Here is a 144,179-nt window from a genome sequence, read left to right on the forward strand (position 1 = left end):
GGGAGCAACCAACAGAGAGTTACTGGGCAGCAGGACTAGGACTTGGGCAGAGACCAGACAGGCCTGGTGTTATGTCTTCAGGCAGTGAGGGGCTGGCAAGATCATCTCTTGGGAGTGGACACCATGCATCTTCTGGTCCTGGAAAATTTGATGGCACTCCTCTGTGTCTGGGTTCTCCTCCCTCAGTGTGGCCATGCCGAAGATGTCATTGAAGGTTGGGAGAAGTGGCCACTTCCTTCATGCCCCTGATGAAAATGCATGTCCATTCCATTGCATTCATCTCCAAACTCTGAAGGTGATATGAATCTAGAACCTGGAAATAGGCCTTTTTTTTTTCTTTTTGTCTTGGCACAAAGTAAAATAGCTTGTGCAGATTGTTTTTCCTGCATCCTGTAATGGCCCCTGGAATTCTTGAGAGTCTGGGCTGCAGAAGAGCAGGGAAGTATCTGTCCTGGTTTTCTGAGCTGCTCTGGGCAGCCACTGCTCCATCAGGCCAGCTCAGCAGGAGCAGCTCCTCTGAGTAGAGTGTGAGTCACCCTCTGGGCTGGGCAGGAGCCCAGGCTACTGGTTTCCCTTTATGATGACCTAACAGTCCCTGTCTCAGTTTTCCACGCTGCAGGAAGACATCTCCATTCTGTAGGAGGAGTCCTCCTAGGCAGAGAGCACAGGAGGGCGCCTCTATGTTTGCAGTTTTTTTTTTTTTTTCTTCAAGGAGAGTGCAACAATAAGTAACCCCGTGGCTTTCTCGCTGTTGCTGTGCTCAGGTTCTGTGGTTCCTTGTGAGGAACTTGAGTGGTGGAAAGAAAAGTGGAATTTGCTCCTATCGTCAGCATCACTGTCTGAGTTGCGGGGCAGGCTGATGACCATACCGCCATTAGCAGGGTCTTAATTATGTTCACAGCCATCTTCACAGTCCTGAGACGAATGAGTTCTAAATCAAACAGTTCCGGTTTTGTATTTGCATTTAGAGACCAGGTCTCACTGATTGTTTAGTGTCTTGCTGTTGCTGAGGCTCATTTTGAATTCGTGATCCTCCTGCCTCAGCCTCCAGAGCCGTTGGGATTACAGGCGTGCTCCACCACGCCTGGCTAATGCTGCAGTTTTGAAATCACCAACCCTTTCCATGTCTCAGTTTCCTCCTCTGAACCTCTGCTACATCATAGCATTTTTGCAAGGATTAAGTGCGCTTTTTCTGTGGGAAGCGTTTAGAATGGGGACTGGCACACATCAGGAAGTGTTATAAGTGCTGAATGCTACTTTTTTTTTTTTTTTTAAGATTGTCCATCATTTCAGGAGGGTGAATTTGAGGAAGAGGATTCAGGTAGTTTTTCAAAGTGGAAATCTGTGTGCAATTTCATGTTCTTAATCTTCTATCTTACTGTTTTGCAGAGGGATTTGCAATGGTTTCAACAGAAAGCAGAATGGGTCTATTTGGACAAAAATGAAAATGGAGAGCAGTGGAAGGAACTAGAATAAATAGAGGATACCATGGAGCTGATTGGAATAAGTGGTCAGAACGGATTGACCCTTTGATGTATATTTCACTTTCTGATCACAGCATCAGATACAAATATATATATTCATTTTAGAAATAAACTCTTTGGGGCTGCTGTGGGGGCAGCAGACACAGGAGGAATCTATTACAGGGTTCTCTGAAGTACAGATGACTCTCAGTTCCGTTGCTTGTGTCTATATCCTCAGCTTTCCTACGATAGGTCGTTAAGGGTGTGAGCCTTATGCAATTGTCTGGAAGATCTGGGACTTTGCTTTATGCAACTCAAACACCAAAGTAGAGATCATAATGGAAATGAAAAACAAATGTACGTGAGCTGCCTCTCCTATTTTGCAGAGATATTGTGTCGTTTTATATTTGCTTTCCCCTCTCTGTCCCGAAGTAGCCACTTGACAGAGGCACTTGACATGACCTGTCTATTCTTCCTCCCAAATTAACTGAGAGCATTCATATTAGTTCCACCTACTGACCAGCCAGTCAAATGGGTGTTGATCATTTTACTTTGTGGGAAGCATGTTTGTGGGAGCAGGGAGAGACTATTTTCTAGCACCGCTCATCAGGCAGACCCTGTCTGGGACATTCTATACACTTCATTGCCTCCGTTGCAATCATCTGAGGTTGTCATTACTATTTCTGATTTATAGATGAAAAATGTGAGCCTTGGAGGAGCAATGGAACTTGATCAAGGTCACATGCCTATTGCTGTAGCAGAAGTAGGGCAAGGAACACTTGACTGACGGACTCATTCCTTGATTTAGCATATTGCTCTCCTTCTTGCTGTGGACTGCCATCACAAAGAATGCTAAGACACACAGCCGAGCCATCAAATTGGCCAGGACCAGAATATGAATCTTGGTCCACTCCCAAGAATTCTAGGAAATGCTCCCCTCTGCAACACACCCATCGGCTGCTTGGGCAGGCAATTTCCTGGTTGTGTGTTGGATGTGTGTGTTGCCCGACGTCAAGGCTGACTGTTTAAAACATGTGTTACATGATCACAGCCAGCCATCTGGATCCTGTTCAAATGCCCTTGCAGATTGATGGGGAAGGAAAAGGATTAAGTGGTGACTGAGAGGAAGCTGGATGATAACGTCATATCTCTTTTCAGTAAAAATCTCCTTTAGGAAGAAGACCTGGCCTTTGAGCAGGACTCATGTAACTTCCTAAGTGAAGTTTGGGAAGTTTGCCTGAAAGTGATCCTTGCCCTGGAGCTATCTTTTGCAGAAATTACCTTGACCCAGGAGGCAGTGACCTTTTCCAGTAATAGATTAGGGCTGGGGCTGCAGATTTCTTTTCCATTAAGAAGTGTGCTTTAGAAAAATGAGTTAAACTCCGAGGTTTAAGGGTTTTGTCACCTTGTAAGTGTGGCTCTTCCCAGGCATGTCTCTTGGAGGAGGGGGTTTGGCTGTGCAGAGGAACAGGCTACCCTTCTTTTCTATTCTCCCTCTTGTCTTTCTAAGAACCGCACCTGTGCTTCCTGGGGTCTTAGCCCTACGATGCCCTTTGTTTTGTTGCATTTGGAAGCAGGCTGGAGACTGAAAATCCGGAGCGGAAGCACTTTCAATACCTTGCACGCCAAGCAAACTAAACCAGAGGAGCAGAGGGAGTGTGCTTCAGTGCTGGCAGGCCACTGCAGCTCTAATATCAGAGCTACCTCCAAGACATGGGACCCCTGGTATCAGGTGCTCATTATCTCTATGATGGCTTGTTCATTCTCAAGTGACTTTGCTCATTGGAGTTCTCTCTCTCTCTCTCTCTCTTTCCTATTTCTTTTTTTTACAGTGTAGTTTGTTCCCTTACAGATTTCACTACCAGATCCTAGTTCTTCTCTCACTTACCAGTGATACTCTGATCTCTCCTCTTTATGAGGGATCTTCAGAAATTTTGAGGCAGAAGTCATGTCCCTGCTCACTATTCCACTCTCCTCTTTTGGAGGAGAAATGTGTAGAGTTTCTAGTCTTCCCACTGTGCTTGTGGTCTAAACACGCCTCATTCTAAGGGTGGCAACTATATTATTATTAATAAGGCACCTATTAACTGAGGGCCAATCTCTTTCCTACTGGGAATGGTTGTGATCTCTGATTTTTTCTCAGTAACTTGCAGGAAGTTATTATAAGTTGATTTCTTTTTTTACATTGTTAGTGGTCGATGGACATAATACTTTTATTTTTATGTGATACTGAGGGTAGAACCCAGTGCCTCACACATGCCAGGCAAGTTCTCTACCATTGAGTACCACCCAAGCCCATAAGTTGATTTCTTAATAAAGACACCCTAATTCTGTGAATACTGTGTTCCAGCACTATGCATTTGAGATGCAGGATTGGGATGCAGCATTGGAGGTGCAGTGCTTCACAGAGCAGAGCAATCTACGTCCTCGTGAACTTGCAGCCTGCTCTGGAGCTGCCCTAAAGTTTTTCTGAGTCCAAGTCTCTTTTTTGAATTTGAATTAAGCCTTTGGGTAGAGACACCTTTCAAAACATGGCTCTGATACCCACCTGAAGAGGGGCCCAGAGGTTCACGGGCCTTGACCTCCACAGAGTTGGGTCTTCCCAAGCTCCTATGACACATTGGGAACCTAGTCCTCTTCTCCTGTGCTAGCTGCTTAGGAAGGCCTGCTTGCATGGAAATACATCCATAGAAAGCCCAAAGTCTGGGAAGGATTAAGGCCTCGGTGACTCTGGGAGGCAGAGGCACTTACTGAGATGATCTCAAGGGCACACAGGGAGGTGAAGCTGATTCAGTGTTGCTCTTACCACACCTGGGAAGGCCCCTCTTGCCTCCCTCCATCATCTGAGTAAGCATTTTAAGTTAATGAGGGTAAATAAAAAGATGGAGAGGTCAGTTAATTTGCTACTTTCCCACTGATCCTTGAGAAATGATGGTTCTCAGCGTGGCTGGGTGGTAGGACTTCTGCCAAACAGAGAGAATGCTCTCCAAGAAGCCACGTGCAAGGAAAGTCCTTGAAGAAGTTATTGTGGTTGGACATGTGACATTCTGTCTTTGGAATGCCTGCTATTTGTAGTATTTTTTTTTTCCTTTAGTTATCCTGCTGGATCCCTCCATTGGAAGACAATCCATTTCTTGGTAGGAGAGGCTATCTCCAGGAATTCTTGATAGAGCAATTGTTTTTTGCCCATTTCTTTAAATCACACTCTTCATTTGCCTCCTGTTGAGGTAATCATGAGCCTGAGTGGGAACTGAATTCGAATCCACATTGATAACACGGTGTTTTTGGGAAATCACTTTCTCACTGTCTGTTGATATCAGCAATAAAATGATGGTCTGGGAATACAGAATAGATTTGGCACTCAGCAAATCGAATAGACAATCATCGAGGCTCCTTCTGGGTGGGGCCATATATTCAGTAAACAGGTAACAATTGGGAAATGACAGAATAGGCTCTGCTCTGACCTTCAACAGCCCACCACAGACCTGTTCTGGGTGCCGGAGACACAGTGAAGGAGGGAAAATGCAAAGAAAGTTCCTGTTGTCACAGAGCTTGACCTTCAGAAAGTCCACACTTATATAAGCATATCAGGTGGAAATATGCACTATGGACAGAAGAGGGCTGGGCGTGAAGAAGGTGTGTGTGTGTGTGTGTGTGTGTGTGTGTGTGTGTGTGTGCACATGGCTGTGTACACAGTGTGTTAGGTAGGATGGCAAGGAAGCGCTCACTAAGATGATGCTATTGGAAGATGCCTGCATGGAGAAAGAGCCTTCCAGACAAACTGTTGGCAGTTGGCAGTGTAGTGTGTCTGCTGGGTTTGAAGGGCAGCAGGGAGCCAGTGCACCTGGAGCAACCTGACAGGGGTGAAGGTCAGAGAATCAAGCATGGCTTCAAATTCTCTGTGATAGGCGGGTTTTACTTCGAATCAGAGGGCAAGCATTGGAGGGCTGGAGTAGTGACGTTTTGTCCAACAAATTGGTTTTCAGCACTGTGGGGTGCAGACTGCTTAAGGGGCAAGTGTAGAAGACCCAGGGTCCTTGACCTCATTCACAGTGTTGCTCAAGAAGCTCAATATAATCTGCAGGGATCGGCATCCAAACTGGGCTTTCAGACAAGAGAAAGCCAACAGCCATAGGAATAGTGACGGCATCAGGAACGAGTCTCATTTTTCACCGTGTGACTCTGCTTGTCAGGTGAGGGTAGGGAAGGAGAATAGAAGTGTTGTTGCTGAGGGTTCAGTGACTGAGTTGGTTGAAGGTACAAGTTCAGGACAAGAGAAAATACGTGAGTTTGGCATTCAAACTCATCCAGAAAGACCATTGAATAAAAATAAATGAGAACTGAGTTGTGAATACAATGGAGGCACCCAACAGGTTGGAGAAGGGTGCAGATCCTTGCTAGAGGTCCTTGTGGAATTGGAGTGGAGACTGGATGTTGGGTAAAAACACTCCCTCCCTGTGTCTCACGTTCCTGTCCTCCTTTAGTATACATCTGCAAGAGGTGACAAGCAGGAGGGTTTTGTGCAGCAGAAGCGGATCAAGAACAGAAGTGATTATCTGTTAACTTCCAGGAGGGCTGGAGCCTTTCATGGAGAGAAGTTGCTTTCCCAAAGGTGCCTGTGGGTCTGGGAGCCCAGTTGGCAGGAGCCCCATCCACATCAACACATCTACAAGGACCTGCAGCTACTGGTGCCCTCCTAACACCGGGAGGAGGCTGCCATCTGCTGGTCGATGTAAGTATTTATCCAGATGCTCCCCCTGTCTTTGAATTTTGTCAAATGCATTTTCTCCAGGCCAAGCACTGTCTTTTGTTCTAAGTTATCAAAAATCCTCACTGTTCACTCCAATGAGTGAAATATCAAGTGACTAGTCCAAGATGACTCAGTAATTGGAAAACCTGGGATGCAAGCTTGACTCTCCCCACAAGATGATTGCTTTAAGAAGTTGTTATGTTGGCTTGCACCGGGCTTGCCAACTGTGAAGTGTGATAAGGAAATCAGCAAGGGCCAGGTGTTCCGGGTGGAGAAAGGAATAGGACTGCGGAAGGACGCTCCTCAACGCTCTGCTGCTTAAGGGGTCAGAAGACCAGGTTTGGGTCCTAGCTCTGGCGCTCAGAGGCCGGGAAAGCTTGGGAGGAGGGGGGAGAGTCATTTCTCTGTCCTGAGTCATATATTTTCAACCTATAGTTGCAAATGTGCTGGGGAAAGGCGGCACTACCTATTTTTGAGTGTGTGTGCATGTGTTCCTGTAAATCCCTGAACTCTATTTTCCAGTCCAGGTGGGACTGAAGTGATTCTCAACAAAACCACTCCCTGTTTCTTTTCCAGAAAGCGAATTCCTTTGTGGGGCTCCTTGGGGAAGGAGGAGGAGTGGGGGACTGAGCCCTCTGCTGGCCACTGATATGCTGCACCGGCCCACACCCTGCAGTGTGCACAGAGGCTGCACTTCCTGGGAGGCAGGAGGATGCGGGTGGATATGTAGATGCCTTCCTAGTAAGGGAGAGAGATTTTCAGACAGCTGTGTTGATTAGGCCCCTCCCGGCTTCCTTACTTCCAGCCACTGTTGGTTGTGCTCAGGGGACACCAAGCCCTCTGGGCAAGAACCTACCACTCCCCCCTCCCCCATGCTTCCCGCTGCCTTTGCTCTTCCTATCCAGGATAGGCCTCACCTTGGCATTGCCACCAGGCCTCCTGCTAAGCACAGCGACCTTCAGGAACCCTCCCCGATTCTACATTGCATCCTAACCCATACTGTACCAAGGAATGATGCCTAGTGCCCCAGGACCTTGCTGTCTCCCAGCTCCCAGAGTCAGCAGGACTCGAGTTCCCACATTTCTAACGAGGCTGGCCTAATTGAAACTGGCACTCATGCCAAGGGAAAAATCCCCGGTAGGAATTGAGGACGGCCCAGGAATGGGAGTGGGGACCTGAAGGAGCTCTTGGGGGTCCCCAGTCCTATGAGCTTTACCTTCTAAACATCCCTCAGAAGCACAGGCTTCCCCTCCAGGTCACCTTCTGCTGAGCATCATCACCGTTCAGCTGGGCCCCTGGGATGACCTCCCCCTGGGTCTCCCTTTATTGTACCTCCCAGAAGAAATCCATACTGCAGCAAAAAGATGGTTATAAAAAAGAACAGTTATGACACACTCCTCTGCTAAAGCTCCCTCGTAGTTTTCCATTGCATTTAAGAAAACAGATCAAAACCTTATTCTGGACCAGACAGACCCACATGGCAGGATCCTGCTGCCCTTGCAGCTGCACCTACCCAGCCTGGGTCCTGGCCTTCTCTCCACACAGCCAGCCAGCCGTGGGCCTCTAGAGTGCTCTGTCCCCTGCCTTCTGACGCCCCTCTTCCTCCACCCAGTTAACTCCTCCTTGTTTAGCTCTTGATTCAAATGCCCTGATGCTCTTTCCTTGGGGGAAACCTTTCCCATCAGGACCCCATTAGTTTTGCATTTGCTTCTAAAACATTTGCCCGTCTGATCCTGTGGCAGTTGCCAGCCTCGTCGTCCTGCATGGATGCCCCACAGAGGCCAGGACGGGGGCTATTTTGTTCACTTAGTGCTGGGCTTATCTGGAAGCAGGTGTTGCCCAATACTGTTTTTTATTTTTATTTTTTTGCAGGAGGGGAGAAGTACTAGGGATTGAACTCGAGGGCACTCAGCCACTGAGCCACAACTCCAGCCCTATTTTGTATTTTATTCAGAGACAGGGTCTCCCTGAGTTGCTTAGGGCCTCGCTAAATTGCTGAGACTGGCTTTGAACTCGTGATCCTCCTGCCTCAGCCTCCAGAGCCTCTGGGATTGCAGGTGTGTGCCACCATGATCAGCCCGACACTGGCTTTTAAATGAAAAGAGAAGTGATAATCTTGGGAGAAGAGGCCCAGTCGGCACAGCCCCCAAGGAGCCCTGGGTTCTCTGGGGCTGGTGTGGGGGAAATGGGAACAGTGTGAGTGAGGCAGCCGAGAAGGGGAAGGTGGGATGGCAGTCTCAAAGGCCTGGCCAGGGAGGGCATGCTGGACAGCCTTCAGGCCCTAGGAGGCTGGGGAGGAGAAACCTGCAGAGTTCTTGCTTCTCTGGAGGCAGACTTGTCTGCTCCACTGGGTGGGGAGCAGGGCGCCCTAGGGTCATATCACAGTTCACTGCCAACTTGCTGTGGACCTGGGGCAATATCTATCTCTTCTCTGGGTGCTGTTTTCCCTGCTTTAAAATAAGAGAGATGCTGGTTCAATGCAGGCTGTCTTCCTGGACCGTATCTTTGGTTGCTCCCTGTCTTTCTCTGGCTACTCTGTTTTACCATTGCCATGTGCCCCCAGCTCTGGCACCCCAGCCCCTTCCCCTCCACCTGATCCTGTTTCTCATGGCACTGACTCCCTGTTCACATGCCATTTAATTGGCTCATATATTATACTCATTTTTCCTTGATAGAACGTAAGGTCTGTGATTGGCAGGGACCCTTCTTTCTTCACGGAAGAACCCCCCCACCCCCACGTGAGAAGTGCTTGGCAAACATTTGTTAAATGAAGAAGTGCTGTTCTCAATCTACTGTGGCTTGTTGAGATAAGTAAGGAACCTCACTTCACAGAACTTGGATTTCGGATTCAGGCAACCTGGCTTTGAATCTTGGTCTGACACCAGTTGTGTGATTGTTGGGGACACCTGCAGCCTTGGAGGCTTAGTTGCCTATGGGAAAATGGAGTCATCTTAGCTACTTAATGTCTACTGTGATGGTGAAATGACTTTGAGTATTTCAAGTGCCGAGCACAGGGCTTGCTCCACAGGAAAGTCGGTACAAGTGAGGGGATCATGGTCCAGGGAAGGAGGGTGCCCGACTGCGAGCATCAAAAGTCATCTGGGATTACTTGAGCAGAAAAGGAATCTTCTGGAAGGATCTCAGGAAGCTCATAAAATTGGTGGGGAAATTTGGAGAAAAGGCTCCGAAGACTCTCAGGAACCAGAGGAGGCCAGGTAGGAGGACTCGTCAGCCAGTATTCTGCAGTCACTGCTGGGATGGTTGTCACCATTAGAGGCAGACCCCCTTATCCTGCCATAAATACTTGTCACAGAGGACACTAACAGATGGCCTCTTGACACAGGGGGAAGCCAGTCTCAGAGGCTTTTTGCTTTGTATTCCTTGCTCCAAGTTCAAAGTCCCAAATCCCTCTATGGGTATGTGGCTGGCAAAGCCCAAGTTATGTGCCATGTCCTGACTACCAGTGGGAGGAAAGAGTGTCTTCCCTGTGGCCCTCATGGTGGAAGGGAGAGTCCTCGTCCACTGGGAAACTCTCTAGAGCAAGACAAGAATCTAGATGCTATGAAGCCATTAAACGATAAATGGCCTCTTTGGGAGCCAGACCCAGATAGGACTAGTAATGGGTAAGAAAAGTGGGGGTTATAATGGGGCTACCAAGTGCCTGGGTGGTCCTGATAGCAGGCCAGCTTTTGGCATCCCTGGGAAGAGTTTGAGGGACTACTTTCAAAGGTGTGGACAGGACAGAGGGAAACCTCAAGGGCCAGCACAGTTGCCAGGTCTAGCAGCAGCTGAGGTGCCATGACGTCCCCAGGCCTGAAGGAGTAAGGGTTGGGCACAGTGGTCTGACACCCAGAGAGAGACAGAAAGAGGGGTCTGAGGACAGTCAATTGGCTGTGAGCCCTTACGGGGAAAGCCGCCAGCCCACAGAGATGCTAGAGATGGAGGTGGAAAATAAGGACCTAGAGTCTCCCCCCACCCAGTCTCCTCCCTCCAATGTCTTGCTGGTGCCTCCTACATTTTACCCAACTAGAAGTTGGAGGGCCAATAATATAATTTGTATCAGTGGCTTTGAAGGGAGAGAGCAGGGACAAGGGGGGAAAGCAGGTGGTGGAGGCGCAGAGGACAGCCTGAACAAGTTGGAAATGAACTCTTAGTGGAGACTCCTGACTGCTTCGTGGGGTGGCATCGGGCCTGGACCTTGAGGGCGGAGTTGAATTTCAAGAGACTTTTTAGAATTGGAGGCAGTTTCCTGAATGAGCCTCAGAGTCAGACACTAAAGGAGTGTTAAGCAATGGTGAGCTTTGCATGCTGGGACCTCACACGCGTGTGCCTGCCTGGTCCCCATTTGGGGCATCTACCACCTTCCTGAGGCCACAGTTAAGGACTCCTGCTTGACGTGGCTTCTTTGCCAATCATAATTGATTCTTGCGTGGCTTCTGGGGATTGCCTTAGCAGCACAGGTATGTCCACGGTTCTGGAGATGGGGTAGGATTTGGGCTTCGATACTCCCAAGTCAGCAGCCCCTGGAGAGTTAAGCCTCCCTCTTGGGGCCTGTGCAAGGGAGCCCGTGTGTTTGGGTTTGTGCATTCAGAAGAGCGTTGCTATGGCTGAGTCGCAGGCAACAGGTCTTGTGATCTGGAACAGCAAATTGTGTATATAACATGACGGCATTTATTAAAGCAAGATAAACTCAGCGGCGGAGGATCTGGCTGGAGCTATAAATTCCTCTGATCTCCACTTCTGAGACATCACATTCCATTTGAATGAGGCCTATCAGCCCAAATGCTTTCATGAAATAAGTCAATTTGCTGAAAACCTCTAAGAAACTGAACTGCAACTTCCTCCTCCTTTGTTTTAAAATCGCTGTGCAGCGTGGCTGTAACTCACACGACACCGCTCGATGTCAATGACCCACGGGGCTGTCATGGGCTCTGCGTGCCCTTCACTAGCATTGTCCAGGCCCAGGTTGGACACCCTCGGCTCTTCCTCTTAGGGGGCTTAGGTGAAGAAGGGAAGGAGACAGACATTCTTTCTAGATCCAGGAATTCAGAGATGTAAATGCCAAATGAAGGAGGCAAACAAAATGCCCCCTCACTTCAACTTGAGACTTACCCCTTGGCACGCGATGGCCCACGGTGAGAGGGATTTTCACAAGAGGCCTGGAGGAGAGCAAGGGCATGGAGCCCAGAAGGCCTGGGTTTAAATCCCGGCTCCATTATGAACTGGGCAAACAGCTACAGCCTAGGCATTGTATCTCTCTATCCTTAGGCCATCCCATATAAAGTGACAATCAAGATTGCCAACACTTACTAGCACTTAATATACATCAAGCACCATGCTGAGAGCCTCCTATGGATGACATAATGTATCCCTCACAGAAATCCTATGAAATAAGAAGCAGGAGTATCTGAACTTTACGGAAGAGGAAAGTGAGGCTGAGAGAGGTTAGGGACCCTGGGAACCATGGGGTTGAGGCAGTTGGGGACTTTAACCCTTGTGTAAGAACAATTCTAAGTGCATGGACTTCTTAGAATTCCTAGGTTGCATTAGGAAGTGGGTGGAAGAGCATTTTTTAAATCATAAACTACTAGTCGTGGAAATGCTGATACTGAAAATCTTCGGTCGTTATTTTTCCCAACTTGTCCAAGAGCTTTCCTCCCTCTCATCCACGGGTTTGCTTTTTCTCTTCCCTCCCACTTAACCACCACCTCTGTACCTATCCTTTCCAACATTCCTCCCTTGGTTCAAAAACAACAACTTTGTGGAATTCAGAGTCAAGGAGAAAAAAAAGCAAAGTCACAGCCCAACTCAAAAGTACTTGTGCTTTTATTAAAAAAAAATACAACCAGGTACTGTCCGGATGTGTTTGGAAAAGGGGGAATCTCTTTATAAATCCTTAGTTTTCATCATCACCATTATTATTATATTAATAATATTAATCCTCTCCTTGAAATGGGAAACAGTATTGCTTTTCTGGTTTCGGCTGGATGAAATGTAAAAAGGAAAATAAAGGGGGGTGTGGGGGGGACAATTTCCAATGACACACATTTTCTCTTTCCTAACAAAAATAATGATAATTAATTATACAGCTTTGTGTAAAATATGACTGGTTCTAAAACAAACTACCACTGTACAGCCTACCCCACTCCCGTTCCCAGAGCCCCCCAAGAGAAGTAAAACCAGGGTGTTGTTGCCACTGGAAGATTTTCGCTGAATTGAACCACAAAGCGGAGACCTGTTGCAGACTGTCGTCTTTGGTGCGGAGGAAGTCATCGCAGAGTGGGGAAGGCCAGTTTCTCTGTGATCTGTGGTCAGGGTCAGCTTGACTCTTGCCAGATGCCCAGGCGTGCTTGATGGTTGGATGGTTGTTTTGGTGCTTTGGTAAAATCCTTTCCTTTCTCTGGGCCCTACTCCTCTCTCACCCAGTTGTCCTTGGAATTCAAGCCCGTTTGCGCCTGCCTTCGAGGTTTCGGAAGTTGCTGGGTCTCAGCTTCATCTCAGCAAACTGGATTGAATATTCGTGGCCTTTCCAGTGGAACCAGTTAACACCCTGTGAAAAAAGAGAAGGACCCCAGGTCGGTCTCCATTGACACGTTCTTGCTGTTTAGTTGTTCAGACAAAAAGAGTTGCTTTGACTCAACCGTTTGGCACCTCACAGCTGACTCTTGTGTATCTCTCTGTTGGTCTGTGTTGTGCAACCTTTAAAGGGACTGGCCAAATGGGACCCAATTCTTCACTCAACCTGGGTTTGCATTGAGTCCGCCATTTTGGAAAAAAGAAAGTCTAGCAAATGATACTTGGCCATTCTTAGGGTAGGTTCTGCAGGAATTCAGGTAATGACTGGAGGTTACGGAAGTGAGAGGCTGGGTGTAGGGAGTGAGTGTGTGTGTGTGTGTGTGAGAGAGAGTGTGTGTGTGTGTGTGTGTGTGTGACTGATAGGAATCTTGTGAAGAATTTTAAAAGAGGTTTGGTGTGGAATAGCAGCAAGAGCATATGAGGAACACAAGATTTGCAACCCAACAGACAAGGTTAAATATTAGTTCTCTCACTTAAGAAATAATGGTCTTGAATAAGTTTGTCAAAACTTTCTGGACTTCAGTTTCACTACCTTTTTTTTTTCTTTCTATCTTAAGACCTAATGATATCAACCTTGGAAAACGAAGAGTTTGTACAGATGCTATCACATGGGTGAGCACTTTGTGGCGGCTCAGTGAATATAACTTCTTTAATCTCAAGGAAGGAGAAATATACTTGGAAATTTTGGCCAAAACTTTTTCTACAAGAAAAAACTACAATTGTGACTGGGCTTCCTGGTTCCACGTATGAATTTGCAGTGGGGATTCTTGATGGCCGTGTCTGCCCACCAAGTGCATGTGGCCCGTTGCCCCCACGTGTGGGAAGCTGAGTAACCTCAGCTTCAGCAGGACTCCTGGAGCCTCCACACCAGCTGACCTCTCTCCTCTATAAGCTGCACAGAGCTGTAGGGAACAGGTTCCTGGTCAAGTTAATGGCTGGTGAAATGAAGGAAAGAAATAGACACATTATTAGTTTCTAAATTTTTGGCCTTTACCCAGATGGGTGAGCTGAATCTGATAGGGAGCTGGGATTTAAGAACAGCTGGTTCATTTCACAGGCAAATGTGCAGGAATGGCTCAGGTACCCAGGGGCACTGCAGCCTGACAGCCTGGTCCATCGGCTGCCCTCCTCTGCCCTTGTTCTTTCCTCTGATAGAAGTTCAGGGCTGGAAGCCAGGTCCTCCTGGGGTTGTGGTGGAGACCGAACCCAGAGAGGGAAAGAAAGTTCACAGGGAAACACAGCAGCCAGAGCCGGGACTCAACTCTCTGTGACCTTTGTGTCCTCCTGTCATCTCTTCTAACCTTGCGGAATGGGATGGTAGAGGAAGTTTTCTTTTCTGACATGGAGCATTTTTTGTCTGTTTTGTTTTCAGGACTTTGTATCACCCTGGCATTAGGGGCCCTGGTGACAAAAAAGAGGAGAATGCTTAGAGCAAGTGGCACTGAAGCACCATAGGATGAGATGGAAAGAACCCAGTGTTAAGAGGTGTCCTTCGAACTCACCTTCCTCCTGACACAGGCATGAAAAAAATCTCATCCTGATTCCTTTGGAGAGTGTCAAGTAGAAAAGCCCATGAGATAGAGAAGGTGAGAGTGCTTAGAAAAGTGCCAGAAGTTATGTCAAGGTAAGATCTACACGTAAGGTCACAGGTGTCACTTGTGAGCAGTCAACTGAGGCCCAAAGACAGGCACCAAAATCACTGGTCATGGAGAGGAATAGCCCACAATCCCTGATGCATGTCAGGAACCAATCTCGGAGGCCACTTAAAAAATATCCCAAATCAAGAACTAAAGTACAAATAAGAAAAAGCTGGATGTAGCATCCCACCTGGGATCATCGACTCTGATCCCTGGGGTTGCGCTGTGTCATTTGGATAACTGCATTTCTGCAAAGTCCCTGGGATCCCAAGAGCAGACCTGGTGGGAATCCTGGTTGCCAGGGATCAGTGTGGACTATGAGACAAGAGCGCCCATCTCTCCTCCCTGGGGTGGGGCCAGCCTCGGAGAAGGGGCCAGGGCAGGGGCTGGTCTTGATAAAGAAGGGGGTGTCGCGAGGTGTTCCCTTTTCAGGTGCACACTGGTGTAGGCAGGGCCCCGGGGAAGGGAGATGCCTGAACTGGGTTTGCTCACCTGTTTCTAAAGGGGATCTCAAAAACCTGTGATTGCAGAAGTCGTGCTAGAGCTGTGTGTGGTGTAGGGGGAAAGCTAGGGGCTGGAAGTAGGGAGACTTGGATCATTTCCATTCCATGATTTTGGGAAAGTCACCTTTCTTGGTGCCTTGGTTCCTTCATAAAGTACAAGGACTCAAAGGCTGTGACTTCACCCCAAGGTGTCCCTGAGGTTCTGAAGGTGACTCTGGGATGGGCTCTGCAGGATCTATGTCATCCTGCTTCACCTAGATGGTCTTCACTTTCACTGGCTTTACTTTTGGGGTTTAGACAGAGGTTGTGTCAGAGGAGAGCTTTCTAAGTTTGAGACTCGTCTGGCCAGTGGTTCTGCTTGGGATCTTCAGGGGCTAACGTGCAGGTTCTATTGAGCTGGCTGGCCATGTCACTGAGATCTCTTACTGTGTTGGGGACAAGCAGAAAGCATGTGGTCGTGTCTTTGAGGCTGTGACCCCTGGTCCCAGCCAGGATGGAGGGCCTGACCTGTGCTGTGTCCCTCCCGGGCCCTGACAGCTCTGCAGTCCACTCACCTGACTGTGGTTATTGTCCCCATATCTTCCCATCAGGTTGACACGGTGACAGTTCTTATACCAGAAAGCCCCTTTGTAGGACAGGGCGCAGTTGGTGATGGCAGAGTCTGTGTCCTTGTCAAAGGTGGAGAAGGATCTGCCGTTGTGATAGGCCATGGAGTCACCTGAGCGGGAGGAAAAATAGGCCCCTGAGGAATGCCGGCCGGCGTTTCCCTTCTGCTGTGAAGCGCAGACTCAGAGGTGACCCTCAGAAGGCCTGGTGTAGGGTGGCCTTAAACCTCGGCCCCAGGGAAGGTGGGAATGCACGGCCCCTGAGTGTTACCCCGGGACCCACTTCTGATTGAAGAGACACAATATGGTAGAAAGAGGGCTGCAGGTGGTTTGGAGGGGTCCAGCCTGGAGTCCTCCTTCATCTCTCCCTGTGACCTTGCACAAATCAAGCCTTTTGCTGACCCTTGGCTTTCTCATGTATGAAATGGGACCAGCACACAGATTCCATCTACCTCATGGCACTGTCGTGACAGCGGATAGGGAGAGGCACCAACAGGGACAGCAGGTGCAAGAAGGTGCAAGGCTTGATGTTATTTTATGATTTTTCTGTATTCCCTTTACATAAGATAGCTCAGAGAGTATGCCGAGAAATCTGAACATAATAATAACGTGTTTTCCCCACATACAACCTTTATAGCCATGATTATAATTCATCCCTTTGGATATTAGATATTGTCAAATAGCCTCTGTATTAATCATGTAGTTATTTAAAAAATGTTTAATAGACCAGTAGCCCATTTTCATATGATTCTATTTCACTCAGGAGAGGGAAGGAAAATGTGTGCATCTCCTCCCTGGAAATACAAAGAGAAGACGGACAGAGGCCACACTCCTGCTTGGGGGATGTTCTTGCCATATAACAGTGTCCTTCTTGCCCGAAGCCACTTCAACCAGGGAGGTAGTTATTGCCAGAGAATACAATGTCAGAATTCTTTGAGGCATGCAAGAGATAAAACCATTTTCACCCCTGGGCATCTCTCCTCATTGCCACCCAACTGCCATCTCAAAAGAGCTTTGTGCCCCCTTAGATTGAAGCCTGGCTTTTGGCAACTCCTCGTTTGGAGACTTCCCTCTTTCCGGATGTTTTCTTTCGGGGCTCAGATGGGTTGGAAACGTGCCATAGCATCTGTGTCTTCTGTTTTCACAAACAGAAAAGAAGGCCACCCAAAGTGGGCACAGCTTGCACAGGGTGGTCTGCACTCTCACCCTGATCCCTTCTTGTCACCAAGAAGACCCTGGGCCACAGTCTCCTGCAGCCACCCCCATCCACCTTCCATAAATGGTCTCACCTGGGGCAAACCACTGGGCCTTTCTGAGCCTGTTTCCTCACCTTTACAGCATCTTCCTGAAAGGTTTTTGGGAGGATTAAATGGGGGTAATGCAGAAGGAATGTCTACCCAAGAAGATGCTATCGGGAGGCCTCGCTCGGTACTTGATGTTTCCTTATTTAGTTCTCCTCTAATGTGGAGCCAGGAAAATGCACAAAATTCATTTTAAGTCAAAGAAGACTTCAAAATGAGAACTAGGGTTATGAACAAGAGCAGGAACAAACAGGCCATTTGAGAGGTGGGGAGCATGCAGGCTGAGGCTGGATGGCATGTGACAGGGATGCCTTAGAAGAGATGTAAGCATTTAGGTGATGGGTGGACTGCTTGCTACTCAGTATAGCCCACAGACCAGAAGCACCAGCAACGTCTTCTCTTAGGGATCTTGTGAGAAGTGCAGACTCTCAGCCCCACCCAGACCTCCTGTTTCAGCATCAGACACATTGACATGATCCCTAGGGGCTCTGATGCCCAGAGTAGGAAAGCTCTGGATCAGATGAAAATTAAGGCCTCTGAGAGACTATTTTTTAAAAAATCAGAGTATAACTGACATCTAAAGATGGATAAGAAACATGTTTTGAATTGTTAGAAATCAATCCTGATTGTCCAATGCACAACTTACTCCATGTCTAAGCAACTAAAATATCTACCCAACCCTTTTCCAACTAGAGTTTTTCATCAGCTTCTAGTGGGTAATCAAGTATTTGCTAGTTCAATAAATGCATGCATTCACATAGGAAGGAGTGAGGGAAGAATGAGTAGAGGAACTAGTCAGAAGCACCATGAGGGTCTCTGTATACTCGTAGGCTCTAAGTGAGGTGGCCTTGTACCTGCTGTTCCACTGTACCCCTCCACCTTCAGCCTGTAGCGAGTCTTGGCGTCTCCCACGCTGAACTTGTCGTAGACGGCGAAGGCTGTCTCCCCATGGTCTTGCAGGTCCACCCGCAACTCGTACTGCCCTTGGGCTGTGATTTTGCTCAGGTTATCCAGCCCTGTGGATGATAGGTAAGGGTTATGAAGAAGCCCAAGTGACCCAGGCCATCATTTCTTATTCTTTCCTGTGGGAGCAGCAGCAGGGTGTACTTGAAAGTGGTGCATGTCACAAACCGCTCTGCTCCTTGCTGGTATGATGCCAGGTAAAACATGTTGTAAGCCTCAGGTAAAATCAGGTTGACATCTTTGCCCTCCAACCACCTAGCGTGTTGTGAAGATTAAAAGTGATAAAGCAGTGACAGTGCCCTTAAAATTCTACAGCTCCTTGCAAATGTATGGCAACGGATGATACCAGGATGGACATCCGCAGGCTCAGGCAATGGTGCATAGAAGGATGCTCTGTGCCGGCAGGTTGGTGGCTAGTGTGAATGGCATGGCTGGCTGGCGGAGGGATAGATGGATGGAGGATGGAGGGATGGAGGGATGAAGGGATGGCGTTGTGGGGCTGGCCTGGGAGACTTCACATTGCAGGTTGGCTAGATTATCATGGGCAAGCCCTCCAAGCTTTCTGAGGATCCGTTTTCCATGTGCAAGATGGAATTTAGCACTTGGCATGGGTGTTCTGAGGGTGAGATTACAGTTATGAGGAACCCATCTCAGTGACAGGAGTACAGGAGGGGAGTAGCTAATGATCCACTCAGTGACAGGTTTAGGCCTGGTGTTGGCTTTCCCACCATATGATGATGATGATGATGATTATTTTTAGTGACCCAGAGCATTTGAATAGTCTCTCCCATTGGGAATTTGATACTCCGAGTCCACTGCCAGAGCTCCTACCACCAGAGCCCCTCCCCCTCTAGTCTATCCCCTCCCCCTCTAGTCACTGCAGTTTAGGACAAAAGACATGGAGGGCAGAAATGGGCATTCTGAATACAAGCGTGCAGCACTACATTACCCAACCAGAATTCTTCTCTGCGGTCCCCGAATCCTTCAGCATAGGCCTTCCAGTTTCGATAGAAGTCCTCCCGTCCATTTTTGCGTCTCAGGAACACCTGCAAACAGAATCAACGGATCTGCATGCAGAAGGGAGGACCTCTCTCTGGGAGGGAGGAACAGCAGGCTGTGGAAAGGCAGCACCGGTCCCCTGCTCTGTCTCTGGCTAATCTGTCATGTGACTTTGGGCAGGTTGCCTCCCCTCTCTGAGCCTTCTGTTCTCACCTGAGAAAGAGGGACTGGAAATTCAGCCCTGCTTTGGTTGACAGTGACATATCAACGGAGCTTCTCCTGCTCCCACAGATGTACCACTCTGGTGTGGGATGTTGGTGACAGAGGAGATTGGGTAGGTGCAGGGGTTATAGGAAAACTCTCTGATATATTTTGCTGTGAACCTAAAACTTCTCTGAAAATGCAGTTTATTAATTAAAAACCAAACCAAAACAAAACAAAACAAAAACTACCCAGCTCAGATGGTAATGGGGCTGAAATAATTCCCGTCAGGCTCCGTCTAGTGCCTGGAAGATAGCAAGTGCTTGAGTGGTACTAAATAATGTAACTTCTAGGTCTGATGATCACTGTCACATGTTACAGAGTTGTCTGAGGTGGCTCAGATGAGCTCAGATGAGATAAATTATAAGAAAATCTTTTCCCATGTTATTTTTTATGCCCAGCCTCTTTTCATCAGTTTAAAGAGACAATACAAGAGTGCTCCATGTGACAGACACCATCTTGGCAAACCTCATGTGCCTGGATGTGAGGGTGCCCGGGGAGGAGGACATGGCACCCTCTTCATCTGCTGTGCCCCCAGCTCATGTCCCAGGACTCTGGAGCCACCGCGACACTCACGATCCATCCGCCCCCATCAGAGGTCATGTCGCAGAAGACTTCCAGTGCCTGGGCCTTGTCACCATTGAGATAAATGGTGTAGAGGCCGGAGGTGGTGTCTCCATTCAGCATGGCTTGGGAGCAGTCCCTGGGGAACGGGTACAGGAGTCCAACTGCGGAGTAAGGTAAAAGAGCGACTCTCAGAGCAGGATAAGGAGGAAGCAATAAAACCACGCTGTACCGTGGCTCTGTCATGTGCAGGATGGAGATAAAGTCTATTTTGCACGGGAGCTGGGAGGTGAGGGATTATGGATGTGAGGGGCCGCCTCCGTCCCTCATGCTGACAGAAACTGTCAATTATAAAAGCCAAGCTGCTACAAGGGACATATGTGAGGTTAACCCGGCCTATCTGGGGCATCCAGGAGCTGAGGAACACCCAGGTGCTGTCTGGGAAGGCACCTATGGTCCCCTGTGCGTGCGGTGTTCTGTTAGGGCACAGGAGGCTTAGAAATCTCATAAAAGCTTTGGAGCTTGGAGTTCCCCAGACGAATACAAGTCAGTGTGCAGTGTGGACATGTCTCTGCCGCTTCAGAGGATTTGAGACAAGGGCCTAGTCCTGAACCTGCCACTCAATTGATATATGATGCTAGAAACACCATTTAATGATTCAGAGTCTGGGAATCTTAGGTAAAAGAAGAATTCCTGGGAGGGTTTTCAAGTGTAATGATATGACACAAAGAATTCAAAACTGGATAGACATGGACCATCTTGGGGCTGTTCTTAGGGTCATAGCAATTCATTCTTCTGACTGGACCACCTCCTCACTGTGCTCTCCCTTCGCCCGAGGTGCAGCATGTGGTATTCCACAGCCTCGGCCTGAGAGCATCTTCCAGGTTCACTCATAGCTTTGTGTTCACAGAACCTGGCCTAAGATCTGGCAAAGAGGAGGCACCTTCCTCGGCAGAGTATGGCAGAATGACTAGGGAAGGGGGGTGGAAGGGCAGGAGGCAGCTCCAGAGGTCAGCTGTTCCCTTCGTCATAAATGGATGCCACGTCTCATTCACCGACAGAACCGGCTCTTCATCTACCATCTGTAGAAGATGCCCAGTGGGAGGTGTGGGGAGGGGCTCCCTGGCCCTGGAGAATCTGAGCCCACTCGGACGCTAATCCCAGGCTAGCCTAGAACAGGCCAGTTAGTCTCTGGGAGCCTCCATTTCCCCGTCAGATAATTGGGCACCATAATCCTGGCCCATGGAGCTTGATGGCTGGGAAGACCATTTGTGATTTTGAATGCACCTCACTGAGGTCTTGCTCAGACTCAACAGCACACAGAGCCGTGATAGAATCCAGGGGTGCTTACCTCCAGCTATCCTTTCCTTTCATTGGGATGCCTATGACCTCCTGCACCCACATATTTCTAAGTAGAGGTAGATTTGTTTGAAAAATGCAAAGGAAGTGGAGGGTTGATTGAGCCTCACAAAGTCACATCCCAACTCCTGGTTGCTCCCTGATCCCCTTACTTGTGGTGAAGATGGTCTGGATGAGCTTGCTCCTCAGCGGCCCATTCAACGCCTGGATCCTGGCTGTGTAGTGGGTGGATGGGCTCAGGTCTGCCAGGCTGTAGGAGGTGGTGTCGGGGCCCACAATGACTTCCTAAGGGCAGGAGAAAAATACACAGCAGTTGCTCACAGATACTTTCAGGATGTAACAGATGCATTCATTCATTCTTGTGTATACTTTTATTCATTCAGCAATAACCCACTAAAGCCCATTCTATGCCAGGCTTCACGTACACAGCTGGAATATCAGAATGAGGGACAATGCAGCATAAGAAAAGGCCCTGGGGCCAAGAAAGGCAGAATAAGTTCTAGTGATAGGAGGAGGCAACTACTGAAACTGTAGTTGGTTTCCTGGGAGAACAATGGAAAAGGTGGGCAAAGATCAGACCTTGAAGGACCTTAAATATCAAGTTATAGAATTTGTAGCTTAAGGAATGGAGAGGTCTGAAAGTTCTGGAATGACTGAATTACAGGAACCCAGTTGTGTTTTAAGAAGCTTAAGTTGGTCTATGGCTGGATGAATTACACAAGGGACAGGAGTTTTGAGACCAGTTAGGTCAGTGGTCCCTCATTGTGGCTCTATTACAGCCTTCTGAGAAGCTTTAAGACAGCCTGGTACCTGGATTCCATCCCAGACTACTTGTGTCAGAGAGAGAGAGAGAGAGAGAGAGAGAGAGAGAGAATTGGGGCCGGGCTAGGTACATAGTCAGGAAACTCCCCGGGAGGTCAGGCTGGGGATATCTTGGGTCAGGAGATGATTATAATGTTATAATGGCTCAGTGGTGGGGCATGTGCAGGCTGGACCTGACCCAGTATGTCTCTTCTAGAACAGAGGTATCCAGGAGAGACAGTGTGCAGTCCACTCTAACTACTGCTGTCTAGTGGAGGTGACTGGCTTCAGTTTGCAGAAGAGTTCTTGTGTTTCCAAGTCCTCTCGCTTGCTTCCAATTCCTTTTTAGTAGATGACTTTGGTGCCTGAGATTGAAATTCAGCCGACATCCCTTGTAAGCTGAGCACAACAACATTGCTCTCTACAACCTCTGTACATGGCTGGCTGAGTTGAGGCAGTAATGGGACTGGAACTGGAAAAGCTTGCTATCCTGATTTCTTCCAAAGGCAAATTGAGTTTTGAGGTGTAAGTGGCACAGGATGATCTTGCATCCTGGTCTAGCTGCACTCTAACCAGGGACCTGGGTTGATTTTCTGGAGTGAAACATATAAAGCTGGGGTTGGGCATGCAGGAAGGTAAACTAGGGTGAGAGCTCATTTAATACCAGTCACCCAGGGACCTTTGTGTGAGCCTCAGGTCTCATCCCTGGGGAAGGATCAACTGTCAGGTGCAAAGCTGGGCTCACGGCAGTCCTTGGGGATACAATTACCTGCCAGCTCTCTAAGCTGCTGTGTGAACTTATCTTCTAGGCAGTCAGGGTAGTCTGAAATGGGATTCGTGGTTCAAGTAAACAGTCCTAGGATGAATGACTGAGAGGGAACCTTAGAACCCATTTTACAGATATGAATAATGGTATCAGAGAAGATAAAGGGCCTCTCTCTGTTCTTGCAATCAGTTCCTTACATACCACATCCAGAAAGGGCCAGGAACGAGGGTCATGTGACTTCTTCTGCCTAAATATGACAGATTGTCTATAACCTGTTTACCTCTATTTCCTTCTGATGCTCACTAAGAGAGCAAAGCAATATAAGGTATAAATCCACTTAGACAAGGGAGATGAGAAGGGAGAGCACAATAGACATGTCATGTCAGCAGAATCTTGGTAGATGGGAAGTGGGTGTCAGAGAGACCACTAACAGGGCAGAGTGGGGACAACGGGAGCTAATGAACTAGAGTGGGAGATAGGCTGCAATAGGAAATGCAATGATATCACTGGGAGATGATATATATGGCAAAGATGCAGAAGAGGCTCTCAGTCTCAATAAAATGTTAAAGGGCTCAGAGTTTAGCCCCTAAAATGCCCTCACATCTTTAAAGAGTGGCTCTTGATCTTGGCTGGCCTTAAGAACTGGGGGCTGCTGCAGATGAGAGAGCTGGGAGAGTCTCACTCAGAAGGACTGACACAGCAACCAGTCCCTACTAATATTTTTTTTCTGCTGCTAAGCTCCCTGTCACAGTATTAGGTGATTCTTCCCGACCTTGGGAACCATGCACATGTGTCAACCAGCAGTGGGGAGTTGCGTGTATACTGGAAGATACCTTGACTGTACCATCCACCGATTCATAGACCAGGAGGTAACCAGTGACCGACGCTCGGGGAGGTCGCCAGGTGAGGAGGGCAGTCTCCGACTGAACCTCAGTGGCAGTCAGATCTCTTGGAGAATCAATGTCTGGAAAAAAAAGGACAAGTCAGTCAGTGTCGGACACAGAGCATCAGAGGGCTGGGCTCAGGTCCTTCCCCTGCCACTGACTGGTGACCCGTGTGATTGCCAAAGAGAATTCTCTACTGTTCATCTCATCCTAAGGGCCGGGTTTCCATGGGGCCAGCATGGTCTCTGTTGGCCTGGGATGGATTTGGGGAGAAGATACAGCTGTGGAGACCATTACAGACCTCTTGTTTGTAAATAAGAGGCCAAAAGAATGCTGATACCAGTCTCCACCCTGACAGAGGGAACACTTTCTCCCTTTCCCCAACTGCTGAAGTTTGCAAAAAGATCTCAATGAATGAAAACCCAGCGCACATCTAAGAAAACTTGCCTGAAAAATCTTTCTCTTTCAAAATACTTCCCTGCCGGCAACATGGCTCATTAAATGCTGGATTTAGGGCCAGTGGGGACTGTTTTTCCACTTTAAAAGCCCTCCTCTTAAAATCTTTTCCTCATTTGTGGGGAGAACCAGGTCACTTCAGTTCAAAAGGAAATGGAGTGTTTCTTTGGGTCTTGACTGAATGGGCACGGGGAAGATTTAACGGGGGCTGACGTCACCACATTGCAAGGGCCTGACTTAAGGAGGAAGAGTTGGCCAGGGGCTGCCGCTCAAGATGCGGGCTGTGGTTGGGCAGCTCAAATGGGGAGTTTCCAGCTCTGGGTGTCTTGGTACCTGTGGTGAACTTGGCAGTGAGGGCGGAGCTCTTCTGGGGCCCTTTCTCCGCAAAGATTCTCAGTGTGTATTCTGTGGCAGGTTCAAGGTCGGTCAGCGCATACTCTACCGTGTTCCCGGACACCGTGCGTGTAATTTCTGGCACTGAACATGAAATACATAAACCAAGGCAGTTACCTCTTGCTATCTGCGCCATCCTTGAACTTGGCAAACAGCTCACCCACCTCCTTCTGACACAGAAAGCTGCTGTGACCCTGCAGAAAAGCTGGTTTGATTTCTGAAATGACCCCTCCTTTCTTCTCTCTTTCTAGGAAAGATTTATCACATTGGAAGAAGGGGAACTGGGGAACATCTCTGTGACCGAGATACAGGAACAAGCTACAGGACAGTTACCAGCAATGTCCCCAAGCTGACGGACGATCCAATGTTAGCTTGTCCATTGCCTGTTCTTTCTCTTTTTCATTTACTCACATATCCTATTATAAGTTACCAAATATTTTATCATCAAGGATCACAAAATCCTTAAGGTTGAAGGATCACACTAATCACAGACATCAGAGCCTGGTTACCTACCACCTCTCAGGCCCACTGGCTTATTCTGACCAATGGTGGGAACCAAACCACGTTCCCTGCCTAATCACAGGTGACCAGCTATCCTGGTTTGCCAAGGACTCAGGGATTTCCCAGGTGTAGAAATTTCAGGCTGAAACTGAGAAAGTCCCTGGCAAAGTGGGACAAGATGGTGACCTTAACTCATGCCAAGGACCTCTGCTATTCCCTCTGTTACTCTGTTACTCCCGGATCCATATTTTCCATGATTCCTGTGAACTGTCCTCTTATTAATTTTAAGTGAGACAACACATCTTCCCTGTCTTGGAGGAGTTTGCTCACAAGGAATAAGAATTAAAGCATAACAAGAATAGACCCTAATTTCCACCTCTTGTCCTTCCTATGCTCTGTCCTCACAAAGAAGTCTCTTAGGTCGGTGCCAGGGCCCAGTGAAAACTCACAATGGCCCCAGGCACTGGTTATGGTGCCGCCTCTGACTGTCGCTCAAAGCAGAACAAGAACAAACCATACAATAGGAAAGTTACAATGACTTGGAAATTGAAATAGCAGAATTCTTTCTACAATAGATCATTACAAGATTGTGGATGGGCTCATTGGAACTCTCTTCCTCCTCTTTCTCAATTATATTTGACTTTTTGGTGGCCACGGTTCACTGGTGCCTTAAGCATGTGTTTAATCTGCCAATTGGGTAAATTAATGTAGGTGGTTGCAAAAACAAGGAAAAATAATTTCAGATTTTTAAATAAAACTTGCTTCCACTGGCCCTTCCTGTGGCCTCTGAGAAGCCCACCCTGGGTGCCACCTGATATGGTCTGCTTAATGTTTTAAATTTTGGGCTCTTGCTTTGCAGAGGATGAGGGGGTGTCTGTCTCACACTGAGAGGCAGAGACTCCAGCCGCAGAGGAGGAAGGGGCGAGGCAAACAGGCAGAGGCTGGGATTGGATCTGCCGGACCCTCTTGAGATTGCAGCTAAGGACCATGGGGACATTGCTGGCCTTCCCAGTCTACCCATGCGTTTTTGTCATTCTTCACCCAATTGTGGCATGGAGTGGCAGAATGGGAAGTTTGGAGCAAGACAGACACTCTCGGTGTGAGGATGGGCCTGGACAAGCACTTACCTCTTTCCCCTGTGTAAGAGATGACATAACTGTCCACAGTAGCAATGGCCGGCTGCCACATGGCCAAGGCTTCTGAGTCGGTGATGTTGGCTGTCACCAGGCCAGATGGACCATCCAGAGCTGCAAAAGAAAGATGGAGGAGGAGGTGCCGGTCACGCTGGGGAAGATATCAGAACCCAGCTGCTCTGCCGTCCGCTCTGCTTAAGGACTCCTGGCATTAGTCACAGTGACAGATGCAGGACCAGTTCAGAGTCCTGAGCTGGCACCAGGCTGCCCTGAGACTCCTCCCCTGTTGGCTCTGTTACCCTGGGCCTCAGTTTCCTGACCTGTGAACTGGGGATAATAATTCTGGCTGGCCTTTCCTCAGTGTTACTTTGATTTTCACATATAATGGGTGGAAAGGTAAATTGAAAAGTGCTGAATGGGCGACAGGGATCGTGATCCGAGTTCACACCCCTTTTCCCAGGAAAGGAACCTATAGACTGCATGGTGGACACTGTCTGGGGCCTGCCGGGGCTTTGAGTGGCATCTCTGGTGACAGGGCTTCTAGGTAATACTGAACCAGGCCTTGGAGGTTGCTGGTCTCAGGTTCTATTGTGGCTTCTTTGCCTGGTGCCTCTGTGCCCTTGGAAGGTCATTTCCCTGGACCAGACGTCACTTTCTTCAGCTGTCAAAGGGGGGCTGCTCTAGGGTCAACCAGACGATGGGCTAAAGAAGCCTCGGCGATGGTGATTATTATGAATCTGTTAAATTAGGTATGGCTTTCAAATAACTTGTCCTGAGAAAGGACGTTCAAAGGGCCTCTTCTAACTGACCACTCTCCCTACCCCACGTCCCTTCCTGTTTCCCTCTCTCTCTTGCTCTTCATTCTCAATTGCCCTGCCCCCAGGGGGGACAAGGGCAGCTCCCATGTGCCCATTTTACAGAGGAGGCACCTGAGCCTCAAGGGATGACATGACTGGAGGTGGCAGAGTTATCTGGGAGCCCGCCTTGTCCACTCCTGGTTCCTTCCTGTGTCACGGTGGTGCACACAGTCTCCTCTGACCCGTGATGACCACAGGGGCCTCCGGAGGAAACACACCCAGCTTTTGTGCGATCTGTTGCTGGGAACGATCGGTGAAAGCAGGATTTCTTTGGGAAAATAAAGGCCCGTGCAGCAGGGCGGACAGGACTTTGGTTTCAGAAGGGACGTTTTAATTGCATATCATCAACTCTTTTAGGCAATTAGGATATTTTTAAAATTTCCTACAAGGCCCATTCTTTGGATCCCTTAGTGGATTGGGCGGGATAATTGCTCATATCTCAAAGGATAAATTGTTTAGACACATGGCTGTCGGAAGAGAGATTTTCCACTTCATTCTCCTTCAATGCCATTCATTACTTCTCCCCTTTACAGCTGCAACTCAGGTTTTCATAGGAAAATCAGCCTTTATTTTATAATACAGGGTTTGCCGTCTGGATGACCTAGGTTCAAGTTTGGTTTCAACGTTTACTGGTTTTGTGGCTTGGTACCTTCCCCACCTCTCCTCTGGGAAGTGGGGATGAAAATGGCTGAGCGCATTAAATATAAAGGGGTTAGCAGCAGCAGTTTCCAGAATTCTGGAGCTGCCAAAAGAGAGGGTGGCTACCTGATGACTGTCACCAGTTTGTTTCTGTGTGAGGCACTTGCTCAGAGGGCTGTCCCCATGGCAACAGGCAGGGGAAGGAGGGAGGCGGCGAGTGACCTGGCAATCGCTCACACCTGCAGGTCCTTACAGACCTAAGACAGACTTCACTGTGCTCTTTGCTGAAGTCCGTGTCCTGAAGTCTCCATCCTCATCTGAGGAAGGAGGAAGCAGCAGTAGAGAGAGGGCACGGGACCTCGGAGAAACTAACTCACGTAGCCAGTAAATGACAGAAGTGGGATTTCAAGCCAGCTCTCTATGACCCCCAGAGTTGGGCATCTTCTTCGACAACAGTTGAGGAAACAGGGGCCTGGGAAGGTCAAGGATGCGTCTAAGGTTACCCACCTCAGGAGAGGCCAGAGGTGGGCCCCAGATGAGACTTTTGGAACTCCAAACCCAGTCCACGTCCCACTGGGGTTTCATAAATAAACCTCCCACAGCTGCTGAGTCCTGAGCCAAAAATGCTAAAGGCAAGAGAGGAAGGAGCACAGCCAAGAGAGCCCTGGAGAAAGAAGGACCACGCCCAGCATACCTGTGGTGAGCGACCCTGAGACAGGTTCGCTCTCCTCAAAGCCCTTCATGGAGACGATGCTGACCAGGTACTCCACCCCGGGAATGAGCTTCACCAGCCTGGTCTGGGTCTGGGTTCCATCCACAGTGACCATGGAGGGTGTACCTGGACCACGGGAGGACAAGACAGGAACAGTGAGCCTCAGGGACCGACACTCACGGTTGCCTAGAGAACAGCTGTCCCACTGGGAAGTGAAATTCTGTCTTTATCGAATACCATTTTCTCCTTCATTTTCTCCCACTCTCTGGAACAAGGGAGTGGGGGAAAGGCCTCACTTTTCGTATCCTGCTTTTTCCGTGGGTGCACTATGCCAAAAAACAAGCCAGGAGAGGGGAAAAACATGAAGTCACAATGTACTAAAAATGGCAAATTTCTGCTCCATAGAGAGCTGGCATGTGGCATAAATTTTATTTCATTTTTTTCCCACGAGGCATATGGAAAGCTCACTCTGTAGTGTCCATCTGAACTCCATAACCCATTCTCTTGGGTTAAGTAGCATTATGGAGACTCCCTTGTTAGTAGACATGCTATTGATGATGTAAAGATGGTCACAGTCAAGCCTGTGCTCTTGTATTTATTACCAAGTTCAGAATTTATCTATTTTAGAATTTCAGGGCTGGTCAAACTCCCCATGGAGATGCTATGACTCTCCTGTGACTGACTATCCCCTCTTTATACACCTTTACAGTACCAGAGAGCTCACTACAGACTTCACTGAGGTCTTTATTAAAATCCACGTTCTGAACTGGAACTTGCAACTCTGCCAAGCCACAACTCCCCGTCCTATACTGAGACAGACAGGTTTTGGCACCCAAGGACAAAATCTCAGCACATATCCAAGCCAGCCTGTCAGAGAAGAGTTGCTCACAGAGAAAAAGTCCTTGTGTTCAAACAATACTGAGAATGAATTTCTTAGGATACTTTAGAATTTCAAAGCTGGAGAGGATCTTCATAAAATGATCCCCCTCCCAGGATTTTGTAGGACTTCACAAAAGATGGTCTCAAAAATAAAGGAAGGACTCTTTTTTTTTTTTAATAATGTTTGGGGGATGGGAATTTTTAGGGTCTCTCACTCTCCCACCCCAGCCTCCAGGCTCCTGCAGCCCTTCCCCTCTCTGAGTCCCCTACCTCCTGTCATGGGCACGTAGGTAATCCGGAAGCTCTCCACCTGGGCAGTGGGTGCCGTCCAGCTGACAGTGGCCGAGTTCTCAGTGATGTCTGAGAAGATGAGCTCCTTTGGAGAGCCCATGGCTGTCAAGAAGGAAACACAGGAGAAACCCAGAAACAGTTAGTGAACTTGCCCACGATGTTTGATCCTGGATTCTGGATCTAGGAAGACTTGGTGTCTAGAGTCTAGGTTTCCATTGGAGCCACGCCATTAGGATGGAGGGCAGGTGACCTGTGATCCAGCTGTGACTGATAGAAAGAGTGGTCCTTTCGTTCCAGGTACAGGGCCCAGGCCCGTGGTGCAGTTTTCATTCACAGGGACAGTTACCATCTCCAGTGCCTTCCAAGGAAGTGGGGAGTGACTTAAAAGATTGTAATATGTTCCCCCTTTGGTTTGATTTTTAGCTTTTTGTTGTTGTTGTTTTTCAAATCTTTGCTTTCTACTTCCTTTTACTAAATAATGCCAAGGCTTGACCCGTGCACACTTTGTTGCAACCGATCCCAGGCTTCTCCCTCATCTAGAAACCCTGAGAAGATGCTGCGGTGGTAGCGATTACACAGAGGACCAAAGTGAAGCTCCATTTTTCAACCAATATCCTCTGAGGGACATTTCTGGATCACAGGACTTTGTGGCCAAGCCAAGTACAGTCCGAGATCTTAGGAATAACAGTCACATGGAAACTGACCTTGACAAACCCACTTCTAGAACAGGAGGGAGGTCCAGAGCCAGGGGAACAACCTCGGGCCATCACCAAAACAGACACCCGCTGGGCACTGGGTGTGCGTGTGGGGAAAGCCAGGCCCAGAGGAGGCTCCGGTTCCTCAAACATCTCCCCAACAAACCCAGTTTCCTTTGGCTTTTTTTGTGATTTGTGGCTCAGGGTTATGCCCACTTGAACTTCCCATGCCTGGCCAGAGATTTCAGGAAACAATTCCCAAGCTCCCTCATTCCCTTCTTCAAGCCCTGCTGATCATTAAGTTCTGCGACCCCCCAGACATCAGGGACAGTTATTTTCCTGCCCATTCTTGTCTTCTTCTGTCATCTAAGACATGTCTCTCCTCCTCCTGTTTTCTTCTGGGAACAAACTCCATGGTTGCCTGGGCGTTTGCTCTCTCCGTATCAAGTTTTGGAAACCACAGGGCCCCAGGAGCCTGCAAGATCTTGCTTATCCAAATAACTCTGGGAGGCTGGGCGACCCGGGGCATGTCCCTCGCCTTCTGGGATCTTCAGTGGCCTCACACGTCCAGTGGGGAAAGTGCTACTCACCCACAGGAATGCTGTGAGGATTAGCAGAGATAATGGACGGCATCCGGCGGGCAGTAACGATTCCCTGCTTGCGACTGCCCTCTATGTTCTTTCCCATGTGACTCTTTCTGCTGCAAGCCATAATGGATTCTAACGTATCCCCCAGGAAAGACCTAGATGGGTCCCACCGAGAGAGAACCCTGGCGAGGCATACAAAATGGGATCCAGACAACCCCCTTCGGCCAGTCAAGTTCACTCTGACCTCTGCTCTGGATGAAAACCTTTCTGGGGTAAACGATGGCATATTTTAGAACTTGGGTCTAGATAGCCAAAGCTTTCTTCTCTGGACTCTAGCTTTATCATTGGTAAGATGGCACTGGAGTCTTACACGCCATAAGAATTAGTGGCTTCATCTCTCACACACTGCGGGGTGTGATCACTAAGGGCTGTGGCAGGGAGATACTATGCATAACCTGAAAGAAGGACTCAATCATGGTGGGATTCCAGGGTCAATGACATACTAGTTTTGGACCACAGAACGTCCCAGGAGTTGAAGACTATTTGTTATTCTAGCATGTCTCCTTCTGCATGAGTAGGACCCCAAAGCCTCCAGCCCCTCCGCATGTATCTGGACACAGAGCAGCTAATCACATCTATTGAAAAGTCGGGGAGACTCAGGTGATGCTTCTTGTCTCTATTTCCAAGGGAAATCAGTTATTTTTAAACTTCCATTAGGGAAATATGTGGAATTGCTAAAAACTTCCCAGGAGGTTGAAAGGATTCCTACCTGCCAAATAAAAAGTTGCCTCCCAAATCTATGGCAAGTGTCTTCCGTTACATGGCAAATAACAATCACTTAAAAATTTATTCCCCTTTCAACATTTTTTTGGGCGGTACAGGGCATTGAACTTAAAGGTAATTTACTATTGAACTACATTCTCAGCCCCTTTTATTTTTTATTTTGATAGAAATTCTTGCTGAATTGCTTAGAATCTCATTAAGTTGCTGAGGCTGGCCTTGAACTTGCAATCCTCTTGTCTCAGCCTCCTGAGTCAATGGGATTACAGGCATTCACCTCTGTGCCTGACTCTTCAACATAGTTTTCTTGAACACATAATATACATTAGGCCCTTTGCTACATTAGAGAAACAGCTGCTTGAGGAGGTATGGTTTAAGTGCTAGGATTTTGGAGTTGTGAGTCAGAGGCAGGGAGGCTAGGGATAAAGAGCCTTCGTCATGTGGAAGGGCAGATGGCCAAGCAGGTGTTTCAGACCTACTGACCCAGGCCCAAGGACAATGTCACGGCTCCTTGGTGATGTGTGGCTTTAAGTTCAGCTGAGCTGGAAGGAGCTGGGGAGCTGTGAGGCTGCTGGTTGGAAAAGTAGAGCAGGGTGGGTGTGGGGGCACGTTCTGGGGGCTGAGAGAATGCGTATTGATACCCTATTGACACAGGGACTGGAGGAGGGTGTGTCTGTGGACATGAGTGGGGTTGAGGTAGATAAACATTTTTGGGTCCTCACTCGGGCACCGTTGGTAGACCTGAGGAACCTCCAGAACAACCCAGTGAAGTCCTCTTAATCAGTTTCTGGGATTTCTTCCTGCTCTCTGCCCATTCTTGGGGCCCTGAAGATGGTGCATGGAGTCATGTTGGCACTAAACTTCCTGGAGGAGAAAGAAGTTTCTCTCTAAAGGGGGGCCAAGATTGTTGTAAGGAAGTGGCTCCGACCACAGAGAGGAAGAGAAGCCATTGTAAGTGCAGGGACAGAGAGAAAGAAGGGGTGACAAAAGTAATAACGTAAGTGTCCATCAGTAGGGGATGGATGAATAAATAACATGGACGGGCTTACCCCTGAGATCTATTAATAAGTGAGAAACACCTGGGGCAAAGCATGGAGAGGTGGAAATGTGTTAAACATTGTGCTCCTTAAAAAGGGTAAAAATATTAAATTTATGTCAATTTTTTTTCCATTTATATATTTCCAGAAGGCCAAGAAATTGGCAACAAAGCTTGCCTTTGGACAGAGCCTCCTCTGCCTTCTCCCATCCCCAGAGTATGGGCATGCGGGCATACGTGGGCATATACGTGGATTTTTTTTTTTTTCCTCTGTCTTTCTTTCTCCTCTTTGGCTGTGAATGCCAAAGCCCCAGAGAGGGAAATCTAAAAGAAGTCCTTCCAGAACAGCAGAGCAGACTCTGCTTCTCTTTGTTCTTAAAAAAAAAAAAAAAAAGCAGCTCATGATTATTCATTCTCTCTCCCTCTCTCATCGCAGAGCTTCTAGAAAAAAAAAAATCAGCAAAACAAAATCAGAGATCAGAAGTAAACTTTGAAGAGCTGTGTTTATAAACCAAGGTCAGAAATCAGGCTCTGTCTCTGATCTGGAGCCATTTTAAAGGCAGTCACCGGGAGGGGAGACTCCGACCTGCAGGGGTTGGGGGCCTCGCGTGCACAAAGAGCAGGGTTTTCCTGTCACTAGCTGGCTGCCTGGACCCCAGCATGTCTATGAGCACTGATCCTGATTTCCCTTTTGAGGTAGTTTATTAGATCTTGAAACTTGACATAACAAAATACCCAGCTTTACCCAGGAGAAGACCCTTTGCGCTCGTGCCAGGCTCTGTGCCTCTCAGAGAGGACAGTATGTATATTCATTGGTTATCTGTGCTCCGATCTCTGTTACTTAGCTAACAGTACTAAAAGAAGCTGGTGGTTGGGGTTCTACTCCAAATCTAGCTGTGTGACCTTAGGCAGATGGCTTCACCTTTCTGAGCCTCATATTCTTCATGCACCCAAAGAAGGGGCTGAGCTGTGCCAGTTCTCAGGGCTCATTTACTTCCCCTGAGAGTCTTTCCTCTGGCTACTCATTGAAGCTGCTGTCCCTGGGGGATACTGTTTCTGCATCTCCCTGTTTCCTGAAGGAATTCGACCCACCTTCTGTAGATCTTTCCTTTTCCTTCTGAAGAGTCATTTAGTCTTAGTATTATTATCAAGAGTCATGTTATTAAAGCTTTTTTCTTTCCCTCCTTGACAAGGCTTACGTGGGAAAGGGTTTCATTTCCCCCTCTCGATGGCTTTTAGAGTTGCTAAAAGAATTGAATAGCGCTTCATGAAATGAATCCAGCTCCTGCCCCCCTCCTTGCTGAGCCTGGTACTAATTACTCACAGGCAACATTTTATAAATATGAAGCCTCACAGGAAGAGGTGCCACTTCTTCATTGTTCCCCACCTGGTGCAAATTGAACACCTAGGGCAAATCAAATGTTGGACCAGAGAACAAGGAATTGTATGCCTGGATACGATACAACGAGGTAACAGGCAGAAGGCAGAATCTTTGCAACCTGAAAGATGTGATAATTGCAACTACTACGGATGCTGCATTGGAGACAATATGACAGCTGTCTTTCCCCAGCCCTGGGTGTGCCACGCTCTCTGCTATGAGCTTTATATGAATTATCTCACGGAGTCCTCACAACCCTATTAGGTAAATGGCATTGTGCTGTAAAGAGTTAGCTATGGTAACAGTTCACACTTGAAGGAGCTTGTGTGTGTCCAAAGCTCCTGTAATTACTCAGCCCTGGAGAAGGAGAGCCCCCGCGGTGACTCCTCTGTCCTCTCCTGCGTGTTTACAGTACCTGTTGTTGCTATGGCACTGACTGGCTGGGAACGCCTTCCATTGCTTATTCCATAGAGTTCAATTTCGTATTCAGTGGCCTCTCTGAGATTTGTTATGTCCCTGGTACGTTCATGGGCAAGGAGGATTATTTCCTGCGGCTCAGATTGCTTTTTGGTATCTCTGATTCTGAGAACAAAACTGTCGAAAATCCCTTCGTCAGCTGTCCAGGACAGACGGAAACCATCCCGGGTGGCATCTGAAACCAGAAGGTTGTCAACTTCTGGTTCAGCTTCTAGAGGGGGAGAAAAAAGGTGGAAGAAGGAGGAAAGAGAACATCATTTAGCAGCCATCTCTTCTCCTGCAGGGGTATCAATAGGCAGTGCGCCCCGACTTTCAGACATAGAAGTGTCCTGAGATACAGAAAATAAAATCATCCGACATGAACGAGTCTAGTAGGGCTGGGAGAGGGGAGGGCTGGAGCGCACACGGTCAGAACAAGCTAGGCAGATGCTCGCATGTGTGAGTTCTGTCTGAAAGCACGTCTATAAACCCACATCTGGACTCGGCTCCGGCCCCTCCCGGCCCCTCCCGTGCATTACTAAATAAGTTCAGAGCCAGCACTTGTTTATGTTCGCTCTCCGTCTTCCAGTGGCTGAGTGCCCATCTGCTATGAGACCTTTCTCTTTTCTTTTTGAAAAGACAAATAAACCAGCATTAACCATCTGTAGAGCTGCCCAGGATGACTCTGATACACTTCCCTTGAGCCCAAACAAAATGGCTTTTTAAATGCTTGGGTCTTTTTATGCTCTATTCTTGGAGCCGACTGATTTACTAAAGAAGGCTCCTACTCTTGATTTTCTTGTTTGTTTGACTTCTGTTCTTTCTTGCTATTGGAACCATCAGATAAGCGTTCAGATTGTAGAACTGAGGCTTGGAACCTCTTGAGATATATTGTTTGGACCCAGGGGTTCATCTTGGATCACCTTCACTAGAAAAAACTCAGGATCAAGGTAAATTTGGAGCTGAGTTTCCCAAAGTGTGCTAAAATCCAATTACACCTATTTGATCCTCTTCCTTAAAAGATATTCATTTGTCAAAGAAGTTTGGGAAATACAGCCTGCTGGGAAATATACCATAGGCTATTCCACAAAGCCTTGTGGGCAAGGCTCCTGTTTGACTTGAACTCAGTGCTTCCAAACTTATTTGAACATGCAATTCCTTCACCAAGCAGGGCCTTCGAATGGTCTATGGAGCTACTACTAATCTCTAGAAATAGACTGTGAGAAACATCTAGGTTTTTGACTGTTAAAATTGTTAATGCTATACTTCTCTAGGAATTTTAAATTTTGAAGAAATCATGGATTTAGTTCTGTGTTAAAAACCTTTCTGATGTTAGCATTTACCCATGTGATAAGTTCCGATTTAGTTTTCCAATGACGAGACCTATTAGGTGAGTTGTTAGATCACAGTTAAGACTTCGAGATGGTCAAGGTTTTGAATATGTTTTTAAAATATACTCACTGGTATATTTTTTTTTTCTTTGAGAAGGCGGAAATGTAACTGGGGACTAGCCGGGATGATCATAGGGAGCTTGATACAGAGTAAGCACACACAAGACCGGGCTAAGGGACTGGGGAACACCAAGAGGGAAGATTTCCACCTTCTCGTTCTGGGATGGGAATGAGGAGTGCTCATTAGATGCGTGAGACAAGGGGAGGTGTGGGAGGACACGAAAGAACAGGCCACATCTGTGGATTAAGACGGGAATATGGACAAGGAGGTTAAAACCACGGTGACGCTGTAGACAGATGACACAGAGGGGTCATGGAGAGGGGCGAATGGCTCACTTGAGTTGAAATACCTGTAGTGGTCTCAGCCCTCAGGGGCTTGGTTTGGTGCCCTTGGGTGAAGCCAGAGACCATAACCTCATAGCCAATGCCGGTTATGAGGCCTCTAAGCTCCAGCTTCCTCTGGGTTCCTGAAAGTGTGAATTCCTGGGGGTCCAGAAGCTTCCCAGAATCCACCACCGTGACTAGAAAGCTGTCAAAGGCATGCTCCGATGCCATCCAGGAAACTGTGAACCCGTAGGGATTAATGTCGGAAATGGTTAGGTTTTCCAGAAGGGGCAAGGCCTCTGAAAGAAGGGAGGGGTGAAAACAACTCAGGTTAGCAGCGGGGACTCTGCGGGGAGAGCACAGGTTTCCACGCACACCAGAGACACCCGCTCCGTCACTCGCTGTGTTACACGCTCAGAAAACAAATGTCCAGGAAGAGCTTCCTGGGGCCAGAGAGTGTTACCTAGTGGGATGCTCTTAGCAAGTCTATTAGGTGGGTATCACTCCCAGCTCGCAGGTGGGAAAACTGAGTTTCAAAACAGATGAATGACTTGCTCAAAGTCACAAGCTATTATGTGATGGAGCAGGGTTTCCAGCCTAGTCTGATTCCAAAGGCCACGCGTTTCTGTCTATTCAAACAGGATGTCTGTGTTGGGTTAGGACCCCTTTATCTCCTGCTGTTTCTGATTTTGAAGCCAATTAACTTTTTTTCTGCTTTCTTTTTTAAAGTACGCTCCTCTTTTACTTCGTAGGTTTCTATTTTACTTCGAATTCACATTTTACTTCTAACTCACATTTTGAATCAGATCAATTAGGCCAATCAGCGGCACATCCTCATCGGCTATTTTTTTTTTTAATGTGTCAAAATTAACAAATTGAGGTTTGGGTCCAATAAGAAATCCTAAGATTTGCTAATTCTCTTGCTGCTCATTTTCTTGGGTAGAGTTAGAAAACAAGGACATATCTGGACCTTCAACAAGTTTTTCCATCCTTTGTTCATTCCTTCACCAAACATCTGTGCCGCAGGTGCTCCTAGTTCTCAGCTGCCTGGGGGTCTTTTCATGCACAAGGGTGACACAAAGGGTGAGCTTGTATCAGCTAAATTTCTATGGATACTTCTCAGCTGAGGGGGTTTCACATTCATCATCCTATCTGTCCCAGTGATATTGTAAGGTAGACACATTGCCACCTTACCCCTCAATCTCCAGGACAACTAAGGAAAGGGAAAGGCTATCGCTTTCTCCAGATCACACATCCGCAAGGTGGTAAGCGGGGTTCCAGCAGGGTCTGCTGACCCCCACTTCTATATTCTTTCCACCTGCTCGGGCTGCTGTCTGATGAGTACTCCTGCCCCCAACCTCCGCCCTAGTGCTGGCAAGTCCTGAAGCACAGGAGGACCAGTGGGAAGGCCAGCGCCTCCTCTGCACTAAGCAGCACTGTGTAATGCTGAGCATATTGATCTCTGAGCGGAGGGGGAAAAGGATGGGAATCCCACAGCCAAGGCTGCTTTAGTGCACCTAGTTTAGATCTTTCTTGTCCACTGTGGCTAAATGGAAACTTTCAAAGAGATAAATGACCTTGTGCTAATGCTGACAGTCTAATCGATGTAATGTTAAAAAAAAAAGTGCTTAAAAAGAAATGTTTGGTGACTGAATGAAAAAGTGAAGAAATGCCCTCATTCCCTAAGCAGAGAGTTAAATTTTGCTGTGGCTTGGGCTTCCTGTACCTATTTTGCAACACTTGCTGTTTATTTTGAGGAATTTCCCCACCCCCCATGTATAGATTTCCCAAGAATCAACTCTATCAAAGGCAAAGGTGAAATCACATACAGAGTCCAAATGGCTTCTGCAAGGCAAGGGTCTCAAATTCCGCCTCTGGGTTTTATTTAGGGCTCTATTTGATAGCCAGCCTCTTTGCACCTCCTAGCCATCCAAGCAGTGAATTCCAAGGAAAATGAAGGCTTTCAGGCTAATTAGTCAATCCAGGGCTTGTTTTTTCAAGTCCCTCCTGTTCGTGGTTTGTTCTTTTTAAATATACTTCTTTTAAAATGCTGAGTCTTTTCACATCCGGATTAGCAGAGACAATGCTGTCACTGGATCTATTATTGGGACCAGGTCTCCCAGCCTCCCTCTCTCCTCTCTGTTCAGTGGGAGGTCCTGCAAGGGGCTACAAGTAAGGGCCTGATGGCATCTGTAGCCATTCCCCTCCTCCAGGGCAGTGAGAAGCTCACCTCACACCTGCTCTTCCAAGCTCCTTAATGAATTACTAAGTTCTGCCTGTGCAGCCTGAACTAAATAATTTAATTCACATTCAATAACTGGAGAGGATAGTAAATGCAGCCACGTTTTAATCTTACATTCAAATGTAAGATAACGAGGGTTCTCTTGCAAATGATAAGCAAATCATGACTGCATAGCACTAGTGTTTAATGGAGGCATGTTGGGCTTTTTTTTTTTTTTGTATTTGCTTACTTATTTGCAATGCTGGGGATGGAATCTAAGGCCTTGTGCATGCCAGGCAAGGGCTCCACCTGGCCTTGCAGGTTACTTTTGAGAACATGACTTTCCTCATACTTTTGAGAGGCACCAGAAAAGACCTGACATCTGTATCACACCCACTGAACTACATCCAGGTAGTTATACTGCATCTGCTTCATCCCTGAGACAGGATACCAGAGGCACCTGTGGGTGTCCTCCTGCCTTACTTAGGGAATTGGGGTTCAAACAAATAAGGAACCTGCCGAGGGTATGTAGCTAAGTAGATGGGGGAGAGGTTTAGAAACCAAACAGGCTTGATCTCAAATCCTCACTTTGCCAGGCCACCCTAGCACCTCCAGGAAACTATTCAATTGTCCTTATTAACATATCTTAATTAGAGCAATTTAGACCTGGGAAAGACTTGTTTAGTGTGAAAGTCAGATGGCAAAGTCTGTCTCCTAGAAGTTGTCATTAGTGGAAGACAAGAGACTTTTAAACATTTTCAAGCTAGGGATTTGGTAAAAGCACACCATTTTTAGCCTTTACCATGGATATGGGATAATATCAATGTAGAAAATAGATAATCGTTTCTTGATGTAAATCAAAGTGAAGTTAGAAGTCAAATTTGACAGATGGGTAAGATTTTAACTAACCTTATAATTTATCTGCCATCTCAGGGTGAATCTTCATCAATCTGCTGTATTTGTCAATTTTAAGAATAGGTTTCTCTCTTTTTTTTTCTTAAGATAGATTATTATATTTCTAGGACAGATAGTTTATGAACTGCCTTAAATGGCATGATTTATGGACAAAATCCCTGTCATAGGCCTTTACTAACTAAGAATTTATTCGTTAGTCAGTGTCTCCCAACTGTGAATGTTACAGTATATAAAACTCCCTGAAAGCCTTACATAGCCATTGAGAACATGCTTCTATTTCCTCACAGTAGCTGTGAAGCATCTGTCCCTTCTGGAAGCCTCAGCAATCTCTTCACTTAGAAGTTGACATGGGGTGTCCCAGCCATTATGAGTAATGTCATTTTACAACCTGTGTGTTCATCCATGAATGAGTGGATATAGAAAATGTTCTAACTATATCTAATGAAATACCATGCAGACTTAAAAAAAAATTTTCATTTGCAACTAGATGGATAAACCTGAAAGATATTATGCTAAGTGAAATAAGCCAGGTGCAGAAAAAAAAGTACTACATGATCTCACATACAAGTTTAACATAATAACTAGAGTATAATGTTAGTTACCAGAGGCTAGAGTTGGCAGGAGCAGGGAAAAAGGAGATGCTTGCCAAAGGGTACAAAGTCCAGTTTGACAGGAGGAATAAGTTTTAGTAAGCTATGGCACAGCTTGGTGACCACACTTAGTAGTAGTGATACACTGTATATTTCAAAGTCGTTAAAAAAAATGGATTTTAAATGTTCTCACCATGAAAAGTAGGTGAGGTGATCGATATGTTCATTTTTTTAATTCAACTAAATCAGTCCACAACATATACCTATATCTAAACACCATTTTGCATCTCATAAATACAAACAACTATTGTTTTCCATTATAATTAAATATATGGAAGTTTACATTTAGAGCATAGACTGCATTTGGATGGATTTTTCCTATAAAGATATTCTAAAGAATATCTTTCTCTTTCCCCCTTTCCCTGTGTTAGAATTCTAGACAGACAAGTGAGAACCTCTGAATACCTGTAACGACAAAGGCAGTGAGGGGTCTGGTGGGGTCGCCAGCCCAGGTGGTCCCTGCTACACTGACGTCATAGCCAGTGTTCTCCACCAAGCCAGAGATGTGAGCTTGCTGTACATCTCCTGGGACTGTGACTTGCTGGGACTCATGCAGCGAATGAGCATTGCTCACATTGATAACAATTTTTGCAAAAAGCCCAGCTTGAGTGGTCCATGATACGTTGAAGCTGTCAGGAGTAATATTGCTAAGAATTAGCGTGCCCAACTGTGATTCTGGCTCTGAAGGCAAAGGAACATGGAGAGAGGGAGAAAGAGATATTATTAGAAGAAGCAGAATATTTCTCCAGAATGTCGCCGCAGAACACAAATGCATCAATATCTCCAAATATTTGCAGAAAAAAAAATAGTATGTTAGGCTAACATGCTAACCTTGATACTTACTAACATTGATTATAACAACAGAGTACACATTGCTTTTTTCTGCAAGTACGGATTTGTGTTCTTCTAAGTTATAGGCATGGCCATGTCCTTAGTCACATAAGAAGAAAAGCAGAGAAGCCATTAGAGAGATACATAAGATTAAAGTAAGAGTATTAAGCTCCATTTTCCAAAGTCTATAGTGGGGCACTAGACCTATAAGATGTTCTAAGAAAAGACAGATTCATGGTCATGAATGCACTGTCAACACTGAATATTCTATTCTATTGTAGAGACTGACAGAGTATGTTAGCATCTGAAGGGCTCTAAAAAGCTGAGTTTATAAATAAATGTATTTGATTCTGGTTAGCCCAAGCATTTTGTGAACTTATTGATCAATGATACCCCATCTCAGGAATATTCTTTGAACATCCCACAGAGCTAGAGTTCCACTGAGCAATGTTTTAGAAAATGCTCCTTTGGAGTTATCTCAGTCTTCTTTTGATCTATTAGGATTGCACAAATTAAAGGCTAATGTCAGAGAAATTCTGCAGTGGCATAGAAATCCAAATGTATGTGTTATAGAAAAGTCTGGATCTCACCTCCAATACTGAAAAGATGAAAATGGCTTCCATTCTTGGTGGATGCGAAAGCCAAGGGAAACTTGAAGCTAAGCACTGCCTTTTCTGAGTAGGAAATTTACTTACTACATAATTTTGAAAGATGGATGATTCCACCTGGGATAAGCTTCTCTTGTCCCTTAAATTCTGGACAATCAGTGGCAAGAGCCACTCATTCAATATAAGGGGCTTTACGGCTTCTTTCCACAGAAATGTAAGTAAGGTCGACCTCCCAAATGCTCATTTAACAAATATCACTAACACTAATACACGTTTAACCCAGATTCTATTTTAGAGGCAATATTCTGGCGGATTGAAACAGTGGAACAGAATTTAGTATTGGGAGAGGCAGAGTATTACTTCCAAGGTCCTGGGTGTTGTTTTGCTTTAGCTCCAATATTTGGAGGAAAGAAGAGGCTCCCTTGGATAAAGTGCAAAATTATACAGCATGACTTGATGCTCTAAGGTCTCGAAGGGCAAATAAGATCTGGCTCAGAAACAGAATATAGGGGTAAGCAATGACAAGGAATTTCCTACGTTATCAATTAGTTTGAGAAGCTAATAATGCTGTAGTTTTGAGCTATGGCACTCATAAATTTCTTTAACCACACAAAAGATAAAATCTCCAAGCTCTGTTTCTTTTTCCTATATTTTGCTATAGAAGCAATATCCCAAATTAAGGATGCATTTTGAGATTATTCTCATGCTCACAGACAAAAACTGGCAGTACTAATATATTCATCATACAGAATAAGATTTGGGTTCTTAAAGTTAGTTTTACCTTCATCTGATCCCCAGAAGGTACAATTAAGCTCAAATGTAAGAGTCGAGGAAAAACTCAGACAGAGAAGGCTACTTCAGGTGTGGTCAGTGTTTCATGCAAGCAAGGGGCATTTTTCTCCCACCATTTCTAACCCTTTGGAGTCATTCTTTGACATGCTGTCGACTTGCAGGAAAAGAGACCTGTTCCAAAAAAATGCACTGAATATTCACCACATGCACCAAGACTTAGACAAGATGGAGGACTCTTTCATTTCAGAACAGACATGAATGGGTGACAACACATGCTTGCCAGAATAAATGCCAAAAAGAGCACTCTGTTGGGAATCCAGGCAAAGGAAAATCTCCAGAACAAGAAGAGACCACTAGGTCCTCTCACGGTGGTTCTTGGATTGTGACTTAGTCTCTCTCCTTAGCCCACTAGTAGCACCATTATTTAAAATTCTGCTAGACAGAGACTGTAGATCATTCTGATCAAGGAATCAAAAATGACATGCACACCGTTTCTTTGCATACGACACAGGCAAACTTTGATTAGATAGACCACAGGCAGATGATGATGGGTGGCAAAGGAAAGGATTATTCAAGATCGGATGAAAGGATGGTTTAGAAATTCAAACAGAGCAAGTCACATTAACTCCATACACACAGACAGACAGACTAGTGTGGCGGCGGGGAGCAAGTGCACTTTTAGGGGAAAGAGGTCAGATGCTGAAGTTCCTTAATTTGGGGTGAGTGCTATTTTAAAGCTTTCAAACTGTGACTTGGTTGGCTCTATTAAACTTGAAAAAGAACTCATGGAACTAGGAGGATGAGAAGTGGGTTGACATTTGGGATGTGATTCAGAGGAAGTTCAATGGCAAGTGAAGAACCCACAATGGGAAATACCTGTGGTTGCCTGGACCATCTGGGTCTGAGCACACTGCCCACCAATCAGCCCATGAAGGTGGGCTGTGTAATTAGAAGCAGCTTTGAGGTTGGTGATGACCGAGCATTGGGATGCCCTGGGCACAGAGCGCACCACTGTTTCCTGGGGATGGTCAGAATTACTAACTTCTACAAGAAAGCTATCAAAGCCTGGCTCCTGAGCTTTCCGCAAGATGGACACACTGCCCCAGGTCACATGGAGACAGTGAGATGGCTAAGGAGAGATTTGGCTACTAAAGCAAGAAGAAAAAAATACGAAAGCGTATCAATTTAAAACACTATCGTAGTTCAAGATCAAAACACATGAGGCTAAACCCATAACGTTTAGACTCTATCTTCCAGGAAAGTGACTTGTCTTGTTGAAAATCAATTTGAACCAAATTCTATGGTTGACCAATTTTCTCCCCTAGGATTTGTTAGATTATAATCTGGCTGAGCCGGGAACTAGACAGTGCTGGCTCCTTGCCTTGACCACCCTGAAACCATTTGAAGTCTCATGCAGAATGAGGACAGACCCTCCCTCAACCAGGGGTCACTCAAGTGATAGATAATTATTGATGCCACAATGCTTGGATTTCCCCAGAAAATGGACCCTTAATTTATGAGCTACAAGGAAAAAGTTTCCAGAGTTTGTTCTCTAAATATCATTTTTGTTTTTACTTTGGGACGTCTTAGCTTACCTATGAAGAGAATGCATTATCTGAAATATGCTAAGAGTGCTATCTTGAATGGACAAAGCTCTCCTTTCTAAATCCCCATAGGATTCTCTATTACTGAACAGCAGAACATGTGGCATAGGGCACACATGTCACAGATACCACAAATCCAAAGTGAGAGTAGTTTACTCCTCTTTAAACTAAGCCTCCTGTTTGAAGATGGCCATTCTACTTTTATTTGTGTCACGTACTATTCACTGTTTTGGGAGCAAGAAAGCATGATCTGACTTTTCCCCCTGGAAGTGGTATTGAAATTGGGGTAATCGGATGGCATGGCTGTCTCCTGCATTCACCTGATAAGTCATCTATGCTCTTTCTCTTCATTTTCCCAATTTAAGACAAAAAAACTATCAACGGTTTCCTTAACTCACTGGGATATCTGGGTAAGAAAAAAAAAATTTAGGACTGTAGGAAGACAAAGGCCCTCGAGATAACATAAAAATCCAATTCTGAAGAATTCATTGATGATGTCGACATCTTTCCAAGCCAAGGGCAACTCTCATGACAGCTTTTAAGTTACCAAAGGAGAGAATTCTTTTCTCCAGATTCTACATGGCAATCTGGACCAAACTACGTTGTGTGCCGCAAACAAGTGTCCTGATCAAGGGTAACCAGGCACACGGCTTTACGGCAATCCACGATTCGGACTTCTGTTGGAAGAGAGTTAGGTGAAACGTCACTCCAACCTCACGAAAGAGCGAGCCCGCCGGCATGTGCTCTGATGGGTGAGCAGGAGTGGCTGCACCCTGCACAGAAGCCCGAGGACCCGGGGGGACGCACATGTACCTGTGGAGGCTGTGGTGCTGATGGTTTGGGTCCGAATGCTGGGAGCAAGTCCAGAGAGGTAGACAATGAAATCAGTATTAGGGGGGAGCCCTGAGATGTGGGCGGTTCGTTGAGTCCCGGATATATTATATTCCGCAGTTTGCAGCAACCTATTAGAATCAATAATTTCAATGGTAAAGATCTCGAAGGCCCCGTCAGTAGCTGTCCAGGAGAGGTTGAAGCTCTGAGGAGTTACGTCAGAAACATTTAAGTTTCCCATTTCAGGTTCTTTGGCTGAAAAAAAAGGGGGGGGGGAGGGTAGGAGAGAAGGAACAAATAAATCGGAGTTAATTATTCCTCTGTGTTTTAAGATGGAAGTTGTTAATAAACCATCGCTGGGGAGAGAGATTCCACAGTTAGGGGTTATGGTGAAATGAAGCTGCGGTGACCGTTCAGTGCCAATGAGAGAAGGAGGGACTTTGTTACAGGTTAAGAAAGGAAGGCATGGAGATGAGGTTTTCCTTCTCTGCACTTGCCATGCATGATCAGGCCCTGTGAGATCTCTGGAGAGAGAGGTGCTGGATGACCTCAGTGCGGCAGCTGTATGTCAGCTGCACCTGTCTCCAAGAGTGCCGCTCCAGGGCTGGTGGCCATGGCTCAAAATACAGAAGTGCTGATAGCTTCCTGTCTCTTGAACTACACTCAGGAGACCAAGATGACTTGGATGCCTCCCCAGACATCCTTTGCTTTGCTTTGAGGGTGCTCCCATCTATTCAAATGAAGGTTAAGTCATTCTGACACATCAGCCTCCCGCGGTGGCACCTGGAGGCTTCTGTTTTTGTGACTTGGAGGGACTGGCAAATTTCTCAGTGTAATTCTCGATATATATATTTTCATCCTTCAGATAAGGGCCAGCCAGCTGTTCTCACATTCTGGTAAAATAGCTGGTCCACTCTCTTAATCGCTTCTGTGTGCGCCAAGAGGACTAGCACTGTATCGCCAGCCAAGAGTGTGAAGCCAAGACAAGGCAGTTTCGGTAACTCTTTTTAGCCAGGAAATAATATTTTGTCCTGGAGATGGTCCTGCAACAGGAATAAACGCACATAGGGCAGGCAGGAGCAGGAGCAACTTTGAAAAGTTGGTGCTGTTTAGCAAGGAAGGAGGCTCCTGGTCTCTGAGACCAACCCAACGATCTGTTGAAACACAGATCAGATGGAATTATGGCCCTTCCTCCCTATCTGCCAGCTCATCAGAGGTAAGAATGTCACTGTCATTAAAAAGAAAAACACACACATAAAAACATCAATGGAATCCAAACCACATGATCTGCAGGAGAGATCAGATGGTGGGTGATTTGTCTGCCTTCCGGGAACAAATGATTTGTGGATGTCAGGTTAAAAGGTCCCGGGCAAATTCAGGGCAGCCTCCATCACAATTTCTAGGTATTTCTGGGTCACTGTCCATGCAGTGGTCACCTGTGTTCCTCAGTAAGGGTTACTGAAATGACTAAGGCTAAATTGCAGATCTATGCTTTCAAATCAATGAGGATGTACAGGCTTGCTGTGAAAGTTCAGTTGCAATAATTATATAAAAAGGGAGACAGTGATTTGCAAAGCAAGGCAGAGCAGCCTCAATGAGCATCAAACCAACTGGGGCACATTGTAAAGATGAGCAATGGAAAACGGTGGTGGTGGGTGAGAAGGCCGCTCACTTTAACACCCTCCAGGGAAACAGTGAAGCCTGGTAACTGGAGCAGAGTGAAGAGAGGTAGGAGTTCGCCCTCTAAAGGCCAAGCACTCCAGGGAGCAACCCTTGATTCAAACAGCAGAAAGGGTACCAGCTCTTTCATAGCCTGGGACATTCCTTAATTCAAATGCTGCTGACTGTACTTCTGCTAATGAATGGCTTTCTCTTTGGTATGGTTGCTAGTCATAATTGCATGATTTATTTTTTTTCACTTTGGTCTAGCTGTTGGCTAATTTGATGTTGTAACAATGACTCAGTATCTGAGGGAATGGCCTGGAGGAGGGCAATTCAGTTCTCTTATTCTGTTCAGTGCATTTTAAAGAAACATTTCTTAAATGCAAGAACTGCAGGACCCATACCCTTGAGGGTCTGGAGATGGTAAAGCACCATTGTCAAGCGGCAAAAAGACTCTCTAAAAGAAATAACATGTGACTCCTCACCATTGGAAAAGATGGGCTTCTAGTGATATTCCAGCACTGGAGAGGATAGTTAAAAGCATCAGGTTTAATCCATGAGACAAAAAGCCATCATGCAAAGGAGACGTAGTTGTAGGACTGGCCAGGTAAGGTATGGGAGAGAGGCCGGGGGCTGGAGGCTGGAAAGGGCAGCCTCCACAGTATTCATCACAGCCATGGCAAAGGCTTCCAGACAAAGGTGCAGCCCACAGGGAGGTCTCTGAGCATGCATGGCCAGCCGCTAAGGGCACATGGAAAGGATCCAGTTATGGACAGAAGCCGAGTCCCTGTTCCATCTCTTGGAGAAGAAGCAGAGAACCCTGGGGAGAAAACATGAAAGTGGAGGAAAAGGTACCTGTGAAGGCCTCAGCAGAGAGCACGGGTGTTCTATAGCCCCGGATCACCCCATAGATGGACACTCTGTAAGGGGTGTTGGCCTTGAGGCCAGGGATGTCCATAGCCCGGAGGCTGCCTGGCACCGTGAGGTTCTGAGCGGCCTCCACCTTGTTGGCTTCCTGCACCTGAATGACAAAGTGCTCATAGGCCTGGTCAGTGGCTGTCCAGTTGAGTTTGAGGCCATCCCAGCCGACCTCAGTCACGACTAAGTCTCCCAGCTGGGGGAGCTCCTCTGAAGAAGGACAGAGAGGTATTTGTCAGTGCTGCAAACAGAAAATGAGGAGCCACAAGTCCCACGGCCCAACTCCAGGAAAGACAGAAAGAGGAGAGGAGGGTTTTGTTTGGGTGATTCCTGGTCTGTGGGTGCTTGTGCTTTGAACTTGGGACTCTGGCTGCATCTTTCTGCAGGAGTTGAAAATGGTCAGAAAGGGGAACCTCTGCATGGCTCAGCCTTGAGACAGTCAAGGTGTCTGTACAGATGCACAACCCTCTGGCAGCCCTGAGCATGGATCGCCAGCTGCTAAGGGCTAAGAAGCATTGAGAGGGTGGGTCTGTGGAGGGAAGTGGGGTTGAAAGTGCAGGTTTTGGAGGTGGACAGATATCGGTAGGAATTCCAACACTGTAATTTGCCGGCTGAGTCATCTTGGGCATGTCACCTGGCTTCTCTCTGAGCCCCTCTCTCTTCACCTTTCAATGATGCTGACAGGACCATTTCATTGGCTTGTGTGATGATTATATAATAGTTTTTAATCAATCCCTTCACATCCTACCTGACACAGAGTGAATGACCTACAAGTGACAGCTTAAGAAAACTGTCATTATTTAAGTATTTCTTCTTGGAACTTCTCAGTCATTTGGGGGACTGACTTGCTTCCTCTCATGGCCTGGAATCAGGATCACCTCAGTATTGGCCACCAACTCTCTCCTTGGCTTTTAAAGCATGTGCCGTCTCAAGTTTGGATAAACACAATGTTTTGTCTCTAGACTTCCCTCCGTTTTCAGGGATCAGAGGTTACATACTGGATTCTTGCTTGGTTCTCTCCTCCCACCTGCTTTTGCTGCTCAGTGAAGAATGGTTGTGTCACACTATGGGAGTGCTCCTGTGAAATGTGTGTGCCTACTTTCAATTAAAAATGACTATTTTTTCTCAGTAAATGGTGCAGAACAGGGCCCACTATTAATTTCATATGATGTAGGAAGGAAATTGAATGGCGTTATTATTGCTGATTTTAAAAGATTACATTTGGGTATAGAAAAAAAAATCCACTGCTTTATGAGATGGTTCTCAGGGTTAAATGCAACTTCTCAGTCTTTCTCCTTAAAACTAAAATGGCTATGGATCAGAAGTTCTGGAGCAAAATATCTGCAGGGATCTCAACCCCCACCTGCACTCCTGCAAAGGTGGGGAAGCTTCGTTCTCAGGTATCCCTGGATCAGAAGAGTGTGCCAGGAGAGTCTGAGCAAACTCTTCCTGTTAGAGGGTCTGTTTTCAAACTGTCCCCCACACAGACCTGGCACTTTGCTGGAAGGACTTCTTTGGAACACAGATGCAGGCATCTCCCTCTTCCTTCCCAGCTAAGAACTGCTCTTTGTCTGTCATATAGAGGGCTTCCTGGGGAGATTTCATTTGCTACAGAAGTTTTATTGCTGAAAACAAGTTTGTAGACTGTGAAGGTAGATCATTCTGCACCCCATCACACATTTCTCAAAGACCTTTTGTGCTATTGTTTTGTTTAAAGGTATTTGAGGAGACACAGGATAATCACTTGGCCAAATGAGGTAAATGATAACATCACCTTTTTTATTTTTGAGATCCTGTGTGGTTTCTATCAATGACCAAGTTTATTTGGCATATAAGAGCAAGAAAAACAACTTATTTGAACTAATTTGTGCATAAGTAAAATACAAGGGACATGGGCTTAGAGAAAAACCTGATTATCACAGATTTGGCCCATTTGCCCAAAGCACTTTTTGAAGCTATTTCTAGAAACCTCAAGAAGAGTTCACAGTTTTCTATGATAGATGGAACATCCTATTTTCAGGGGACAAATTGAGATGAACTGTTTTCTCTCTCCAAGTTGAATAACAAACAAAGAACTCAAAAAGTACTATCCTTTCTTGGAAATATTCTTATCCTGAATATCTGATAAGGAGACAGATGTGGATACTTTCAACTGAAGATGACCAGATCATTCCCTAGAGTGATTCTGTAGCCATCTGACTAGGAGCTAGACGTTAGTGACTCTAAAGCCAATATTTATAAGGTTTTTTTTAGAAAGTTCTTCCCTTATCCTTGTGCCATGGTCCTGCTGTTGTGCTATTTTTTTCAATAAAACTGTTGCTTATGACACATTTAGCCATTTGCTACTCAATACTGACTGCACGATAGGCACTTTGATAAGCACATTCATTCATGAACTCACTAATGCTCATGACAGTGTTCCAAAGTAGGGGTGTGATCTCTACTTTGAAGACGAGAAAAGGTTCAGAGATGCAAAGTGATATACCCAAGAATATTCAGCCAGGAAGGTGGAATTCCAGCTCAAACCTTCCTAAGTTACAGATTCATGCTGCCTGCCAACCACTTTTAAGGAGGATACCCTGCTACATGGTACGGAATTTTCTATCCCAGCAACAGGTCTGGAAGGGGTCATATACCTGTGGTGACCTCTGCAGCAAGGGGTCGAGTAGTGCGGCCCTTGAGCTCCCCATGCAGGGTGACTGTGTAAGGGGTGCCAGCCCTGAGGCCTGGGATCTTCACTGAGTGCAGGCTGCCAGGAACCATGAGTTTAAGAGCTTCTTCCACCTGACCAGCCTCCTGGACCTGAATGATAAACTGGTCATAGATGTCATCGGGTGTGGTCCAGTCCAGTCTGAGGGTATCCCAGCTAATCTCGGTCACTGTGAGGTTTCCCAGATCTGGAACCTCCTCTGCATAAGGACATAAAGTTGCTGGGTTACTAAAAAAGGCAATTGCATGCTAGGATCCAGGTGAGATGGCATTTTGGCTGAGGTTGGGATGAGCTGTCTGGTTAGTGTCGATTGCAGATGCTTGATTTACAGCGGTGTTGAGCGGGCTCTCATTGTTGGCACTAAAGCCGGGCTTTTTCTGTGCAACCCTTGGGAATGAAAGGTGGTTTTACGAATTGTTCACCACTTCCATTCTGGACATACAAACAGGGTTTTGGAGTGTCTTCGAGTGTGTGCTTGGCATGAGCTCAGAGCTATTTTTCTTTTCTTTTTTTTCACTTACAAGTAGTGCTTTCCAACTCCTTAGATATTATGACTGAAATTTGCTTTGGAAAGAGCAACCTCTCACTTTTGTAAATGAAGAATAGGTGGAATTTTCCATGGGACTGGCTACCAGACTACAACGAGGACGCGGCCAAATAAGGGATGTGATATTTGGGAAGTAGAGATGAGTCACCGGTATTTCCCCCAACATGGTAGGGGCTAAACTCAATTGAGAGCCTTGATTCCTCCTGAGCAGATACAGGGGGATGGAGCAAATGAGTGAATTAGTGTAGAATACCTGTCAAGACTTCAACAGAGAGAGGGGCTGTGCTGAAGTCCCCAATGACCCCGCGGATGATGATGCTATAGCGTGTGGCTGACTTGAGGCCAGGCAGGTCCACGGACCTCAGCCCTCCTGGGACTGTGAGGTTCTGGGCTGCCTCTCCCGTGTCAGCCTCCTGCACCTGAATGACAAAGTGCTCATAGGCCCCCTCTGGAGCAGTCCAGTTGAGTTTGAGGGCATCCCAGCCCACCTCGGCCACCGTGACCTCTCCCAATTTGGGAGATTCTCCTGGAGAAGGACAAAGAGCTGGTTTCAATCACACACCAAGATGCAGGGAATCTTGAACAACAGGAATAGGCTTTTAAAAACTTTGATAAACATGCATCAGGCAGCTTTCTAAATTTTAAGAGAAGAGCAGAGGGAGAGGTTGGGGACTATTTGTTTTCTAATTATTGAAGAATGGCCCTAAACATCAGATGGGGGGGGGATTAACTTATTTATGACTTCTTTTCCTTTTACACACAGTGTTTTAACTCCCTTGCAGTCAGTCCCCTTCCTGAGGCCACAGGGTGAGTCCCACAGAATAGGCTCTGTACAGTTTCAAAAGGGGTTGGTATGCGGAGTGAAGGTTAAGGTGGCCTTGGAGTTGTGCTGAGAGCCTTGCTGTCCATTATTGGACTCTATGGCACTCTAACCTATAGCAAAACGAGTCCGTTCCAAAGCTAGATTATCTGCCTGATTATCCACGGGCAGTTTCCTGTTGGGAGAAAGAGAAGCTGTAGGTGTAAAGGTAGGAAGTACCTGTGAAGGCCTCGGCAGAGAGCACGGGTGTTCTATAGCCCCGGATCACCCCGTAGATGGACACTCTGTAAGGGGTGTTGGCCTTGAGGCCAGGGATGTCCATAGCCCGGAGGCTGCCTGGCACCGTGAGGTTCTGAGCGGCCTCCACCTTGTTGGCTTCCTGCACCTGAATGACAAAGTGCTCATAGGCCTGGTCAGCGGCTGTCCAGTTGAGTTTGAGGCCATCCCAGCCGACCTCAGTCACCGTGAGATTTTCCAGTGCAGGGGCTTGTTCTGAATAATGAACAGAGATGGGGTCAGTTAAATTGTTCCTCAAAATGCTTTTCTTCTGAGGCCCGCTGCCAAAGATGCAAAGTCCTTGGAGTCCGGGTGCAGGATTTTGCTCAGGACATCCCTTAGCCATGCTGTCCCCAGTAAAACCCCAAGAGAAAAATCATACAGTGCTTGTTTTACCTGCATGCATATTTGGGTTTGTGTTTGGGAAATGTATTTTCCTATCGACCTGTGTCCTGAACACTTAGGAAACTTTTCATCTATGTGAGTCATTATTACTTTGGAGAATATATCTCATTATAGGAAGGTGGCCCTTGGCTGTCCTTGGGTCTTGGTCCAGCCTTCTGTACCTTGAGATAATTGGCTGCTCTTAGACCCTGCCCCCTCCTCTTGCTGCCTCCATCTCCCCTGGAAGTTCTGTTGAAGTCCATATTGGAATCTTGCCAGTTTCTAGGGTTCAAACCAGTTTACTCAGCAAGGACAAGAGGTAAAGGAACACTCTACTAGTAAGACTGACCTGAGAAAGGTGACACACGTTTGAAAAGGAGTCCCTTGTGGGACAGAAAGAAAGACTGAGGCCTTAGGAGAAATGAAACTTACTGAGCTCAATTAAAACGGACTGCGGCCTCTTTATTCATCTGACACGGAACTGCAGCAAAAGCCCACTTGTCTGAGTGTGCCTTAAGAGGGGTCATGGGCCTGAGGCTGAGCTTAAAGAGACTCTACCAGACCTAGGAAGAACAGATTTTTCTGGAAAGGGATACTGTAAACAAGAGAATAGGAGCTGGATTTACTCACTCAAAAGAACAAATAGTTTATGTACTTATACCTCACATGGCTAATTTCAAATGAGCCCTATATGTTCACAATAGCATTCATTTAATTTGAAAACATTTCATGTAATTTGAACAAGGTCATCCTTTCAGAGGGAAAAACATGTCTTTTCTAGAATCTGTTTAATTCAGACTTTTCCAAAATTCTGGAAAACATTCTTAATTGTTTCATATTGGCAAGGCTTATAATCCTTCAGCTTTCTTCTTTGTTTAGAATTTACTAATTTACTTTGACCCAGCAGATAGGTACACAAACCATGACCTGAGGGGCCACATCTGGCCTTCCGGGCCCCTGTGGGAGTTGGCAAGTGACATCAGTTTTTACATTTTTGAATGGTTGACAAAAATTCCAAACAGGAATGATATTTCCTGATGCATGAAAATCAAATGAAATTCAAATTTTGGTGTTGTAAACTAATTTCCACTGGAACAAAGTCACGCTTGTTCACTTAAACATGCACGATGGCTGTTTTGGGGCGACAAGGGCACGGTGGAGCAGTTACGACAAATTGTCTGGCTTGAAAAATCTGAAATATTTACCATCTGGCTGTGTACAGAAAACATGTGTGATACCTGATCTTGAACTACAGTCCATGGATACCAAATTCATATCCTGGTGCTCATGCCCAAGGCTTTATAACAGTTCACAATTGCCTAGACACTGTCTCCATGAGAAGGAAAGGACCCCAAACTGAAGCTGATGTGTCTATATTTGGGGAAAGAAAGGAGAATCTGCTACCCTTAAGCACACAGGTCCTTGTGAGACCAGGAATGATACCTGCAGATAGGATTTTATCCTTGACCTTGGGATTTAACCATGACTAACCTCAGGAGCATGCTGCCCTCAAATATTCCAGCAGTCCTCATGCATAGAGAGATGCAGGACAAAAACAAATCTAAGCAAAAATAAACTCGATCTTGTGGCTCTTAAACTCCCCTTCTTGGCTGGCTCTCCTCTTTTTTGTTCTCCTGCTTTTCAACATCATTGCCAGAAACTTATCTGACATTGGCAATTTATATTTTTGGGTGAATGAAGACACCATCTTTCCTCTCCAGGAATCTGTATTTTAAGCCTAATCTCTAATATGACATGAAACATTATTTTATTTCCCATCATAAAAATTTCAGATTCCAGATTACAAAGGCTGTGGGGAGAGGTCCCTACCTGGGGGAGGGAGGAAGTGGTCACAGATCACATGTTAAGCTGTTAGAGTAAAGATGGATGGAAAGGGAAGAGCAGACAGCAGAAAACGTCTCTTCCTGATGAGAATCCCCTCATGGCTTTGAAACAGCGCTTGTGTAGGTCACTGATGCCTTCAGAACTCGACCCCCACATCCTTTTCACGTAATTCCATGTCCGTCAGTAAATAGCAGTAGTCATGGTGATGATGATCTTCTGCCAAAATTTTTGGCTATTTCTCCATTTTTGAGGGTAGGGTAACTGAGAAGGAGCACTGGTTTAACTCAGACTTTTCCAAATTCCGGGGAACATTCTTCCTTGTTTCCTATTGGCACAACTTATAATCCTTCAGCTTTCTTCATTTTCAGAATTTACTTTGACCCAGCATATAGGTACACAAAGCATGACCTGAGGGGCCACATCTGGCTCAGATGGCAGTTGGCAAGTGACATCAGTCACTTGAGAGAAGTGTGTGGCCACATGAGTAGCGGGTGCTGCTGGCATCTGCCCAGAACCCTCTACTAAACAAATGCCAGTCAGAGAAGTCAAAGGTGCAGCTCTGTGAGTAAGATTAGTGGAGAAATGAAGGAGACAGGAACGGGAGTGATGGATGGAGGGGACACCATGAAGGAAAGCAGAGCGGATGGAGTTTAGGTGGCCACCAAGAGGCTTCCCATGAGTGCTGAGTCCACATTTCCACAGCTCATGACACCCCGTGGGCTTCCTGCCCCCAGAAGCCAAGTGTTTCCATTGAACAGTTCCGCCCTGACTTTCTTGGCATTTCTTGATGAAAAGGCTGTTGTCTTTTTCTTACAGCTGTGCGTTGGAATCTACCCTCTGAACAATGTCAGTGGGCCTGGGAAATCAGAATTTCCAAATCCCATGTCTGTGCTCGGGGTGGGTTGAGCAGCTGGCCCTGAGGAATTTCTGGCCGTGTCAATTTCAAATCCTTCGATTCCCACCATCCTGAAGATGGCAATGACCTAGTGCTGACTTGGGGAGACACCGCTTCGTTGTTCACTTATGAGATAAAGAGCGATTCTCCCATAGGATAATTGCATCTAAGTCTGAGGACCCCAAAGGTAGGTGAAATGGCACAGATACTTTTATACAACAACCCCCCACATCAAATTACAATTGAGTAATTTTTCATGCAGAGTTAATTAAAATGAAAAGTCTGGGTAAAGTCTGGGCTGCCTAAAAACTTGTTGGTGAGTCTCTGTATCTATCAAGAACAGGGTCCAAACCCTTAGCATAATTTTCTGGGCCCTCTGCAGATGTCCTTGATGACCTCTCCACCCTTGAACCCTGCTTCTCTCCAGCTCCATCACACAGCAGGCCCTTACAGCTTGTGTCTCATGGGGATGCAGTTTCTCCTGCTCTGAGCCTTTCAGATGCTGCTCTCTGTTAGAAATGCCAGTGGTCCTTCTGCACATGCCCAGCTCCTTTTCCTTTTTGAACGTTCATGGCCTCTTCGAAAACCTCTCTGGGCTCTTTGCTTGCTCTTCTTAGGTGTGTGATAGGTTCCTGCCTCTATCCTCCTGTGGCTTCCACGTGTCCCTCTAAGGCAGGTGAGTGACGTTCTCACATTTTGGTTTGATGCTGGGTCTTTCTCATGACAGTCTGCGTCACGTGTTCAGGGGAGGGGGCTGTCTTTCTGTTCTGTACCAGCAGACTGGACTCAAAGTACGGACTAAATACACACATGTTGGCAAGATAAATATTTGAATAAACTTCAGTTTGCTTCATGAGACGATCAAAATGGCATATCAAGGGTAGAATGGTCTCTAGCACCCGTAGCTGTGGTTAAAGCAAACTTCCACCTTCCTTCTTCCAAAATTTATAGGAATCATGGGAATATCACTCTTGAGTCTCATGTTGCTATGGAAACATGCTTCCTCATCTGTGCTTCTACCTATCATCCCTGCCTGATGCTCCCATTGCCTCCCATGGTGGCTCTCAGTATATCCATGACCTTGGCCTGAAGCTGGGTTTAGTTGATTTTATCAGAATACAATTGCAGAAGGCAGAGACAGCGACAGCGGGCAGGGAGAGAAATGCTTGGCACACTGATTTTCTTCCATGCCAACAGGAAGACTCTCTTTCTTCCTCCCCTCCCCTTCCTTTCCTTTCTTCTTTTTACAAATCCAGATTTAGATGAATTAAACACTTGGGGGAATGGCTTCCTTTTCCTTCCCCTGAGTTCTTAGGGGAGATATCGATTGCTAATGCAGAGGTGGAACAAAAAGACCAGACAATTCTTTGGAAACGCCAACTCTGGAGCAGCTGGAGTTCTCCAAATGCTCAGGAGGCTCATGCCACATGCTTAGCTGTGTTGAAGGCACTAGAGGTGCAACATTGGTAAAGGGGACGGCCCTTGCAATCTGGCAAGTGGAGGTAGTCATAGATACTAAACTGACTAACGGACCACTGAGGAGGCATAGAAGGGTCAGGAGGGAAGCTAATGCAGCAGGAGGGACAGATCCAGGGAGGCTGCGTTTCCATACTTTATAAAAGTGTGGAAGTCCCCTGCTTGGGAGGACACCTGAGCTGACTGGGACAAGGGAGAACACCGTGTGGAATACTGGAAGCAGTGCGGCATCCGGGGAGCAGGAGAGCATGTACAGATGGAGATGGGAGCAGAGTGTTCTCCTGGCGCCTGGCTGAGGTCTAAATGCTGAGCTCCTGAGAGCACAAATCTGCCTGCGTTGGTTCAGTGGCCTGAGAACTCAGCCCGGAGGGCGGCCATAGAATTTCACTGGCTTAGCAAATGCAAGAGATTTTGAAAGAACTCAAGAGAAGAAAGCCACATCTGTTCTGCTTTTAATAAAATTGTTCTGTGGAGAAAGTCACAGGGGGGAACATGTTCTGCAGACAATGAGGAAGATCCAATACAAAAAGACTTTGCACATTTTTTCCTGCGATGGAGAATTGTCTTTGAACACAAACTGTGATGTCTTTGAAGTGGACCGAAGGAGGTGTGGTGTGGGAAATGAAATGGCTGAGGCTTTGGGATGTCAACACGGGGTGGGTGCTCCTTCAGATAAGGGATCCCTCCTGGGGTTCCCTGGAGAGGTTTTTGTCTCCCTGGGTTGCTGAGGTTGGGGCTTCCCCATTGGAGAACGGCGGGAGCATGGAGTACGAGGGAGGGCTGAGACAGGAATCACTCTGCGCACAGCATTTGTCAAACTCAGGGTAAAGTTGAGAGGGAGAGGAGGGGGAGGAGCAAAGGAAGATTTCTTCTTTTATATTTTGAATCATTTTTAATCCCTTGATATCTCATACCAAGCTGAAATAGTCAAATCTCTGCTATAGATTTATTTCTTTTTGATTCGATTCTCCCCCTCCCCCATACTTGATTAAACTACCCCATGCAGAGGACCCTCCAGCTGAGTGGAGCAGTCCCTGTGGAGTTAAGAGGACTGGCCATCTGGGCTCACTTTACACTCTCTGGCAGAGAACATTTTTTATCTATCAAATCTCTCCCTTTTCCTTACAAACAACCTGATGTGAAGTGTACAGCGTGTTCCGACATGAGACTACCCTTCTGGTTCTGAGGTAAGAATGGCCAATGGCTTTGGGGGATTGTTGAGTTTTCCGGAAAGACAGAGGCAGCCCAATTTTGGAGTTTGGGTTCTCTCTTGTTAATGCTGCCCAGCACATAGATGTATCGCAGCAGCTATAATGTGACATTCAGATGACATCGAGAATGGGAGTTAAGGACTAAGAATGCTGGAACGGAGGGTCAGAAGAGGCCGGAGTCCCTGACAACTTGAAACTACTCTGTGGTCTCCAAACCACCCAGCTCCAGATTTGTTTTATGAGAGAAGAAAACAATTTCTCTCTTGCTTAAGTGACTGTTACTAGAGAATTTTTTGATATTCAGTTGAACATATTTATAAAAGATCAAGATGCTTTAAGGCATTGCCAAATGCTCCCATTGCTGTTCCTTTTCTGGCTACGGAGGTTCAGCCGGGGGAACACCTCTGTCATGAGACCTCCACTACCTGTTCCTGATTCCTTCCCTCTCCCCCTTTCCTGATGGGTTTCTGAATATCATATCTTCCCTGAGGACTGTGAGCAGGAGACATGGGTCAACTTAGCAATGTGGCGACGTAACCCACTGCCCCTCAGGCATCAGCACAGTCCAATGCATGCAGGTGGTGCTCAATACATGCTTACTAAGTAAATTGAAAGTTAGGTCATTGACTTGCCAAATCCCACAGTTGAATACTTAGTGGCCAAAATTGCATGTGTTAGGCATCAAAAAAAAAACTATTTTTTTTCCTGATTGTCTTCAACTTAGCCACTAAGAAAATGGGGCAGCAGGTTTAGTGATTAGGATTGAAAGGGCTAGAAGGGACATTAAAGGCCAGGGTTCAGCTGTCATCATGGATAGACCAGGTTAACTTCTAAATGAGTAAGAGAAAAGAGAAAATGAGAAGGTGCCGCGGGAGGATCAAAGGACCATGTGTATCTCTTCAGGGGCAACCTCAGAGGAAAGCCAAAGAGCTGGAACAAAAACATGTCAGGGAAAATAACTCCAAATTATTGTCAACATCCCGGTCATCTTAAAATTAAAAAAAAAATTTAAAAAAGGAAAATAAATTAATTGTTGGGTTAAAGAAGGGAAAGCAACAATTTAAGAGATTCTGTGAAACACCTAGTTTTAAAAGAAAACAATGACAGACACAAACCCGGTTACTCTAAGTCCTCCTGGGGAAAAAACAAATGTCTAAAAACCACTCTCGTCCTGCAAGGAGACTTTGCTGAAAAAGTGGATCATAAGAAAGTCAATGCTTGGGACAGACCAGCGAGCAGCGCTGTGGAGGCGGGACCTAGAGGTTTCTTGGATGGAAGAAACAGCACGTGGTGGTGGGAGTCCCAGGTGCCCCTCACCTGGTTGCTGGGTCGCTCTCCTTGTCCTGCTTCACGGCGGAAACTCATTGCTCATGGAAGGACAACCTGGCCAAAAGGGTTGGCAAAGCTCACCCTCAGAAGAGGGCTTCATAAGGCACGGGGGGACTCACCGGTGGACGCCGTGGCACGTGCGGGCTTGCTCCTGTGCCTGCCCTTCTCAGCCGTCAGGAGGATGGTGTATTCCTGGCCTGGTTCCAGGCCTCTGAGGACATAGGAGGTGGTGTTTCTTGGAAGCTGGGCCTCTGCCACCTGGCCCGTGGGCAGGCTATAGTTGAGACGGTAGCGGTCAAACTTGGCTAATGGTGTCCTCCAGACCAGGGTCAGGCTGTTGTCCGTCGTTTCAGAAACCTGAAGGTCCCTGGGTGCATCAATTTCTGGGAGAAAGGCAGAGAGGTGGATACTCGTAAAGCTGCAAGGCACGGCTGCTTCTGGCGCTGAAAGTCAACTGGTTTGGGCTAGAATCCTGGGTCAGCCCCAGAAGGACCGTGTGGCTGCAGGATGCTCACCCCTCTGAGTTTTTGGTTTCTAGGTTTGCAAAATGGGTCTAGTTATATGTCACTTTGTGGCTTGTTTGGAAGACTAAAAATAACGTCCTGGCGTATCCATTCCACAAAATGTCACTCAGGTAAAAGTGTTTAAAAGGACGGACTACAGATGCTAGAAACAATTTAGATGAATCTCAAAAGCATTATGCTGAAGGAGAAAAGCCAGTGTCAAAGGTGACATACTATTTTGCTATGGACTATACATTTGTGACACCTTCCCCCAAATTCTTATGTTGAAACCTAATCCCCAGTGTGATGGTATTTGGATGCGGGGCCTCTGGGAGGTCTCATGAACAGGATTCATGGCCTTATAAAAAAGACTCCAGAGAGATTCCTTGCTTCTTCTCCCATGGGAGCACACAGTGAAGAGGCCTTCCTATGAGCCAAAGAAGGTCTTCACTGGACACTGAACTTATTGGCAATTTGATCTTTCACTTTTTAGCTTCTAGACTGAGAATTAAGTTTCTTCTGTTTATAAGCCACCTAGTCCAAGGTATTTTTGTCACAGTATCCTGAGCTGACAAATACACACAGGATGTCATTTATGTAGAATTCTTGAAAGGGCAAAATTTTAAAGATGAAGATTAGTGAATGCCGAGGGGTAGACAGAGGGGGAAGGGACTATGGCCATAAAAGGTAGCATGTGTGATCCTCAGGATGGGATTTTCTGTTGGAGTGACAGGATGGTCCTGAATCTAACTATGATCCTGCCAATTATGTTCTGCTTGTGAAGAGGTTGATGTTAAGGGGTTAATAGAAAAATCCCCAGATGTGTTTTAAGTAGGGAATGATATTAAAAAGTAGAATTGGTTATCAACTTATAAAGGTGGATTTCTTATAATGTCTAGTTCTAAATTTTCTTTAAAAACAAAAATCCCTCCATCCCCTTATTGTATAAAAAGCAGCATCCACCTCATTGGTTGGGCATGCAAAGTGTTTGAATGTAAATGCCTGGGCTAGCGGCTGGGGGGCTCTTTCTCCTCAGTGCTTCTACTTCTTTTTAAGTAGGTTCTGCCTTATCAGCCCTGTCCTGTCTGCTCTGCGCCAGCTCAGAGGTGGTGGGAGTCCCAGGTGCGCCTCACCTGTGGCCGCGTTGATGGTTGCTGGATCGCTCTCCTTGTCCTGCTTCACAGCGGAAACTCCAATTCCATATTCAGTTCCCGGCCTCAGACCTGAGAGAGAATGTGAGCATTGAGATTCAACCTAGAATTGGAAAAGCTTCCTGGGATCAAAAAAAAAAAAAAAAAAAAAAAAGATCCTGAACTGGTCCCTGGACATGGATTTCTCAGTGTGATGTGTACAAACAAACTTGTTGAAGTTCAAGGGAGAGGACTTTCTGGGACCTGGGTTTATTTTTCTCTGGAGGGTTGCACATTGCGGACATGCAGGAGCAGGTGCCTGTCCTTCTAGGCCCTGTGGAGAGGCAAAGCTCACCAGTGAGTGTGGTTTTCGTTGTGGTTTGTTGACTCTTGGGAACGTCGACCTCCGCGTGGTCCCCACCAGAGATGGGTGCATACTTAATTCTGTAGTTGTCAATGGCTGCCTTGACGTTCCTCCATTCCAAGGTGATGCTGCTGTCAGTCTGGGAGACGCGCCGGAGGTTCCGGGGAGCATCCAGACCTGTGTGGGAGAAGAAGGAGCATGCACATTGGAACTCCAGGCACCAGGAGAGCAGGGGTCTGACGGGTCAAGCTGAGACACAAAACACTCCTGCCCTTGGAGAGAAATGACAAAGCTGCCCCTAGTCCCTGGGTCTCGATCATAGCTTATCTACAAATCTACAGATTTGGCAAATTTTTCCCATTCTTGACACTCATGATATTTCAATAATTTCCATTTTTCTCAGACTTTATTTAATTTTTTGGTACTGGAGATTGAACTCAGAGGCACTCAACCATGAAACCATATCCCTGGCTCTATTTTGTATTTTATTTAGAGACAGGGTCTCACTGAGTTGCTGAGGCTGGTTTTGAACTCATAATCCTAATGCTCAGCCTCCCCAGGCGCATGTGTGCCACCGCGCCCAGCTTTAGACTTTATTCTTACAGAACAATTCCAAAACTTACAAATAAAATCACGAGTGTCAGAACTGATTTGTTGAACTTAGTCACTATATTTCTAATAGCTAATACAATGCTGAGCTCTGACAAAATATGTATGAATAAACAACTGACATTTTGGTACTTTTAAACTAATATAGTAGGAGCCAAGGGGCTTTTTGTTGTTCATGTTTTCTATATAATGTATGTTATCTCTAAAATGTTTATTTAAATTTTATTTTAAAATTTGTCTGTGATTAACCAACATCTTCTATGTATACCAAAAAGAAAAAGAAAGTTTTGGAAATCCCCTCTGTACTCTTCTTAGTGGAAACTGAGTTGAGAGGACACCGCATCGTGGATCGGAACAGAAATCTTGCCATCTTTCCTTTCCTTACCCATTACAGAGGGAGGTCTGTTACCTGTGGTGAAGGTCTCTTTGGCCGGGTTGCTGGACATGTCACCCCTGCGGGAGACGAGGGACACCTCGTACTCAGTGTCAGGCTTCAGGTTCCCGATGGAGTACTGATTCTCGTCATGTGTGAGGTCGATGGTGGTGCGGTCACCAGGCACGTCTTTGATGCCATAGGAGAGCTCAATGCCGTCGATCTCAGCCAGGGGCTTGAACCAGGTGACCAGAGCTGTGGTGTCGGTGACATCTCTCACCTCCATCTGGCTGGGGGCATCCAAGCCTGTGATAGGGAAAGAAGGAGGAGTTTCAGAGATCAAGGCCAGTACCCGGGGCTGAGCAGGAGGGGCTCTGCATCCCACCAGATCTGGGGGTGGGCATCGAGGTAGATATGGACCACTTGATTTCATCTTACCTTCTGGAGCCTCAGTTTCCTGTCTGATGAGCTAAATGGAAATTATGCGAGCTGCCTCTAGGGTTTTTTTTTGTTTTATTTTGTTTTGTTTTTGTTTTTCATTTAATAAAGGGGATAAAGCTCGGGAAGTTCTGGCACGGAGCCTGGCAGGCGGCAGTCACATGATCAGTGCTCCTTTCCTTGGTTGGGGTCATCATCATCATCATCACTCTTGTAGAGAGTTGTGGAAATATGCTTAGGGGATATGTCCTTTGAACCAAAGTCATCTATTTCTCTGATGTTTTTAACAAACTGGGCAAATCTTTCCTGGATGGTAGATAACTATCAGTTAATGTCATGTAGCAGAAGCGTGTGACAGTGGACTGTCTTCATGGTGCACAGAAAGTTGTTTTTTGATGAAAAGCCACCGCTATCTCAGCCCTGGACTATCTTTCTATCCTCCTCTTGGCTTCCTGCTGTCCCACCCTTCTCCTGTCCTGCCTAGCTGCTCAGCCTGGCTACGTCACCTGCCTCTGCATTCTTCTGTGTCCCCTCCCTAAGGTGGCCCTTGCTTATCTAAAACCCTCCTTTTCACCCTTAGAGATCTTACCTACCTGTCACCTCCTAGCAGGCAGCCTCCCTGGTCCCTCCCAGGGGCTGCTATGCCCTTAGAGATTTTCCCAGTATCACACTTTTCCCCCCGTGTAGTAGCAGATTTCTCTGTTCTTTGAATCCGTTTACATGGGATCATTCACTCACTTATTCATTCATCCAGGAATGAGTCTTTGGCCATTCTGAGTCCCCAGTGTAGAGACAGGCACACGCCAAGCATTTAGTAAATGTTCTCCCCCCACACATACACTTCTTTATAAAAATTTTTAAGTCTGTGTTTTCAGGATTGGTTGGTTAAAAAATATCAAATAGAAGGCATGAGCTTTCTGCAAGGAATGAGGAGGAGGAATGATTCATAGCTGCCTGTGAGGATAATTCAGAATGGTTTTGAAGACCAGGTGTTGATGCATCCATCTCACTCTGCAGGTGATGAGCTTGCAGGATGCACAGTGACCATGACACTGCAAATTGACAGTGATGCTGCCTGTCCTAAGTTTTCAGAGCTACTAGCAAGCACCCAGGCCATACATGCCACCTCCCTTAGCCTTCCTTTTATCAGAGCTTGGGTGCAATCAAGGACACTTGACTCCCCCTTACATTTGGATTGCTTCCTCGTGGAAACTAACATTGCTCTGTGCCAATCGCGTTCCAAGCATGGGACTTTGTAACGTGTATCTGAATTCTCTGGATGACCTCACAAGGAGGACACTGAAAACCCATTTTCTAAATGTTGGATCTAAAGCTTAAAGAAATGGATTTTTCCAAAATGGTGGTGAATTTTTAATATTTAAATCCAAGGCCACGTCTTTTGCCCTTTCTGTGACACTGTTAAAAGATACTCACATATCAATAGCAATAATACAACCTCCATCTAAGTGCCAGAGAGAAGGAACCAACCACATTTTGCACTGAAAGTTTAAGGTCCTTCAAATCTGGAAAAACTTCAGGTATATCAGCGTAATGAACCGGTAAACATCTGACCTTCGATGTTGATATGTACTTCATTAGGGAACTCCAGATGTTGGGTGTTTGTTCTTCAATAAGAAGAAAATAAAGCATCTGATCCTCAAATTTAGATTAAAAAGAAAAGGGCCGGTGAAAGAAACGTCTTTTGGACTTTCAGGGTGTTTTCTCTACAGTGAATAAGCACATTTGTTTGATCTTTTCTATGCTGTTCTGGTGATCTAATGATTTCTTCCTGTTGGTACCTGCCTCCTACCTACCGCAGAGAGATGTTGTCAGGATGATGGAACACACTTGCTTATGAGGGAGACGATCCTAGGAATTGGCTCTGAGCTCAGCAAAATGTGCAAACATTTAAATGCAAGATGTTCTTTCTTGTCATTAGTCAACAGTTTAACTTTTCCAACAACCCCCTGCCAAGAAGAGTCAATTCCTAAGAGTTGGCACATATGCTATCTTGAAAAAAGTAAGAGCTTTTCCTAAATGGCAATGCAAAATTAATTTCTTCTTTTTTAAAAAATTTGCTTCCTGGTAGAGCAACTTCGAATTCAGATTATTGTTATTTCCCACCCCCCCACCAAATGATCTAGTAGTGATCCAAATCCTTTTCTACTCCAAGAAGTTCTGACAACATTAGGATTGAGTGAAATTTTACTTAGGTTTCAACATTCTGCTCAAAACAGAGGCTATTGATTGGTAATGGGTTTAGAGTTCTAAAACAAACCCTGGCTGAAAGTTGCGGCTCTGATGGTATTAAGTATTAGTTAAAGTGATTCAGCTTCTCCAAGCCTTAGTTTCTACTCTTGAAATAAATAGCATGAATATCTGCCCTATCTCTGTTATGGGGCGGGGTGATAGTATTAATTTAGATAATGTGGCAGATGGTTTTCCATGTCCTCAATTATTTATCTTCCTGCTCCTTTGCAATGTGACAGTGAAGCTCCTCTCATTAAGAAATTTTTCATTTTTTAAGTTTTCCTACCCCTTAAGTTCCATGGCTTTGAGATGGGCTCTGACACAAATTATGTGTTTCTAGCCCCAGGTAAGCAACCAAAGGTTAGGCCCACATGGAGCAGAAAGTCACCATCCTGGGTGAAGCCATTCTGGGCAATCAGTCCCAGATTACACAGGTATATGAATGAGCCCTGTCCAGGCCAGCTCAATGAGCCCGACCCCTCACATATGCCTTTTGTTAATCGGCAAAAGCTAAGTGATGCAGATGTCATGTAGGAGGTACTTTATCAACCAGGAGGTTCCACAAGGCACAGTCCAGGTGATACTCACGGGTGGTGGTCACTCTCTTCAGGCCAGGGCCCCGGGTGTTGTTTTTCACGATGTGCAGCGAGATCTCATATTCTTGCCCAGGAGCTAGACCAGTTTGCCGGTAGGAGGTCTCCGGCCTCCTCAGGCTTTTGGTAATTTCTCCCTCATCTTCTTTATTCTGAAAGAGAGGAACCCCTTGATAAGACTTAAAGGAAGTGCCGACATCTCCACTTATGTGAGTCATTCGCTGTGTCCATTCCTTCCTCTGTGGCTCTTCCCTCTCCTCGTTAGGCTCCCTTAGGTAGGCAGCAGATCCATATACGGAGGATACAGAGATGAGAAAGGATGTCTCCAGTTCATTTCTCCTGCTTTTCAAATCTCCCTACTCACCTGTTGACATGTAAGTCAAAGGACAGAATGGACGAGGCAAAGGAATTCTAAAGCCACAAACAATGCCACTTTTGACACATGGAAAGGCTGGTATCAGAGAAGTTGTGATATTGCCCCCATGGTTACACAGCTAGCTGGTAGCAGAGTCTGGGGTGAAATTGAGAAACAGGGTTCCCTGACACACCAGGGCCTTTGGCATGTAATCTGAGATATGCCTGGAGATGTTGCATGGAAGAGCCTGGTTCTTCTTTTCTTTGGCTCTGAGTTGAGATTTTCAAGAAGGAAACTAGAAATATTTCCACTTGTATTTGTCTAGGGTTTTAGCCTTAACTACTATACTTTTGACTTATTAATATCAGGGCAAACTTAACATCACTTAAAATATACATGCAAACACATCAAGTGCTAGTTAGAGCCTGGTATTCTACCCAAAGCTAAGGAAATCAAGAGATGTAAAACTGCAGAATCCTTCAATCATTCCAGAACCTTAAGATCAAACAGACCTGCTCCCTTGTGTCCCTTACCATATTCCTGAAGATGATCTCCCATGTTTCGAAAGCAATGTCTAGAGGGTCCCACTCCACTTCCACAGATGTCTCCTTGATGGACTTGAATTTCAGGCCCTCAGGTGCAGGCAGGTCTGTAAGGAACAGCACAAAAACATACGTAAGGATGGGCAGAGGTGAGATAGGGGCCTCTCAATCCGTGATGGCTGCCCATGGCCCGGGGCTGATAACCACAGCTGGAGTCTGTTTTAAGTGTCTTCGAGGACGTGATCTATTGTACGGTAGTATGAAAATTAATATTGCTGCAAATCATAAGATGAAATATTTGCAATTTCATAGGGTTAAACCTAATAAAAGACAGAATTTGGAGTTAGAGTATGCTAGAATTTTAGCTCCACCACTAATATAGTGACCTTGGGCAAGATGCACAAAATGCCCTGTGACTGTTTCCTTTCCTGTGAGAAGGAGGCACATATGACTGTCCTTAGGAATCCTTGAGAACTGAGCAGGATATTCCATGCAGACTGCCCGGCCCGCTTCTTGGCATGCAGCCCAAGTTCATTAAGTGGCAGCCAATGCCATTATTACTAAGCAAGACAAGGCCAACTTCTAGCCACAGCTTGCTTTTCAGGTTCAAAGGTAATTATGCTGATGCCAGATTCTTAAAGGAACAACTTGAACCCTAACATTTACACACACACACACACACACACACACACACACACACACACAAGCAAAACAGTGGCTAAGAACATAAATTTGCGGGGACTGCCAGGGTCCGAAGGCCATCTCTTCCACTTGTTAGCTGTGGATCTGGGATGAGGTCCTTAACCACGCTTAATCACTCAGTCTCAGTATCCTCATCTGTACACAGGGTTAACAACAGCTCCTGTCTCATGGGTTGGATGAGTTAGTACAAAGTCTGGTGCCTGGTGAACTCTTGATACATGGTGCCTGCTATGGAGAAAGGACCTGGGGAGAGCCAGGAGGGAGACGGGTAGGAAATGAGGAGTTGACAACAGAAGATAATGAACTCAACTGGATTCCAGGCTTACTTGGGGTAAGTATAAAAGGAGAAAGGGGGGCTGAGGGGGCAGAGTGAGGGTAGTTCCTGGGGAAGGCCCTGCACTTTGTGTGGGGAGAGGCTGGGGGGGACTGTCCAGAGGGGCTTTGCTCACTCACAGGTGGCCACCCGGGCGCTGACGGGAATGCTCCTTTTGTTTTCCAGGATGGCGAACACGCGGATAAAGTACTCCACACCAGGCTCCAGCTCCTGGATGGTGGTGGATGTCTGGTCCCCGGGCACACGGAACTGCATCTCCAGGCCGTCGGCGTGGGTGGGTGTGTACATGATGAGGTACTCTGTGACCCGCATCTCATTGTCCCAGGCCAGGTTGACAGTCTCTTCCGTGACTTCCGTCACAATGAGGTCTTTGGGAGGGGACACTGGCAGGAGTGAGGAAGGACATCTGGGGTGAGTAATGTACCTATGAAATCCTTTTATGTTTGCTTCCGTGGGCCACTGCCTCCTCCACTGTAATCCACAGAGGCCCGAGGCTCTCCCCTTGAAATCCAGCTTCCACCCTCTCTAAAGTGCAGAAGGACCCCCTGTTGGGATCCATCTCTGAAATCCAGTAGTCTTCTACTCAGTTCCAGGTCAGTGGTGTGGCCTTCAATGCTCCTTATGACCTGCCCCTGTCTACTTCTCCACTCCCTGAATCCTAGCTCAGATTCGGGCTGTGGGCCTGGGAAAGTGCCACCTGAGATTGCTCAAGTGTGCTAACCCTATCAGGTCTGCGGCTCACATGGCCTCCCTGCTGGCCTGTATCCTTACCGACCAGACTGTCATACTTTGGCCATGTTAAACATGGAGCTCTTTATTCCTAGATGCCAAGAGCAGAAATTCTGTCATGACAATTACAATACAGGTAAATGAGAGAGGTACAAAGATCTCATTAAAGATGAGCATTATTAGTCTTTGCATATGATTCCACCAATGTTTCCTGAGCAGTTACTATGTACCATTCCCTTTGCTGACTGCTGAGAACAGGGCTCCATGAAGGAGCTCATAGCCCTTAAGATAAAAGCAGTTAAAAAAATAAAAGAAATTTAAGTGGCAGGCCTACCTTATAGCTGATCAGCAGGGAATCTAGCTGAATGTACATTTAAAACCATTCATTCTAGGTAATCTTACTGTCTACTCAATGTTGCTGAATTATCAATTCATCCAAATTTAGGGGTGGGGGTTGTTTGCTATCAGCTCAAAGTCAGTGGAAAGTAGGAAAGAAGGTCCATGCTTAGCAAAAGGAAAGACATCTCTATCTACCTCAGCTTGGCAATGGATGTTCAACTCAGTGTACATGAGTTAGGCAGACCCAAGCACCAGCTGTGTGTGTGTGTGTGTGTGATTGGGAAAATGACATAACCTCTCTGAGCCTTTGAGCTCTCAGCCAGGTAACCCTGTACCAAGGTAGTCACCATAGTCGTGAGTGTCCAGAGCCCACACATGAGTGTTTGATATAAATGTATTAATATCACGAATAAATAGAATCTGGGTGTGTTGATACGAATAGTCCTCCAGTGCACACTGGAACATCACAGCCGTTATCACTCTTACTGGCACAGGTACTCACCTTCTGAGCAGTCTTCCCCGGTGTAGCCCTCGATGCAGATGCAGTGCCCAGAGACACACTGTCCCCGTTCGCTGCAGTCATTGGGGCAGGATCGCTGCCCACAGTCGGGGCCTGTGAAGCCCTGGTGACAGATGCACTGGCCGTCCTCGCAGCGGCCCTGGCCGTGGCAGTCGCTTGGACACCTTAGCTCCTTGCAGTCTTTGCCTGTGAAGCCCTCGTGGCACACGCACTGCCCGTTCACGCAGCGGCCTTGGCCATGGCAGTCACTGGGGCAGGAGAGCTCGGCACAGTCGGGGCCCGTGAAGCCCTCCTCGCACAGGCACTTCCCGTCCACACAGCGGCCGCGGTTGCTGCAGTCCCGGGGGCAGCGAAGGTCCCGGCAGTCTTCCCCGGTGTATCCGTCGTCACAGACGCACATGCCATTCACACAGCGGCCATGCTGGTGGCAGTCATTGGGGCAGCTCATTTCACTGCAGTCGTAGCCCTTGAAGCCCTGCTCGCACACGCACTTGCCCTGGACGCAGCGTCCCCGGCCGTGACAGTCGCTGGGGCACCGCTGCTGGCTGCAGTCCTCCGCGGTGTAGCCCTCGTCACACACGCACTGGCCATTGACGCAGCGGCCATGGCCGCTGCAGCCATTGGGACATTTGAGTTCCCCGCAGTCTGGGCCCGTGAATCCGTCGTCGCACTCGCACTGGCCTTTGAAGCAGCGGCCGCGGTGGTGACAGTCCGCGGGACACCGCTTCTCGCTGCAGTCTGCGCCCGCGAAGCCCTCATCACACACGCACTGCCCCTCCTCGCACTGGCCGCGGCCCTGGCAGGCGTTGGGGCAGGTGAGTTGGCCACAGTCCTCGCCCGTGAAGCCTTCTTCGCAGAAGCAGGTGCCGTTGATGCAGCGACCGCGGTCAAAGCAGTCATTGGGACAGACGAGCTCGCCGCAGTCGTCTCCCGTGAAGCCCTCGTCGCACACGCACTCGTTCTCCACGCAGCGCCCGCGGTTGTAGCAGTTGTTGAGACACAGGGGCTCGTTGCAGTCTTCGCCCGCAAAGCCATCCTGGCACACGCACCGGCCGTCCACACATGTCCCGTGCTCCTCGCTGCAGGGCACCGGGCAGACCTCCTGGCTGCAGTCGGCCCCGGCGTAGCCTTCAAAGCAGACGCAGACCCCGTTCACGCACCGGCCCTGGTCATTGCAATCGCTGGGACAGGCCAGCTGGCTGCAGTCCTCACCAGTGAAGCCCTCATCGCAGTTGCACTGTCCGTCGAGGCACTGGCCTCGAAGGTTACAGTTGCCCGGGCATTCAGGCTCGGAGCAGTTGGGGCCTTTCCATCCAGGTTCGCAGAGGCAGCCACACCCTTCAGTGCTGAAGTTGCCATGACCGCTGCAGAAGGGCCTCGTGTCCAGGCGGCCTGCAATGAAGAGAACAGAGGCTCTCAGAGGTGGCCAAGCAGCAGTATCTGCTGGTACCCTTAAAACCCAGATGCAAATTCAGCCTGAGGATGGTCCAGGCTCCATCTGGTTTGAAAACCAGCTGCTTATTGTGTAACACCAGACTGGACTCATATCCAGTTACAGAAGCAGGGATTCCCAACTTCCACAGCCTGAAATTGTAGACTTGTAGGCAAGGGTAATGCATGCGTGTGTGTATGTGTGTGTATTTCTACCCCTGGGGAAAGGATCAGTAATTTTCATCACATTTGCAAGGAGTCCCAGGACTCCAGACAGGGTGAGTCATTGTCTTGTGCTGTTCATTACCCAGGGCTGCTTCCCTGGTGCTGAGACAAGGTCAGGCATACAGGAAACCTGAGAAATTCTTGTTGGACCAAACTTCACTCTGACTTTGGATTCAATCGCTGTGCCATGTTTGGGAAGGGATTTGGATTCTCTGGAGCTCAGTGTCCTTGTAGGCCCAGTGGGACTGATGTCTTCTGGGGACACACAAGGGTCAGATGAGGACGTTAAGAACTTACTCCTATGCTCATTGTGATTTTTTTTCCTGTTTGCTTTTCCAGAACTATTTTGGGGTCGATTCAAATTGCTATATGTGGGCTTATGTGACAAAAACTTGTGAATTTTCCAAAACTGAAACGAGGCAGCTAAGTAGTGGCTTTCTAATTCTGTCAGGACACTTTTCAATTTGGCCTGCCCCCAGAAAACGCCTGTGCCTCTGTCTTTTCCCCATCACGCTCCCCGGGAGGCTGCAGTGGTGGGCGGGCCTGAGGGATGCAGCTTCTGGGCTGACAGCCCTTTGCAACTAGATACTGGTTGGTGCAATGTGCAGAGCCACTGGGCTTATCCCAAGTGAAGAAGCAGAGCTCACTTTCCTAGTTTTTGCATCTAGGTCCAGTTGTATTATTATATGTTCACTCCTTCCTGATAGCAGGAAGGAAGAAATTTTTTTTTATAAAAGTTGGTTTGAAAAATGAGAATGTAATGTGTGTTTTCCGATAGAGTGGCCACTGTCCACATGTGGCTACCAAGCACCAAAAATTGTGGCTCAGCTGAATTGAGATGCATTTAAGCAGAAAACGTACACCAAACTTCAAAGATTGAACATAAAAGAAAAAAATATCCAATATTAATTTTTATATTGTTCCTGTGGTGAAAAATGGTTATTTTGGCTACATAGAGTTAAGCAAAATAGATGATCAAAATTATTTTTGCCTGTTTCTTTTTCTTTTATTTGACTACTGGGAAATTTAAGATTACAAGTGTTATTGGCCAGCTCTCCTGTAAACAATTGTGTCCACTACCCTTTCCATTACTGTGTACTCTCTCACCTGTATTTTCCCAGAAAATTGACACATGTGGAAGATAAAGTAACTTATGCCCAGTGAAAACTTCTAAAAATTCTCCTTTAGATTCCTAGAACATGTCCTACAACACTCCTCAGTTAATGCTACCAAGTGGTTATTTAGTGGTTAGGTCTATTCTTAAACAACTAATAACTTAAATAACTACTCTTAAATAACGATTGAAGAACTTTATGGTACTGGGTTTTGTTGTTTTTTTTTTTTTTTCCGGGTGGCAGAAATGAGATTTTTGCTTCTGACTTGAGGTTATCAAATCTTCTGTAGCCCTTCTGATGTTAGGGGATGAAAATGAAGACATAATTCCAAACCAGACAAATTGGGATGCACGTGAAGACAGATGCAACAGGCGAGCATGGGCTCTGGAGACGCAGGCGTATCCAAGGCGCCTGCCCCTCATCACTCTCTGTCATCCTGTGGCATTTGGGTAACTTCTTTGAACTTTAATCCTTAGGTCTGCAGAAGGAATGTCAAGCCTTATCTTAAAGGGGGAATTGAGGAGCTCAAACAAGATAATAAAGTCAGTGTCTGGTGCCCTGAGGGGGCTTCCGACATGATTGTGACTATCAAGACATGAATGTCCAGTTCCCACAGACTGAGTCCTGCGAGGGCAGCACTGGACCTTGGAGGCACACTTAGATGTGCACTAGTGCTCTTAAGACCTAACTCAGCTCTTCACTGCACGACCTGGAGAATCCCATCCACCTCGCGGGCCTTGGTTTACCTCTTTGTATAATGCAGCGAAGGGGCTAGAGCCTTCCAGAGAGTGTGCCTGTGGGGCAGGGATTTCATGATGGTAGGTTTTTGGGTCAAGAATGGGTAGATGTCACAGCCAAACTTTTCGAAACATATACTTAGAATGAAATAAGGTTTTCAAAAGGAGAATTCTTTGCAGCCTGACAATTCCCCGTGAGAAACATTTGCAACACTGACTCCTCCAGGAGCAGGAGAGAGGGCCACATTCTCCACATGTTTTTTTTTTTTTTAATCTTAAAATCTTTTTAATGAGCACTTTGACAGAGTAGTTTCCCAGGGAACCCACTTTGGAAACAAGGAATGGGTCTTGCTATGCTCATCATTTTTCCCATCTTAAAGCGATGGGGACGCGTACCTTCAGCAGATTGGAGACAGCAGCCGGCTCCCATGGTGCATTGCTCCCGCAAGGAGGACACTAGGACCTCCAGCTCCTCCAGCCGGTTCAACAGCTCCTTCACATCAGGGGCCGCGGCACAGCCGCAGGCGCGGCGGGGGATGTTGATGCGGTGCGTGAAGACGATCTGATTTTCCCCATCCACGGTGTGCTCCTGGAAGCTTCCGCTGGGCTCTGAGGGTGGGGCCAGGTCCTTCTCCCCACTGGCTGATTCCAGATCCACCGAGCACTGGGACCCCACGGGCAGCTTGATGTTGTAGACGTGGTTGAACACCACGGGCTGGTTCTCCTCCGGCAGGGAGATGTTCACAGCGCTCTGTCTCTTGTGCCGGATGACTTTCTTTAGGACTCCACCTTCAGAAGGGAGGGCCAGCAAAGCCAGGAAGATGCCCGGCAATAATCCGGTCAGGACCCCCATGGCCGAGGGAGGGAGGCTTGGCCCAGGCTCTAGGATGTCAGTCTCAGTAGAACCTGGGATTTAGGAATGCAGAGTAGAATCCAAAATGGTCGTCCCTGATCTCCTGGAAAGAATGACTTCCTACAAATAAACAAAGGAAACAACAAACTTATTAGTACCTAACTGAACCTATTGCATATGAACAATTTTGAGTGAATCTTGGTCTTACATGTCGGGTGCTTGGAGCTTCCTGTGTTTCTTCATTATGCTCTAGTGATGATATAAAATGAACTCTAAAAGAATTTCTGCATTCTTTTTTTTTTTTTTTTTTTTTTATTATTGTTGGTCGTTCAAAACGAATTTCTGCATTCTTGAAGGCACAATTTCACTCACTATTCGACTGTTAGAAATTTAAGGGGAGAGCAGGGTACAGAGGAAAGTGCCGAACATTAGAATGAAGTCAACATGAGTTTGTATCTCACCGAGCTCTGGGTCCTTGGGCAAGTTATATGACTTTTTTTCCTCCTTATTTCATTTTATGTACAGTGAAGACCATAATGGCTAGTGCAGGGTTTAAAAGGATACAAGTATTAAATAGAAATCACTCATGTGGTCATTGATTCCTTCAGTATTTACTGGCCAAACCATCTGAGGGAATTGTTATAGGAATACAAAGGCCACAGTCTCCCAGGAACTGTGTTGTGACTCCTGCCTCCTATTACGGACTCCCCAAACAGAGTTTAACACTATCCACTGGTTCTCTTCTGCCACAGGAGGTGGAAGACAAGGTTGAAGGACACCAGAAGGTAAACTGAGTTTTTATCCAGCTGAGCTTCTTTCTAGTTATGTGGCTGGTGGCATAGCATTCTCTCTCTCTCTCTCTCTCTCTCTCTCTCTCTCTCTCTCTCTCTCTCTCTCTCTCATGCTCAGTTTCCTTTCTTCTTGGTTTATATCTAAAGCCCTCCAAAGTCTAGTTTTTAGAAGAGCTTGAGAAGGAATTCCTGAACCTGTTATTTAAACTGAGATCCACAGCACCAGCTGGCTCAGAAAGGGTGTGCATGAGCCTCTGGTGATTTCTCCAACCCACAAGTACATACAGAATCCCTGCTGAGTTTCCCCAGAATCAGAGTTCTGTGGGGGGCGGAAATAAATACAAGACCAAGTGTCTACTCTTAGCGGACTAAATAATAGGACTAAGAAGAAAATGGAATCATCATTATTTAGGGGACAAAGAAAGGATACAAAGGATTTATACTGTGGGTTTCCAATCTAACTGATTACAGTGCTTGAGAAATTAAGGATAACATGAAATTAAGGGATAACATGAAAACATTATGGAGGACATTTTGCTACTGTGAACATTTGTGACTTTCCTAAGTTTTCTTATTCATCTGCCATGTGGCTATTGACCCATGTGGCTATTGACCCTTATGGGCAATCAGGTAACAGTGGAAAGGCACTTGAGAAATTGAGTGGAAATAGGAAGACGTGGCTAAATTGGGTAGTTTTAATACAGACCAATGCCTTAGATGCAACCACGAATTCACTCATGACCCTCTTTAATCAGAAAGTACACCTAAATCAAGATTATTGAAGAACTTTATTTTTTTTTTGTAATGCTAGAATTGGTACCCAAACACTTGTGTGTGCTATGCAAGAGCTACAACTCCAGTGCTTGCTCTTTGTTTTTTAAACTATTTAAAAAACTGACATTTTCTTATAGGTATGGTCTTCTTACACTTGCAAATTCTAAGTTAGCTACTGATGTCAATAAGCTATGATATTGGGGTTACTAATCCTATAAGAAGTTTTCTACTCTTTATCTCAGAAAGATCTTATCACAATGATAGAATGTATCAACTTGATCACAAATGATCATCTTCTTCATAGGACAGAAAGTCTTTGCAATGCCTGGAGAGGTTTGGCAGCAAGGAACACTGAACTGAGCAGTATTTTTATAGGATTGGGAAGGGATCCAAAGACCTCAAAAGCATCGCTGTGCATTTAACCAAGAGCATCCTACCCCCACCCCCACCGCATCCTAATTTTAATCCTACGATTCGATTCAAGTAGTGACTACTCAGGGCATGTCTACTCCATGGTTAGGAACAAAACCACTTCTAATCATGCTTTCTTATTCAAAAATGTTCCCTAAATAACTAGCTGTGGGTGGGTGATGTAGGGAAGGTCAGTGAATGAAGATTATCCTGAATAGAAGTGCAGGGTACTCTCTTCTCTCAAACTATTATGTCCTTGTCATTTGTTCTCTGATGAATATTGATTAACTGCATGGTCTAGTAGAATGCCTGTTCTGACTAGATTTGCCTTCACAATTCTTTTGCTCCCACCCTTTTCTCTGGATTTCTTAGCTCTTTCTTTTTTTTCCCCCTTGGAAGAAGGGCTGCAGCGGGCCTCACCACAAAATGCTTTTGATTTCACTTAACACCTTTGTCTGTGTTGTTAAACAACCTAGATTTCCATCTAAAACACCCCTAGGGTTGTTGGTTGAGACTCCAAGGCAATGAGTTAGGGAAATTATGCTCAGAGAGTGGGTAGGGTGAAGATTTCTACTGCATATGTGTGATGTGCACTAACACTGTATGGTATTCTTTATCTGATGCTCGGGATTGAACCCAGAGGTGCTTTACCACTAAGCCACACTCCCCAGCTCTTTTAAATTTTTGAGACAGGAACTCGTTAAATTGCTCAGGGTCTTGCTAAGTAACTGAGGCTAGCCTCAAACTTGTGATATTTGTGCCTCAGCTTCCTGAGTTGCTGGCATTAGAGATGTGAGCCACCGTGCCCAGCACAGGGCATGTTATTCTTAAGTGTTGGCTCATGGTAGCCTGAGGGCAGGTTTTATGATTGGGAAAAGATCCATAACATCTTTAGTATTGTGGAAAATGCTTAAGCTTTAGAATCAGAAATACCTGGGTTCAAATGCCACTCCTGATGTGTAGTTTGGGCAAGCTACCTACCTTCTGAGGCACGATCTTATAAGGGAGGGGTCAAACCATGATGAGGGTATCAAGGACATTAAGGATTAGGGATATGTACATAGAGCACTCAGCATGGTGTGGCTCAGAGTAGGCACTCACTAAACAGTAGCTGCTATTTTGTTATCCTCCTGGGAACAAAACCTAACACAAGTCCACACCAATAACCCTTCTTTTGCTTAAGCTGGAGCTTGACCTCCTCCTTGAATCCAGTCCTAAACTCAGCAGCAGCTTGGATCTAGATCAAAGAAGCTGCAGAAATCACTGATGAGCAAGGCGGTCAACCTTGTGAAGATCAATTTACTAGAACTAAAAATATTTATTCCAGAGAGGGAAAATCTCGGCAGCAAATAATGACTGTTAAGAATGCAAACTATTCTCATGTAGACAACTGGCTGGTTTATGTTATATTTTATTTTATTTTATTTTTTTGAGGACAGACCTCGGGAAAATTAAGACTGTAGCTTGGGAGATTTAAATCAGACATGAAGGCTCAAGTTCTGATAGTAGGGCCTTAATGTCATAATGAGCAAATGTTCTACAGAGGCTCCTTAAAAGACACACTGGATTCTTATCTTTATGGTAAATGACTGGTAATGAAAGGTCTGGGAAACATCTTGTAGGAGGAAGAACTACAGACCTGTGCTTATTTACTTTGTAGCTGGGAAAACCAGGATCCAGGTGGGGGCAGGGTCACCGTTACAAATCCTAGAGAAGTAGGAGCTGGCTTGTCTCTGTGTCCCCAAAAGACAGAACAAGTGCAAATGTGGGGGTCTAAATTGGGGGTTGGTTGCAAGTAGTAAAAAAAAAAAAATTAGCATACTAGGAGAAAGATTCTGCTGGGCAAGCTGTTTGGTGGCTAACCTTTTGGAAGCTGCGTGGAATAAACTAAGGGTTATTTTTAGGCACCTCACCACAGGACAAAGACCATTGCCAGAGAAAGGAATCAACAAGCTTTGAAAATTTCCTTGGTCACAGCTGGATAATAAACAATAAGCGATTTCATTCTTCGATAAAGATAAAACTTCCCACTGGCTAGAGTCATATTTCAGAATCAGTTCCTTATGACTTCATTTTTCGTAGCCTGTGCAATATATTTATCTGAGTGAGTTAGGTATGCATGTGAAATATCCTAGGTTTGGAAGGACAAGCCTGATTCCTAGTGTTTAAAAATGCAGATGATTTTGTTTCCACATCATTTTGGAAGCACACGAGGCAGCTTACACCAACATTTTTTTCTGGCTTACAGACCAGAGAATTTTATTGTGCCCAGTCATTCAAGCATAGAGTTGCTTACATGGACGTTCTTAAATGTTCTAGAAATTCCTCACCCCTTGTCCTTCCCAACTTCCATAAATTCCTTCTTGGAATGTGTCAGAGAGAGAAAGAAGCCAGGAAACAGCTTTAAGTTGGATTTTTTTTTTTCCCGAGGACATTTGATCTCTACAGTTCAATGAGTCCAGCACAACCTGAGTCATAAACTAATTGAGAAATCTCTAAATGACAAACCAAAGACCTCCTGAGCCCCAGGTGTTTGAATTCCAGCACTGAAAAGCAGTTATCCACTTAGGTAAGTAGCATGGTGCAGGGTTACCAGGTCTCGATTCTAAGGAAGTTGGAGTTGGCTTGACTCCATGGCCCCAAAGGATACAAGATGCACAGTGAAGCCAGTTGTCATCCAAAGTCCTAAGAATTCATTTTTTTAAATGAATTCAACAGAGATGAGGGGAATGAATGAAATAACAGGCTATGGGACAGCCCAGGGCTGGTGCAGTGTTTCAGAGATTCATGATGGACAGGTCTTGGTCTCCATGAGTTCACAGTCCACTAAAGGAGGCAGATATGTCAACAGATCCTTACTGGAAAGAGTGATAAGTGCCCAAACTGACAAACAGCCAAGAAGAGTCTGTGTGATGCTTGAGAATGTCTGCTCTAGAATCAGGTAAATACTGGTGGATCTTGTTTCTGCCACTTGATATTAGTTTGCACCATATGAAGTTGCCATTGTTTTAGGTCAAAAGTGTCTGGGTAGTGGCAACTCCATATGATTCCAGCTAGTAACTATGACCTTGGATTTGGAACCTTGCCTCCCGGAGCCTCAATTTTCCTAACTATAAAATGGCAACACTGATACCAATTCCACAATAAGGTTCTTTCAACTGCAATGGAGGAGAAACTTGAATAAATGAGATATTGGGTGTGCAACACTTAGTAGCTAATACTTAAAAAGAAGGCAGTTTTGGTAACTACTGTGCATAATTTCTCTGTCTTTTTCTATGGAGAATGCAGTTAGCAGAAGCTAGTCTCCGATGGGTGAGAGATTCATAAGAGAATTTAGGAAAGCCTTCACTTCACTTTAAAAAGACCATCTCTCCCCCCACCCCACCCCAAGAAAATCCCACTGTTGCTTTTTCCGTTTCAGTTAGTGAAGTAGCAGGGATACTCTGGAATCCTTGGGAGGGTGAGGAGGTGAGGGCTACCACCCTCATACCTACCACACTGTCCTCCTAGTCTGTCTGGCCTTAGTCAGTAGCAGGGTAAGCAAGTCAATGAGCCTGGGTGGGGCCCTCTTCTTTTCTGGGAGGTCAGTCCTCTGGCCAAGGCCTTTCAGGGGCAGTGCTGCTACTGGGATATTTCTCCATGTTGCCAAGCCCGGAATTTCTCCAGAACAGATTGCCTGTGGTTTAGTCTTTCAGGACTGTGCGTCTAACGGGAAACATTTGGCCCAGCTTCTCAGCACTTTCCATACCCAGACAGAAGTCAGATGATAGAATCAAAATCACACTTCAGCAGCGCTTAGAAGCAACTGGAGAAGATCACTGAGTCTAGTGGTGGCAAATCAGTGGCATCTGGATGACTCATTCTAATCCACGTGGCAGATATCACTAATCAATAGGGAAATACTTCTGGGGAGCCCTTCTTGATATTTATTCTGAACCCATCACTCCAGGCAGCCACATCCAGTCAGGTAGGGGTAGTATTTGACACGAAACTTGTCTGCTATTGCATCTACTTATTTAGGAGAATAAGAACTGAAACACCCAAAGAGAGTCACCCAGGAAATGAGTGAATAAAGCAGATATTCTAATCCAGAGGTCCTGCCTCTCTGCCTCTTGGCCAAGGTATGTGATTGTAGTCTATCTTTTCCTTATACCACTGGGAGGCCTCCAAACACAGGTGCATATCACAACCCAGAGACTAAGCTAGGTAGGTTCTAGGGAACAAATTGAAGCAAATTTTGTCATGTATATATCTGAATATGTCACAACAGATTCCACTATTACATATAATTATAGTGCACTAATAAAAACATTACAATGTCTGCTAAAGGGCTGGGACTTTAGCTCAGTGGCAGTGTGCTTACCAGCATGGGTGAGGCACTGGGTTCGATCCTCAGCACCACATAAAAATAAATAAAATAAATGTATGCTATCCTTCTACAACTAAAATTTTTTTTTAATTTTAAAAAATAAAATGTAACCAGTCATTTTGAAAAAATCTGCTAAGACAATAGATTTTCAATTATCTTCCCCCACACACACATACACACACACACACACACACACAAACACACACACAGGTGTGAAATGATGCATGTGTTAATCATTTGAATCTGGTAACCATTTTACAATGTCTTACGAATATCAAATCATTATGTTACTTGCCCTTATTTGTCAATTATCACTCAGTAAACCTGGGGAAAACATTTAAAAAATGTATATGAAAGTTTTCCACTAATTCTTAGCCTGAGGTCACTGCAAGGGTCTCCAGAGAGAAATATCAGGGGTAGGAACCTGGCAAGCATGTGTGTTAAGAGATTTCTAGACTTCTTGGTGCTGGAGGGTTTTCATTTCGACATTCCTCCATCCACCCATCCGTCCCATCTTTTCTATCTGTAAAATGTCAACTCTGATCCCAATTCCACAATAAGGTTCTTTCAACTGCAATGTACATATTTATTAAATACCTGCCATATGCCAGGCCCTAAGTTAATGGCACAAAAATGGAGAAGAAAAATTGTATCCTCTATAATAACAGAGCTTATAATTTCCTCCTGCAGAGTCACAAAATGCAGTTGCTGAAAATATTTCTTGGTTCAAACCTACACATGCCAGGTTCTTGGGTTTGTAGAATTAAAGAATGAACACATGCTTTCATTTTCCTGATGGAACTAGTGTAATTGGCTCTGTGATCTCTTTAAAGGTAAGATGTATCAAGGAATTCATCACAGCCTCAATTCTATAGTTGGCTCATTTCTGCAGGAGTTACCAAGACAGGCCTCCCTCCTTTCCAGGAGATCTAGTCAATCCCCCAGGAACTCCTGGGAGCCCAGAGCTTCACTTGGAGACAAGCTTTCTGTATGACCAAAGTAAGCTCCACCAGCAGGAGGTGGACTGGCCAGGCCTCGACACAATCAGTTTGGGTATGAAGGAAGTTTCTTGGCTTATCACTAGTAACCTTTCCAATTTTATCACAGTATCTCTTGTTCATTAAGTTTAGACCTCTCTCCTGAATTTTGATCTTTACTATGTATCTTAACTTCTTGGAGAATCTTGGCCCTTATGGGACCACGCAGTGGAAAGGGCAACCAGTTGAAGAACAGGAAGAGGAACGCTGAGCCAGTTCTGCTAACCACTCATTGTGTGACCTTGGGCAAGGGACATCTGCTCATTGTCTCCAGTTCTCCCGTAGAATAAAGCAATGTGCGGCTCCATTCTAGATCATCTTTGGTCCTAGTGACCCATGGCTTTTTGTTAACTTGGCAATATTTCTATCAAACTTAATTTGGGTGTCACTTTAGATTCAAGCCAAATAGCCACTATTAAGTACAAAACTCCCCCAAATATTGAATGTGTCTTTCCTATGTTGTTTGGCCCAAGCCTTGGCGAAGCATTGGGACTCCCTCCCTTGTACTCCTTGAACCGAAGTTTCCTTACCAACCAAATTAAATCCACAAATCTTAATCCATAAAATATTTCCATCCAGACACAATAATGAGATTCATATTTGTGGTTTAGTGTACCTAAGAAAAGCTCAGATGAAATATGACTAGATCCATTGATACATTCAGACCACAAACGGCCCCGGTAAGGTCTGGTTTTAATTTTTGAAGTAAAACTGCTGCAGAGCACTTGCTTTCTCTTTTCTATTTCTTGCCTGGACAGAAAAGAAAACAAAAAGTGGGTCTGACCTAGTGGCAACTATATAGATTCCTGGAAAATTCTGAAAAAAATTGTTTCAAAAATAGATTTGAGTTCATTTCCCAATGGAACAATGACCTCTTCCATTTTGTCCTTCGTCCAGTATTTTAAGAGATCTAGTTGGCCCTTTCACACGTCTTGGGAAACAGGTTCTCAAGTGCTTGAGCCAAGGTTAAGAAATTAAAGAGATTTATCTGGGAAGGACAGGTTACAGACACAGCTCAACGTAGGAGCTGGGGAGGGTGGATGTATGCGTCAAATATTTGGCATAGCAGGACTAGAAAGGTTTGGAAATCTTTTCCTACCCAACTCGCTGATATTCAGATGCATGGAATTCTGCTTGAGTGAGATGTACCTCAGAGGGAGCCAGATGGAAGCTTGGACAATTACAAAAGCCTGCAGGAATCAAGTTCAGTAAAGTTTGTAGACCTTGAGAGAAGTGGAGACTCCTGGATAGAGTTGATAACTCCTGAAATGAAAATAGGCCTCTAAGACTGTTAGCAGGAACATGGACTCTCAGGGAAAGCTAAGACTTCTCCGGGAATTGATTTGTATGATTTCAAATATACTTTCATTGTCTACTTTTCCTTTCTCAAAAGGGGATCATTTCAATGCTACGATAATAACTCACATTGATTAAGCACATCTGTGCTTCATGTGCCTGATGCGGATTATCTAACTGATGCCCCTCCAGGACCTCTGGGGTCTTTTGCTGAAAGATGAGGAAACAGAGGCTCAGAGGGCTCCAGGTTACACAGCTAGAACGGGAGAGCAGGGATTTCACTCAGTGGACTGACTCACGGGCTAGGGACTGCGTTCTTAACCATCAGCTTTACTGCGGCATTTTAATAATGTCAAAGACTGGCTTGCATGACTGAGTTCAAAGGACTGACTTCAAAAGGACCAGCGTTGGGGTCCTGAATAACTACTAGCAATGGAAATCTTTATGATTTACAGACGGTGCAGGAAAAACAGTGCAAGGGCCTGAAAAAGAGAGATACGTCTAATCCTTGACTTGGGCTTAATTTAACTGTGTAACTCTAAGCGGCTGTTTCTGAAGTGTAATCTACATGTTGAGAGGTATTAATGCGGGGGGGAAAAAGGATTTCCTAATTAAACATGTTTGGAAAATGCTATTTGAAAACCAAATATTATTTTAAGCCAAACAAATTACTCAGCTTTGTTTTCTTCAGGATTTTCCAGGGTCTTTTAAGTGTCCTTGTTCATGGAAATCTCTAAGAAGGGGACAGTTTATGTAATGTTTCTCAAACTCATTCAATTATTTTGTGTCTAAGTACATCACAGATTAGGTTTGGCAGCACATAATGGTAAGTGCTGGGGTAGAACAAATCCTAGGCCCTTTCTCCTTTCATTTCCCAGTGGATAAGACTTACCTATGTTTGACCCAACTTTGATAAAGTGTGAATCCCTAGGCTGGATGATCTCAAAAAGTTTAAACCAAGCTGGGTACAGTGGCGCAGGCCTAAAATCCCAGTAGCTCAGGAGGTTGAGACAGGAGGATCGTGAATTCAAAGCCAACCTCAGCTACAGCGAGGCACTTAACAACCAGGGAGACCCTGTCTCTAATAAAATACAAAATTGGGCTGGGGATGTGGCTCAGTAATTGAGTGCTCCTGAGTTCAATCCCTGGTACCCACCCCCTAAAAAAAAAAAAAAAGTTTAAATAAAGAGTGAGGAAAATAAGCTAGCATTTATTCTGTGCCTGGTACTTCACAGATGCCATTTTATCACAATGCCAACTCCATGCCTCAGGGGACGCTGCTTGTACTTTCCTAGTACAAGGACTGCAGGCGACAGAAGGTTAAATAAGTTGCCCAGTCAGAAATCACTTGAAGAAGAATTAAGAACCCAGTCTCATACTTCCAAACCCTAAGCTCTTTCTGCTATACCAAGTTGTCTTTGAAGTACGAGTCATTTTTTTGATTTAAATAATTAATATTTATATAATAACTACCAGAGGGAAACTCAATTTCATTAATGTAAATAAAGTTGATGGATTCCTAACATGGGACAGTGTGGAGGGTGGAGATGGGAAGCTGGGGTGCATGCAACAATTTTATGTACAGTTTTAAACTGGAGAGGAGGGCACAAGATCAAGTACTGAAATATCTGTCTTGGGTAAATCTTGAAAGCCCCCAGAGAACAGCTGCTCTCCTTCAGTCTGGCCTAGTGAGGTTAATAACCCAGAGGAAGGGAAAGTGAGAATCAGCAGACGGAGAGCTTAAATATCTGTCCTTTTTGGAAAATCAGCTCTTATATCTAAAAAAAAATATGGCCTCTAAGGTATCAGTCAAGTCTGAAAGTATTTCAGCAAATCTGAAAATTATCACTTCCATTTCTGAAAGGAAGGATTTACATGTCCAAACAAGAAGTAAGGAAAAGGGAGATGGTTCCTTCTAGATGGAATCACTGAGTTCATCGTATGGCAGGAAAGTCAAGAAATTTATCCAGAGGAAAAAAAATCAGATGAACAAATTGAGAATGAATGAAACAACCCAACTCTCTTGTCATTCTTCTAAGCTTCCTCCAGGCATAGAGTTTGGCATCATGTGGTTGGAGAGGGGACTTACTAGATGAACCTTTGCTTCAACTTCAATCTCTTTATATAATAATATACACCTTGCTTGGTTATGGTGACTGGAAATTATATATTAAAAAAATTATTATGCTGACCAGCAGTGGCCAGTAAACATTTTCTTGAAGGACCAGAGAATAAATATGCTAAACTTTGTGGTCAGATGATCTCTGTCACAACTATTCTATTACTATAGATAAAACAGCTATGGATAATATGCAAATTAGTGAGCATGGCTAGATTTCAGTAAAACTTTATTTACAAAAATAGGCTACCTCTTCATAGTTTGCTGACATCTTATTGTTATTTGATAAACACTACTATTCTAAACCCAAATATAAACTGACCTGGATAAGAAGGAAACAAACATGCTATCGAGTGCCTATTATATAGTTATACCTGTTTTGTGCCAAACCTTACACTAAGTGCTATTTGTTCGTGCTATCATTCGTCATGACAAACCGGTGAGATAGTTATTGCTATACCTGTTTGGAGATGAAAATGCGCCTCAGGGAGCTTTAGCAACTGTCTTATGTGGCTCTCGAATGTGTGCTTTCAACTACACCGAGCTGACCTCTCAAGCAACTTCCTTCAGTTCCTGTAAAGTGAAAACTTTAAATTTGCACTGCTTAATAAACAGATCAGAGTCCAAGAGGTTCAACTTCACCTTTCAATTTCTAGACTTCCAGCAGCAATCTGGAGGCTGTCATATGACCTGTGTCTTTCTTCCAAACTTCTGGCTGGATCTTGTTTTATACACTTCCTCTCTGGAGAACGTGTAAGCCAAGGTGTATTGTTTGCAAATGCTTATAAGCTTCTGGGCATATGTTGGCAAGTTTCCTTTGGCCCAGAAGGAGTTTGAGGATCTGCCTAGGTCTGGCTGTGCTCACTGATTATCTTAGCCAAAGGGAGTTGCTAATTAGGATGATACCCTGTGAGTCTCCACGTCTAGAGTTTGGTTTTCCTGCCCTGGGCATGCCTGTTTGGGCTCAAGTGGTGTGGCTGTTTACTGTAGATTTAGATGAGTGAGAACAGGTTTATAGACCCTTTAAAACCCATGACCCTGGACTTCATGGTAGGGTTGCCCAGGCTACGTTTCAAGATATTTGCAGGCAGGTGTCCTGAAGGTATCTGTAGTCATAAAGGTGTCCTGAGAGTATCTGTGGTCAGATAGGTGTCCGAAGGGTATCCATGGTCATATCAGTATAGGGATACTGGCTTCATCAAAGTTGAACAAATTAACTGCTGCAGGATTTCTCAGGTCATGCACTCTACTTGCCCAAAACTTCCATTATCTTTCAATCACACACAAAATAAAATCCAAACTCCTAGTCAACTGTCTACAGAGCTCATTCTCCATTTCATTCAGACACTTCCAAGTCCCACTGTATCTGAAAGAGCACCCTCTGACATTCCACCAAACACTGTTCCCTTACCTTGTTTGACATTTCTTCTTAGCCTCTTGAAAGGGAACCATAAGTTTGATTCCTTTATCTTGTCTATCTTCCCCATGTGACAGTCTGAATATTTATGGACCTCCAAAAATTCATACGCTGAAACTAATTACTAATATGTGACCATATTAGCTGGTGGAAACTTGGGGAAGTAATTGAGTCATACGGGTAAGGCCTTCATGAATGAGATTAATTAGTGCTCTTATAAAACAGGCCCCAGAGAGTTTCCTTGCCCCTTCTGCCATGTGAGGACATACCTGGAAGGTTCCACCTATGAACCAGAGAGTGGACTCCCCCAGGCATTTTATCTGTAGCCTGCACAGCCTCCAGAACTGGCAGCAATGGATTCCTGCTGTTTTTAAGCCACTCGGGTTTGTGGTATTTGTTTTAGAAGCCTGTGTGGACTGGGCCACGCCACCTCATATTAGCTCTGTGAATAAAGGAACTTTCCTGTCTCGTTTTCTAGTGTAATGTCAGCCCTGGGAACTATATTTTGAAGGGACATATGAGCTGAGTTTCCAAGATCAGGACAGTGTCAAGTGTTCTCCCAAGTCATGTGGCCTGAGAACACTCTTTCAGGTATACCTCATGAGAATGCTCTCTCACAGGACACACTGTTGAGAACAGATTCTCTAGTGGGGTCTTATCACTAAGAACAATTTCAATGATGAGTAACCACAGCAATGATGGCCACCAATCTTCCCTATGAAGGTTTGTGAGTTTTGTGCTAAACAATGGACTTGCGCTATGTCATTCAACCATCACAATGACCTTGTGAAATAAGTGCTATCATTGGCCTTATTTGAGGAAACTGGAGCATGGAGAAGTTAACTAACCCAGCCATCACCCAGCGAGCAAATGTCTTTGGAACCCAGAGCTTTCTGGTGCCACATTCATATTCTTAACCATCATTCATTCCTCTCCATTGGCTGTGAATTTCTCTGTGTCCGGAGATAGAATGCTCTCTGTCCCCATCCATTCCCTGAGCCCATTCATTCCTCCCACTACTTGTTGACTGAGCCTTGTTATAGCCTCAGCTATTCAGCCACCTCTAGTGACTCAGCCTTCAATTCCCAGACAGGCCTCCTCTGTCCTTGGTACTGGTTTTTCCAAATCCCAAGCAATGCATGCTTTCATCCTGGGAGCCACCTCTGAAAGTGAGGACATTCCTTAAAGTCTCTGTTCTGAGACCTTTTCCTGTCCCAAGGCTGGGTTGGCTTTCTTCTGTCATATGTTATGCCATCCCTCTACATAGTTGCAAGCCCAGAGGGTGAAGCATTAAAAACAGCTTCAAGCTCTGGGCTTTCTGAATAAACACTGGAGAGAAAGGGGGTGTCCACATTCAGGACACAGTGATAGCTCCTGCTGGTTGCTGAAGGTTAATTTTATTCAAGTTGTGTTTAGTTTCAAATAAACCAGAAAAGTTCTGTCGGGAAGGGTTGACCTATGAGTGGACAGGCAATTCCAGGACAATAATGAGGATGATGTGGAAAACCATGGGGTGGAGTGGGATGGCAGGAGAGGAGTATCTAACCTACCTGGAGGAGGTGGTACCTGAACTAAAGGTTGAAAGGATAACATGAGTAGGTGAAAAATATAGAGAAGGGCATTCTCGGCAAGAGGAAATAGTATTTGCAAGGACATGAAAAGTATAAAACAGTTGGTGTGGAAAATTGAACAATGGGGTCTGTGTTATGGTTTAGATATTAGGTATCCCCCAAAAGCTCATGTGTGAGACAGTGCAAGAAGGTTTAGAAGAGAACTGATTGGTTTATGAAATGCTTGACACAATCAGTGAATTAATTCCCTGATGGGATTAACTGAGGGGGAGCTGAGGGCAGGTGGGGTGTGGCTGTGAAAGGATAAAAGAAACTAAAGTTAAAATGTAAAGGACCAGGTATTGTTGAGTTTCTAAGCTACACTAAAAGCCTGAAATTCCTGTAGCTGTTAAGACAATCCTGGGACTGCCCATTAGATATGTGTCGAAATCCCCCCTGACCACCTAGTTGCTTAACAACCTGGACCCAGTACAGCTCAGCACGTATGCACCCCAGGGCCTAAACCAATCAATTTGAATGTATACCCCACTCTAGGATTGACCAATCACCCCCGCCCGACCTGTTCCCACCAATGAATGTGCTAATCATGTTTCAGAGTTGTTGTTCTACTTTCCCCGCAACTCATGGTGATTTGCTCTGATGTATGCAAAGCCCCCGCCCTCCCCAAAAAGTGTACTTAAGCACTGTTTAACCCCTGCTCGGGGCTCTGGGCTGCTTTCCCTTCTTGAGTGAGCACAGAGCCCCAGCGTGCTGGATCTTCAATGAACCCCTTTTGCTGTTGCATGAGACGGTCTCTTGGTGGTCTCTTCCTCCGGGTCGTTCACTGGTACCTTACAGCTGGAGGAGGCGGTTCTCTGGGGTGTGACTCTGGGGTGTATATTTTGTATCTGGTGAGCAGAGTCAGTCTCTGTCTATCTGTCTGTCTGTCTCTCTCTCTCTCTGTCTCTCTTATGTCTCATAATCATGTGAGCTGCTTCTCTTCACCACACTCTTCTGACCTGATGTTCAGGTTCACCCCGAGCCCTGAGGAATGGAGCCAGCTGCCTATGAACTGAGACCTCTGAAACCGCTAGCCCCCAAATAAACTCTTCCTCCCCTACAATTGTTCTGGTGGGGTCTTTTAGTCACAGCAGAGTAAAAGCTGACTAGAACAGTCTGTTTGGAGACCAGAGTTCAGGTCATGGAAAACCTAGCATGCCAGGTTAGGGATCTGAATTTTTCTCATGGGCAGAAAAGAAGCATGTGGAAATCTTTCGGTTTAGAAATATCACATCAACTTCCTAGGCAAAGGCTGAGGGGAGATTAAAGGGGCGTCACTGTGACCTGCAAAAAGGAAGCTGCTTCAGTGGCCCCCTGGGGCAATGCCAGGGGCTGACCTTGGAGGTGAGAATGGATGGGCTGGGGAGGCTGTGAAGGATGCACTGGTCAAGGCAGCAAGATCTACAAAATTTTGCATATGGGGAGTGTCAAGGAAAAGGAACCGGCTCCAAGGTTTTCAACTCCATTGTACCTATGGAGAAGGACAACTTTTGTTGCCTTGAATGTCTTGCCTTTAAATTAAATATATTTGGAGTCATTTCCTTGGGGGGACCTTGCCCTGGGGTAACATTCAAAAGAAATCAGGGATACCTAATGAACTATGATATCAATGCAAAACACTCATATATGGAGATGGAGAAATCAAACACAGTCTGCTCAGTGGCTGCCATAATTATTGACTATACATCAGCAGAAGTACTGACAGATGGAGTGAAATTGTCACTGATAAGCAGTTGCCAGAATATTGGTGACATTAGAGTGTTAGAGCCATGGCAAGCAGGTAAGGATGGCCTCATAGATAACTGCTTCCTGATAGTCCCATATCTATGTAATCACCTTCTCTTGATTGTGGTATGGCCTAATGACTTGTTTGTTGCCAACAGCATAAGATTAAGGCGATAGAATGTCACCTTCCTGATTAGGTTTCAAAAGAATGTGATGCCCCTCTTGCTAGCAGACATTCTCTCTTTTTTCTTTCTTATTGGCTTTGATGAAATTAATGGCCTTGTTGAAAGAGGCCCACGTGGCAAGGAACTGAGGGTGGTCTCAGACCTATAGGCAGCAAGGAAGTGAGGCCCTCAGTCTAATAGACCTTGAGGAATTGAATCAAGCCAACAACTACATATGTGAGCCTGGAAGTTCATCATTCTCCACTTGAGCCTTCAGATGGGACCTGAACCGCGGCCAGCACTGTGACGGTAGCCAAGAGCAGAACATCCAGTTAAGCCATGCTCAGATTCTTGAACAACAGAAGCCATGAGATAGTCTGTGTGTGTTGTTCTAAGCCACTAAATTTTGCGATAATTTATTATGTAACAATAAATAACTAATACAGAATTATTAGTTATCCTTGGCTAGTCCATGTGAGCTAAGGCTGCCTAGAGAATAGGACCGTTCATTTATCTTTTCTCAGAGAATGTATGAGTTCTGCAGCTTTTTATATTGTCCCTGGCTTCCAAGAGCAAGAGTCAGAAGACCTAGGATTCCACCCTGACCCTGATGCCAACTGGCACAAGATCTTTCCCTTCTCCATGTCTCAGTTTCACCATTTTTAAAAGAAGGACGTTAAACTGGGCCAGCACTTTGTAAAAACATTTTTTTTTTTTTTGGCCACAAAATCTTTCCACCAAATGAAATTTCATGAGGAAGCTCAATGTACAAAACAGATAAAAATGGAGGAACTTCAGTTGAAATAAAGTTGAGGTCCCTGCTATGCTTCCACATCACCAGTCACTTCTGGGGGGCTTTTGAATTCTGCCTGCAAATTCCTGGTTTAGAGGCTGCCCATAAATGGGCTTATGGGCAGCCTCTAAACCAGGAAAAAAAAAAAAATATATATATATATATATATATATATATATATATATACACACACACACACACACACACACACATATACACAAATATGTATATTTTTATATATAAATTTATGTATATATAATGTATATAAATTTAAATTTATAAACATATATATAAATTTATGTGTATATATGTATTTATATATGAAATATATAAAGAGTTATAAAAGATATACATATATATATATATATATATATATATATATATATCTCCCATCTTTATATGAGAACTCTTTTATAATGTCTCTGCATCAAGCTACTTTAAGTGACCATCTAAGACCCATAGCATCTCAGAGAGTTGAGAGTTGACTGAGGACTTTGTTCCTCTGGGGTCTGGTGCACCTGACTTCACTGGACCTCTTTTTGGTTTTCCAGGCTTTCCAGAGGTGGATTCCCTCTATTGAACCAAAGCTCCTTAGACCTTTACCTCCACCAGACTCTCTCCTTCTCAGGTGGAAAGTCATGGTTTCATTCTCCGAACACACTCATCTTTTTAAAAAATACATTATTTTGTGTCTTGATGACTATACTGGACACCATGTTCCCAAGGGTCTCTTGCTGCCAGGGGATCCACTGGAGTTTGGATCTCCCCTTCTGCCCAAGATGTGTTGCTTCTGCAGGTGAGGCCACATGCACTTACGTGGCACTGTATATGCATCATACACTGCTGATTGCCAGGGTTTCCCTGAGCTGCATCTGTAGGTTTAGAGCCTTCAACAAAATATTCAATAAGTTTTACTCATTATTCATATCTCTGTCATTGTTTTTAACCTACCACGTATGACTTTACCCTTCTATACACTCTCTGGGTAGTAAAATTTGAGTTCTTCTACTCCTCCATAGTATCCCTTTGCCTGACATCTGCCATTAGAAGTTCAATGGTTTTTACTCTCTCTATCTACCCTTTAAAAATGTAAACATATCTCTAGCAAGTAGCCTATTGTCACCAATCTTTTTTTTTTTTTTTTAACCTGGGAAATGGGAATAATTCCCTAGCATCCATGAGGCACAACGAGAGAAGCACCATTTGGGATGTTGGGCCTGTCTGGGGAGGACCATAAAGCCACCATTTTCAACTTTATGCAAGTGACCACCTTTCTAGGCCTCAGTAACTGTATCTGTAAATTAATAGCTAAGTACGGGGAATATCTGTAGTGAAGCACATAAATTTGTAAATCCATGAGTATCTTTGGGAAAAGCAGACCTTGCAGGCTGGGATATAGCTCAATGGTGGAGTGCCTGCCTGGCAGACAGGAAGCCCAAGGTTCAATCCCTAACATCAATCAATCAATCAGTCAATAAAGAGTTAAAAAGAGACCTCACAGGTGAAGACGCCTCATAAACCATAAAAAAGTCACAAAGGCAGTGTGAAAAAGGACGTTGGGAAGTCAAGCAGTATTGTGATGTTTCTGTTGGAGATAGCAGAGAGTTTCATCAATAGTAAGTTGCAAGAGCCAGGTACCCGCCAGCAGGCTTTGGGGAGAACAGACTCCAATAGGCATGAGAATAATGGCCCTGAGCATACTTGCAGATTCTAACAGTTGTTATCACTCTCCAGGATCTTGGAGCTGGATTTGATTTTGGGATCTACCAATTGCTTATCTGCATGGTATTGGAAAAACTGCTTAAACTTTTTCAGCCCCAGGCTCCCCATATCTGAATGGGGAGCAGTACTACTAAAAACAATGGCTGGTGATCAAATGGCATCATGCCTGTGGAGTCCTCAATAAATGTTAGCTTTACGGTTATCCCCTAGGCTGCTCCTGGAAGAACAGGCTGGACACATGCATACAGAAGTTAGCAGAAGCCAGCTCACCTCCTTTAGGGTAAGAGGTGACCTGCGGCTAATTCTGAAGCAAAGCTGCCTGCTTGCAGAGCTTATGGCAGAGGGTATTTGCGGAGGATTAAAAGTCCATCAAATTTTGATGGCTACGTAATTAAGAACCTGTGAACTTCAGGAACTTTCAATCTGAGACAAGTTGGCATGAAATGATTTTTTTATACTTTTTTTCACAATGTCTGTATTTTATTTATTCATTTTCATGTGGTGCTGAGGATCAAACCCAGTGCCTCACCTGTACGAGGCAAGTACTGTGCCACTGAGCCACAACCCAGCCCATGAAATAATTTTTTAAACCTCCATTTACAAATAAACTAGAAATACACATTTCTAGTGTTACAGTCTGCTTTCAACAGGGCATTTCGCTTTCTCTCCATGGATGAAGGTAAGAGATCATGACAGTGCAGAACACGAGGTGGATGCTAAAGTGGAAGAAATATGAGAAAGGGGGAAGCAGACAGAACCAGGAAATCTAGGCTTAAGGCAAACCTGAAAACCCGACTGTACACAGGGTGAGCCTTATCTCCTCCACAGAGAAGTCGAAAGGCATGAGTTGCCCCTAACGGTAGGTCAGGACACTGCTGTATTTTGTTGGGATGGAATTATTGCCTGGAGTTTGCAGAAGACTGTGCTTAACACTTTGAGGGCTTTTCCCCTTGGAAGGGAGCCACCATCTAACATTTCCCACACATTGACAGTGTTCGAACTGGTCCAGGATTAAGTTCAGGGGGATTCCGGGATCTTCTCAGAGTGAGTGGAGTTGAATCTTAACCTTCCTCTCTGAGGCGCTGGCTGAATCTGTGCATGGAGCTCACAACCATTTCCCAGTTGTCCTGGGTTTCACTGCCCCAAGGCTGGGCACATGTATTTCCTTTATCTGTCTCCCAATCCACCGTTTTAAAACCAGACGCTCTTCTCATCTGGATCTCAGAGAAGGTGCATGAGTCAGAGGTCCCACCTGAGACAGCACAGAGGAGTGTAGATTTTCTGGGATGAAACCAACAGTGATGATCTGACTGCTACCTCTGGTTTTAGTCTTCTCTCCCCGAGGCCTGAAATATGAACTCTTCTATTTCCAGGCAGAGAGCTGCTCTACCATGACCTTTTGTGAACACAGTGAAAGATGATATATGCCAGGTTACTCTGTAAAATCAGTAGAGAATGCCAGTAGGGGGCTTTTTCTGCCATCTTGGTCATTCACTGAAAGACACCACTTAAGATTCTGCACTTGGTCAGTCTTTGCCTGCCTGACTCCAGGAAGCCACGTGGCACAGCAGAAAGAACAGCATAGCTTCAGTTAGAAACTTTGGCTTCCAGGCCAACTCTGCCTCTGACTTATGGAAAGACCTCAGCTGAGACTTAACTTGCTTGAGCCTCGGTTTCTCTATCCATTCCCATAAAATGGAGATCGTAATTCATAACTTGTAGCGTCAGGGTGAGAATTCGATGAGACATCAGAAACAAGACGCCCCTTTTACATCTGTGACACATCATCAGCCCTCACAAGTAGCTATTTTGGTAGGTCTGTGTTTTATCATCACAAAGGGTTTGCGTAGCTACGGCCAACTAGATGTTTGTAACACACTTTCTACTTTTCAAACTGAGGTGGCTTCAGTGTGAAGGGGCAGGTGCCCGGTGCCAGCTTGGCTATTTTTCCCATAGGAAAGCACGGCTGTACATTTGGGGAGATGCAGGGGGAGGAGAGAAGAGGTGCTCTTACTTCATCATAAGCCTTAGAAAGGGAGGATGAAGGGGGTATGTTTTTCATTCTGTCAGCTTGAATTCCCTTTCCAAATTCCATTCTGGTTATACGATCAGGCTACCGCTGTATTTATGGGTGGCCACAGTCTGCCGGCAGGGGCATATTTAGTCAAAAAGGAAGTATTTTCTCCCTGAAGGCAGAGCAAGAAGTAGAAGCACTCAGAATGTACCCCTTGTCTGGTGATCATGGAGACTTGGGTCTGAAATCCAGCTCGGTCACTCTGAGTTCTAAGCACTGGAAAAGTGACTCAGTCTCCCTTCTCTCCAAGCCACCTTTTGTCCAATAGGTACAGTCCATGCCTCAGAGACCTTCATCGGGATTTAGTGAGGCGGTGTCCAGAGAGGGCCTATAACTTAGCCAGAAGGCCACCATGCATCTAGCTATGGCTATCCTTAAAGTTAATTAAAATAGCCAGTTTTTGTTAAGCCTTTTAAACCTTCCCACTTATTCCTGTCATCTGTCCTATTTGGGGAATCACTTTTACTCCCATGGCAGCTGCTGACGCAGGGGGCCACATTCCTTGCTGAAACAGATCTGCAACCTGAAAGCACATCACCTGGCTGCGGGCTTTGTGGCTGTGTTTCCTGTTTGTCCAGACCCGGTCCAGACTGAGAGCAAGGAAGTGAGGTCAGGATCCTCTAACCCCATTTCAATCAAAAGAGCTCCACATGAACCTGTCAAATTCTAGGGTGTTCCCCCCTCAAACTCATTTAATGAACATTTCCATTGTTAAAAGTTAATTCTAAACTCATTGTTTAAAACATTAACACTGAACAAGTCCCAAGCAGGAAAGTCAAGAAGAGCTTCCATTTATTGAACCCTCATTACACTCGATTCCTGTGCCAAGAGTCTGTCGTGTATTTTTTTCATTTGAATGTCACCAGAGCCCTGTGAGATGTAGATTGTCACTCTCTTTATATGGGTGGTAAAGTCGAGGGCTAGAAGGTTGGTAAGCTCTTGAGAGGGGGAGGGAGGGGCTAGAAGGATGTGAGATTTGGAAGAGAAGTTTTTTAAAACAAAGCGTAGAGGAAAAAAAAAATGATGATTGTAGACAATGGCAACACCCCTTTCCATCCTCCTCCAGTTCACACTGAGCAAACCAAAGAATATTCATGCGCCCCTTTCTTTCCCCATATGTGGTCACTTTCCTGAAACGCAGAGGGCCAAGGCACACTAACTCTCCAGTCCTGCAAACAGCTCCGATGCACACAATGCCAGCAAACTTTCCACTGGCTTATTTAAGACTAAATAAACCTCTTTCTCAGCCCTGAACTTGGCCTTGCCACATCTCAGGACAAGGTGGGAAACAGGCTGGGGTGGGCGGCCGTTTTCACTTCTAAAGCACATATGGGAAAGCTCTATAAACACACACAAAGTTCACAAAAACATGAAAAAGAGGCATTCATTCTTCAAACACACTTCTTGTCCCTCTCTCCTTCTGGACGGAAAAACATTTCCAAAGACTCCCCATCAGCATCTTACTTTATAGCCATCAGCTTTAGAATCTGCAAATACCTAAACACAAAACCTCATGGCATTCTGGAATTGAAACTCAGCATTCACATCCAGCCCCGGGCTGCTACCTTTTCTTCCAACCTGTGCCAACACAACCTCCTGCTTGTAAAATGCAGCCAAGACTCCGACCTGCCAGCCTAGCAAGAGACACCCTGAGATTGGGCGAGATTAAAAAGCAGGGGCTGGAAGGGGATGGGAGAATGCACAAAAAACAATCCAAGATTGGCTAAGTGCCCCTTTGAACGTCCGGGGTGATGGCAGCTTTTGGCAATGAAAGTGGTTATCCAAACTTGCAGTTACCAAGCGCTCGTTGCCAATCTCTGTATCCCTGCTTTTCTCCTCATTATAACAAGGAAGTTATTGTTCCCATTTTAGAGAAGTGGAAACTAAGGCCCAAAGAGGTTACATATTTTTCTCAGACATGTGTATGATGCTGATGGAAATGTCCAAGATTCCTCTGGCTTCAAAACCTGAGTTCTCAATCCTCTTACAGCAACGACGGGTTACAGGAACCCCTGTGTTTGTCCCAAAGTCCATCAGGGGAAGTGGACTTCCTAGACTTAGGGGAAATAGTTCCTCAGGGCTTTCTGTGGGGGAAGCCTGAAGAGGGGGAGGTGATTCTAGAGATTCTGTGGGACACTGCTGGCTATAAGTCCCCCAGATATGCAGGAGTCCCACTTGAGAATCAGGAGGCAGCCACCAGAAGCTGACTGCCCTTAAGGACCCAAGGAAATGCCACCACTCTCACCTGCAGTCTCTCATCTGGCCCTAGAACTCCTTTCTGTCTCTTCTATTCCAAATCACCTCTTTCCACAGGGTGAGTAAACTCTCTGTAAACTCTAAGAGCCTTTTAGATGTAAATTCTGTTGTTCTCTCTACAGTCCTCTATCAATCTCCCCATAACCCATCTTGGAGTAAGGCCATGAGCAATTTCCACTTTCAAACTCTACTTCCCTAACACTCAAAAGAAAAAAAAAAAAAGTCATTCACAGGTGAGTCAGCAGGCAGGGACTCAAGAGAGAATTACCACTTTTCCTCTGCAAAAAGGCAAGGGACAAAAACTTTCCAAAAAGTAAACCGAAATGCAAGATCAGAGAAGGACAGGCAGAGAAGACAAGGTGCATCCGATCTTAACCAACAAACACCGGCTTTCTGCTAGCAGCCAAAACAAAGCAAAAGTTTTTATAATTAATAGAACAACAATGCATGTGGTACCAGGAGTACCAACAGGACATCATAATGATCTTTGGTGATGGGGGCTAAACAGGCTTACCTCTCCCTGCTGGAAAAGACCTAGATCCGGGAGTGCACCGGCTTCATGAGGAAATACCGGGGCTTGAGCAGCAGCGGGGTTCCCACGTGCGCGCCCCGGGTGTCCCCCAGCCGTGATGTCTTTGTGCCGACCAGAGGCGGGGGCGTGTGTCTGCGCGGGAGAGGCGTGTGACAGTAGGCAGGCTGTGGCCAGAGCAGCCAGCTTTGGCTGGCTTATATAGCCAGCTCCTTCCCCTGTAATGGGACGCCTCGCCTCCAGACATCCTTTCCCACTTTTTCAGTTGGCGAATTAAAGGAACAGCCCTCCCAGCGGAACAGGGTTAGCTCATGAAAGACGCACTCATTTCAGGCTCCCGGCCAGGGAAGGAACTCATTTGCATACAATTTATGGCGAAAGTAGGAATTCCCGCTTCCTCCGCCCCCCCCCCCCCCCCCCCCCGACGCCGAGTAGCTGGGAGCGAAGTGTGATTTTTGCATTGCTCCCCAAATGGGTTTTCTAATTGTGAAACAGAAGCCCCGGGAGCGAGAGGGAGTAGTACCCTGGCTCTGCTGCGCCTCTATTCCTGTGGGCTGGAAACGCGAACTGGGCTGCCTGGGCTCTGGGTAGCAGCTGCTCAGTGGCACCTCGGAGAAAGCACAGGGACTGAGACGAATTCCTGGAAAGAGGAGATAAAATCCTTTAAAAGCTCGGGGAGTTTCAGCTTTCCCTGGGCCAGCAGAGAGATAACCCAGGATTAGTCCTCAGCAGGTGGGGAACATGCTGGGAGCACAGACCTGCCAGGTTTTTTCTAAGTGAGAACCAGCTATGCCCAGCTGCCTGCAGGAATCATTGTCCCAGCCCCACTGTCCTGCAGGAAGCTGCTTTTTTGACATTGTTCTTGCCTGTGCCTGGTGCTGCTTCTCAGCTGGATCTCCTAGGGAGAGATCCCCAGCTTTCCTCTCAGTACTGATCCCTGTTAACTGCAGCTAAAAGGAAAAAAAAAGAAAAAGAAAAAACATAATTTTGAAAAGTAATAACCTTAATCTTTGAGCCAGGAGCTGCTCCTTCACTCCCCAGCCTGCTGTGGATTGTGTCCAGGCTCTGAGTCATCTGTTGGTTTGGTGGTTAGTATGCATTGAGTATCCCCAGGGCACACCGGGGCATTTGCAGGAGGGGGAAGTAGCAGCCACCCACGCTGGGGAGGACTTCTGGGCTTGTTGCAGCACAGATTAGTTTGGGATAGTGTAGGGAAAAGAAGCACTATGGAACCTGTAGCTACCACTGAATCCTCTTTTATTCAGTCTGTATTAGGTCCTGCACAAGATACATTATGGAACACTATGTCATTATGTCCTTGCAACCAGTAAGTATGAGAGGTTATAAGGTGTCCCCTTTTTACAGATGAAACAGCCGAAGTTTAGAGAAGTAATGCAACTCACCAAGGGAATACATGTGGGAAGCATTTAGATTACAACACCGGGCTCCCATACTTTTTCCATGACACATTGCTGTCCAGGAATAGTACATGATGATATTTAAATGATGTTAATGTCTTATTAGACATTTGTATAGAAATTATTGCCAAATTGAAATATGGAAAAGGCATTTCTTTGTTCTGTAGAATTAATTAGGATAGAAATCTTTGGGGTTTTTAATATTATTAACTATTAATAATGGAGGTTTCAATTATTTACCTACTTTCAATACTAAATGATACCAATCTCATAGTATTGATTATTCTATAAGTCTGTTTTCCCACCTGAGGAAAGGAAGACCAGATTAGGTCATCTCTATGGTAGGTCTGGCTCTGGTATTTTAGGATTCTCAGCTTATGTGACCCACCCAGATAGCAAGAAAGTCCATAAATAGTCATGTCATAAAACAGCTCCCTTGAACTTTCCAATCATTTTGGCTGATTCAAATGTTGGTTATTTTGGAAGTTTTTAATTCTGTGTTTCAGCCAAAGCATATTTCAGTAGCACGAGGCTGTGTCTTTTAACCAGTAGTGAATGCTTTCATGCCTCTTGGCTTTCCTATGATACTGAGCTTATATCCTGGGTTATCAAAAAAAAAAAAAAAACCCACTAAAATAGTGTAGGTGTCACATGGGATGGTCTATATTTATAATATATAATTGATATATATGCATATACTTTTGTGATTATGTGTATGTATTTAAATAAGACAAGAAAGCGTGCCAGGAAACTGGGTGATAAATGTGACTTCTTTGAGGAATTCTAAGTTCTACAACCTGCCTTGCCACTTACTATTCTAAAATCATTGATTGGTGCCTACTACAAGTGGCTTAGCCAATCACAGAGAAAACAAAGTCAGCTATAACCAGGCTGTTCCTCAAGGTTGGAAGGCAGCAGGCTCCTGGTGCTGTGAATGGTCATGCTTTAACAGTTGTCATAGAAGTTTATTAAGACAACATGGAGAAGGAGTAATTAACTTTATTTGTCTTTAGAAGATGCTACTTTTAAAAGGAATTTTCTCCAAAAATCTATGCAGTATCTTAAACCACATCTTGTCATTTGTGTGAGAAGTTCCCAGACAAGGACTTGGTTTTGGTTCCTGGACCTTTTGCAACCTTGTCCCAGGCAAATGGATCTGCTTATGACATGTGCTCTCTCTCCAGCATCCCAGACTTTGATTATGCTGCACTTTGCTTGGAATTGTTCCTTCATCTCTTCACATGCATTTATTATCCAGTTCTGATCCCACTTCACTACAGAGCTTCCCAGATAGATTTCTTCCACAAGAAATAAGTCCTCCCCAGATATTTTGAAAACTCTGTTAGGACAATGATTGCTTCTATGTGGTATAATTATGTATGTGTGTATCTACTTTTTCCTCCTAGACTCTAGGCTTCCTGTGATTGGTGATCATAATTCCTTTTTCTTTGCCTAGACCTGACTGAGGCTTGAGCATGGTAAAAGCTCAGGAAATGTTTGTTGAATGAATTGAAGTAGTGGAGGAAAAATGAGTTTGACATGTTGTGCTTTATAATTAAATTCTTCGGTTGACACTCATGGAAGATGAGGAGGAAACTGTACTTTTGTGTCCAACAGATGAGGAAAGGGGGCGAGAGAGGAGAAATGACTTGGCAGAGGCCACTATGGCTACTGTCCCTGCACAGGGTTCTCACAGTCAGAACCGAGCAAGCAAACTCCTCTAGACACCAAGCAGAGAATGCTTGTGGAAATTAATAGCCATTCATCCTCCTGTTTGGCGGAGGATGCCGTACCTGTTGGCAAGGAATATCTCACGTGAGAGAGCAGGATGGATACTTGTAAACACCACCTCCTACAGAGTTCCCTGCCAACAACCGATTTTGTTTTTGCTTGTTTGCAGTTTTCACTCATGAGCTGCTGGTGGAGGCTGTGGTTTGGAGGCCAGAGAGAACATGGAAGCTTGCCTCAGGTGAGATTATTCTCATTTCCTTAAAGATGTACTGAAGGCAATACCTATATTTCTTTTTCCAAACAGAGCAGATAATGAGAAGAACACAGGTCAGGACTAGCTCTACCTGAGGAAGTCAAAAGGCCACTTGCTCCATGGATGGATTGCTTGCTTCCCATGATGAGGCTGCTCCTTCATTGCTCCCCACCACCTCCTCTTCTTCTTCAGTGTCATTTGGTATGCTAACACCCATCCAAAAGTCCCACATGACTTCATAATTGCCGGAAATTTCTCCCAAAGCAGGGAAGGAGCACTGACCCAACACTGTGTCCATCCTTCAGTTAGACACATTTGTTTAGAGTCAAGGTTTCCCAACTTGCCTGCAGATTTTTATCCAGTGCTTCTTTTCTGTCTCTTTTCACCTCTCCTTAGACAACAAAGGACAAGAAAAGCTCAAATGCTTCAATGAATGAGATGCAAGACAGACAGATGGGGCTTCCCTGCCTCATGGAATAGGACACTTCAGCTTCACCATCAACCAATAAGTGGATTGGTGGGCAGAGCAGAAAGGGGTGGGTCATGAGTTCAGGTCCTAACTCTCCAGAATGAGCTCTGTCCCTTATCCACATGATAAATTATTAGTTTTTCAAGATTACTTCAGGATACTTCTTCAAAGGAAGTTTTCATGACTTACACATCCAGAGAGAAGGACCCCTCCCCCATGCTCAGCCACAATACTATTTTTCATTTTTAGTACATTGCACCCCATATTTGCCTTGCCTGTCTGTCCAACTAGACCATGGGCACTTGAAGGCAGGCACTGTGCCTTGTCATCTGCTTATTAGCAGTCTGTTTATGGCCAGCATCTATTTATGTCTGATGCCTATGCTGTGTTGTTGGTTAATTTTTTGAATCTCATTTCAGCATATTAGAGTTTTTAGAATAACCTCTGACCTAAAATAGATTTTGGAGGTAAACAATAAAATGGTCTTAAAATGAATTATTAGACGATTAAGGCTCTTAGTTGTTATCATTGATTCCCTCATCTAGTCCCCCAGCTGGTCTTGGAGAGCTTTTTGAGGGCAAAGAATCTGTTCTCCATCCGCACATGCCCAAAGCACGTGCAAGTCAATTCACCACCCCCCCCCAAATGCTGGGGGGCCAAGTGGTTGACTACCTGATGCAAAACAGCAAAAAATTGATACAAGCAATGTTGTGTTCTGTTTAGCTCAGCTACTTACCAGGTGGATGGTCTTGGGAAAATCAGCTTCCCTCCTTGAAGCTCAGTTTTGTCTTTTGTGAGATGGGTAACAGTCCACATCTTGAACACCTCTCAGAGTTTGTATAAAGACCACATAAACGAACAGATGAGAAAGTTTTCTGCAAACCAATGCCCTGGGTAGAGTTTCTTAAGAGCTGAATGATGTTTTATTCCTCTCCAAAAAAATCTCAGTGGAAAGCTCACACTTCACATAGCTGCATTATGCTTATGAAAGCACGAGTCCCAGCTTCTGTCTAAAACATTTCTGGGATCTGTGGAGGCTCATAGAGGGAGAAGTCTATGAGCAGCCTTTGCACACCATGGGAGTTCATAGAGGGAGAAGGAGTTGAAGCCACCTGGTGCTGTCTTGTTGACACTCTAAGACTGCCTCTTAGCTGGTGGCTGAAGAGACAGAGAGGTTAAAAGCCAGCATTGGCCAAAGCCAAGTTGGAAGATCTGGAGTGTGTGTGTTTCCTTCAGAGCGCTGGGGAGGCAGTTTGGGGCATGTTTACTGATCCAAGCCCAGGCTGTGGTGATGAATATGTGTGAGTTAAACCATCCTGGGCTTAAAACAGGTCATCGATGGAACAGACAGCTTTGAAATCAGTGCAGGTCGAATTTTCCACAGCTGGGTGGATACTTATAAGGAAGTGTAGTTTGTCATTTTTCCTTATTTGGACTAACATTTGTAAGGGCAGTTCCTGTGACCTAGGCACTATTTAGCAGTTTGCATGTGTCGAATTCTATAATCTTTACAATGAGCCTATTGGATAGGTCCTATCATTATTTCCATTTTATAATAAAGGTTACAAAAGGTACAAAGAGGTTAAGTAAAAGACTAGGGCACATGGGTAATAAATAGCTCTGAGAGGATACAAGGTCCCCAAGAGGATTCCAGCCTCCAACTTTCTGTTTTGGGGAATGTTTTATTATGTATTTAATTTAACAGCTGCTCAAAGTTGCTCCATTCTTGAAGTCAGATGGACTGTGCCGAGGATGATAGACCTGGTGCATAAAGATCTAACAAGGCAAAGAGGGCTCTGACTGTGTGGCTCTGTATTAGGGCAACAGTGAAAAGTCCATGGCAGTCCCTGTGCTAAGCCACCAATCACAGGACCATCTAGCAGGGACTTGTTTGCGATTCTAATTCAACTACAAATTATGAGAAGGAATGGGACGCTGGGAAATTACTTAAATCCTTTGTTAGAGATTCCTCATCTGCAAAATGGGTACACTAATAACAGATGCTTGATGTTATTCCCAGGATTAAAGAAACAACACTTAGCCAAATATTTATGCTATTTCTTGCCACATTCTAAGTAATCTCAAAATGCTGGCTACCGGTTATTAGAGGCAAGATACTTAGTCTATTCTGAGCCTTTATCTGCTCATCTCTAAATGATGGAAAGGATAATGTCAGAGGTTCCTGAAATGTGCTTACAGAAATATGAAGGGTAAATTTAAAAATACATAAATTAACATATATATATGTAGGTGTATTATATATATTTATGTAAATATATATATATATATATATATATATATATATATATATATATATATATATATATATATATATAATACATACACACGCACACACACAGATAGATAATCTCCTTTTATGAGCCATGGTAATCCAAAATCACAGTGGTCCATCTCTTCACTTACACATCCCTCAAAAATTTCCCCTCCTTCCTGCTGCACATAGATAACACACACACACACACACACACACACGGCAAGAGCTCATTGAAATGAGCGTTTTTCTGAAGGGATGTTTAGTGCTTCTCTGAGACATTATGATCTAGAGGAAAATATATTAACTTCCTTTGAAAAGTAGAGCTACATCTGCCCGCCCCCTCACCACCACACTTTAAACTTCTGTTCTCTGTTTCCTGGTTTTTGCACATTCTGTTTCTCGGGTGGAGAGAGTGCCCCCATTCAGAATCAGCTGTGTGGTACCTCTTATCTCAGAGCTGGCAACTCTGGCAGGGCCTTGGGGTTGATGGGCTGATATCACGAGGGTATTTGAGTTCCTCTCCTCCCTGGGGAGTGCCCTGAGCTGACTCATGCCTTCCTCTAGGCAGTCCTACCTTTACTGCTATCCCACCAGCTGTGGTTTGAATATAGTTTGTCCCCTCCCTGCAAGACTCGAGTTGCAATTTGATTGCCATTGTGGCAGTGTTGGGAGGTGGGGCCTAGGGGGAGGTGGGGCCTAGAGGGAGGTGGGGCCTAGTCAGAGGTGGGACCTTGTGGGAGGTGGGGCCTAATCAGATGTGGGGCCTAGTGGAAGATGGGGACTAGTGGGAGGTGGAGCCTAGAGGGAGGTTGGGCATAGAGGGAGGTGGTGCCCAGAGGGAGGTGGGGCCCAGTGGGAGGTGGGGCCTAATGGGAGGTGGGACCTAGTCATATGTGGAGCCTAGGGGGAGGTGGGGCATAAAGGGAGGTGGGGCCTAGAAGGAGGTGGGGCCTAGTGGGAGGTGGGTAGTGTTGGGAGGTGAGGTCTAGTGGAAGGTGTGTAGGGGAGGTGGGGCCTAGTGGGAGGTGGGGCTTAGTGGTAGGTGGAACCTACTAGGAGGTGGGGCCTAGTGGGAGGGGGAACCTAGCTGGAGATGGTTGAATCCTGTGCGAAACCCTCAGGAATAGATTAATTCCTGTCTTATAGGAATGAGTTAGCTATTGTGGGAGGTCAGCTGCCTTTCTTTCTTCCATATGCACCTGCTGGCACTTTCTCTTTCCACTCTGCTGGAGACAGCACGAGGCCCTCACCAGAGACTGAGAAATTGCTTTTGGACTTCCCAGACTCTAAATAAGCTTCTTTGCTTTACAAAATACCAGTCTTGGATATTCTATTACAGCAACCGAAAATGGTCTTAGACACCAGCATCCCACTACCTTACTGTAGCAGGAGTTGTGGCAAATACAGCCTCTTATATTTATATAAGAATAGCATTTACACGATCTTAGTCTGGTTATCAGGTCACATCCGTATTATAAGTGAAGAAACTGCCGTCAGGCTCGGTCAAGAGACTTACATAAGGTTACATAGCCAGTGTGTGGTTTGCTATAGGTCTCTACATGCAAATTGTTGTGCTTTTTGATCTCCATTGCATAAACCATCTTAGAGAGGGTTATTTTTTCATTTTTATGGGTTACAGTGGTATAAACGAAGCATCACTTGCTGTGAAATGAGACAGACTTCCACCTTCAGTTTGCAGTTAGGGTGTGACCCTTTTCAAATCCTTTCACTTCTGTGACCCCCATCTTGTATTGTGGGAAATGGAATAATGATCCCTTGTAATGCTTGTTCTAATCCGTGGGACCTGTGAATATTGCCTGGTATGGCAAAAGAGACTCTGTGGTTGTGACTAAGTTGAGGACTTTGAGATGGGGATATGATTCTGGAGGTAGATACACATATTTCTGCAAGAGGAAGGCAGAGAGAAATTTGACTACAGAGGAGGAGAAAGCAGCGTGATGAGGGGCCAGAGACTGGAGTGTTATGGCCACAAGCCAAGGAATGCCAGCCATCACAAGAAGCTGGAAGAGGCAAAGGAAAGGTTCTTATCTGTAGCCTCTAAAAGGAACAGTCCTCAACTCACTGATCTTAGCTTATTAAGACTTGCTTCAGTCTTCTGGCCACCAGAACTGCATGAGACTAAATCTCCTTTGTTTTAAGTTAATAATTTTGCAACAATTTATTAGAGTGGCAAAGGAAGGTAATCCAAGGACAGTATCCCTGTGATAATTTCTTTGACTTGTGTCTAACAGGGATTTTAAAATGATTGTGTTTGTGTTGCACTGAGATATTATTTGCCTGGGAGAAATGGTATTGATTTCCTTTGAATATTGGAACTACATTTCCGTAGACATGTGGTTCCATAATGTAGACAGGTAGCTCTAGATTTCCAATACCTTTTTGTTGTGGTTCCTTTAGGATGATTTTTTACATGTGGGCTGGAAGACAGCAAAAGTAAAGAAACTGGAAGGAGCTGTGACCTCCACCATTAGCCTGACAGTTTTGAAGTGGCCTCTTGATAGGGCAAGCTTTGCTGTGTTGAGTGATCTAGCTTAATTTAAATCTGAACTTGCACGTTTCATCCTTATCATTTCAGGGTCAGTCTGACCCAGCCAGCCACAGGCTTATTTGAATAGCTGCCCATCTACAAATCCAAGGATCTACCCTTTGCACACTTTGTCCAGTTGAAAGGAGCTAGGATATAATTACGCTCAAGCTCCATTAAGAAAATGAGGCTCTGAGTGGCCGCCTGCCTTACTGGGTACTGTGGACTGCGGGAGAGCTTAGGGCAGGTCTGCTCATTCACGACACAACATCCCACAGGGGGAAGCAACTTGTCCATATTACAGCACGTCCACATGAACCCGGCAAGTTTATTGCTTAATAATCCTTCCCATCAACTGGGCTGCTTCCACTTAGATAGAAAAGACATAAAAAGGGATCTGAGAGGAGTGAGTGGACCCATGCCAGGCTCCTCAATCCCTTGGAGCTTCTATGAATAGTCCACACGTCCCGCCTCCTTCTTTAGCTTCCCTTTGGTCCCCCTGTGCTCAGTGATCTCATCAGGCATGGTTGTGGTATCTGGGGACTAAAGGAGCCCCTTAGGGAGATATCAAGCAAGTTTTTCCGTCCCTGTCTTGGAGAACAGCCTCTGTAGGGGAAGTTCAAAGGCTTCCTAAATTCCTGGGAACACCTGTCCAGGCCAGAATTGGACTGGACTTGCAGACAGTGTATGGGGAGTGCCCTTGAGTGAGTATAGATAGATGACTCATGGCGTGAGGCAGATGATGGAAGAGTCCCCTCATGGAAATACTTTATAAGGAAATTAGAGTGAAGCCTTGAAAATCCCCACGGGCAGGCGGGGGTGGGGGCTGGATGAATCAGTGAGACAGCTGTGTGTTGGGAGACCAATGGAAGGGGTTAGCTTTGAACTGGATTCCGCCAGGGGCTCATCTAAGCTGGTAAAGCATTGCCAAAAAAAAAAAAAAAAAGACCCTCTGAGATCCTGGTTTAAAGAGCTGAAGTCAGTAGTAAATGGTTGCTTTTGAAAGAACTGCAAATACTTTGGCTCTTTAACAGATTGCAGTCTTACCTGAGGTTCATCTCGTAAGTAACTCCTAGGAAATTGTCCTTGTGCAATCATATCAGACCTACATAAATGATAATGTCATCTTGTCAAAATTAATACACTCCAAACTTTATCACTAAAGTTGTGACAAAGATAAGTTCCAGACTGAAACTTGTCTAAATTTAAGAAGGCTTTGCTCACTGTTATTCTTTCAAAGGAAAATCAGGTTGGTAGAAGGGAGGGTCCTTTGGAAGGGCATTGAAATGGCTCAGTTCCCATGGTCTTGAAGGCTCTGGTTGGTTGATGGATTCTTTCCCCCACCTGTACATACTCTATGATATCAAAGCTATACATAGAACCTAGGTAGAGTAGGAAGATACCTGGGGTCCCTAGGGTGTGGTATTGGCAGGTGCTGTGCCACCTTTAAGAGGTGAAGCCTTTGGAAGGTCCATAGGTTACTGGGGGTATGCCCTTCAAAGAGATTGTGGGACCCTGGTCTCTATCTCTTTCTATGCTTCCTGGCTCAAGATATGAGCACTCACTTTGATACATGCAAACCTGCTCTGATATGCTGCCCTTGTCAGAGGCCCAAACCAATGGGGTTGCCCCATCTTGGACCTGAACCTTCAGTATTGTGAGCTAAAGTAAACTTCTCTTATTTGCTTAAGTGAACTGTGTCCAGTATTTTGTTTTAGTGATGTGAAGTTAACTAATACAACAGCTAATCAAGGAGCTATAACAAGCTAATGTTGAGTGTCGGAGTCAGATTCAGGCCCTAAGAGCACCAGGGAGATAAGCCAAGGGGCAAGGGTCAGAGGCATGGTGTCCTTGGGCCACACCTGGGTGAATGTGTGAGTGGCTGTTTGCTAGTTAAAGGGCCCCTCACAGGGAAAGGTGTTTTGCTCTATTACTTCTCTCACTGAGGATCCCCTGTCAACTGTGAATGCTAATATTTAATGAACACTTACTGTGTTCTGAATGCTTTACTTAGAACTTTACTTATGTTAACCCTATTTAATCCTCATAACAATTGTATCAATAGATAGTATTGTCAGTTCCAAGTAGAGACATGGCAAAGAGAAGTTACCTGACCAAGAATCACAAATCAGTATCAGATGTGGGTTTAGGACTCAAAACTTTAAGAAATCTTGTTCAAGATCCTCTTTATTATATTTTCCTAAAGAAGATGTTTTCCTGCTGTGCTCTGTACACTGAAGGGAATAAAAGGGTCGGGAGTGTTGCCCGCGTGGAATGTGGACGGATTCAGGGTCACTCTGCGTGAATTGGGCTGGCAACTAAAAGACCACACAAACACAAAAATACCTTTTTTGGGGGTCGGGATGACTCCGTGGCCTCAGGGTCAGCTCCTGCACTGGAGGGCAAGCCAAGCAAGTGAGGCAAGAGGTAAGAGACAATAGAGTGAGGGCACCCTCACTTATTAGGGGAAGACATTCAATAGAATATTCCACCCCAATAAGGCAAGGGATCGTGGTGTTACAACAAACAGGAGGTGAAACCCAGTCCCATTGGGTGACGCTCAAACCCAGAGCTGCACTCCCTTGCCAAGGGAAGGTACCATTTCTACACCTCCATTATGCAAGGCTAAGGGGGAGTGCTCAGCTCTGTTCAGGGTGTCTCTCGAAAAGGGAGGAAGCAAGGAAAGGGTGTGGTACTACTTTTATTGGACTAATTCTTTCTCTCTTCATTCTCTATCTATATTGATGGGGTACACAGGCCCTTGGTTAGTAGATGCTGGGAACACAGCAGCAAACAGCACAGCCTCTTTCCTCTTGAGCTTACCTTAGGGCAATATTTTTCAGCCAGAGGTGATTTTGCCCTCCAAGTGATATTTGGTGCTGTCTGGTGGTATTTTAGCTGTCACAACTTGGGGTTGCTACTGGCATCAAGTGGGAAGAGGCCAGGGATTCTGTTAAAAATCTACAATGCGGAAGATGTTTTTCAACAACAAAAGATCATTGGACTCCAACGTCAATGGTGCTGAATTTGAATGGTGCTAGTCTGGTGAGTATGTAAGAATGTGAGAATCATGACAAATGTCTAATATATCAGATTAAGATTAGAGAGAACTGCATTTGAACCCCTAAATCACATTGTAACAATCAAGACCTTGGGCAGAACCAACCCAACACACTTGGAATGGGACAAAGTGCATGAGGAGTTTTAGATTATGTGAAAAGTGAGACAAACTTTGTCTTTCAATGTAACCCCAAGAGGAGGTGAGGAGACTTCAGCTGGTTGTGGCTGGTGGGCTACACCTAGAGACTGTGCCTGGAGTGGGCTCCCAGCCTTTCCCAAATCTTGGCATCCAGTGGGTATGGAAGGGGCAGAGTTACTCCCTTCCAGGGATACAAGCCTAGGCAATGAGTGTATCTGCCATGATCAAGGAGGAAAGAGGCCTGGTTTATGAATGACCCGGCCTTCATGAGATCCCAGATTCTTGAATAAGCTGGTAGGCAAGGGAAACAACTCACAGAACAGTTGAGATCATATTTTGTATAATAAATTGGAAGAAAATAGCATGGTTGAGAGAAATAAAGAAAGGAAAGATATCCTAAGCTCAAGTACCATAATGTACCCGCAATATGTATGAAGTTTCCAGCTTATGACTATTTTCCTTCTTCCTTCCCATGAAGAACAATCACAGATGAAGTAATAGCTTTTCCTGTTTTCAGGGGAGTTGTATCATTGGGGAGATGCAGCCTACAGGTATACCAAACTTTCCAATGCCTAAGCATTCTGTTTCAGATGCTGACCTCTCGCCAGGAAGTGTACATGGCTTAGTTTATTAACTGTTTCCTTTGTGAATCAGATGTTCCCTTCTCCAGTGGGGCTGAAACCAGAGGATGAAGAGTTTGTCTCTAACACTCTTGGGCTCTTTATTCCCGTCTGCCCTAAGCAATCCAATAGGACTAGCTGGGGTTTCTTTTTGGTAACTGAGAACATGCCCAGTGCCAAAATCATTTCATTCTCTGAGTCTTGAAAGAGCTGTCAGGACTTAACCAGCACCTTGAGCCATAGCTGACTCTATAGATATTTGTTATATGTATGAATGGCTGAATCTATTTTTGAAGTGATAGCTTGGATATGGAAAATCTGGCTCACAATTTTCTTTGTAAAAGCAGCCAATTCAATTCAGTGCAGAATAATTGATTGTCTGTTTTTTCTGAAACAACAAAAATAGCAACCCGATCTATTTCTCCTGGTTGTTTGACGTCGTGTGGGCACAGTTGGCACCAGAATTGTCAAAGCTTAGAATTGATAAGTTGTGAGAGATCAGAATGGTAATTTTGTCTGAGTTCCAATTCAGTGGACCCATGTTCCCTAAAACATCCATGTCTGTATTTTAAAAACACTTATTGGACTCAGACGTATGTCACACCTTGGGTACTGGTAATGGGACCATGTCACAGGGCTTGAAAGGTGATCCATTTAACTGTGAAGGAGTGTATAACCATAGAAACAGTAATTGCAAAACAATGTAATGGGCCTTAGTGCAAATCACCATAAGAGCCTGTGATAGGAACACAGAGGGATAGGGAATCATTTTTCCATTGCTTAAATATTTCCAATGTCTGGAAACTCATTACGTTAGGAGGAAATAAAGGGAAAGAGAGTGTACTAACATTTCCTGTTCTCTGAGTTTTATTATAAATGGGTACCTACTAAGTGCCGAGTATCATATGGAGTGCTGTATGTAGTAAGGGATATAGTCCCTGCTCTCTTAGAACTTTCAGACTTATGGGTGAGACAACTATTAAACCCATAAATACACAAATAAGCATATCATTACAAAAAGTTGTGGGTGCAATGAAGATAAGACAGGCCGATGGAAGATACTCTATGCCTACTACTTGAATTTAGTTAATCACATTTAAGTCTCTTTTTTGCTGAGGCATTAATTGAGGATCCCAGCTAAAAGATTCTTTCTGAAGTTTCACAGCTAGAAGGTAAGAGAGCTGGGATAAGAACCCAGAACCATCCAATGCCAAATTCATGTTCTCAACCCCAAGTCCTTAGTGACAAGTCTCATGGTACATGGGCCACCCCATTCGGGATAGCTTCACTCACTAGAAACATATTTATTAAAACGTGTTCTTTCTATTTCAGCTTATTATTTACTTTTCCTCCCTTAATATGTACCACCCACTTAGGGGGTTAATTATGTACTATCTCCTGTCGATTTGTAAGTGTGGATTAGCCTTGTTTAGGTAAAGGCATGGAAAGTCTGACTCTCCCACTCAAATCCGCCCACTTCAGTTTAGGCTGATGCTAGATGAGAAGGCCTTATTAAATACTCATTGGTTTAAATCATCAGTCTTGAAAATTTTATGGTGTTGGATGAAGATTCCAAAGCAATGGATGAAGAGAACCAAATGACCCTGAATTCAGACACTAAATCATGCAGATCTGGGTTCAAATCCAAGTTCAGTTACTTACTAGCTCTGTTCCTGGGTAAGACTGTTTATTTTCCTTTATGAAATGAGGCATCAGAGTCTTCGTTTATGAAATGTAGGTCAGAACACCCACCTTTGGGGCTGAAGTGAGGAGTCAGAGAAGCAATTAGCACCATGCTTAAAAAGAAAGTGCTAAATAATTGGTTATTATTATTACTTCTAGGTTTCCTCTCTATGTAATTCCTGTCATTTGAACCACCAAATAAAGTTACTTGCTCAGTTTTTAATTCGTGTCTAAAACTAGAGTTTGAGGCTTACTGTATTTTATTTTCTCCTGTATTATTTTCCCTGAATTCAGTGGGAAGGGAGTCTGATTTGTTCTACCTCTTGATTTAGGTCAGTGGTTCTTAACTGGAGGCAACTTTGCCCCTGCCAGGGGGAATTTGGAAATGTTCGGGATGTTTGGGCTGTTGTAAGAGAGTGGGTGGATGGAGATGTTGCTGGCACCTAGTGGGTAGAGACCAGGGATGCTACTGAATGTCCTGTAATGCACAGGACATTCAGTAGCATCCCAGGATGGAGATGTTGCTGGCACCTAGTGGGTAGAGACCAGGGATGCTACTGAATGTCCTGTAATGCACAGGACAGCTCCCCTCAACAAGGATTGTCCTGCTGGAAAATGTCCACAGTGCTGAGACTGGGAAGTCCTAGCTTGTATTGCCATTGCTACTCACATGTGCCTGCATGTGTATGAGCATAGATGCACACATACATGCATGTCCATGTGCATGCACATGCACTTCCTGCATCCTCTGTCCATAGGGAAGGCGCAGTGCATACAGCCTGGAGCCCCAGTGTGCTCCAGGATGATGTCATGCTCGGGAGACCCACTCCAGCCTGTGGTGAGACACAGTACGCGTGGGGGATCTCACCATTTCCGTGCAGACCCCTCACCTCACGGCTGCCGCTGCCTCATATCCTGCTCAGGTCCCTCCTGGGAACCCAGGGAAACCTCGCAGCAGATGGGGTTTCACTTAGTCACATTCTCTGCAGCCAGATCGGATTTCATCAGCAGCAACTCTAGCTCAGAGAGACCCAGAGTTGCCTGGTGTGCTCTGGACTGGCCCTTCACCTTCCAGGACCCAAATTCACCCCAAGAGCATCAAAGAGGGGGGCATAGTTTGCATTTTATTTATTAGAAGCAAGGAGGCTGAGAAATAGGAAAAGTCAAAAGGATGTTAATATCTTTTGTTAAGAGCAGGGACTAGATAGTTCTGTCTTGTTTATTGCTTGTGCTTACCATGACAGGTGAGAAATACTCAGTAACTTTTTCAAGAAATACATAAATAAGAAAAATCTTGATGGAGCAGATATTCCATGTGTGTCTGCTGCTATAACAGAATGCCATAGACTGGGTGGCTTTTAACAAAATAAGTTTACTTCTCACATTTCTAGGAAGTCTAAGACCAAAGTGCTGACAGATTTAGTGTTAGGTGAGGGCTTACCTCCTGGTGCATATAAGGTGATCTCACACTCTCCTCACATGGCAGAAGAGGCAAGGCAGCTGTGGGGCTTCTTAAATAAGGGCACTAATCCCATTCATGAGGGATCCACCCTTGTGACCTAATCACCTATAAAATGCCTCACCTCCCAATAGCATCACCTTGGGGACTAGGTTTCAACATATGAATTTTTTTGGGGGGGGAGAGGATGGGACAAAAAATTCAGTCTATAGCAATTTGTAATGAGTAAAAATAGCTTCTAATTATTGAGTAGTTATAATAGCCAATAGTTAGCTCTTTCAAAAATCTTCTCTCATGTAGTTATAAAGCAATGATGTGTAGATTAATATCTTCACTTGAGTCAGGAAAGCTAGCTCAGCAACAGGCAACAGCTGCTAAGCAGAGAAGACAAGGTTCCAACCCAACTCTCATTTCCTTTAAGGCCTGGGTACTAACCACGGGGTGAGATGCCTCTCACTAGGTGCTTTAGTTTGGTTCTAGTGAAGAGAGAGCTAATCTTTTGCAGAAAGCATGGCTTTTCCAAGATCTTCCAGCCACTAAGAAGTGAGAGGAGTGCCATCAATTCCTCTTGACATTGATCTTCAGCAAACAGATGAAACAAGAGAACTTAGTTTCAAGTGCCTCCCACCTGTCACCTAGGCATGCATTCCCTGCCTCCCCCAATGCAGATCAGATGCTGTTACTTCCTATCTCAAGTTCCAGGTGTCCCCACATACCAGATGCATTGTGAGGCACCAGAACCTGCTCTTGAGAAGCTCACCATCAAGTATGAAAAGGAGATGAGGCAATGGACTATTGCAGGACAGCAGAATAAGTTCTGTGGCTGAGGAAGGTGCTAGAGAGAGCCATCTAACACAGGCTGTGGGGAAGATTAGCTGATTTAGGTTTGGACCAAGTTTTGAAACATGCCCAAAGCAAAGCAGTTTGAAAAGGGTGTTCTGGTGGAAAATACAGAAAGTACAAAGACACAGAGGCATGGAAGAGAACTGAGGAACAGTGAGTAGTTTAGGAAAGATGGGTGCAGATCCATAGGGGAAAGGAACAGCTGGAATAGATGATGATGAATGTTGTTGATCTCCCCCAAATGAAAATGTCACTTGGGAATAGAGAACTTTATAAAACACAGATGAATTGCCCACAGTTGGCTCTGATGAGAACTTGTTGCTCTTCCATAATGACTTGGACACTACCCACAGCCCCTGGTGCTTGCCTCCAGGTGAAGGAATTCTTTCAGTCAAGTGCCCCTTGAGGCTATAATCCACTCTCAATCTCTGCTACATATTCTAATCTCTCATGGTATGAGCCAGAGTGGGCACCGGATCACCTATTTAGATGCCACTCTCTGTTTGGCCAAACACTCCTCAATGAAATGTTTGTAATGGTTCATTGTCAACTTGATTGGATTAAGAGATGCCTAAGATTAAGAGGCTTCTGGGAATCTCGATGAGGGTGTTTCTAGGAATAATAGCAAGTGGGACAATGAACTGAAGTGGAGACTCGCTCACAGTGTGGGTAGCACTGTCCAAAAGTTGGGGTTTGGAAGAACAGGGAAGTAGCAGCAGACCCCAGTTCAGTTCTTACAGGGTTCTTGGTTGCTGCTGTGATCACCCAAGGACTCCAGGATCCACCTCCTTCACTCTTCCAAAGTGGACTTTGCCCAGGGATTCTCCATGGAATTCCCAGAAGCTTTTGGTCCTGGACTGAGGTAGCTTTGTTGATCCCTCCTGTTCTGAGGCTTCAGTCTCTTGGACTGGTTCCTCCAGCTCTCCAGCCTGCAGATGGCCATTGTGGGAAAATCCAGCTTCTGGTGGTGTAAGCCAATCTAATAAATCCCCTTTTAAATAATAATATATAATATACATATTCTATATGTATATGTATGTATGCATATGTATATTCTGTTGGTTCTCTTCCTCCAGAGAAGCATGCCTAGTACAATGTCCTCCCTCCCTCCATCCACAGGGGAACTGAGAAGAAGACTGAGTCATTGTGCAGTCATCACAAGGAGGCTGGGTACCCGCTAGCCATCCATATTCATGGAAGAGACAAAGGATACCCATGTGCTGGGAACTAGAATCAAAGTTGCTCCTTCATAATCTATTTTTGGAAGGGAAGCAAAACCACATGGAAAAGATTTGATAATGTTAACAAATGACACAAACCTAACTAAGTGAGCCAGGAAGTGTTTCTTTCGACACTCACATCACGATGCACTTCAGTTACCCACGCTTCTGAGAAGTCGGCCTTCTCATCCTATCTAAAGCGCCATTTCATCTTCTGGTACGCAAACCAAATGCCACCTGCTTTGTAAATCACTCTTCCGTGTTCACCTCAGAATGCCTCTTTACATTTTACTTGTATCTCTATTCCTTGATTACCCTGCTTTTCCTGGATCCTATATAATTGTCTCCATATGTGACTCTCTCATAAGATTATAAAACAAAGGGTGATATTTATTATGACTTTTATGTGTTGGGTTCTGAGATAATTGTTTAATAAATTGCATTCTGCTGAAACTTCTTAAATTGAGTATGGGCAGATGTGACCCACACCATACTGAAAATGAATCAATAGAGGTTCCAAGATTTTAAGTTCCTAGAAGGCTTAAAAATGTATCTACTTTTGCATGTTCCATAAGTGTGGCAGAATAGTCTGTTGGAAAAAGTAGGAACAGAATAAGTTTGATTGAAATCCTTGAGTTCCTTTTATTCCTGGTTCCAGTAATACAGTTTCTATCCAAGGCTCATTTTATATTAAAATATGCTAGGAAAATTCACTATATCAAAGGAATGAGAGCATTAAATATCATGGCACTTACCACAGAGTAAAGGACATACATTGTTCTGTGCTTCATCCTAATAGAATGTTCCATGAGGTCATGATACATATCAGGATCAGATTTTCAAAACTTCTGTTCCTAAAAAACTATGGGCCATAATGTGAGCAGGTCTTGGGCACCTGGACCACCCTGTGTTCTTTTCCTTCTCTTCTCTTGTGCCCTTTGGCAAGCCCAAAGTCTCTCTCACTTGATGAAATAGCTTATGAAACACAGCCCTTCCTTAAGTTAACCCCTGATTTCAGAATCTCTTTTCAATACCTGCTTCTAAGTGTGGTATATGTGTCTTACAAAGAAGAAGGAAAGAGTGAGATGTGGTTTCCATTCAGTAGTCTGGGGTCCACACTAATGGACCATTTCTTCTTTTGTAGAGTTTGGAATGCATTATTTTCTAGTTTGGAAAAGCAGGTGTGAGACATTCATCATGTTCTCATGCACGGTCAGAAGGCCTGCTCAGATCTTTAAAATTGCAGAGGGAATATTGTGAGCTCCAGTGAGCTAGAGAATTTGGTTTTCCTGCTGAAAGGAACATGATCCCAGGGAGATGACGAAGCCTTTTACCATTCTTGGGAGAGGGAGGCTGGGTGGCCCTAATGGGTTAGTGACAATGCTAAGTTCCTTCAACTTTTGCAATCACTCTGATGTAAACACTCCTTTGTGAGCCTGGCCTCAGCAGGAAACTGCCAATACTTCATTCATCTCGGTGCTTGGCCTGAGAGCCCAGTACAGAGTAGCCTTTACTTAAGACAGAGATGAGGATAGGCAGTCAATCCCTAGAAGTCCTCTACTTACTGGTTTTTAATCTCAACAATCCACAGAAGTAAAATAGACATCATAATACATACAGAGAGATAGTACTGTGGTTGAATGCATGGGAACCAGGCTGTCTGCATTTGTAAACTCAGGTAACTTACTTGTGACTTGTGACATCAGCAAAGTGGAGATCATTGTTCCTGACAAATACATTATAGAAAAAAATGCATAAAGCCTCATGTAAAGGAGTGGGCATCTGAAAAATACTGATAAAAAATGCATAGTTCTTCCTTTATTTTGGATTCATTTTGTCTTCTTGGGACAAAACACTTACGGGACCCATTGCATTCTATGGATTCAGAGTCACGTTTTCTTTGAGAGAGCAAAGGGAGTCAAGAGGTCAACCAAGATTTCTTTTTTATCTTTTTAAAATTAAAAAAAAAGTTTTTTAAAGAATCCTTTTTTATCCAGTGCTATGATAGGTATTTTCTTATGTCTTCTGTGGCATAGTTACCTAGAATTGTCATCTGAAATTGTCATCCTTATCTAGTCATGTTTCTTCTTGTTGCTCAAAGAATCCTTCTCAAACACCAAGTGGCTGAAGGTTTGTGTCCCGCACAAATTCATATGTTGACACCTGATCACCAACGGGATGGTATCAGGAGGTGGGGCTTTTAGGAGGTGATAAAGTCACAAAGGCAGAGCTGTCATAGATGGGATTAGTGTTCCTATAAAACCCTGGAGAGCTGCCTGGCTCCTTCTACCATGTGAGGACAGCCAGGAGGCCTCATCTCAGAACAAGAAAACAGGCCCTTGCCAGACACTGAAGCTGCTGATGCCTTGATCTTGGACTTCCTAGATCTTGGACTCTGAGAAGTCAATTTCTGTTGTTTATAAGCCACCCAGGCTCTGGCCTTTTGTTATAGCAGCTGAAACAGTCTTAAGACAGCTTTCAAGTTTCTTCATAACCAATGCCCAGCTGGCTTCCTTATCTTCATATCCTGCTTTTCCTACTAAATGCTAACATCATCAGCTTGAGCTGCCATATACCTTTTATTTATCAGAATCTCATGATCATATTTGTCTGCACATCAGGATGTATGGAGGGAATTCCCTAGCTTCTCACTTCCCAATGGAGACCCCACTTAAATATCACCATCCCTTGAAGAATTGATTACTCTAATCTTCCCTGATCTCTGACACTTTCTTTGTTCTTATAAAAGAGCACTTACTACAGAATAGCCTAATTATTTGTTCGTGAATTTGCCTTTTCCTTAATCAACTGTAGCAGAAAGAACTTCAAGGACAAAACCTGAGTGGTCTTGGCCTTGTGAACCCCCAGCCCTAACATGGAGCTGGGCTCAGAGTCTGTGACTGGGTAAGGCTAACTGAATGAACCAATGGATAAGGAAATCCCACTTGAATTGAGGCAACAGGGTGTGGAAGGCATGCGTCTGTCCTTCCAGCCTCTCCTGGCCTTCATCTGTACTCAGCACTCAGACTAGACAGCATCTAGAACCAGTCAGAGGGGAATAGACATCCTGGGAAATGATACACTATTTATTGCTTTGCTTGTATTCCCCTGATAAGGTGTTGACCCTTAGGAACCAGCATTAAATTCTGCATTTAAAGTCATTATTTTTTTTTTAACATCTAAGCAAAGTTTCAGGGCTTAAAATTCTTTCAGTTTCCTAATGTAGTTTAGGTAACAAGATGAGAGGCAGTGTGGGTCCAGGTATAAGGACGCAGCACAGAGATTGACAGAAGAACAAGAAAGCCTAGACTTAGTGCAAACTTGGTCATCGTCCCAGCTTGGCTTGGAAAACTTAGAGCATAGGTCATCCATTCTTCTTCACAAAGATTACTCCATCAGCAAGTCAGGTGCCTTGAACATTCACCATTTGATCCCCACTATTGCAATTGTTGAAGATTCCCCTGTGGTGAAATGTAGGGTCCTCAAGAACTGTGGCCTCTCATCTTGAAAAACTTTGTACTTTTTAAAAGATGACAGGTTTTTTTAAAATACTTGCAAATTATATGATGCAAAGATATTGAAAATATAGTTATTTAAAAATAAAACTTTTATCACTCTTTTAAATAGATTTAGTGAGAACCATATTTCATTCATTCATAAAGAAATGTAACAATAACATCTTCCTTCACAGTGGAAAACTTAATAGCTTCTTTTCCCCCTTAAATGTATATTTCCAATCCATTTCATTCAGACATGCTTATTGTAATGTAGCACATTTTTACATTTGGATTTATTTCACTGACTGTGTTATCATACTTCCCTAAAACAAAACATGCATATAAATTGATATTCAATTTCTTCAATGTTCTCTAAATATTATGTTCGAACAGGAAGCAATTTCTTGTGGATTAAATTGTCATAACAATTGTTAGTTGTATCCAATTGATCTACTTACCATGCATTGACTAACATTTTGGTATATATGACATGAAACATAAAGTTTTATTAAAAATGCTTCTCTGAATGAGATGACTTTTTCAAAAACTTTAGATCAGACATCTGTCTAAGGAATATTCATTAAACTTAATGTGAAATGGTATTACATAATTTTATTCCTTGTTTTCATTTTTTTGGTTGTAAGCACTGAGAAATCTACTCAAAGAAATAAGTAGATGGAAAAGAAAAGCTTTTGATATAACAGTGTTATAACTTCCTCTCAGATTACATTTCAAAAAACAGAAGGGAATAATCATCAAAAAGCATTTTCTTTCAATATTTTTTTTTCTGTATTTAAATCAAATTTTATATTTTGTTGATGATTTTCCAAGAGCAAAGTGCTTTTTCCATATTAATTTAAAAAATTTCTTGACACATATTTGTATACATTGATGGTAATGGTACAATATTTTGATATATGTATTCAGTGTATGGTAATTTGATCAGGGTATTGAGCATTTCCATTTTCTCAAATATTTATCATTCCTATGTGCTGGGAATGTCTAGTCTCTTGACTGGTGGGTGGGAGGAATCAGCTCCATAGCCCTAGAGCATAGTCAACTACCTATAGTCTACAACAATGTATAATGTATTTCAAAAAGCATTTTTAATTATTTCTCACTGATATTTTAATTAGGTTCCCCTTCAGTTTAGTGGCAAACATAGCATTGGAAGTCATCTGACTTGCAAAATAATTTACTACTAGATCAATAGTCATTCACTTTTTCCACTCCTACAACAGAACTTTGAATTGTGTGTTTGTTTGATTTTTACCATCCACCCCCCACCCCAAAGAGAGTAACTCAAGATGAAAGAGAGGTAGGGTTTTCTTTTGTAAAAAGAGTTTCTACCCTCGGATTCCTGAGGAGTGCAAATGGAAATTGATGATCTGAAAGTTTTACTTACAACTATCTTTGCCAACGGGATCCCTTGGAAAATTCTTGAGTATCTAGCAGGGTACCATAGACCACATTTTGATAATTGCTAGGAGAACTGTCTTATCTATGTTTAAATTAACTCTCCCCAGAGAGAGAGAGACAGCAGGGATGTAGGATAACAATGAAATAACAATGCAAAGCCACCAGAAGTCCAGTCCCCAGGACTTACATGGACCTTAAAAAAAAGCTAAGTAATGAATGTTGCTTTACATGTTGATTTGGCTTGTTCGTGATGGCTCAGAGTTCCATGTCTAGAAGGATTCAGAGGAATCATCAAAGACCTCTAGGAAATTTTGTAAATTGATTAGTTATTGGGAGAAGCAGGAAAGAAAGGGGCCCTATAGCTCTTCATCTATCACCCCTTTGTCATTTCTGAGCTGGTCCAAAGAAGTAAGGTCAATATGAACTGGAAAACACTTTTCTCACTGGGAAAACAACCCAGTGAGAGAGCACGATACTTGATCAAAATCCTACAGCTAATTAGTGGCAGAATGGGTAGAATTACTTATTTTTTCTTCTTCAACATTTGGTACTCATTGTGACTTTGCTGGTAACATTTGCAAATGGAAAATTTTGTGATGTTTTAGAGCTGGAAGGAAGCAAGTTCTCTTTGTGTGAACATGAACTGCTCTTTCTTTTAGGGGGCTCTTAGCTTCCTTCACATTTGTTCTGTCTGCTCTTTGATGAAAGGAGGAAATGGGTCGTCCATTATGAAAAGACTGAAGAACGGATAATTCTGTGTGTATGGTCTTAGCTGACCTTTTCAAATAGTGCTCAGGAAAAATTATAAAACATATGGCCAACTCCTTTCCCATCTTCCAATGGCCTCTCCAGGAACACAGGTCTACAGAGGAGAGTTCATAGAAGCACGAAGTTTCCATCCTTTTACATCTATCCATTTCTAGCATCTCACACCTCCACAGGTATGGGAGGGTCCTACATGGTCCTCTTGCCAAATCTTGGGATTAGGGTAAGAGCTAACAGAGGTCTAAGCAGAGGTACAAGAAGACATATACAATAAGTGGATTTTCACATGCATACAAAATTGAATATTGTTTTTTCTTTCTCTTAGCTCTTCTTCTACATACATCGGCACATACTTCATTCTCTTTAGCTACAGCATAGAGTTCAGCTGTCTAGACCTCTGCTGTGGTAAACAATACTGCAACAAACCCCTTCCTTGTACATTCATCCTGGTGCCCTTCTGAGACTTTATCAGAAGGAGAAGTTCCTTCGACTGACTGCAACAAAGGAACTGTGCACACTCAATTTCCATACATACTGGCAAATGGGTCTCTGAAGAGCCCATAACAATTTACATTCCCAGCCATAGTATAGGGGGTCACTGGCTTTCCCACATCTGGCTACCATTCGGTATTTTCAAACGTGAATAATAAGTGCAGGACTTGAATAGTTCTAGTTTTGAACTGGACTTGAGGCATCCCTCTCTGCTATCCCAACCTTTATCTCTCCAGAGCAATACAGCTGGGGAACGGCTAATGCCACACACTCCACTCAGAGGCTGAATGCTCCTGCTTTGGTGGGAACGGGGTGCATTTCTTCAGTCTCTGCCCTACTTGGCACCTGTCCCTGACAGACCCAGCCAGGGTGGGGAGCCAGCCTCTGCCACCATAAGAAAGAGCGGATTGGAAACAAATTGATCTTTTCACAGCTGGTCATTCCACTCTCTCCCCTCAGCTTGGACCCCGCTCAGAACAAGGTCGCCGATGTTCTGCTGCAACAAAGATGGCATTATTGAGGACTGCCTGCTTGGCGGGGGAAGACTTGTTCCCCAAGAATCGCCTCGGTGATGTCAGCTATGACAAGCCTTAGGGACAGAGCATAGCTGTGTGTCTCCAAGAGTCTCCAAAGTGACACCTAACTCTGTCCATCCTGTGGGTGACCATATACTCTTCTAAGGGTGCCCATGCTTTATTTAAAGGATGTCAGATGACTCAGTTCAACAGAATGTAATCCCTTATTCTTCCTTCCTGGAGGCCAGTGGTCAGAGGGTAGGAGACGTGGTTTTCAAAAGAGAACTGTGTGATCACAGGAGAAAAGAGTCTGCTTCAGGATTCCTTGTGTCACCTCTCTTATCACCATGCAGCCTCTCAGTCCCAGTTGGTTTTCCCCATAGCATGCATCTGTTTATCTGTTGATCCTCTGCCTCCTCTGCTAGAGTACAGGCTCCAAGAGGGCAGGGGTTTTGTTTAGTTTATGGTACATCCTCAGTCCCCAGAATACCCCTCCTGCTTCATGGGAGGTGCTTGAAGCATATCTGCTGAATAAATGAAAGAATTTAATGAGCATCTCCTCTGTTGGGCAATTATATATATAAAATGTATATAATATATGTTATATATATTTTATATATAATTATACATATTTTATGTATATATATATATATAATTTTATGTATCCATTTAATATATAACCTCTGTGAGATTTAGATATTATTTTCATTTGTGGCTCAGGAAATTGTATCTCTGAGATTAAGTAATCCTTCCAGAGTCACACAGCTAGTAATTGGTGGAATTAAGAATTGAGTTTAAGGCTGACTGATCCCAAATCTATCCTATAGACCATTAGGATTCTGAATTTTCAAAATGCAAACACAAGAACATCAAAGGCTTTTTGCAAGCCATGAGAGAAGTGGTTATCAAAAACACTTCCAGATGAGTGTGGTATATTCCTCCTGTTCTCCAACGGAGCCATTCCCCAAGTATGAAGTGTTATGAAATCCATATTCATTTGGGGGCAAGCAGTACAGCTAACCTATATGCACTTGGACAAATCTGTGGGCCTCTGAACTGAGTCACAAAGAAATTCAAAAAACCCTAATGTTGACAGTGAGCAAGGCACAGGCACTGATACTTAACCAGGTTATGTTGTGTGCCGGGAGTTATTTTAAATGTACAATTTGACTTAGTTCTTATAAAGACATTTTTCTTTTCTTCTCTTAAAATTTCGGGGCAAGAACATTGCAGTTTAGCTTGGTTAAGTGTCTAGTGGTAGGACCAGCATTTGAATCTATGTCTACATGACTACAGAACCTCTTCTCTTGGTATTTACCCTGCCCGATGTGTTGGTCAGGACTGTGATCTCAGTGGACCACGTACCATCCCAGGCCCAGAGGGTGCTGTGCAGTGCCCGATTGTCAGGCTCCTAACAGCCTGGTCCTTACACTCTGACCCCCAGGACTGGGGTCTGGAACTGTGCCTACTCTGACTCTTTCCTTTAACTGTCTCTTTCTTTTGTGGGCCAACCCCCTGAGGGAGCCCTGTCTCCTCTGTGCAGCTCCACAGGAATGAGACGTCTCCACAAGGGTTCCGGAAGCCCACACTCTGTGCTGTGGTTTTGCCTGAGAACTGGCTGCAAGGTAATGCTCTGAGATCAGTCCTTCCAGCTCCCAACTCACAGATCCTCAAATTCCGAGTTCCCCTGGGTTTTGAGCTGCTAGTGATGATGAAATATTAGCCCAGAAGAAATTTTTTCCTTCTGATTTGGTTCCTAATCAAGAAAGCATGGTTTTAGGATGATCAGTGTACTTTGGGTATTTTCTAAAAATTTTTTCCAATGTTTTTCCTACTTTAGGAAATTTTCTTATCACTTGGGCTCAGCTGGATTTGATGATTCTCTGGAATCTGCTTTTTTTTTTTTTCACCCATTTATAAAACCCCAAACATATCTCCTCACTCCAGATCCAGGAAACTGAATATCTTGGGCAATTCTTCATGTAAAAGCCATGTAGGTTGTGTTTTATACTCGCTCAGCCCCAAAGAGGTTGTACTTACAGCATTTGGGGATGACATTATCCTTCTGAAATAACAGACTCTCCCCCTGGTCTCTCCCCTCAAGAAAAAAGAAAAAGAAAGGGAGTTTCTTCAAAGTGCTTTTATTTTTATTCATTGATCATGTCATCATCTGAAAAATACTTGCTGAGTGTTTCTCTCGGTTGGTTGGCCATTTTGCTGGGTGTGAAGGACATAGTCGCAAATCAAATGAAATCCCATCCTCGAGGTGCCCCTGGTCTGTCAAACTCAGCAACTGAGTCACACAGCCTGCAGAGCACTGCATGCTGCCCTGGCCCCTCTCTGGGGCCTCATCTTTGACTGCCCCTCCCTCCTGACACTACTGTTCTCCCAATCCCAGACCCCAACTCTCCCTACCAATTTTCTTCTGTCTTTGATCATGCATTTCTCTCCACCAAGAATATTTTTCCATTCTTGCTTCATCCATCTCACTCACTCTTCCAGTCCAAATGTGGATGTCACCTCTCCTAGGAAGCCCACTCTGTCACCTGCTCTGAGGCTGGGTTTGTGCCCCTTCCATGGCCCCTTAACTTCTTGAGAATGAGGAAGGTGATCTCAGTCCAATTATGTGCCTAACCCATAGCACAGAGTGGGTGCTCAATAGTTATTCTTGAAACAGACTAAGATTTGGAAAACAGACAAGAAAGATGAATCTTAAGAATTTTACAGGGATTCTTAGGAGGATTAAATGAATTGGTATTTGTACCTAAAAAAAATGCTTGTACCTAAAAATAAATCCCTGCATTGTGTAATAAATGCTAGGATAAACCTTGTTGTAAAGGATCAGAGGAGAAAGGAAGAGGGCTTTCCTAATACTGCCTGGGAGCCGAGAGAGAGGGGATACTTAGGAAAGGCAATATTTTTAAAAAGAAGATGAGTCTCAAAATCAAATGCATAGGAGTTCTCAAGAAAGGCAGTGTCGGGGCTGGGATTGTGGCTCAGTGGCAAAGTGCTGGCCCCGCACGTGTGAGGCATTGGTTTGGATTCTTGGCACCACATATAAATAAACCAAATGGGGGTCCATTGACAACTGAAAAAAAAAAAAAAGAAAGGCAGTGTCTGCTGTGTGTCTTTACAGCAGAGGGGTCACACAGCACACAAAGGTAACAGAGACCACGACAGGTCGGGGAAGCCTCCACTTGCTCATGCACTTGGAGTAGAGCAGATCTGGACAGGTGTGTATGTGTGTGTGTGTGTGTGTGTGTGTGTGTGTGTGTGTGTGTGTGTGTTTGTGTCCATGATGAAATGGTTGCAATGGCCCTATCATCCGTGGAAATGGCAAGGAGGGAGAGGAAGGGTGTTAGGGTCTGAGGGCAAACTTGGACGTGAATTCTCCAGGTGGTCCTGTGGGGCCACCTCACTTTTCCTAGTTTCCTGTGTAATGCAGGCAATGCTCCAGGGCTCTCTGAAGCCTCCCTCCATCTCAGACAGGGAGTCGGGTGGGGGCGGGGACTAGGAGCTCCTTCATGGCAAGGGAGGGAGGGCCTCCTAGATGGCGCCTGGCCAATATTAGCAGCATCAGCCCCGTGCTTCAGTACGATGACTTCTTCTACTCCCACAGCTCTAACTCTATGCTATCATGATATGTCTAGCACCATTGCTTCTCTGTGACTGTATCATTCCCACTATCCTGTGATACTGCGGCTCCTAATGTATTATCACTCCTGCCTATTACCACTATTACTACTGCATGACTATGCTGTCAGTACTCTCATACCTCCGTTACTACCATACTGCTAGTAACACTAGTACTGAACTATCATACTATCAGTGTTGTCTCACTGCTATTCAGAATTTCTATACTATTACGACTACCAGAAATAATAGTTAACATATATTGAGATTCTACTCAATTAGTGCCTACTAACTTACATATGTAGACTCTTAATCCTCCCAGCAACCCGAGGAAGTGGAATTTGTTCTGATTGACCTGTGAAGACTTAGGAAACTGTGCCTGTAGGAGGTGAGGTGACTTGCTCAGGAGGCTCCGTTGAAATTCATGGAGTACAGCTTCGGAACCTATGTTCTCTTAAGGGCACAGTACAGTCCTGTCAAATAACTGAATAGAGGATTGATGGATCAAATGAAATGAAGTTCATCTGTTGCTATTTCCAATATGTTACTGCAGTAAGAGATCATAGGGAAGTGATTATCTACTGGAGATGGGACTAGCAGCCGCTTCCTATGTCAGGGTTGGCCAAGTCTTTCATTCAAGCTATAAATCTTGACCTTAGCAACCATCATGCATTTCACAGGTGAAATGAAAGATAAAGGAGTTTAGCAAATTTATTCGGAATTCAGTAACATGAGGCTGTGAGGGTGAGCACATGCCTGTGTGCCCACTCTGGGATCACATGAGACGTCAGTGATCCTCCTGAGAATACTGAGAGTGTTTACGTGAAGGACCCTGGTTGTGCTCCCATGTGGTTGGACAGAGGCAGCTGCCCCCAACACTCCAGCAGAGGTTATGTGTACTTCATAGTGTGCTTGGCTCAATTCTTTTAAGGGTCTCTGACATTTCAGAAGCATTCTGGGAAGAAACATCCTCCTGGAACTGAAGAAGGAAGGAATTTTATGAGAGGGCCAGCCCCTTAGCATATCATCCACTTCTAGATCTTTTAGTAACACATAGAAGAACTTCTCATTAACTCCATTCCATAATTATTGCACCTACTAGCTTGGAATTTCCCCATTGGCCTCTGATTGGATTTGGAGTCTGTGCTTCATCGTGCGGATCCTCTGGGTTCCGTCTTGGACTGCTGGAATATTTTCCTCTCGCAGCTGCTGGAAGTGACCCATTGACGCAACCCGAGGCAATTGCTCAGCATCTGAAAAGCAAGACCAAAAGGGGCAAAAAAAAAAAAAATGGAAGTCATGGTTAGTAAGTGACTGACCTCATTCTGTAGGAATCCTTTCTGGAAAGGGAGCAACAGAAAGTTATGACAGGCAGTAAGTCATCTGTAGAAATGTTTACCATGGAATTCTAGCACAAGGAAGGGCTCAAGAGTCTTCATGGGTAACACAAATAGAGAAGCTCAGAGGCATCAAAGGGGAGCAGTGGAGCACTTTGTCCCCAGGAGAGAGGCTGTCTTCTCCTGGGTTGGGTGAACTAAAGCTGCAGCACTTGAGAGATCCGCACTGCCAGGAAGGTGTTTATAAAATCTCTGGTTCTCAAGTCAGCTTGGCTGAAAGGCCAGCTGTGGGATATATGAGGAAGAGATGCAGAGCAAGCTGTCATGTTAGAAGCATGCAGTTAGAAATTACTATTTCCATTTTATGGAGGCTTAGATAGATTAAGAAATTATGCTAAGTTCCTAAGTTCCGGATTCTGTACAAAGCCAAGTAGATCTATCTTGAAAGTCTGCACAATCACATCTTGAGAGCAGGGCTATGTGATGTATAGATTTTTCTTCCTCCACTGCACTGTCCTAGGTCTATAGTGTCCTGGGATGTCAGGGTTAATGGCCTTTAAGATCCCATGGTCCAGTCTTCTCACTGCATCCAAGGGAATGGACCAAGAGAAGGGAAGGTTGTTGCTCCCATTCACACTAAGGTCAGATCCAGAATAAAAGTAAATTGACCCTCAGTTCAGAATGCTCTTCCTGACCAGCCCACCTCTCTGAATTGTTATGGTGAGATTGCAATAAATCACCAAGGTGATCTTAAAGCAGGAGATGGAACCATCTTTATTTACCAGCTGGCGGTTTGGATTTACCAGCTCACGGGGCCAAAGTGTAGGCTACAAGTCTACACCCTGTGACCCCTTCCAAGGATTTGAGTACACCTTTTATACTATAAGAAAATCGTGCCAGTACATTAATCATAAATGGCTGTTGCTAAGATCCAAAACCATAAACAAACATCGTGAGATCTAAAATCATAAGCAGAAGAGGAAGTGGGTCAAAATGACCCTATTTGAGTACAAGTTAAAGAATAGTTACTAACATCTAGACAGTCATTCTTTGACAGAGTACGTGGTCCAAGAAAAATGGGAACCAAAACAAAACAATTTTATATTGTATAAGAATTGCCATTTTATGTTGCCAAACATGCTTTGCTAAACACCTGTTGATGGGTGCAGAGGTGAGAAGAATTTCTTACATGATAGGGAGTCTCAGGGCACAATGGAGTCTGTGTGATCATTGCTCATATAGCCTGGCCCATAACAGAATGGATGCTTCTTGTGTTTTTCCAGTCAATTAAAATAACATGGCAGACTATGTCTTCATCCTCTAGGCAAGTACTGGGTCGGACCCAGGGGTCTACCTTTTGTCCCCTTCCTGATTTTCTGTATGATGGCTATCAGAGTCTGCTCTGTCAAGCCTTTCCCTTTCAGTTCAGTGATCACCAGTGGCAGGTGAGACCCGGGAGATGCAGAGGTAATCAGCCACAGTTCATGAGCTTCAGGAACTTACCAACAAGCTGGAGAGTTACTCATGAGAATGGCCTATTTTATTATGCTATAGAATCATATGTAGTACATACTCAGGGGGTGTGAGAGCTAGATGGGTGCACCTAGTCCAGCCAGGGAAATTAGAGGGGCCTTCCTGGAGGGTTAATTGATTCAATCAAATTGATGATATCATCCACATGACTAATATTTAGTAGGCACCTCTTCTGTGCCAGGTGCTGTTTCAGGTAGTAAGGGGTGTAGCAGTGATGAAGGAAGAGCTTTCCTTGGTCCACGGGGAGAGATGTGATGCACATGATTAAACAAACTCCCTTTCCAAGTAGCAGCCGTATAGGGGAGTTTGACGAAGTGATGTGGGTGTGAGGGTTTATTTTAAAAAGGGGTGGTCAGGCAAGGTCTCTTTAAGGGAATGCCTTTTGGTCAATGCCTTTTGATTGTGATAAGCGTTTCCCAGGAAGAAGAAGAAGAAAAAAAAAAGAGCAGTATCTTGATTGAGGAGCTAGAGTGGTGAACTGGAATGAGAGGGGAAAGTCAGGGTGGGGAGACTGGAGTTTTAAAGGAAGAGATGGAGAAGGAGACAGACAAGGTCACAGGTGGGTAGATGGCAGTCAGGTGGAGAAGGGCTTTCCCATCATGTCCTGTCATTGCATCTGTGGGTCTCCAGGACGTGAATGCACAGGGAAAGTCAGAGCTCTTGACAGGTGAACCGTTCTCCCTGCCCCCCTGGAGGTGCTGCTCTTGATTCCTTCTCACGAGGCCAGACTCCACCCAACCTCTCTCTGGAAAGTGCAGTGCCCGAGCCTCTGGCCCAGCATGCCCATCCCCCTGCCCCACCTTCCACATTCACTCTCATTTCTCTCTGGTTCTTGGTCATGTGGCCAACATCCCTTCAAAGGGAGGGTGCAGCTCCTAGTAAAGCTGTCTGCATAAATATTTAGGCTGAATGGAAAATGTGCCCAAAAGAGGCAAAGAACCTGTCCAAAGGGAGGGGACCCGTCTCTTGGTTGTTCCCTCAGGTTTGTAATTTAACTCATGGATGCATGTTGCTGAATAATACATAAACTATCAATTTACCTAGAAGAGACTGCAGAAACCTTAGCCTCTCCATCCTCTGTCCGCGGCTTTCTTCTCGCCCTGGGATATACATTCCTTCCTTTTTGTCTTTTATCTCATTCTTTCTTCTTGGTCTCCATGATTCTGATGACACACTCTGTGTCAGGCTGGGTTACACCCATCTGGCTGCGTTCCTACTCACCACCTCTCCTTGTCTCCTAGACGCTTATCAATTCATTTAACACAACCTTCTCCCCTTCACCCCCCTCCCTGGGTCTGTTCCCATGGAGCTCAGCACAGTCTTCTTGTTCTTAAACTCCGCGGCCATCTTCCTGGTGCTGATTTCACCAGGTTGTTCCTGTGCAGTCAGCTCAAGTGTCCTCCTTCACATTGGTTTGCTCCATCCTTCTTCTTGGACCCCCCTATTCCTTCTCTGTTCCTGACATCTTTAGCTTCCCATGGGGGACGGCTTTGATACTCTTCTCTCGAGGTCCACCCTCTTTGCCACCCTCTCTCTTCCATGTCTGGACTTGGACTTAGATGGCTTCTGACCTCTATGCCCTGTGGGGACTGGAGAGCTGGCTCCTGTGTGTGGGCAGGAAATGCTAAGTCTCAGCCAACTCCCACTCCAAGCTGATCAATGGCTTTCAAAGTGACCTTCCATGGACCTTATTTCTATTCCAGTCCCGTCTTCTGTTTCCTCTTTACCTGTTTCCAAATCCTCTTCCTAGACATTTCCTTGAGGAGCAGAGAAACCATGCTCTCCTAGAAGTACTTGTGTGATGGAAATCATTCCTCTTGGATGTCCCATGAGGACACACTTTGACTTAATTTAGCTTTTTCAAACTTTGGAAAAACTCTTAAGCAGGAGGAAAGTTTAAACTCCTGACAGCTGCCAATTTAGCGTAAAGAGCTCTTTTTCAGACCTGGGGGGTAAGAGGAACTCTTATCTTCTCTTTAATCAAATCAATTTGGGCTGCAAAGAAGATCAAGTTGACAGCCAGCAGTTCACTAGCATCCTAAGCATCCATCATTTTCCCCCCTGCTTTATTTGGATGAGATGAGTTGCTTGATTTTAAGGGCCCTTCATCAACCGGCACCAAATGAAATAACAGCGTACAGAAATAGAAAGTGCTCAGGGCTGTTCAGAGAAAGACGAGGGGGCACAGACCCTCTGGTTGGGCTGTTGTCATGGATAAGATCTGGAATGTCCCTCCGAGGCTCACGGGTGGAAGGTTTGGTTTCCAGTTCAGCCGCTCAGAGGTAGGGCTTTAGGAAGGTGATTGGATCCTGAGAACTTTGACCCTCCAAGGGATCAATCTGTTGATGAATTCATAACTTCGTGGGCCACTGGAAGGTGGGGCTTGGGGCCTAGTTGCAGGAAGTAGGTCCCAGGGGGCATGTCTTGGAGGGCTAGGTCTTGTCTCTTGCCTCTTCCTTTCTCTCTCTCTTTGTTCATAGTGATGGGGCCAAGCAGCCATGGATTGATATCTCCAAAATTATAAGTCAAAATAGATTTTTCCTATTTTTACACTTTTTTAAAAAAAATACCCCCTCAGGCATTTTGTCTCAGTGATGTTTGAAAGCTGGCTAAGACAGCCGTCTACAGGTATTACCCTCCATGATTTTAACAGATGAAGGAAGCGGATTAGAGAGGGGCTATGATATGCCCATGGCCCCTCAACTAAAAAGTAGCCAAATGAACTCTAATCCTGCCCTGTAGCACCAAGTGCCATGACTTTTCCAAGCACTAAGTATACCATAAAATAAGAAGCCCTTTGGTGTTTCTTTAGGAAACGCTGTTTGGCTGGCTCCACCATCCGCTCTGTAGCTGCCTGCAGAGGGGCTGTGCTTTGTTCTGTTTTTTTCCGGGGTCTGCCTGGTGGAGGTGGGGGGGACATGAGGTCTAGGTGTTTTCAATGTTAATCTCAACTGCGGTCTCGGAAAGCACACAGCTTCACATACCTACACCATGGTCTCCAACCCAGCTTTTACCTAAGGAAGCTGACACTCTGATTCCTTCATTCAAAGATGACTCCAATTTCAACTTCTGCAGTTGGTTCTGAATTTGGGGATGGGAGGAGAAAAAAAGGGGTGTCATTTATTGGAGTCCTCAAGACCACAATAATAGTTGATTACTTATTGTACTTCATGGCCATGTATATACTATATATCTACATCTGGAAGGAACTTGAGGGGCCCAACTCATTCATTTGGAGTTGGTAGCAATTGAAGAGGGGAAGACATTTACTCAAATTCATCAGCAAGTTAGCTGGAGGTAGCAGGGTCCCGATCCAGGCTTCAGACCTACGCACTCAGCCCACATAGCCATGATGCACCTTAACCAGTTCCAAGCTGAAGCAGGAAATGTGTATTTGGAGTAAGAGAATTCATCACATTGAGGTTTTGCTAATTTACGTTGCAGTCTGGAAATCATGGATGCCTCTGTGTTTACCTCATTTCCACGGCCCCCTAGTGAATGTGGCCTCTCTCACTGTCACAGCTTCACATTCCTGCCTCAGCTTCTCGCATCCAACTTCCTTGACAGGAATTGAAAATGAAGAGCAGCTGTTCTGTTTCTCGGTGGAGGGGACCAAGCCTCATAAACTGAGCTCATCCCAGGGAAAATGCGTGGTGCAGTGAGAAAGGACTCCTCACTACAAAGCCAAACTAACCCTTGTTTCCTTTTAGTCATTTTGTTTCCAGTCTACAGTCTAATTATTTCTCCAAATTGAGTTACTTGATCACCTGCCAGAGATTTTTCCCATGAGTTAACAAATCTGGCTTTCAGAATTGTATTTTGACTAATCTAGTTTTCATTGACTTTTGTGCTTTTATGTTTCCTGAGACCTCCTCTCGCTATTAACTTGAGTACGTTTTTCACTTTAAAAAGTGTGACAGAGGCCCCCGACTTTGATCCTGGGGACAAACTAATGTACCTCTATCTTTGTAGCTTCATAGTGCCAGCTAACTTTTAATGAGCAAGTGCTATATGCTAGATAATGTGCTCAGCATTTTGTATGTATGGACTTAACATATCCTCACTGCAAACTGTGAAGTAAGTACACTTATAATCCCCATTTTCTGCAGGAGAAACTGAGACGTGGTGAGGTTCTCTAACCTTTCAAAGATCACACAGTAGTAAGTTGTGGAGCCAACATTTGAGGTCTGATTTTTTGAGGTTACTGGTTACTCTTTTACCCTAGGGAACAGCATGATCTCCAGGCACAAAGGCCTGGAATTTGTCTTTATGCCCCCCTTCTGATGCACTACTCTTTTTTTTTTTTTGTTCAGTACCTACTGTGGGAGGGGTTTGAGCCCAGGTCCTGGTCTTTAAGATCATTTTACACAAGGAGGCATGTGATGTTTTTTTGGAAGGCCCAGCTAGTGGGGAGTAGAAGGAAGGCTTGCTGGGCTAGGGGACAGTGTATTTGACAGTCCTCACCGAAGCCAAACAAGATGCATACACACTTAGTCCAACTTCAGTGTCAAGGTGAAGAACCAGTGATAGATGATTCTTGGATAAATATGTAGAAGTTTTCCAGTCTGTACAAATAAACCCGTTCTCCACAGATGACTCTTAGTTCTGAAGATATTCACCAACATGAAGCATGAGATTAACCCTGCAGACCCCGTGTCTAACTGGTGTCCCAGGTTGGTCCCAGGTTACTGTCAGGTCCCAGTAGTCAACAGAGGAATTCTCAAGTTCAAGTGGGGGGAAAATCTTAAAATATATTTAAGAGTCCAAAGAGAATGGATTAGTTAGGGGACATCTATAGAAAAAAAAAGTTGGAACAAAATTTATCCCTAGTATTTAATTGTAGGGATATTATACCCAGCCCTTCATGGAAAATTAAGGGATCTAGGATTTGTGCTCTGATATACAAAGTGACCTTCAGGAGTGATGTAGAGACTGAGCGGAGTCTGGATGGGTCAGTTGGAGTTATGTAATAAAGAAAGATGGCAAAGATTGATGTTCCGGAAATAAATCACTTATTTCCTGGTATCAGTTAGGATGTGCCTGGTCACGAGTGACAGAAAATCTGATCCACAGTGGAAGAAACAACTTTGAGGCTGCAGTTCTCACCTGTCAAGAAGTCGGGCCTTGAAAGTCGAGGCTGGTGTCTGGATTGAATTTTTTTTTTTCCTCCATAATCATCTCAAAGTGGCAGTCACAGTTCTGGATATCTCATTCACATTCAAGTCAGAAAGTAGTGGGGGGGGGATAGGCAACATGACTTACCCTCAATTCTTTTATCCAAAGAGCAGAAGTCTCCTCAGAATACCCAGTAAGTTTCCACTTAGATTTCATTGTCCAGAACTAAATTACGTCACCACTCTGGCTTGCTTTTTTCAGCTTCAATAGATGGGGCAGGTGAGGGATAATGTCACTGGCAATGGGGGATAGTTTAGCCAACTGACAAGCATCTTCTATAGCAACCCAGCTGTCCCGGGAGCTTTAGGGAGGCCCCATTGGTATGCGAGTTATTTTCCTATTTCTTCCAAGCATAGAATATAATATCATGCCCAAAGACGGGATAACACGAAACATTCATTGCAAGAATAAATAAATTCTGTTCATTTCAACGTGCATTTATTTATTAAACAGGCCCGTATGCTGGGAACTGTATAGATACAAATTAAGAAACAGAAGGTCAGAGATCTGGCAGACAGATATCCAAAAAATACATGTTCTGATATATTGAAATACGTATGATGATATAGAAAAAGATACGGGCTATTAGAGGGAACCCAGAGAAGGAGTGCATAGCCCACCCTAGGGAGAAGGAGAACTAAAGTGGCCTCCATCAGGAGAGTTGGATTTATGCCTAGGTAACGAATGAGCCCCAAGCCCCACTGTGCAACCACAAGGTTTATTTCTCCGCCATGCCACATGGCTCAGCTGTGGCTTTCTTCCACTTCCCCTTGCCTCAGCTGGGACTCACGCTGATTGAGCAGCCTTGGTCTGGAACATTGGCAGAGAGAACAGAAGGTAGCAACCACACATTGACTGTTAGAAGCTGCCGTCTAGGAGGGACGAACATGGCTTGTGCTCAGGCTTCGTTGGCCAAGCAAGTTTCAGGATGCCAGGATGCAGAAGCTGACGGTGCAGCATCCTCCAAGTCGGGGGCGAGGGATGGGTGAGCAGTAATGTCCACTACAGGAGCCAGGGCAGGCTCTCACTGTGCTTGCTGTTCCTTCGGGTCTGCTTCTGCCTCTTCTCCTTGTCCTAGTGACCAGCCATTCACCTCGCTTGGTGTGGGAGAGCTGTGGGCTAACTGAGTGGCCTAAGAGCTGGAGGAGCTAGAGGCTGACTTCATCTCCACCTGGTCCAGGAAGGGAGACTGAGGGAAGGGCTGGGATCCAGAGCCAAGAGCATTTTGGCAGGATGTGGTTTTTCAGGAGCTAGAAAGATGGATTTCGCCATCTGTCTTTCCTAATGCCATTCACGGGGGAGTCATCCTGGAATATACAGGCTGGTGGTTCAGACCCCTCAGAAATCTTAGCTGCCTGCCAGAGCTGGCTCAGCACATGCCAGTCGTGAATCCTGGCTTCTGGTCTATGGAGGGGCTGGTGGGAAACGGGATGGGAGCAGGGACCACGACCAGAACGCTTGTTTGTTGTCCCTAGGAATAAACATGCACAGCTCTGACTTCAGCACACACAGAGCCAGTGGGTCAGTGTGACCTGAAGTTATTGAGCCATGAAAGAAAGACCCCAGTGTTAAGGGGGCAGAAAGTTTTCTGCCTCCTTAAGGCATTTCAATTTCCTGCCCCCCCCCACCTGTGTTTGTGTACCCTGCATTCAAATCCTGATTTTCAGCTTTATTTGGAAAACCCAAACTATCCTTAAAATACTCATAAATCCCAAGAATTATGGCTTGCCTTCCAACACTGGGGGGGGGCGGTGGTAGAACACCCAGCTGTTGGGTGAAACACTAATTAGTGCCCAGGAAAGCTTGCAGAGATGGAAGAAGGTCTCTGAAAGACTGTGTTCAGGAGGGAAATGGGGAAGGGGAGTCTGGCCACTTCCCTTATCTCCAGTATTTAGGAGAGGATCTGAGCAGAGTGACCTTGGTTCTAAAGGATTTACTCATGAAATACCTGAAAAGCCATCTGTACAGTGGGCACACTGTCTATATCCTGTGTATGCTTCCCCAGCTCAGAGGCAGGGCGCACCCCTGTGTCCTGACATAAATGGTCAAAACCTCTCTGTTGAGTCCGCCAAGTTCTTTCTTTGGGATTGGAAAAGAGTGCGCAGGGAGCATTGGCAGCCTTGAGGTCGAACACTGGCTAAAAGGACACGGGATTTAGTTTCATCCCTGGCTTTGTGATTCTCTTGGACCCTCAGGCTCTCAACTTCTCTTATCTTGAATTTCTCCACCTCCTGGGGAATGGAGATATTGATCATAGCTCTGTTGCTCATCTAAAGGATAATTGGGGGAATCAGGTCAGGGCCTCCATTTATTGAATACTTACTGGATAGCAGACATTGGGTTAAAAATAAGGGGAAACACTTTATCATTTAAAAGATTTATGTAATTAGAAGGAATTACTATTGTTATAGTTAACTATTTGAAACAAATTAAAGCTGGGTCCACAAAGGTACACCACATGGAGGCTACACCATGAATTCTGGCATCAAAATCTCTGCTTAAGTCTCCAGAATCTTGATGATCTCCAGTTACCAATTTGGATTATGGAATGTTTTGAAACTCAACTTGTCTTTCCTTAAGTTGCCAATATTTCCCACCTGAATTGCAGGAGCGCTGTCTTACCTTATCTCTTTGCTCCCAGTCTCCACGGCCCTGATCAATTCTAGGCAAGACAGACAGATCAAGACAGACCGACAGTATGTTGTTTCTGTTGAAAGTCCTCCCGTACTAGCCTGCTCTTCTGAGAAGTCTATATTTTTAGACTATTTCAAGATTCTGCAAAGCCCAGCCTCTGCCAATATCTTCAGCTCATCTCTTTCCCCCAACAATGTGATTGCAGGCACACCCACATATCAACCCACCATCTACACGGCAGTCTCGGTCAGGTACTTGAACTCCCAAAGGGATTCTCAAACCTTGGCACTTTACATATGACGGTCCAGGACATCTATATTCCTGCAACTTCCCACTGAGGTTCAACTTGGAAGTCCCTCTCTCCCTCTGGGAACCTTTGCACGACATTTCTCTATCTCCTTTCTCTTGCATCAATCCTGACATCTAATAATTGCAGTTACTATTGATTCATTTTCAGATTAACATTAGACCTTGAGCACTTTGAGGACAAGGACTAAACCTCATTTATTTCCTCTGTTCTTCTCTTCCTTGTTTTCAAAGGAATAGGTGAGTTTCTACTTTGGATGAGGCACTTATACATAAGATGCTCCCGTCTATAGGTTTAACATGTGCCTAGTACAAAGCAAGCGACGAATACAAACCATGAACGAATCAACCAATAAATCAGGGGTTCAGTTCAAATAAGTCCGGCAACCTTCTCTATCATCTAAATCTACTTGCATCTTTCTTAACACAAGTGGACTTTTAAAATACACTTACTTTTTCTTTTTTTTCACCCTTGGACAGAGAGACATATTAGTGGAAAAACATGACCATGAAGGCTGTATCATACGGTTGGTGAGTCATCCAGCTCTAACTCATTCCTTTTTTGGGGGAGGGGGCTTTTTTATTACCTTTTTATTAGCTTCTCTTCCAGATGGTAGAAAATTCATGGGAAGAAGATCCAAGAAACTGGACACTCAAAAAATGTACTCTTTAGGTGAATCACTTATATTCAACAAACCTCATCGCTCTTACCTGTAGAAAAGAAATGGCGGTATCTAGTCTTGTGAGGAGCAACCCAACATATGTGGAATAAGTTCCTGACATTGTTCTTGATAAAGAGTGGATTCTCCAAAAATGTCTATCTCTTATATCCACCCCACCAGGACAAGGCTACAGAGAGAGGAGGAGGATTGTGAATAAGGGAGAGTGGATATTATCCCCTAAGAAGGAGTTGAGGGAGTTAGAACAACGGGCTAGAGGAACATATTCTCATTACCCTTATGATTATTGGCATATTATTAAGGCTTGCTGTTTTTAAATATGAAATTGTTATCTTTAGTTTTCCATGGAGGTATTGCGATTGCTAAATGAAAGGCTGTTGCATATGGAAGTTTCAGTGCATTCCCATCAATTTGTTCAATAGAGCTTTGCTCTAATTCTGAGCTTCTTTAACTCTGACTGCTGGTTCAGACTGGGATAGATCCTGGGGCGCAGTCTAGATGGCCTCATGGGTATGACCTGCAAAATATGGATTTTGACAGAATATGGCAAGGACAGGAGCTAGACCCCACAGCACCTTACTCTCATGCTGACTGTAGAACCCAAGTGTGTTTTCTGACATCTCTGAGCCTTCCTGGGGGACATTCTATGTCGGGTGGGGAACATGCTGGGATTTTGTTTTTCCTCCTCCCTCTGAGGTTGTGAATGGGAACAGTAAGTCACTGGTGATGGAAACAATGGCATCAGGCATCGTTGAAACTTTTCATATACTCTCATTTCACATCACTTCCAGTTATCAAAAGGAGTATAGACATTGGGGATCCTGTTGCTTAATGATGATGAGATGGTCCTTTTACTGGAACACATGCGTCAACATGGCACCGTGGCCAGCAATCAGCGGTGATCTTGTGCAATTTGCATGACTTTCATGATCTTGACTCTCTCACTATAGGGAAAGCTGGAGACCATATGTGAGAAAACAAGGTTGTGATTAGAACTTAGGCTCTGGCGTGGGAGAGAATTGGCATAGAGTGCAAGGGTACCGCGGACCAGCGCCTGTTGTTGAGTACATGATTTGAACTCTCTGGAACTCCATTTTCTCTCCTATTAACTTGGAGTGACAGTTGACCCAAAGGTATAGGAACAACAAGATGATTAAAAGAGATGAAGCCTGTGAAGCTCTTTAGCCGGTCACCTAACACACACTAGAGGATCAGCCTACCTTTCCTACCTCTACTATTTGGAATAAATACTTACTGAGACCCTGCTATGTTCCATATCATCTGAGTGCATTTTCATATTTAATCCTCACATAGCACTGGGAAGAGACATTATTCCAAAGTTGATTTTGAAAACCATTAGACTGAGAGGGTTTAGGTAACATCCCCAAAGTCATATGAGTGTGAGTGGAAGATTTAAAATTTAAAGCAAGCATCCTTTGATACCAAAGCCTACTGATGAACGATACTGAACAGATGATACTTGGCTTCCCCTGTAAACCACTGAAGGTCAATGGCTATACAAATGGAACCAATTAATTCCAGATCAACAAAGACTTATAGAGCACTTGATATGTGCCGAACTCCATGACAGATGAAGAAAAATACATTACCCAGTCCTTGGCTGCAAGAGTTTATTGTCCATTTGATGATGGAAAACAAAATAGAGATGGGAGTGTTAACACTTCATGGTACTCTGGACCCCAGTGCTCTCAGGGTCAAAGACAGTGATTCCTGGCTCAAGAAGGTCCCAGAAGCTCTTTGGAGACTCTGGGAGAAGCAGGGCTATTGTGTACTAGATCTGGATCTCCCAGCCTTTGGGAGATACCCAAAAGATACTCCTGGGGTATCTTTGACTATAGATACCCCAGGATCCAGCTTAGGGGACATGCCTTGTGTCTAGGTTGGTGCTTCTCACTCACTGCTTTGTCACTGGCTTGACTGTTGCCTTTGCTAACTCCAAGCTCCTTGAGAACAGGAGCTGGATCTTTCTTTTTTGCTCCATTCTCCATAGCACACTTCCTGGTGTACACTGAAATGCCAGAATCTGAACAGCAGGCTTGTGGGGGAGGAGTGAACACCTACTTTGTTGACCTTGATCCAGGCTGGTGATGGTTGTGGAGATGTCTCTCTTAGTCAGCCTTTTGCAGACAGGTAACAAGGGCTGCATTCTGGATGCAAGATGCATTCCACAAGTCCTGAAATTTGATCTCGGCTTGTGCAGTAGATTTCTTTTGCTTCTTGGGATGCATTGTGAGCATTAGCCCCACCTGATCATGCTTTCTATGTGCTAAGTTTTGCTCTGCAGCCAGATAGCTCCTTGACTCAGTGTTATGGACTCAGTGATTGTGTCCCCTACAATGCAAATGTTGAAGTTCTAACCCATAATGTGGTGGTACTGAGAAGTGAAGCCCTCAGGAGTTAATGAAAATTAGTTGCTATCAGGAGGGGGGAAATGAGTAGCCTTATAAGAGACACAAGAGAGCTTGTTTTCTCTTTCTGCTTCTGTCACAAGTGGACACAGAGAGGAGATGGGCCCATCTGTGCGTCAGTAAGGGGCCTTCACTAGACAGTGGATCTTCAAGTCCTTAAACTCAGACTTCCTAGTCTCTAGACTGTGAAAAATAAATGTTTATTGTTTTAGTCACCCAATCCATGGTATTTCTGTAGCCTCAATGAAGTAAGGTTCTCAGGAAGCTCCCCGTGACCTTCTGGCAGACCAACATCATCCTGCACCATCTTTGGAGATATTGGAGGTGCTGACTTCAGTGTGGCTCCAGAACTAGGAGGTAGAAATTTAAGGCAAGGGTGACACCCACCCTGTCACCATCAGGACGTGCCATGTTTTCTTCTACTCATTGGCTCTTGTTTTGTTTTCTGTCCTCTCATGTTCTTCTATAACTCCTCCTGCCCTTGCCGGTCCAGAATAAATCCCCTGCCTATAGGGAGCCTTTGTACTCTTAGGTTCCCCTTCTTTGGGCCTCCCTCATCATAGTCCTCATTATGCTATGATTAATCGTTCAATTATCTTTCTACCTTGTCAGTCATCTTTAGCTTTAATTAGTCTGCCAGATGAATTTCTCAGTGAAACAGCTTTAGAGGACTTTGAAGTTTGGAGACTTTGGAGAAACTGTTCACAGGACTGGCAGTTTTTGAGAGAGGACAATAGGAAGTGGAAGGAGCCTATCTAGGTAGTCTCTCGGTGTGCCCCAGTGGAGGTCTCTGAGCTGATTGTGTTGAGCAGCTCTATGAGTAAGACCCAGGAGGGAGGCTGGGGAGAAGGAGCCCAACCATGGAAAACTTTACTCACTTGAATACTTGCCCATGAGCCAGTCCTGGACAGGAGAAATAAAATGTGATCTCATCAAAGCTTCCCTCCTTGCTTATGGCCATATATTCTCTGTGTATGTTCAAATGTGCATGCATGCAAGTATGTGCACATGTGTGCATTGCTTTCCAACCTCCCAGGCAATGTTCTACAGTGTTTCCACTGTCTTGTGTACTTAGCATATGGCAATCCCTCTCATTCACAAATGAGCAGCTGAGGATCCAGGAGTGCCTTGCCCAAGTCCTACAGCACCAGCCTGGGTCTTCTGATGGCTGTGGCAGCTTCATTCATTCCCTTTCCACAACCGGACTATGGTCTTTAGGCATCTCAGAGATACATATATGCTCTCACTTCTTCAAGAGTTCAACTTGTCTTCCTGTCTTGTGTTGAGAGCCACAACGGGTCAGAATGACGCCTGGCATTTGCTAGAGGGAATGTTTGAAAGGTGACGCCAGCGAAACATTGAGATGATGATTTGAGTTAAGCTATATATAATTGCTGTGATGCTGGATTGATTGTATTGTATATTTGACCTTTACTGTCGGGCAATGGGGCAGCTCTTGCTGCCTTGGGCGCCCGCTACTTTGGAGTTCTCGTGGGGATTCCCGGAGAGTTTCCATTGGTCGGAGAAGTGTCGGAGGAGGGATTTCCAGAGGAGGATTTTCCGGTTGGTGTGTGATGTGTCCCGGGAGAAGGCCGCTTGGGTGGCTTTGGCCGAAAAGCCCACGCGCAGTGCCGGTGAGAGTTGAAATAAAGTAGTTGCTGTTTGAACCTACAGGGCTTTGTGGCGGCTCGGTTATTCGTGCCCAGCCAGACTGCGGCAGTCTTGAATTTTACCATGAAGTTTTGCAATCATACTCCGTGGTGGTATTGTATGGTATTCTTTATCAAGAAATAAGGCAGCAAAAAACACCTTGAGAAAATGCAGCTAAAAATAGAAAATCAAGACCAAGGAGAGAGAAAATGCAAATAGGCAAACCCATGTATCCACATGACAGATATATTTGAGCCTTAAATATGACTGTTTCCCATCATCCAAAGAAACAAAGGGAAATAGATTTAGTCATTTGCTCTCAGGAGATAGCAGTTCCTGAGCCTAAGATGGTTTTTTGTGGGCATTTGCATCTCAGAGAAATTTTTTTCAAAGGGCTTTAGCATTTTTTTCAACCAATATTTATTTAGTAGTTATTATGCACCATGCACTGTGCTAATGTGTGGATATAGGGGTGAGCAAGCACTCTTCGTATCTCCATGAAACTTGGTCTACTAGGGGATAAGGATGTAAAAAAAATCATACTCTTGTGTATCATGATAATGGCAGTAACTGAAAAGGATAAGATGAAGGAAGAGGATATGGAAGAACTTGGCATATTTTGGGAGTGAAGGATGTTAGCATTTCAGCTGAGAATGGAAGTGTTTTAGTTAACTCCTTTTCTCGGGGCTAGAGGTGAGGCTGAACATCATGGTGTGAGAGGGTGGCGGAGGAAAGCAGCTCACATCAGGGTGGCCAGGAGGCAGAAAGACACCATTCACCAGATACAAATATATACACCAAAGCCACATCCTGATTCCCACCTCCTCCAACCACACCCTACCACTTCAGTGACCCCTCAGTTGATCTCTACAGGGGGTGAATTCATTGATTGGGTTAAGACTCTCAAACCCAATCATTTTTCCTCGAACCATCTTGTGTTGCCTCACATGTGAGCTTTTGGGGGACACCTCACATCCAAACCATAAGAGGAAGAATGAGTAAATTTTGATTCTGTTGAGTGTTGGGAAGAATAGACGTCGTGTTCATTCAGAACAGCCGATGAAAGGTCCTGAGGCACATAAGAGCCTGGTGTCCTTCCAGAAAGAAGGACAGGCACTTGTGACGATAAGAGGGAGAGACCCCTGAGACAAGCCCTGATTTTCTTTTCTCTTTCTTTTTTTCTCTTTTCTTTTCTTTTCTTTTCCTTTCCTTTCCCTTCCTCCCTCCCTCTCTCCCTCCATTTCTTTCTTTCTTTCTCTAAAATATCTGTCTTCCCAGTTCTCCCCCTTTTCTTCTGGACAAGGTCTTGCTGAGTTGCTGAGCCTGGCCTTGAACTCTTGGTCTCAGTCCTGCCTCAGTCTCCCAAGTTGCTGGGATTACAGGTGAGCACCTCCATGACCATGTAGGATGAGGTCTTTATCCTGCAGGAGGAAGTCACTAAATCTACTGAGGAATTTTGAGAGACAAAGTTGCTGATGAGATGTGCACTGAAGACCCCGGTGGCAGAAACGGGCAGGGACAGAGATGAAGCGGTCTGGAAATACACTGACAGAAGGACACACTCAAAGGACATTCTAGTGCACCCACTTTGTATTGGGGAAGGCAATTGCTGCACAGAGGAAAACTGGGTGGACAGTGCCCTCAAACCTCCAGGTCCCAGAAGTCAGGACCTGCGTGACAGAGGTGAGACACATGCAGTCTTCATCGGAATGATGAATAATGTCCTTCCTGACTCAATTTTCTGTGTAATAGGAGACATTAGAGAAAATATCCACACTCAGTAACCCAAATGTGTGTGTCACACCATCACTACCGCTCACATCTGGGAGTTTTCAGTAAGTAATTATATATAAGAAAAAACTATTTTCAGTTCCTTTTCTGTCATAAGTGGGGCTTTCGGTCCCACGGCTGTGTGGTGAGAAGGCAGACTTGACAGCTCCTGGCAGAGCAAGGCACAAACATTTCCTGCAGATTTTTTCCGAGTAACTGGGTCTCCCTCCGGGGACAGAGCTGGTACTCCTCGGTGACTCACTTCTAAGGGTCTCAGCCCATCATGGGTTCTAAGAAAGGAAGGGACCTGGCACCAGGCCCGGGGCTGGTGACATAGTGGCTTCTCTCCTGCTTGTTTTGCAGTTGCCCCAGTGGGCACATGTGTGCCCAGAATTTGTCTGCTGTGTCAAGAGACAATGGAGGTTTGTTCCTTGTATCCAAAACGATGACTTCATGGTTCCTTTAAGGCAGAATAAGAGTTGGCACGGAGGTAGGGAATTAATGGAGTTAAAGGGGCATGTTAAAAAGACTGAGTTTCACAGTTGGAAGTTTTCCTATCTGGGAAACTGTAAAGTCTAAGACATTAACTATGTTGGCAACAAGGGTCCAAGTTTCCTCCCATTTAGCTAATTGAAAAAGGAATTATGAGTATCCTTCTATTTGGGTTACGTGCACAGACTTGTTTTCCTTTCTTGTGCTGAAAGTGTGATATAAAACACACTGGCTTTTAACATTTTTTGACAATGATCCTTACTTAGAAGTATATTTTACATGGTGACTCTGGACACACATATGTACCGAAAAAGACTTCATGAAAAACAGAATTATAATGAATAATGCACAATTCCCATGATATTTCCTTATTTAATTTGCAAATATCTGTGACCTGACATGTTGGGTTTGTGATCCCCTAACAGGTTATGATTTGCAGTTGGAAAATCCTGACACCGAGGAAAGAACACAGGTTCAACACCCAGCTCTCCAGCGTAAGTGTTAGAGGGAATTTCCTGAGCCTTGGCATATGAGTTAGCATGGGCCAGGTTATGCTTCAGTAACAAATGCTCCAACAATGTTTTATAAGAGCAAAATTCTATTCAACACTCATGCTACATTGGGGGTTCAAGTCCTTACGGTGCCTGAAAGACCCAGGCTGCAAGGGCCTCCACACCAGCCATGCTTCCCCTTTGGCTGTGAGAACAATTTGACTTTTGGCTCTGACTTTTTCTTGCTGGATGAATGGAGACAAGTCGTATACCCTGAGCTGGCTTCATGGGTATGTGACCTGTGCAGTAGTGTGGAGCCCTAAGCGTAGGAAAACCTTGGGCTTGGCTCACTCCTCTGCTCTCACTGTCTTGAAAATCCTAATAATCTTTTTTTTTTATTAATACTTTTTAAACAAGAAGCATTACATTTTCTTCTTGTACTGAACCTACAAATTATGTAGCTGGTCTGCAAAAAAATCTCTTAGCTTCTCCATTTCCTTATCTGAATAATGAGCTGATAGTGCAGAGCTCACAGGGTTCTCAAGAGGATTCAAGCAGGAGGGCACAGGGGTCATCCGTGCTGGCTGGAGCTGTTGTTTTTAACTTCTGGTCTCATCTTCAGCTGTGCCACCATAGAAAACCCTGCTTAGTCAGGTTAGTATCCTCACCTTGACAAGGAGTATTTCCTCGAGTTGCCTATCGGGTCACTCATGATGTCACTCTGAGGCCTCCTTGGAGCCACCCCCCCATGGCTGTCCAAGCCTCCCTTGGAACGCTTGCCCTGTTCATTGTGAACCTTCCTGTCCAGGACCCTTTGTGCTTGCCCAGAACAGTTAGGGCATCTCCTCTTAGTGGCCCCATCTTCAGATGGCCTTTTTGTCCTCCCTCCAAGATGCCTGAGTCATCTTCCCCTTGTCTTCAAGGGCCTTTTCTATGGAGCTATTTCCATTTTTAGAATGCTTCAGTGGCTCCTGTCACCTAAGTCATGCAGGTCTTCATTGCATTTAGGGTCTGCTTCTGAGGTCCCTGCCTTGCTTCATTTTCCTCTTGTGCCCTCACACGTGTCCCCTGCCTCCTGTTCCACACATTGTCTCTGAGATAGAACTATTCTGTCGCCTTTGGTTCTGAGCCCATTCTCTTCCTTCCAGTGAAATGACCCACCCTTAACTCTTGTTCCGCTTCATAGTTAAGGCCCAACCTCCTCACCAAACATGTCCCCAAAGTTAATACTGGATCAGAATGAAAAGACCCCCTCCTTCCGAATGCCCACGGTATTTCCTAGAATTTGACGTGCATTACACATGTGCAGGGTGATTCATCCAGTGTCTTGGCTGCCTTTTATGCTGGGTCTGTGTTCCAGAGAACAAGGACAATACAAGATACACTTGATGTGACAGTGACACACTGTGGGAGCCCCCCGGAGTGAAAGACTCCAGCAGAGAATGCCTGTGGCTTTTCCGATCCCTTGAACTGGTCTGAATCATCCCTCCTGGGTCTCTTGCACTTTGTACATTCTTTTAATATGGCACTCATGGCTTTCCATGGGGATCATTTCTTGACAGTACTTCATTAGGTGTTTATTTACTATTGCAACTTTCAAGGGACCCAGTGTCAATCTAAGTTCAATGGATGGATGGATGGATGGATGGATGGGAGAAGGAGAAGGATCCAGTGGGAAGGGGAAATTTCTGGCTATTGGGTAGGTGTATGATTGAAGGAGTCTCCTTGTTTCTGTACCTGCAGGGTAGTCTAGGCAGTGATACCAATTGATTCTATTTACTTATTGACTCCAAGAAATAAATATGTATTTTTTTTTCAAATGAAGGTCTGATGTGGCTCAGCCATAGCTCCACTCTACCTCTCCTGCACCCTGGATTCAGGGCTGATAGAGA

At 45.0% G+C, this 144,179-nt stretch overlaps 1 protein-coding gene across 12 annotated transcripts; it reads right to left on the minus strand.

Moving 5' to 3' along the window:
• Positions 1–12,021: 12,021 nt before the first annotated feature.
• On the minus strand, positions 12,022–96,405 carry Tnc (tenascin C). Of its 12 annotated transcripts, none has more exons than XM_078048061.1 (29): positions 96,278–96,405; positions 72,211–72,787; positions 68,289–69,698; positions 66,838–67,101; positions 65,674–65,789; positions 64,781–64,937; positions 61,541–61,810; positions 60,514–60,699; positions 60,162–60,251; positions 58,645–58,908; positions 51,329–51,601; positions 50,543–50,815; positions 49,669–49,941; positions 46,970–47,242; positions 44,435–44,707; positions 40,192–40,467; positions 36,027–36,299; positions 34,185–34,457; positions 29,273–29,395; positions 28,106–28,249; positions 25,910–26,029; positions 24,222–24,365; positions 23,382–23,512; positions 21,134–21,266; positions 19,635–19,786; positions 18,748–18,844; positions 17,690–17,851; positions 15,484–15,647; positions 12,022–12,763 (listed from the first exon to the last, which is right to left on the minus strand). In XM_078048061.1, the coding sequence occupies exons 2-29, from the start codon at positions 72,665–72,667 to the stop codon at positions 12,653–12,655; spliced, it is 6,882 nt and encodes a 2,293-aa protein (XP_077904187.1). In that variant the 5' UTR covers positions 72,668–72,787; positions 96,278–96,405; the 3' UTR covers positions 12,022–12,652. The 12 variants fall into 12 exon arrangements, with proteins under 12 accessions (XP_077904187.1, XP_077904185.1, XP_077904188.1 ...); XM_078048059.1 differs by lacking the exon at positions 96,278–96,405 and adding an exon at positions 95,740–96,128; XM_078048062.1 differs by lacking the exons at positions 40,192–40,467; positions 96,278–96,405 and adding an exon at positions 95,740–96,127.
• Between the last annotated feature and the right edge of the window lie 47,774 nt (positions 96,406–144,179).

Source organism: Ictidomys tridecemlineatus, chromosome 4 (genome assembly GCF_052094955.1).
Source record: "Ictidomys tridecemlineatus isolate mIctTri1 chromosome 4, mIctTri1.hap1, whole genome shotgun sequence".
NCBI lineage: Eukaryota > Metazoa > Chordata > Mammalia > Rodentia > Sciuridae > Ictidomys > Ictidomys tridecemlineatus.

Bases quoted from the DNA above. Each gene is read 5' to 3' on its own strand.
- Tnc (XM_078048061.1), bottom strand. From the start codon at position 72,667: ATGGGGGTCCTGACCGGATTATTGCCGGGCATCTTCCTGGCTTTGCTG. The intron at 60,700-61,540 runs GTAACAGACCTC...TCTCCCACACAG, and splicing joins CAAAGAGACCTTCACCACAG to GTCTGGATGCTCCCCGGAAC. The intron at 51,602-58,644 runs GTGAGTCCCCCC...TTCATTATTCAG, and splicing joins ACGTGCCACGGCGTCCACCG to AACAAGCCCCTGCACTGGAA.